At 41.8% G+C, this 144,179-nt stretch overlaps 3 protein-coding genes across 5 annotated transcripts; 2 read left to right on the top strand and 1 right to left on the bottom strand.

Annotated features, from left to right (window-relative positions):
• Positions 1 to 6,659: 6,659 nt before the first annotated feature.
• On the bottom strand, positions 6,660 to 29,756 carry ZNF404 (zinc finger protein 404). Its single transcript, XM_047077916.1, has 4 exons — positions 29,680 to 29,756; positions 19,093 to 19,168; positions 16,169 to 16,295; positions 6,660 to 9,836 (listed from the first exon to the last, which is right to left on the bottom strand). Exons 2-4 carry the CDS (start codon positions 19,099 to 19,101, stop codon positions 8,314 to 8,316), a joined length of 1,659 nt encoding a protein of 552 aa, XP_046933872.1. The 5' UTR covers positions 19,102 to 19,168; positions 29,680 to 29,756; the 3' UTR covers positions 6,660 to 8,313.
• Positions 29,757 to 56,832: 27,076 nt separating this feature from the next.
• ZNF45 (zinc finger protein 45) lies at positions 56,833 to 110,529 on the top strand. Its single transcript, XM_047079096.1, is given in 12 exon segments — positions 56,833 to 57,173; positions 58,082 to 58,239; positions 58,332 to 58,404; positions 60,428 to 60,478; positions 65,083 to 65,209; positions 66,320 to 66,415; positions 70,886 to 72,716; positions 81,449 to 81,630; positions 95,860 to 95,948; positions 98,308 to 98,434; positions 98,951 to 99,043; positions 107,285 to 110,529. Coding segments are annotated over 9 exon segments (3,954 nt in total). The 5' UTR covers positions 56,833 to 57,173; positions 58,082 to 58,239; positions 58,332 to 58,404; positions 60,428 to 60,463; the 3' UTR covers positions 108,679 to 110,529.
• Positions 110,530 to 115,989: 5,460 nt separating this feature from the next.
• LOC124511051 (zinc finger protein 234-like) lies at positions 115,990 to 135,713 on the top strand. Of its 3 annotated transcripts, XM_047077907.1 has the most exons (6): positions 115,990 to 116,183; positions 118,189 to 118,260; positions 122,845 to 123,092; positions 125,667 to 125,810; positions 126,906 to 126,993; positions 133,475 to 135,713. In XM_047077907.1, exons 3-6 carry the CDS (start codon positions 123,084 to 123,086, stop codon positions 135,340 to 135,342), a joined length of 2,109 nt encoding a protein of 702 aa, XP_046933863.1. In that variant the 5' UTR covers positions 115,990 to 116,183; positions 118,189 to 118,260; positions 122,845 to 123,083; the 3' UTR covers positions 135,343 to 135,713. The 3 variants fall into 3 exon arrangements, with proteins under 3 accessions (XP_046933863.1, XP_046933862.1, XP_046933861.1); XM_047077906.1 differs by lacking the exon at positions 126,906 to 126,993 and having other exon boundaries at positions 115,992 to 116,183; positions 122,998 to 123,092; positions 125,667 to 125,793; XM_047077905.1 differs by lacking the exon at positions 126,906 to 126,993 and having other exon boundaries at positions 115,992 to 116,183; positions 125,667 to 125,793.
• Positions 135,714 to 144,179: the final 8,466 nt, after the last annotated feature.

Raw genomic sequence — 144,179 nt, 5'->3', positions numbered from 1 at the left:
TCTGCCAGATAGATAACCTGAAATATTTCCTTTGTTTCTGAGGGCCGCATTTTCACTATATTTATAGTAACTGTTGCTATACAAAGGTTTTTAATCTTGGTGAAGTCCAACACATCTATTTTTTCTTTCCTGTGCTTTTAGTGTTATATCCAAGAAATCACTGTCAAATCCAATTTCATGAAGATTTCCTCTATGTTTTCTTCTAAGAATTCTACCAGCTCTTAGTTTTGATCCATTTTGGGTTATTTTTTGTATATGGTGTGAGACAAGGGTCCAGCTTTATTCTTCTGCATGAGGGTATGCAGTTTTCCCAGCATCATTTGTTGAAGAGACTGTTCTTTCCCCATCGAATGGTCTTGGCCTCCTTGTTAAAATCAGTTGACAGTATAGTGTATGGGTTTATTTATGGTCTCTCAATTCTATTCTATTAATGTGTATGTCTATCACTTATGTCAGTAACAGTTTTGATGATAGCTTTATAGTAAGTTTTGAAATCAGGATGTGTGAGTTCTCTAACTTGGTCAATTTTTAAACAACCCATATACACTTTATTCAGTGCTTGTTAAGTACATGGCTTTTATAATATGCTCATAAGATCAACATATTGATCATGCCATTTTTATCGGTTTGAACTTTTTACTGAGAGATGTGTTAAAATCTCCCACTATGTGTATGGATTTGTCTATTACTCCTTGTAGCTTCTACCATTGTTTTTGTCTCCAGGTCCATTCATTTTGTAACATCCCAAGTAGCCTCAGCATTATTGCCTTTTCAGTCAACTTTTTCACTTTTGCCCCAATGCAGATTTAATATTCTCAGATACTCAGCTCTATAACATTTATAGAATATCTCAGCATTTGAGATAATTTTTCTATTTTACTGAGCATTTTGTAGGATTTTTCAAGTTATCTAGTCTGCTCCAAATAGAAGTCTTCATATTATTTCATGAAGTCCTGCCAGATTCTGTTTGTTTTCAGTGCCTACCTACCTCTGCCCCCTTTACTCTCATTTCATAGCTCTTAGTTGTACGGCATTATAAGTGTCATTTTATTGGTCTTCCTTTCTAACTCAACAGGCAGATCTTTGAAGGGACATACATTTGAGATTCATCTCCGTGTCCTCAGTAGAAGAGCTATCTCTAGGTTAAAAGAAGGTTCTTGGTCCCAAAATCCTGACAGGAAATGAAATCACAAAGTGTCAGAGGTCATGATTGGAACTAATGCAAATTTAGTAAATAGTAGGCTCATGGAAGAAGTACTTAAAATATTTGTTTCTGGGCTAGGTGAGAGAAGGGCCAATCACATGTCTGAAGGGGATAATTTGGGTCTAAGAGTTCACAGGAGTATTTACTTATCCCAAGCTTTAGGGCAAAAACCTTCATCCTTACAGTGCCAAGGACTTAAGTCATGTATCTGGTTCTGTCAGGAATTAAGGTCAGGAAAGATTAAGGACAAACATCCTAGCCTAGACCTCAATCCTCAGACTCTTCTTTGGGTCTAGTTTCAATTCTATCCTTTGTAAGGAAAATTGTAACCCCTTTCTGCAAATTTTGAATGAATCAGGATATGGCATCTAATAGGCTAGAGTTCTGTCTCCACTCTTGAAAGAACCTAGGGTTCCCGAGGTTGGAGGTAGCAGTCCAGATTTGTGAAGTGTGAGTTGCAGAATGGAATTACTGTAAGTTGCCTAATTAGGAGTGATAAGTCAGCACTGTTCATTCATGGATTGTAGCTCCTCTTTCTCCACCTGCTTCAAAGCAGTTTTCTGTTTCAACTTCCCAAAGATAGACATGGGGGAATAATCAGTTTAAAAGCCAAGGATAGCAGGCTTTGATAATTCCACTATCTTCTGCTAATGCTCACTGCTTATGTTTCCCAAGCTTAGAAGCATTTATTTTACTTAAGTTCCTATTTTACAGTGTTCTATAAATTATCTTAGCTCCTCTTCCCCAAGGAAGGTCTCAAATAACAGCCACTAATGCCTTTTCCTCCAAAGTTCATGGAGTCTTCCAAAATGTCATTTGGCACTATCTGAATTGTTAAAAAAGCAGAAAAGCATGTCCCTAAGGAGGGAAATATCAGTGTCTCACCCTTGCAGGTATTCTGAATTTTTGATGAGGTGGGAATAAACACTTACGTGGGAATATTTATGTAAAATCTTCGCTCTGTTTTTGGTTGAGGTGAGATAGGAACATGTGATAGCTGTTTTTAGTATACAACAACCTGGGTGAATCAGTAGAGATTATGTTCGGCTGTAAGACAGAGACAGAACGACTGGCTCAAACGGGAAAATTTTTCTGTCACCTAGAATTCTGGAGGTGGCAGTCTAAGCCTGGTTTTGTGGCTCTGCTCCAAAGTCCTCCAAACCATTTTATCCAAATCCAGGCAGCAGAATGGAGACACGGAGTAAGGAAGAAAGGGAGATAGCCAGGCGTGTTTAAGGAAGATTTCCCCAAACTGCCACACAATCTCAATGGTCTCCAGTTGGCCATGACAGAAGATCCATAATAAGGTGGGGGGATTATCATTCTGAGTTATGCACATAAGCAAATAAAGAAATGGTCATTCTTTTATTATGGAAGAAAGTGGATGAATATAGGAGATAATTAGCACACTTGGCCCTAATTCAAATACGGACCATGGAAACGATCTTCTTGGATACCAGTATTGAACAAAAACGCTAAGGAGTAAATAATTGAGGGGTGCCTGAGTGACTCAATCGGTTAAATGTCCGACTTCGGCTCAGGCCATGATCTCATGGTTTGTGGGTTTGAGCCCCGCATTGGGCTCTGTGCTGACAGCTCAGGGCCTGGAATCTGCTTTGGATTCTGCGTCTCCCTCTCTCTGCCCCTCTCCCACTTGTCCTCTGTGTGTCTCCCTCTCTCAAAAATAAACATTAAAAAAAAATTTTTTTTTTAAATAATTGAAATGGGAGTTTACAGGTACACTTACAGTATTTAAGTTTTTCTGGGGGCGCCTGGGTGGCTCAGTTGGTTGAGCATCCAACTTCGGCTCAGGTCATGATCTCACGGTTTGTGAATTCGAGCCCCGTACCGGGCTCTGTGCTGACAGCTCAGAGCCTGGAGCCTGCTTTGGATTCTGTCTCCTCTCTATGCCCCTCCCCACTTGTGCTCTGTCTCTCTGTCTCTCAAAAATAAACAAATGTAAAACAAATTTTTTTAAAAGTCTTTCTGGAATTTTTGGTCTCTTACATCCCATCATGTCCTGCTAATTCTACTTAAAATATGAAAATTTTTTAACTTTTTTTCCTACCATCACAGCTGTAGTGAATCTTCCTTATATGCAGCCTGGATTATTGCAGTCCCTAGTAATATTGGACAGATACTTTGTATTCAGTTTTTCCTGATGCTCCTCTCATTCCTGTCCTATATCCAATACATACTATATGGCCACCCAATTGAACTTTCTAAGACACAAGGCTAGTGTAACTGAGAAATTGATTTAAACTTTATCTAATTGTAGTTAATTTAAATATACAAACAAAAGCAGTGTAGGGGCAACTGGCTGGCTCAAAGAGTGTGCAACTCTTGATCTCTGGGTCATAAGGTCAAGCCCCACGTTGGGTGTAAAGATTACTTAAATGAATGAATAAATAAAACTTTTTTATTTTTTTTTTATTTAAAAAAAATTTTTTTTTATAACGTTTATTTATTTTTGAGACAGGGAGAGACAGAGCATGAACGGGGGAGGGTCAGAGAGAGAGGGAGACACAGAATCTGAAACAGGCTCCAGGCTCTGAGCTGTCAGCACAGAGCCCGACGTGGGGCTCGAACTCATGGACTGCAAGATCATGACCTGAGCTGAAGTTGGACGCTTAACCGACTGAGCCACCCAGGCGCCCCAATAAAACTTTTTTAAAAAGCAGTGGTGACATATTTTGCCATTACTGACAACTTTATTGTTTTGGAAGGACTACATTTCACTTCAACCACTGCATAGATCTTATTTTTGTATTATAATGTACATGTCCTGTGTAGATGTTGTTTCTAGTGTTACACGTAATCACATCACTGATGTAGCTGATGTCAAGCCATCGATGGGTTTACTTGGGTATTTTATGAAGACAACATGAGTTGCAGTGATATGAAGGAAATAATAATTGGCAATTAAATATAAATACTTATTACTTCAATCATAATTAAATTATTCTAGGTTAAATAAATATGTACGAATTTTAAAAGTTAAAATGAAAGCATACTAATGGCCTGTAGTCAAATGGAAGCCAGTACTCTGGCCAGAGTATAAAAAATAAGAGGCTGGAAGAAGTGCTATGAATTTCACCATAAATGCCAACTGCAATTTGCTGTGAACAGAGCAAACAAACAAAAAATTTTTGAAAATTTTTTGGAAAAAAAATTGATGAAAATTTTCCTTTCAATAACCAAAAAGGAATAGATAAAAGCACTTACCTGAAAGCAGCATTAAATGGGCAACCAAAATATTTAAATAACTTTGAAACATAATCTGAGCTTATAACTGTGTGTAGCTATAAAATGGCTTTGTGTCTTACACACAAAATATCAATTTTCAGATGGACATATAGAAAGATAAATTATTTTAGTTATGGAGTTTTGTTAGGATATGAAGACTAAACATTATATTTTATAAAAAAAAAGGGGCACCTGAGTGGCTCAGTTGGTTAAGCATCAACTTCTGCTTAGGTAATGATCTCACAGTTCGTAGGTTTGAGCCCCATGTTGGGCTCTGTGCTGACAGCTCAGAACCTGGAGCCTGCTTCGGATTCTGTGTGTCCCCCCTCTTTGCCCCTCCCTGGCTCACGCTCTGTCTCTCTCTCAATAATAAATAGAAACATTTAAAAAATTTTTAAGTAAAAAAAATTTTTTTAATTAAGCCACCAGTCAACTGCTCATAAAAGATCTTTCTAACAATATTAAAGATTAATTCAAAATTAGTAAAGCTATATATATTCTTCTTTAGTTTTTAGGTGAGTTGTACAATATGAAATATTGCCAAATTAACACTCTGGGTACATTTTGTTTCAAAGACTTCCAAATCAAATAGAAATGTTGTCAATTTTCAGCCTACAAAATTAGATTCATACCATAGATAATTAAAAATCTATATGTGTCAAAAAAAGAATTTCCTCTAGATATGAAAAAAAAATAATTTCTATTACAATAGGTGGTGCTCCAGCCATGCTGTTAAAATATGGATCCCTTGGGGGGCGCCTGGGTGGTGCAGTCGGTTAAGCGTCCGACTTCAGCCAGGTCACGATCTCGCGGTCCGGGAGTTCGAGCCCCGCGTCAGGCTCTGGGCTGATGGCTCAGAGCCTGGAGCCTGTTTCCGATTCTGTGTCTCCCTCTCTCTCTGCCCCTCCCCCGTTCATGCTCTGTCTCTCTCTGTCCCAAAAATAAAAATAAACGTTGAAAAAAAAAATTAAAAAAAATATGGATCCCTTGGAATTTTAAGGTAAGAGCCTAATGTCTCCCTAATTGACTTGCTTCCCAGTATGAAAAGTATGATGGCTTGGTATATACATGTAAATGTTATGAATCATTGTCATTTATGGAGCTGTTGTAAGAAACAGAAAACAATGAATTTATTTATCTTATGTTTTTTGCCAGTGCTCATTGGTTGAATGGTGGAAGAGTTATACAAAGATTTATGGTACTTTGAACTCTGAGGCTTTCTTTAAAAAAAAAAAAATACTTGGTGGGGTGCCTGGGTGGCTTAATCGGTTAAGTGTCTGACTTTGGCTCAGGTCATGATCTTGTGGTTTGTGACTTTGAGCCCCTCGTCGGGCTCTGTGCTCTCTCAGTCTCTCTCTCTCTCTCTCTGCCCCTTCCCCACTTGTTCTCTTTTTCTCTCTCTCAAAAATAAACATTTAAAAAAATTTAAAAATACTTGGCAAATATTTCATAATCAAGACCCCCAAAATGACAGTGTGATTTGCTTTCTCACAAGTATCACACTGCATTTGAACAAACAAAATCTGAAATTCCAAGGAAAGGAAAAACTGTTTTTATGACTTAGCTAAAAGGGTAGGAATATTTCCTGAAAGTGATACTTTTCATAAGTTAATACTAATTTTACTAATTTTCCTATCATGAATTGATATATGAAAGATTTTCTTCAGAATCAAAAGCATTGTCAAAATATGCAATTAAGAAACAGGAAATCTTAGTAAGGAAATAGAAGCTATAAAAAAAGCACTAAATGAGGACTATAGGACTAAAAAGTGCAACATCTCAAATTTAAGACTTGATAGATAAGCTTAACAGCATAATTGAAATGATGGGAAAAAGAATCAGTGAATTTGAAGATAGAGTAATAGAAATTATCCAATCTGAAAAACAGTTGAAGAAAACAGAACAAGTGACCTGTGGAATAATATCAAAAGATTTAACATGAATACTTGGAATCCCAGAAGGAGAGGCAAGGGCAGAAAAAAAAATCTGAATATGGATAAAAGTTTCTGGAATTTGGGGAAAGGCATTAGTGTACAGATTTCAGAGGCTCAGAGACTCCAAACAGGATTAACATAAAACCATACCTAGACCAGCATAGTCAAACAGATGAAAAACAGATAATGAGAAAATCTTGAAAACATGCAAAGAGAAATGACACAGAAGGAAAATAATTCAAATGACTTCTCATCATAATCTATGGAGGCCAGAAGTCAGCGTTACAATATCTTTTTCAAAATACACAATAAAACCCATAAATCTATTTTAAGAAAAATACTCCCTTCAAGAACAAAGGCATTCAGTAAAAGAAACTGAAAATTCATCACCAGCAGATGTGCACTCCAAGAAATGCTAAAGTTCTTTAAGGTGAAGGAAAATGATACCACATGGAAATTCAGCCCATTGGGAATTGGTAACTGGGAATAATGAAGAGCATGGGGAAAGGTAAATATATGGATAAATATAAAATATGAGGAGTTTTGGGGGGGTCTTAATTTCTTTAAAATAATAACCAATTTAAATTTCAAGTGGAATGCCAATGTGACTTTCCGTGGATTACTAATTGCAAAGAAAAAATGTACCAGTACAACGGAGAGAAATGGTGATCAGTACATGAACCAAGAGACCAAACATAGTTTCACTGGTATGCCAACTGATATTTTATAATATTAAGTACACTATTACCTATGAAGTTGTCTTGTAAAAAATGTGTAATCTGAAACCTAATCAAGCCTCTAGACATAACCTTCAGTTCAAAATAAATACAAAGGAAAGAGGAAAAGTTAAGCCCACCTTGAGAAAAAGGACAAATATGGAATTAACAATATTATGTAGGTTACTTCTTCTGAGTCTTCAAAAAAGGTAAGGAGGTGGAGAGTAAATTCTTGACCAATTCTTATCAGACTCAATAAGCCACAGTCATATAACATATATGAGCTTAGTTTGGTTTTTGACTTTTTAAAAATCCAGCACTTTTAGAAGATGTTCTTTAAACAATCAGAGAAATTTGTAAATGGGCTGAATGTTGTAAAACAATATAGGGTTATTGTTAATGTCTTTTTAGGTAACAGTGGGTTAATGGTCATCTAGAAGATTATCCTTAATTCTAAGAATTGTATGTTGACTTTTTAGAGGTGAAGTGATATCTAAAACATTCACTGAAAAACACAGCAAAATGATATATGTAAATTACATTCAATATGCAATAAGAATGATATATGGTATTTGTGCATCTGTATATATACATGTTCATACATAGAGAAATATTAGATATTGAATCTAGGTGGAGGGCAAAAAAACATCATTGTAACACTGCTGTACCTTTTATGTAAGTTTGGAAACTTTCAAAAACTTGAGGAAAACTTTTCCAAGTCAACGTATGTCTTTGGCTACCAAATTATTAGTTTTTAATTTATTTCAATTGTAGGGAATGTGGATTGTATGTTATCTGTATTACAGAATTTATTGTAAGAAAAGTTTCTGCAAACTACTTTCTAATTTTTCAACAGCTAAATTCTCAATATTCAATAAAGGCACAGGGTTTCTTCTTATTAACCTTCAAGGGGTTGAGCTTTGAATAAAAAAGGGTCTTGTTTAATATATTCTATGGGATTTTGTCCAGAATGAATTATCTGAAAAAAATATGCTTATAGAGTCCTCCTTCCACATGAATTTATATACAGTAATACTAGTGATTATCATTTAAAAACCACAATACTTAGTAAACAAACACTATGTGCCAGATGCCTTTCTAAGCATTTATATTTTTATGTTAAATAACTTAATCTTTACCATAACATCATTAGGTGGTGGAATAGTGATAATGGTAAAGGATGTGCCATGGCTAAAAGGCTTTCTGACTCTCACTACATCAAGAGTTTCTCACCACTATGAAATCTTTGATGTTGGGTAAGTTGATAGCAATGAGTAAAGGCCTTTCCACAGTCCTTACATTTGTGTGGTTTCACACCAGTATGAATTCTCTGATGCTGAGTCAGACGATCACTACGATTAAAGGCCTTACCACATTCTTTACACTCATAGGGTTTTTCACCAGTATGAATTCTCTTATGTTGAGAAAGACCTGAGATAGAACGAAAGGCCTTTTTACATTCTTTACATACATATGGTTTCAAACCAGTATGAACTGTCTGATGATAAATCAGTTGAGAATTAAGTCTAAAGGTTTTTCCACATTCCTTACATTCATATGGTTTCTCCCCTGCATGAATTGACTGATGTGTTTTAAGGTCTCCAACACGACTGAAGGCTTTCCCACATTGTTTACATTCATGTGGTTTCAAATTAGTATGAATTATCTGATGTTGAATAAGGTATGAATGAAGCTTAAATGTCTTCCCACATTCTTTGCATTCATGTGGCTTCTCACCAGTATGAATTCTTTGATGTTGTGTAAGTTGAGAGCCTCTACAGAAGGCCTTCCCGCATTCCTTACAATCATAGAGCTTCTCACTACTATGAATTCTCTTATGTTTAAGAAGGCTTGAGCCCCTACTAAAGGCCTTTCCACAGTCCTTACATTCATGAGGCTTCTCGCCAGTATGACTTCTCTGATGTTCAATAAGTAGATAGCTGCGAACAAAGGCCTTTCCACATTGTTTACATTTATATGGTTTCTCACCAGAATGAATTTTCTTATGTTGATAAAGACTTGAGCGATGACCAAAAGCCTTCCCACATTCCTTGCATATATAGGGTTTCACACCATGATGCATTTTCTGATGTAGGCACATATGTCGGTACAATCTAAAAGTTTCCCCACATTCATTGCATTCATAGGGTTTCAAACCAATATGAATTTTCTGATGTTCAGTAACGTGAGAATAACGTCTAAAAGACTTCCCACATTGCTTACATTCATAAGGTTTTACACCAGTATGAATTATCTGATGTTGAATAAGCTGTGAATAAAACCTAAAGGCCTTCTCACATCCATTACATCCATAGGGTTTCAAATCAGTGTGCATCTTTTTATGTCTAATAAGATGCTGGAGAACTATAAAGGCCTTTCCACATTCTTTACATTCATATGGTCTCACACCATTATGGTCTCTCAAATGTTCAGTAAAGTGTGATTTTTTTCTAAAGCCCCTCCTACATTCCTTACATTCATAGGATTTCTCTCTAGAGTGAATTCTCTGATGTAGAGGAAGAGATATATGTTTTATAAATGTCATTTGACTAAAACATCCCATGTTGGGTCCCTGTTCTCTCCCAAATTCAATTCTGCCCTGTGGGTCATTTCTGAAAATAAACCTCATTAGGTTGAAGGTTTTACTTCTTTTCATTGTCTCCCGATGGTATGAATTTACTTCATAACTGCTTTTTTCTGAAGATAACTTGTTGGTCTCAGTTGTAAAATCAAAGTCTGAAAGAAAATGAGAAAATAAATGCTATTTTCCTGTACTGGGGTGAGGAGGGGCCTTCTAGAGTAAAAATAGGGATAAATTGAGAAGTATACTCACTGGAAGTAAAAGGGTTATAAAATCCTAAAATCGTGTCATTAAATTTTTAAGAAGCAAGAAGGCCTCAGGAAATTATAAAAGTTCATACGAGACTTTTAAGGTTTGTGAGTAGGCAAAGAGAAAAAGTCAGTAGTTCTCATATTTAGTGTGAGTCAAATTTACAGAGAGAGCTTTTTATATATAGTGCCTTTTAGAGATCCACTGAGACTGAATCAGATTCTGTAGGAGTAGGTTCTGGTTATCTACATTTCTAACATTATCTATCAGAGGCTCTATGTAATTTTTTCAGTGGGTTGTCTTTATCTTAGCATGAAACCTAAATACACAATCATGAATAAAAAGGATGTCTTATTTACACAAATTCATTTCAAGCCCTTGGCATCTTTGTTCCCTATATACTATCCCAATGCATCTCTTCAGCTACTAAGATGTCCCATGACCTTTCCCATTCCCTGGGGCTCCACCTTTCAGAAATCCTCTCACCTCACTCCTTTAAATTACTATCTTCAGGTGTTGCAGGTTAGAAATCACTTCTTCAGAAAGGCTGCCTCCGCTAACTCTAAGTAAATTCATATCCTTTATCCTGTATTCCAACACCTAACTTTTTGTCTTCAAAATACTTTTCTCTATTACATACTTATTTTCTCATTTGTTTTACTACTTAGTTTCTTACTCTAAAACTCAAAAATTCTTGCAACTACTACTGCAAAACAAGTCCTTACTTGTAGAATAAAGTACTGAATTTTAAAAAATAACTTGGATGAAAATAAAGGTAAATAAGGCTGAAAATCAAGGTCACTGGGGAAGACAGCCAAGCAAAATAACCATTTAGTTTCTGAAAATGATGCAACAGTTATCAACTATCTCTCGCTGATCCTAATCTCTCATGCCTTATTATAGTAAAGTATGCTTTCCTCTATCATTTACCTTACAGGTGAGAAAAATGTACATCCAAACTAGCTTAGTCAAAAATATAAATGGAAAGAGGTGATACCTGATCGTTCTCCACCTGCTTATCCCCTTAAATTGACGTACATTGTTCCATCCTTCCTGTGCCAAGTCATGATTGTTTTTCTGCTTTATCTCAATCAAGATAATCAGATGGTGTATTGCCTTCATCGGTAGAACTTTCACATTGTTTATCCATCCTACTGATGCTAACTGTGTTCTGTTTCTCTAATGACTTTCCCAAATTCTCCCTTCCATTCCTTTATAGGCAAGGCAAATTGTCCTTGAATTTCACAGAAATGCATTTCAGGAATTGCAATAGTTAATATTATTTTTAAATGCTTATGAACATCTAAGAAATTAAACTTGAGGATGTTGGGGAAAATTAAAGTAACTAAATACCATGGGAACAGACCCTGGGAAACCAAATGCCTGGGACGCTGCAACAAAGAATACGTTGAATGTAGGCTAAAAATGGGCTGTCTGGATGGTGGAGCAGCCTGAAAGACTCTCATGTGCTAAATGGGTCGAGTATGAGGTGAAGACAAGTGGGATTCTTCTATGAATGAAGTACAATATGTTCACAAAGTTGAAGTAAAGCAAACAATATTCTCTGAATCAATGAAAAATGAGTAGCAATCTCAAAAAGCCAAAACCCTTTCTCTGGATAAATAAAAACCAACAACTACTGTTAGAGAATGATAACATACAAACTGAAGCCACAGAACATCTTGAAAAGAATGATAGTAAAAATACAACACATCAGAATCTATGGCCTTCAACTGTATTGCTGCAAACACGTGGACCAAAAGGCGTACATCTAATGAAAGATTAAAGAATTAAAATGAATAAATTAAATATGAAATCCAAAATTAGGAAAAGACAAAAATTAGAAAAAGAATGATAAAATATATTGAAGGAAAGCAGAAAAGGAAAATCAATAAAAACAAATTTTAAATAAAACTGTACAATTAACACATACGAACAAACCACTAGCCTACCTATTCAAGGAACAAAAGATAGGAGGACAATCCAAACGCAATGACAACAGGCAGTCAGTCATCAATAAAGAAACAGAGAATGTTTAAGAAATCCTTAAAGACAACTATGCAAATAAATTTGAGATGTACATGATGACGTTTTTTTCTGAAAATATTATTTATAAAAACTGACCCCAGTGAGATTTACTGACTTGGTCCTAACAAATAGAATATGAAAAGGAAACAAAAATAATAACTTTTCAGTGAAGAAAACTGACAGATACCACTTTATACAAGTTTTTAAGGTTAACAGCACACTGATAAATCATATCGATATCATGTACTCCCGTTATACAATGAGAAGGGTACTTCTCTGGTATTCTTCCCCCAAATCCATAATCTCAGTTTGATCATAAGAAAACAAACAGCCCAAAATTTGGAGGCACTCTACTAAATACCTGACCAAACTGTATCTTCAAAAGTATCAAGGTCAAGAAAGAGAAGGAAAAACTGAGAAACTGTCACATTTGGAGGAAACTAAGGACACGTGATGACTAAAAGTAATGTGGTATCCTGGATTGGATCCTGAAACAGAAAAAAAGACATTAGTGCAAAAACTGGTGAAGTCTGCATAAAATATTTAGTTTATAGTAATTGTAAAATGTTAATTTGGTAGTTTTCACAAATGTACCATGGTTATATAAGATGTTATCATCATTATGGGAATGGTATACTAGAACTCTTTGTACCACATTTATAACTCTAATGTGAATCTAAAATTATTTCAAAATAAAAAGAAAGACAATAACAGAAATAGACCCCAGAAGAGATGGAAAATCTAAACAAACCAATTTCCATAGAAGAAATAATTTTAAAAATGTGTATTTATGCCCACAAAAAGGTGATTACAATTAGCTTCCCTGTTGGCCAGGTTTCAGTCTCTGTAAACTATTTCCCACTAATGTGAACTAGGGTGCCTTGGAGAAATAGCTAATTCCTGGTCCAGGGCAGGGAAGATATAAGGTGAGTCTAAAACCTCTTGTATTAAAGTGCAAAGAAGCTCTCAAAGACAGAGTGAATAATTTGTGATTTTGGTCATGTAACATTAAGAGGGATCAAATTTACCCTCCTACCTTAAATAACTAGAAAACGCAACAAAATAGATGAAACAATATCTTTCAAATATTGGAAAATAGCACCGGACAGAAATCTCCTGAGAGAAGGGAAACAAATGAAGTGTGCCCCACAAGTACCACATCTGACTGCCTAAAGAGAATTTCCAGAACAAAGCACAAGGAGGGAAAACTAAAACAGTGCAGCTATATCCCTGAGTTGAGAAGACAGAGTAGAGAATGAAGGGAAAGAAAGAGATGCAGAATTTGCAAGTTGGAATACTAGAGAGGAGGAAGAGAGGTCTCTAGAGATCTGTAGAGGAATCTCCTTGAAGCTGGATGAGTATGAGTCTGGACATCTGTGTGAGCAAACAAATAACAAAGAATGTACTACCAGATAGAAGTAGGCAGAACATCCCCTTGAAGTCAGAAAGGGCCTGGGAAATTCCTGTTTCCACCAACCAGAATGGAAAGACCCCATAACACACGAGGCATCAAACAGAGTCCACAGAAGGATACGGCCTCAGTGGGGTGGGGGTGAGGGTGGGGCAAATTATCCCTAGACTAAAAGCTGTTCTGGACCCACCCTAACAAAACTTAAAAGCAAACCACAAAAGGATCAACAGATTCCAAATTACATAACTGTATCCCAGACCAAAGCCCAAAAATGTGTAAAAGAATATTAGAAATCCAGCATCCCAACACAGTAAACTTCACAATGTCTGGCATCTAATAAAAAATGATCAGGCATGCAAATAGCAGGAAAATGTGACCCTTACTAGGAGAAAAATGAATCAAAAGAAACAGACCAAGGAATGATGCAGATAATATAATTAGTAGGCAAGGATGCTGGAAAAAGCTATTGTAAGTATATCCCATATTTTAAAAAGATGGCTACTCTTCTCATCTTTTAATGTTCTTTTTTTTTTGTTTCAAGTTTTTATTTAAATGCTAGCTAGTCAACATACAGTGAAATATTACAGGAACAGAAAGTGATGCATCAGTTACCTACAACACCCAGTGCTTATCACAGCCAGTGCCCTCCTTAATACCCATCACCCATTGAGCCCATCCCCCGCATCCCTCCTTCCCTCAACCCTGTTTGTTCTCTGTCGTTAAGAGTCTATTTTATGGTTTGTCCCTCTCTCCATAGTTTATTCTTTGTTAGACTCAACATGCAAAAGCATTTATGGGGAATATTTTCCCAAAATTCTTACATGTTCAAACTGTTGCACCTATACTTTAATGACAGATGATTTAGGCCTGAATCTTCTAATGTTGGGGGAGACTCTTGATGACTGATTCAGTTCCTTTAGTGCTTATGAGACTTTTCAGGTTTTTTTCTTGAGTGGAAATTTTTGTAGAGTAAAATTTTCTAATCATTTATTTCATTTGATTTTTCGTTTCTTTTTGGCAGGATGATTTTCAAAATACCGTATTTCACGGCTTCAAGGTTTGTAATGAGGTGGCTTTTTTCCTTACACAGATTTTTTTTCTTGATTCATGTTGAGAGAGAAGCAAATTGATTTGACTTGCTCTTTTGTGTTTGGCTTTCATTTCATTACTTTCTACTTTCTTGTACTATTTCCTTTCTTCTACTTTCTTTAAGTCTGTTATGCTCTTCTTTTCCTGGCATGTCAAGCGGATGATTCACTTATTAATTCTCAACAATTCTTCTGGAATCAAAAAAATCCATTCAGAGGGGCACTTGGGTGACTCAGTCGGTTGAACGTCTGACTCTCGATTTTGGTTCAGGTCATGACCTCACAGCCGTGAGATTGAGCCCTGCATCAGGCTCTATGATTGGGATTCTCTCTCTCTGCTCCTCCCCTGCTCCCTCTCTCTCTCATATAAATAAACATTAAAAAGAATTTTTTTTTAAAGATCGTTTGGGAGAAGCAGCTTAAAATCGAAACAGATAAGCAATAAGAGCCATGAAGAAGTGGTGAATTGGTCCTGAGGATCCACTACTTTTCCCCTGTAGAAACTCATTGATTCCGAGTGCAGCTAGCAGTAAAGTGATAAAAAAGAGGTAGCTGACCATTACCCAAACTGAAAACTAGCACTGACCCAGCTCATTCCCTGATTGTATTATAGTGATCAGCCTGCCATCCTATCAATTAATAGAGGAAAATGTAAATACTCTGGTGGAAGATCCCATCATATGGAAACTGTTCAGTTCTTGTGAACACGATGTCCAGCATACAATCACAATTCCAGGTGACTTAAAGAGGAATTACCAGATGACGAATAATGAGAGGAAAAAAAAGAAAGAGAATCATACCCAAGGATAGTACAAAAAATGAAGGCCTTCAAGAATTCCATAATAGCTTTGATTAAAATGTTTAAGAAAACAGATGAGAAAACAGTAAGGAAAAGAAAGTAAATAAAAGAATGAAGAATTTCAACAGATAATTAGATGCCATAAAAGACCACCAAATTGAATTTCTAGAACTGAAAAAGACCACATCTGATATGAAAAATCCATCTTTAAGAGCAGACTATGGGATAAATGAGCTGAAATACACGTCAACAGAAAATAATAGAGAGAAAGGGAAATAAATACATGATAGAACTGTGCGATACACTCAAAATATCTAACATCACCATAACTGGCATCCCAGGAGAAATAATGGTCAAGCATTTTCCAAAAACTGAACAAAGACTTTCACTTCTCAGTAGAATCTATAAAAGCACTGCAAACCAACTTTTCTCCTGCTGTAAATGCAAAAATAATACTAAGCAGATAATACTCTTGATTCATTCTACACTGTAGAAATTACCATGGTTCTTTTGTGGCAAAGAGAAAACCAGGACCCCATGTTATCTGTTCTCCATGTAGGTGGACCAGCAATTAAAGTGGAATATTTGTAGATATTCTGGACATACACATAATATGAAATTTGTTTCCTTTGCATTGGTTATGCAGGAAAAAGTCCAATAATTCAAACCTTTATTGATTTAGAAAAAGAAGGAATTGTAGGATGGGGCGGAGGGAGGTAAATGAAAGACAGAAAAGATTCAGGTGCTGAAGAGAGATGCCCATTTCTACCTAATAAAGGTCAAACTAGGCCTTGGAGAATATGAATATGGAGACATTTATCTGGTTTCTCGCTATAGAACATAAAATACACAGTGGAGAAAGCAGCTATTCCAGACAGCAGATTCTACATCACTTCAGGCAGATGTCCTTACCCAGTGAGACCAAGTTAGTATAATTCTCCAACATCACATCTCTGTACAAATCCCTCTGATCAGAATTTAGGCATTCCCACTCCTCCTGAGAAAAGTCTATGGCGACATCACTGAATGTCAATGGCACCTGAAATGACAAACCCACGTATTATTTGTAACAGTAAAGAAAAAATGTTCAAGATGGAATGACTGAATTGCAGTAAGGGGGCAATACAGAAAAACAAGCTGAGTTACAAGGTCATGACATGATCAGATGAAGATAAATAAATTAGCTTCTGAAGTAGAGTGCCAACACAGTCTTGGAAGAATCCTGTTGGAGTACAACAAATTTCTTTAAAAATAGAGGAAAACTTTAAATGTACGAAAATGAATTAAGTAACCAAGACTTTCCCAATTAAATGAAACAGTATATATAAGCACATTACCTACTATGTACCTAAATCAGACACTGTTAGTAAATGCACGTTCTGACATTTTTTCTCCTCAGTGTATATGTAAGGAGCATTGTTCACTTTCTTCCCGAAAATGAATTAAAAAATCTATCCCAGCAAAAATGGAGTAACAGGGATTGGATTTACCTTCCCATGTGAAATAACCAAAAACATGGACAAAATGTATGAGACAATAGTTTTCAAAACAGAAAATATTAGGTACTGATCCTTGAGAGATAAGTAACAAATGAAGTGAACTCTATGATTGCCCTAGCTTCCTGCTAGGAGACAGTATTCTACATAATTATTAGAATGGCTAAAATTTAATAGACTGTGTTAGGTGTTGCCAGGGATGTGGAAAGAAATGGAACTCTCAAATACTGATGGTGGGAATGTAAAATGGTACAATCACTTTGAAAAACGGTTTATTTCTTTAAAAAAAATGTTTTAATGTTTACTTAATTTTGAGAGAGAGACAGTGCAAGTGGGGGAGGGACATAGAGAGAGGGAGACACAGAATCTGAAGCAGTCAGCACAGAGCCTGACGCAGGGCTCGAACTCATGGACTGCGAGATCATGACCTGAGTTGAAGTCAGACACTTAACTGACTGAGCCACCCAGGTGTCCCAGTTTATTTCTTAAAAAGTTAAACATCCACGTTACCCAGTCATTCCACTCCTGGTGTTCACGCAAGATAAATGAAAGCATATGTCCACACAAAGATTTTGGCATGAAGCACTTTGGCATAGCAGCTTTATTTGTAGTAGTCAAAAAGTGGAAAGAACTTAGGGGCACCTGTGTGGCTCAGTCGGTTAAGCCTCCGACTTCAGCTCAGGTCACGATCTCACAGTTTGTGGGTTCGGGCCCCACATTGGGCTCTGAGCTGACAGCTCAGAGCCTGGAGACTGCTTCGGATTCTGTGTCTCCCACTCTCTCTGCTCCTCCCCTGCTCACGCTCTGTCTCTCTCTCTCAAAAGTAAAATAAAAAAAAAATTTTTTTTTAAAGTGGAAAGAACTCAAATATCCATCAACAGAAGAATGCATGGAAAATTTTGGTATATCCTGAGATGAGAATACTAATCAATAATTAAATGGAATATACTACTGGAATGGAATATATACTGGAATAAGATATGCAACAATATGGCTGAATCTCAACATAAATATGCTGAATGAAATAAGCTAATGAAAGAGCACATGATGTATGATTACATTTATATAAAATTCTAGAAAAATGCAAACTAACCTATAGTGACAGAAAGCAAGACAGCAGTTGCCTGGGCACAAAGGGCAAGGTTGGGAGCAGGTAAGGAGGGGGCGATTATAAAGGGACATGAGAAAAATTTTTATTATCTTGATAGTGGTAAGAGTTTCACAGGTATATACCTAGGTCAAAACTCATTAAATTCCACACTTTAAATATGAGCAATTTATTGTAAATTAAATTTCAATAAAGCTACTCTAAAGAGACAAAATACACTCAATTATATGTCAGTTATACTTCAAAAAGCTGATAAAGTTTCTATCTTCGGAAATAGTTTCTATAAAATTAAGTAATTTTATCAAGACGTGATATATGTCAGGTTGTGTATCATAAGCATCTCCTTTATTTTCACAAGTTAAAGTTTTCATTTAGTCCCTCTTAAAGACATCAGATACAATTTTTCTTAAAGTCTTAAGGTGTTACTAATGTTATTAAAATAATATTAAATGTAAAGTATTATGCTATTTTGATATTTAGGGTGGACCCAAATCCTAAGCTTTTCCCCACTGTTCAGTATCATCTAGGACATGTAGTTCTAGATGATCTTCCTTTCTACAATCCCTTACTGAATTCCTGTTCCTGAGTTAGAACACACTAATATAGGATGATCAGACCAACGCTGATTGACTCAAGACCAGCTATTTATCTTCCAATACAAAATGGACCTTACTACCTTATTCAGTTCTCAGTGATTCCTTAGCCAGGGCCCTGATGTCTGTCTGTCTGTCTGTCTGTCTGTCTGTCTGTCTGTCTCTCAGCACCAATACCATTTCTACCCAAACTGAAAAGCTTTTCAAAGCTGAGGTTTCATCTCACACCTGACCCTGAGAACATTCATAACCCAATTCTCCCTTACCTCCCTGGAAAACTATGGAGAAAGTGTACCCTCCTGTGATCAAATAGGACCATCACTTCTATCTCATGAAACCACAAACCTGATAAGGGAAGCTCAAATACTTCCTTCCAGGTACTTTACTCTTTCACTCCTTTAACAATGCTCTCGAGAGAAGACTGAACACATAGAAGATAAATGAATTATTTGATGAATAACTGAAAATCAGTTCTAAAAAAATAAGGAGCAAATGAGGAGGACATCATCCTTCTCTGTAAGGGGAGAAACCATGAAATAGGGTCAGAGATACAACTTTCCTAGATAGGGGGCTTGGGGATAAAGAATGAAAGTTTTATATGAGCTAAAAATCACAGTATTTCAGGATAGAGACACCTACCTGGGCCATGGTTTTCAAACCACCTGTCTTCCTCAGGTTTCCTCTATTAGGGAAGCTGAGTTCAGAGAGGCCAGAGCTGAGAGAGGAAAAAGAGGCCTTGAGACCTTGTGTATCTCGGAACTCCAAAAATTATTTAAGGTAGGAGAACCTTTCTTTTTTTCTTCTTTATTTCTGCTTCCCACTGTTCTTTCCCACTCTCCACCCTCCCAAACACATTAACACACATCAGGGGATATGAGAAGTCCAGAGAAACCCAAGCCCTTCCCCATACCTACAGATACAAGCTACACAAGAGTGGATACAGAACAGGGGCACTCTTGCACCAAAGCTCGATCCAGACACCGACAGTGCCTTATTTTTCATTCTTACCAAGCCAACTGAACCCTGCCTGGGTTGTTCAGTGATACTGAATAGATCCTCCCCCACCCAGGCCTATGTTCCAGGGTAAAGACCAAGTCATGCAACACAAACTGCAACAACCTTTATCCTTCATGGACCTGGACATAAAATCTTTTGCACCAAAGACAGAAAACAGTAGAGACAAACCTGGAAACCTTGACCACTGTAAAACTGCCTGCCCATGTGAAGTCTTTCCCCTAAGCCAAAACTTTGACTTCTAAGATCCTCTGGGTTAACCAACCTGGATTTCCCTATCAGGATCTACTTTGCTGGCACGAGTCCTTGCCTGTGCCCGCAGCTCCCAACCCACCCAGTACCCACAAGAGAGGAGTGAATTCCTGCTTACTGAAACCACACAGCAACATACAGATTTTTGCAACCTTACGTGATAGGTAGTGTGTACACATTAACATTTAATTAAAGCCTTTTCCCTATATCATGAACAATCAGTAGAAGTGATATGTTTTGAATTTAATTTCTACAATTATAGGGCCAACTTTTTCCCCCAACTATTGCCTTTGAAACCCAGATTTTTTGTTCCCTTGTGTGAAACCTAAGAATAGGTAATTAAAACTTCACCTATCAAAAGATTTACTAAACAGATGGTTTTTAAGCAATAAGGTACTAACATTTACAGGTATTCAATTGTTGGATTTCAAAGGTTGATGATGTACTACATACAGTAAGGTTGTGGGGAAAAGAACATTTTTTTTTTTTTTAATTAGAGAGCGAGAGCGAGAGAGAGAACACACAAGCACAGGAGAGGAACAGAGGAAGAGAGAGAGAATCCCAAGCAGGGATTCTCTGTTCAGTGAGGAGCCTGATATAGCACTCAATCCCATGACAGTGGGATCATAACCTGAGCCGAAATCAAGAGTCAGATGCTCAACAGCCACCCAGGTGCCCTAAGAGCATTCTTATGGTGTCCTGTGGACTTCTGAAAACCTAGTGCAGTTGAGACATGTAAGTAGAATTTTCCATAAGAATTTAGCCATGAAAGGCCATTTGTGAGTTTCCATCCAAAGGAAATAACTGTAAAATTTGCCTAGAGATGTATAAAGGAATATTATAGATACTAGTTAAAATTAAAAGAAAAAACTGGAGGGGCGCCTGGGTGGCGCAGTCGGTTAAGTGTCCGACTTCAGTCAGGTCACGATCTCGCGGTCCGTGAGTTCGAGCCCCGCGTGGGGCTCTGGGCTGATGGCTCAGAGCCTGGAGCCTGCTTCCGATTCTGTGTCTCCCTCTCTCTCTGTCCCTCCCCCGTTCATGCTCTGTCTCTCTCTGTCCCAAAAATAAATAAAAACGTTGAAAAAAAAATTAAAAAAAAATAAAAGAAAAGAAAAAACTGGAGAGAAATCTAAAGGTACTAAATCTAAAGGTACTTAGATAGATGGTCAATTAAATAAATTATAGTGCGTTCATGCAATGGAAAGTGAAGCAGACTTTGAAAATGACTGTATAGACCATTGGTTCTCAACAGGGGAACATTTAGCAATGTCTGAAGACATATTTGGTTGTCAAAATATGGAAAGGGCTGCTATTGTTTCTAGTGAGTAGAGAACCAGAGGTGCTGTGAAACATCCTGTAATGTACAGGAAAGCCCCCTCCTCCCCACAACAAAGAATTATCTAGCTGAAAATATCAACAGCATTAAGACTGAGAAACTGGGGCACCTGGATGGCTCAGTAGGTTAAGCGTCTGACTTAGGCTCAGGTCATGATCTTGTGGTCCGTGAGTTCAAGCCCTGTGTCGGGTTCTGTGCTGACAGCTCAGAGGCTGGAGCCTGTTTTAGATTCTGTGTCTCCCTCTCTCTCTGCCCCTCCCCTGCTCATGCTCTGTCCCCCTCTGTCTCAAAAATAAATAAACGGTAAAAAAAAATTTTTTTTTAATGAGAAACCCTTAAGTAAACTCATTAAAGGAAGATAACCTAATCCAGAGTCTGTATATTATCCACAATGCCAGCATACAATAAAAATTATTAAACATGCAAAGAAACAGGAGAAGGCTACTGATAATCAACAGAAAAAAATCTCAGTATAAACAGATCCAGAGATTATCTACATAGTGAAGCTAATAGACAAGGACTTAAAAACATTATATTAAGATGCTCAAAAAAATAAAAAAAAAATATGGGCAAAATGGGATGCAAAATGGGTTCAATTGGTAGATCACATGACTACTGATATCAGGGTTGTGAATTCAAGCTCCATGTTGAGTGTAGAGCTTACTTAAAAAAAGTGGGGGAGGGGGGTTCATCTGGCTGGCTCAGTCAGACTGCAAAATGAAGCATATCAATAGAGATTTAGAATCTTAAGAGATTCACATGAACATTTTATAAGAATAGAATACTGAAAATTAAGAATGTATTGAATTATCAATGTAAAGTCAAATTAACAATAATCTTATGCAGAGAGAAAAAAGGAAAGAACAGAGCAGAACATAAGAGAAATACAAGAGATAGTCAAGACATGAGATTGAACACCTAAAAAAATAAGACAGGAAATTTACTTGAAGAAGCAATGGACAAAAACATCACAAATCTCGTGAAATGCTTTGATGTATGAATCAAAAAACTCATCAAACCTAACCAGATAAAATGCACAAATCCATACCTAGGCACAGCATGGCCAAACAACTGAAAAACAAAGTTTAAAAACATATCTTAATAGTATGTTGTTAAAGGATATCAGTTATAAGAACACAACAAGAGAAAGAGTTCATTTCTCAACAGAAATTATAGTAGCCTAAGAATGGAATCAGATCTTTAAAGTGTTGAAAGAAAAATATGACAGCTGTGAATTTTATACCCGAAGAAAATATTGTTCAGAAATGAAAGTGAGGGGCGCCTAGGTGGATCAGTCAATTAAGCATCTAACTCTTGATTCTGGCTCAGATCATGATCTCATGGTTCGCGGGATGGAGCCCTGCATGGGGCTCTGCGCTCACAACGTGGAGCCTGCTTGGGGTTTTTCTCTCTCCCTCTCTTCTGCCCCTTCCCCCCTTGCTTGCTCTCTCTCTCTCAAAATAAATAAACAGTTAAAAAAGAAATGAAAGTGAAAGAAAGACCTTTTCTAACAAAAGCTTGGAGAATTTCTTATTAACAGACCCACAATACAAGAAATACCAAAGGACAGCAATCAGGCTAAAGGCAAGTAATCCCGGATGGAAGTGTGGATGTACAAAAAGTTAGGACAGTATATATATGAATAATATGACTAAACAAATGGACTGTTTTAAAGCAACAAAAATAATAACACTTGTGGGGCTTGTAATGAAGAAGAAATGACAGTAACACCATAAATGGAGTTAAACTTAAAATGGTCTCACATTATTTGGTAGGTAGTAAAAGCCCTAACCTAAAGGAGACTATATTAAAGATGCAGTCAAAAATAGCTCAGTTAAAGAATTATAGAATTATACAAAGAATTAAAGAATTATACAAAGATGTACAACCAGAAAAACCTAACAGAGAGATAAAATGAAATAATAAAAAATACTTGATTAATTGAAAATAAGACAGGAAATGAGAATGAGTAGGACAAACAAAATATATCCCAAGATTACAGACTTAAATCAAACTCTATCAGTAATTATAGTGAAATATAAATGTACTAAACATTGCATTTAAAAGCTAAGATTGTCAGATTAGATTGAAAAGAACAACAGGATCAATTATGCTGCTTATAAGAGATACATTTGAAACATAAAGACACAGACATATTAAAGATAAAAGAGTGGAAAATGTATTAGACATTAATTAGAAGAATGCTGATGTTAGTATATTAATAACAGATACAATGGGCTTCAATGCAAGCAGCATTATAAGTGACATGTTGTACAATTCAACAAGAACAAAATGGGAGTCTTACATTTCTTACGTACCTAATAACACAGCTTTAAAATATATAAAGCGAGGGGTGCCTGGGTGGCTCAGTCGGTAAGTGTTCAACTCTTCGTTTCAGCTCAGGTCATGATCTCACAGTTTGTGAGTTCGAGCCCCACATTGGGCTCTGTGCTGACAGTGCAGAGCTTGCCTGTGGTTCTCTCTCTCCCTCTCTCTCTGCCCCTCCCTTGCTCGCTCACTCTCTCAAAATAAATAAATAAACTTAAAAGATTAAAATAAATAAAATATGTATAGGAAAGCCAACAGAATTAAAGGATAGTTTAAGATTTTAATACCCTTTCAAAAGTTTGAGATTTTAATACCCTCCATTGGTAACCAATGACAGGAAGAGAAAAAAAAATAAACAAGGCCATAAAACTTTGAACAGGAGTAATCAAATTGACCTAATTGAACATTGTACTCCCAAACTATAGACTATATACACATTCTTTTCAAATGCTCACAGTGTATTTATCAGAATATTCTGGGCCATAAAACAAGCATCTATAAATTTCAAATGATTAATATCAAAAAAGAATGCATATATTCTGAAGCCTCTGGAATTAACTTAGAACTTAAAAACAGGTATTTCTCAAATGTTTCCAAATATAAAAAGTTCACTTCTAAATAAATACAGGTCAAAAAACAAATCATAATGGAAACCAGACCTGAATGATCCTGAGAGTATGATATAACACAACTTGTCAGATGCAACCAAACCAATACTTACAAAGATATTTTTTACCTTAAAAAATTTTTTTAATGTTTATTTATTTTTAAGAGAAAGACAGAGACAGAGGGTGAATGGGGAAGGGGCAGGGAGAGGGAGACACAGAATCCAAAGCAGGCTCCAGGCTCTGGGTTGTCAGCATAGAGCCTGATGCGAGGTTTCGAACCCACGAACCATGAGATCGTGACCTAAGTGAGCTGAGGTCAGACATTTAACTGACTGAGCCACCCAGACGCCCAACATTTTTTACCTATTTTTTTTTTTTAATAAATGCTGCAGATAAATGCCATTCATTGTTTAATCTCCATCATAGTTGTTAGATGTACTACAGATATGTTGACAAAGCAAGTAAATTAGTAATGAAATTACGATGGAAACCCTGTGTCAAATTATGTCAATGCTAATAAATCTGGAATTTATTTTCTCCCAGTGGACAGCGTGAGCATTTGTAATAATTGTCCACTTAGGTTATTCTTTCTTTACACTCTTTGACCCCCTTCAGCTAAACATAAATGTATGTATTATCAAAGTATAAAGGTTAAAAATCAATGATCTACCTTTGGAAGCTAGAAAAGCAAATTTAGAAACCAGTGACATAAAAAACCCACATATACAACAGAGAAAAATGAATAAAGCCAAAAACTATTTCATTGAAGAGATAATATTGATAAGCCTCTAGCTATACTGGTCTAGAATATAAATGCCAATATCAGGAATATGAAAGGAGGTATCACTACATATATTATAGACATTAAATTGATGACAATTTCATGAACAACTTTATGCCAATAAACTTGAAAATGTAGATGACATTTTAAAATTCCTTGAAATAAATTTAATTGAACTGATATAAGAAATGGAAATTCTGAATATTGTTGTATTTACTAAAGAAAGAAAATCTTTGGGGCACCTGGCTGGCTCAGTCAGTCAAGCGTCCGACTTTGGCTCAGGTCATGATCTCACTGGGTTCATGAGTTTGAGCCCCATGTTGGGCTCTGTACTGACAGCTCAGAGCCTGGAGCCTGCTTCGGATTCTGTGTCTCCCTCTCTCTCCGTCCCTCCCCAGAAAGAGTCTCTCTCTCTCTCTCTCTCTCTCTCTCTCTCTCTCTCAGAAATAAACAAACATTAAAAAAAAAAAAAAGAAATGAAACCTTTATTAAGGAACTTCCCATAAAATGTAAGGCCCAGAGGCTTCAGTGGCAAATTCTCCCAAACACTGAAGGAATTAAAAATACTAGTAAAACTCAGTATCTTCTAGAAAACAGAAAAAAAATGGACCATATCATGAGGCCTAACTGTAGTATCAAAACCTGCCAGGGATATTAATCACAAGAAATGAAAATTACAGGATATCTCTCTCATGAACATAGATGGAAGCATATTAAACCAAATATTAGGAAGCATAGTAAACCAAATAGTACCAGTGATAATAGATGATGAGAAGGATTTAATGTAGAAATACAAAGGTCATTTAATTTTCAAAAAATCAATGTAACCTTCCAAACTTAAAAAATAAAGGAGGAAGCCATTCATACATTTTGTCAGATGGAGAATCTTTGATAATATTCAACCACAGTTCATGATAAAAATTCTCGACAAACTAGGAAAAGAAGGGAACTTCTTTAATTTGATAAAGGGAATCTACAGAATAAAACCACAGCTACCATTATATGAGAGGTGAAATATGGGTCGCTGGCCTTCTGAGTTCAGAAACAAGGTAAGGTTGTCCATTCTTACCAGTTCCATTAAATTTTATACTATAAGACCTATCCAGTACTGTAAAGAAAAAAAAGTGAAATGAAAGGTAAGATTGGAAAAAAAAAAAGTAAAGCCATCTTTGTTTGCAGATAACATGGTTTTGAACACTGAAAAAAAAATTCAGTTCTACAAACTATTAGGATAAATGAATTAATTAGCAAGATTGTTGAATAAAAGGTCAAAGTATAAAACAATTAATTGTATTAAAGCAAAGTTACTGGAAAATGAAATTTCAAAATCCCAACAGTTTATGAAAAAAAACTAAAAAATACAACACTTTGGAAAAACCTAACAAAAGAGGTACAAGACTTTTAGACTGAAAACAACAAAACATTAAGAAATTAACAATTAAACAAATGGAAACATATTCTATGTTCAAGAATTGGAAGACTCAATTTTAACTTTTAATTCTCTCTAAATTGATCTAATGATTCAATGCAACTCCAACAATATCAGCAGGATATTTTTTTAAAGAAAATTAACAGCCAATTTGACAAGTTATATTAAAAAAAAAAAAAGAAAATTAACAAACTTGTTCTACATTTATATGGAAATGCAAAGAACCCAGAATAGTCCAGGCAATTCTGAAGAACAAAGTTGTCAAAACCACATTACTAGATATCAAGACATGACAGAAAGCTACTGTAATTAAAACAGTGATAGCAGGGCGCCTGGGTGGCGCAGTCGGTTAAGCGTCCGACTTCAGCCAGGTCACGATCTCGCGGTCCGGGAGTTCAAGCCCCGCGTCAGGCTCTGGGCTGATGGCTCAGAGCCTGGAGCCTGTTTCCGATTCTGTGTCTCCCTCTCTCTCTGCCCCTCCCCTGTTCATGCTCTGTCTCTCTCTGTCCCAAAAATAAATAAACGTTGAAAAAAAAAATTAAAACAGTGATAGTGACACAGGATGGACAAACAGACCAATAGAACAGATTCCAGACAGAGATTTGCACATATATGGTCACATTTTTCAAAAAAGTCTGATTGCAATATAAATCAGAAAGGATAGTCTTTTTCAACAAATGGTGCCTGAGCAATTGAGTATCTGTGTGCAAAAAAATGATTTTGACCCTAATTCTACTACATAGAGATATAAATTCAAGATGGATCATAAGCCTAAGTTTGAAAACTGAAACAATAACCCTTCTGGAAGAATAGGAAAATATCTTCAAGATTATGGATGTGCAAAATTTCCCCCGTTTTTAGTTTAATTTCTATTTTTACTCATTTTAGACTTAGCGAAAAGTTCCAATAGTACAGAGAGTTCTTTTTACCCCTCACCCCAATGTTAACGTCTTACATAGGACAGTAATCAAAACCAGGAGATTAACAGTGGGACAATACTAGAATGGCACATCTTATTCAAATATCACCAGTTTTTCACACTAATGTCCTTTTCTTTTCCAGGATCCTATACGTGATCCCACATTGCATTTGGCTACTATTTGTCCTTGGTCTCTTCCAATCTCCATGGTCTCCTCATGGTAATAGTTTTCAACTGCTGCCATAACAAACCACCACAAATTTAGCTTACGACAACACATATTTATCATCTCACAATTTCTGTGGACCCAGAGTTTGCACACAGTTTAGCAGGATGCTCTCCTTAGGCTGATCTCATAAATTGCAAACAAGGTGTTGTCTGGGCTGTGTTCTCATTCAGAGGTTCACCTGGGGAAGAACCCACTTCACAGTTCATTCGGATTGTTGGCAGAATTCATTTCTTTGCAGCTATACGACTGAGAGCCCCAGCTTTTTGCTGGCTGTCAACTGGTGGACACCCTCAGGTCCTAGAGGCCACCTGCAGTTTCTGGCAATATGGGCTTCTCCCGCATGGCCGCTTACTACATCAAGCCCTCAAGGAGAGTCTAGCTCTAGTCTGCTATAACGGAGTCTTCCACGACATGATATAACCACAACAGTGACATACCATTACTTTGACCATAATGTAACTTTATCACAGGGGTGACAGCCCCTCACATTTACTATTTTCTCTTGGTTGAAAGCAAGTCAGACGCTCAGCTTGTACTCCAGGGGTGGGGATTATATAATGGCACAGACACCAGCAGGCAGGAATTGAGCGGTCACCATAGAGTCTGTCTACCGCACCTATCTTCATGACCTTGCCATCTTGGGGGAAATACCAATTATTTTGTCAAATGCCCCCCCACTTGGTTTTTCTAATATTTTCATGATTGGAGTGAGGTCACGTATTTTTGGCAGTACCACAATGATGTTGTGTCCTTCTCTTCACACCATAAGAAAGGGCCCATGATGCCAATGCCTTATTACTGGTGAGGTTAACCTTGAACACTTGATTAGACTGCTTTCTGCTGGGTTTCCCCACTGTAAAGTTACTATCTTTCCCTTTGTAGTCAATAGGCAGCGTGGGAAATATTTTGACACTACAAATCCTTTCTCTCCTCAAATTTTCACCCACTAGTTTCAGCATCTATCAGTTGATTGTGTCTGAAACAACTATTTCTGTGGTGTTTGCCTAATTGCCATTTTCTATCTCCCTCTTCCCTTCTACACTCAACACCTGGAATTCCACCATAAGAAAGAGCTGACCCTTCTTCCCCAGGAAAAGATGTTTTAAACAGAACAAAGATGCAATAACCGTAAAGAAAAAGACTGGATAAAATTAAGAACTTCTCTTCATTACAAGATATCATTAATAAAGTGAGTAAGAAGCTCTAAGCTAATGAAATATATTCTTTCTTTTTCTGTCTCTGTACATACACACACACACACACACACACACACACACACAGGCATGCATATGCTTACATACACACACAAAGGACTTGTATTCAATATGTATATAATTCCTACAAATCAACAGGAAAATGGCAAAAAACAGACCAAAAAATGGACAAAAGATTTGAATACTTAGTAAGAGTATATCAAAATGGACAGTATCATATGAAAAGATATTATATAACCACTTATCAGAAAATGCTAATTAAAATCACAATGAGATACTACTGTGCATCTATCAGAATGGACTAAAATGAAAACGATTAACAATATCAAGTGACGGCCAGTTTGAAAAGTAACTATACTTTGCAGTGGAGAGTAAATGAAGTCAATCACTTCCGCCCATAAGTACATACCCAGGAAAACCGAGAACAGATGTCCACATGAAGCCTTGTACAAGAGTGTTCATAGAAGGTTTATTCCTAACAGTCAAATGCGGAAAACAACCCGTTGTCACAAGAATGAATAAACAAAGTGTGGTATGGTGACACAAGGGAGTTGGCATAATGTGATCATATTGTGACAGGGCTGCTAGAGACAGAATGGTGTCTCTTCCTGTGAACTCCTAAAGCAGATCACCTGAATTTCTCCTCGTGGCCTCTCACATCGTCTATCTTATTCCTACTTTGATTTCATTTCCTTACTGGATGACAAGTAATTTGAGGATAGCAACTGTATCTTTTTGTCATTGTATTCCAACGAGTACAAGCATATGGATATATTGTAAATATCTGGTATTTGACTCAAATTTCAAAACTAGAAATTTATCCTTAGGGAATGACTGTAAAAGGACATAAAGATCTATGCATAATGATGTTCACTATAGACTAATTTAGTTGGTAATCAAAAATTAGAAACATAATAGCTAACGGTAGGCAACAGACTAAATTATGGGGAGAAGGGCTTGGGGGTCCTGAGAAGAATGATCCACCTGCATGACCTCACACACAATTCACAGATAATGTCACTGTTAGGCAGAACATTTCAGAAGAAGGAAAAGAAAGGGTCTCATAACTTTACAATTAAAGTGCATTTTATGAATAATGAGGATATACAAACTCACCTGAACTTTAACTTTTAGATGTGTAACAAAAATTCTTTTTGCTCTCAGTATCTTTTTTTTTTTTTTTAAGAGACTGGCAGCACTGGGAAAAGAGAAAGCAATCATGAGACATCAGGATTTTCTTGGATAGCACAGTAACTTCTAACACCAGTCCCACACACACAACCAGACTGGGAGTAGAAAGGCTACTAGAGCAGTGTTGACCTTCCCAGTATGAGAGAGGCCAGGATCACTGACATCTCGGGTGGAATCTATCTCCAATTCACAGCATGTTCCTGGGGCCGGAGTTCTGGAAATGCTGTGGTTAGGAAACATGTAGGTGACCTCTAGGAGCTTCCAGGGGGGATCCTATTCCTACTCCTGGGACCTCATCAGGTCTTCCCAAAAGCCTGCCTTGGGGCCACATCGAGCTTCCAAAAAAAAAAAAAAAAAAAAAAAATCTCATCTCAAGATCAAGTCTGTGTGACCTTGCTGTAATTCTCCATTCTTCCATTCTAAGGCCCCGAATCTGACTTCCCTCTTTTATCTGCGGCCGTCCCCAAGTGGCTGTGAGGACACAGGGCGGAGGATCCGCGGAGCCTAGAGCCGTGCGTTCCAATGACAACCCACAGGGCCACACAACCGTCGGTCACCCATAAGCCATGAAGTTAAATAAGCACAAATCAAGTATCTGTCACTGACATGCAAACGCAGACGACGTCACGGAGACACGCTGTCACACACACACGCACGCATCTCGGGGGCACACAAATCTCTGCTGCTCGCGCAGACACAGGCCTGAGACTCCTGGCTCTACACGCCCTGTCATGTCCCGGATTGTTCTCTTCTGGAGAGCCTCTCATCCCCTCCGCGGGTTGCGTCCCGCTCTGGTCAGAGTGCGGAAGCCTCCGCTGATTTTTATCTTTGGTTGGTCTTACTCACCGCGTAGGGACCACAGCTGTTTGGACACCGGAAAAGGACTCAGGGGTCGAGGGGGATGCGAGCCCGGTGGCTTCTGGGAAATGCAGTCCAGCGGGAGCAGCCCAGGCAGCAGGGAGCGGGCGGTGCCGGCGCCTGTGCTCAGAGTGCGCAGGCGCAGGCGTGCGCCTGCGCGCGGCGGAAGAGAAGCGGACCTGTGGAGGGCGGTGATCTCAGGTGGTCCCGCATGGGTGGAGAAGGCGAGTGGGATGTAAGTCCAGGCTGTAGGACGCGGAGCAAGGGCATGCGGACTCCGGGGCCTCAACCCTGCAGGCGGGAAGTGGAGGTAGCAGGTTCCTGGGTACCATAGTTCCCTAGGTGCGAGCTCTGTGAGGGGGCCTGGACTTTCGTCCTTCGCGCCCCAAGGGTGGCACCTGCGCCTGCAGTAGAGCCAGGACCACCGCGGGTGTTAAGTATGCGTTTGTTTTAAAGAAACAATGCCTCGGTGTGTGTAGGTGTGTTTGGGTTTTCATTCTCCGTGACACTGGGGAACCCACTGTGCGTCTGTACTGTGTGTGTGTGTGTGTGTGTGTGTGTGTGCGCGCGCGCGCTTGTGTTTCTGTGTGTGATTCAGACCTTGTTACTTTGGATGCGAAAGTGGTTTGTTTTTCAGATTTTAAGGCTGTATAAAATTTATTAAGCCCTGTTCTTCCTTACGCCTACATCTCCGTCCCAAAATTCCTCGTGCCCAGTAAGTTGTCTTTCTATTAACGTCGACTCTGACTGACTTCTGTCCAAGAGGTGTCCTAGCAGGGCCAACTCATCCATGAGGCAAGGTGGCAAAATGCCTAGGGCCCACAATACTTTTGGAGGCCCACAAAAAAAAATTCTTTTAAAATCAGAATTAAAAATGAACGTTTAGGTCAAAGCGGCCCTATTTCTTTCCATTTTTAAATACAATCCTAAATACTTAAGTATGCATCTCCTATAGGGTATAGCTCCTATAGTGGCTGTAACTGTCCATTGTGAGTTGGGTTCTCTCAGACTCACTAGGTCATAACATTGTAGATGAAAGTGATACATCTGGAATCAAGTATGATCAGGACCAGAGTGCACAAGCAAGCTACCTGAGTATGTAACCCTGGTTCCATTTCATTCACCATGGTTGCATCAGCACCTCTCCCTCAGCTCATGTGTGTACATGGCTTCCTGGGGGATCATTTATGACCAGCAGATAGAGGAGGAGAAATCCTGAGTTTGATTTCATGTATGTGTTCATTCAATATGCAAGCCAGGAATAGATGGGCAGGATACCATCACCCCATTCAGGAGTAGCCCTGAAGAACAGTGACAAATGAAAATTCTCCCTGTGGAGTAAGAAATTTATCAGTCTATCTGGTGACCCACTTCGTGTGAAAGGATAAGTGACCTAAAGTTAGAACGTATATAAATTCATGTGCAGTGGTACATGGATTGTCAATTGGTAAGATATTTGAGAAGAACAGTATTAGAAGACCAAGGAAAAGGAGGTCTGAGGAAGAGGGATGTGGAGAGACATGGTAGTAGGCATGAAGTGTATGTAAACAACCTTGTATTTCATGTTAGTACCCACCAGAGAGCATGTGTGAGTGACACCAGATCAGGTAGACAAAATGTTGCGGTCAGTTAATATCATTTAGTCTTGTCATGTGTTACTAATTGTGGCACTATGGTGGCAGGGATAGAAGCTACCTCTGGGCCAAACAACATGGGCTTTCATTTACCAAAAATGATGTAACTATTAATACCACCAAATATTCAACTTGCTAGCAACAGAGACAAATTCGGAATCCCAGATATGACACAGTCCCTCAAGGAGACCAATCAACCATTTGGTGGCAAAGCAGAACTGCTTCCACACTGGACAGGAATTAACACATTCTGATTATGGGTATACCTTTCCTGTCCACAAAGTCTTCAGCTAGCCCTAGCATATGAAGGCTTACAGAGCTTTTGACCATTGTCATGGATCCCAATAACATTCCATCCAACCAGGAACCTACTTTTCTCTAAAGGAGATGCAGCAGTGGACTCATGACCGTATGTTCCACGGTATTATATATTATACCAACCAAAAACTGCCAACCAGATAAAGCATCAAAAGGCCCTTTGAAGACACAGCTAACATGCCAGGTTGGAGGCCATACTTTGCAAGGCTGGAATGCCATCCTCTAGGATACAGTAATCCTTTGAATAAAAATTAAGTGAAAAATATAAATTTATAAATCCCAGAAGTTCAGTGAACTCTAAGAAGGATGAATAACAAAGAAAACTACAGGGAGGCACAACATAATAAAACTGTCTTAAAGCAAATATAAAGAAAGATTTGTGAAAGAAGATGTATAAATGACAAAAATGATTGCCGACTTGTCATTAAAAAATTAAAAGACTGAAGACAATTGAACAACATACTTACAGGGCTGAAAGAAAAGAAATAAGAAACAGTAACCCCAAATTATTCATCCAGTAAAAAGTCCTTCAATAACAAGAGCCAAATGAAGATATTTTTAGATTAAAAAGAGAGTTTATCATCAGAAGACCTTAACTACAAAGAATGCTAAAGGAATTTCTGCAGGCCGAAGGGAAAGATATCAAATGAAAACATTTTTAGGAAGAAAAGAAGTGTGCACAAAACAGTAAATGTGTGGGTTATCTTTTTTTTCCCCAGTGCCTTTAAAACACATGACTGTTTAAACAAAACTATAACATTTTGTTGTGTAATTTAAAACATATGTAAATGTAACATTTAATAAGTTCAATATAAAGTATAAAAATAAATGGAACATTACAGGTGCAGCTAAGATAGATTAAGTCCACTACAGCCTATATTCCCCATGGATTACAATCAAACTCTGAGAAAAATACAAAGAGCAACTACCTGAGGGCTTTGAAAAGCAAATAATAGCAGGAAGATTAAGGAGGGAAGTCAAAACTTCAAGATCGATTAGTGTGGCATGGTGAATCCATTTATTATTATTATTATTATTATTATTATTACTATTACTATTCCCCCCTTTTATCTCCTGGCTTTAAACTAATGGTTGGCCAAATTGGGAAACACCTGAGAACAGAGAGGTAAAAATTCTGAGAGAAGCTTATCTTCTGACCCAAGCACTAGAAAAGAGGGCCCCTGTGACTCTTGAGAGTATGGGGGGGGGGTAATCCCCTTTTTTTCTTTTTTTTCCGCCCCTATCCTGGGGCCTGCCCAAGGCCAACACCATTGGTGGAACTGCACTAACGTCAGTGCATATGAAGTCGTGAGTTAAAACCCATTTCTCTAGATACAGGAACTGAGAAAAGAGCTTTTCTTATGTAGAGTGTGGGAGTAATGGCCAATGTATGTTTCACTTTCACCACTGTAACCCCACCATTGTCATCTGGTAGTGTAGAAATATGTGATAGGGTATGAGGCTAAAACTCTGATAGAATCTAATCTTTTGGTTCAAATAAACTTGAAAGAGGGCCTTTAGGATCCAAAGTTCAAGAGGAGATTGAGAAGAGGACATTGCTGAAGGAGACACTTTAGTTCTGTGGATGAACTGATAAAATTTGAGGGTCACCCATAAGCTGCACATTCACAGAATATACCCAAAGAAGTGCAGAAAAGACATTGCTCAGAACTCAACTAATTTCTAAGTGGCTTAGTGAATGACAGACCCAAACAGTATATTCAATGTTTTGGAACCAACACATACAGAAAGTGAGGCAGACTTTGTGATTTGAACCTAATCCAGTTGATTGCCTGCTAAAACAAACAAAAAAAAATTAATATACTCCAGAGATTTTAATAGGAACCACAGTTACTTAATGTTTCATTAAAAAATGTCTAGGAGGGCACCTGGGTGGCTTAGTCGGTTGGGCATCCGACTTTGGCTCAGGTCATGATCTTGTGGTTTGTGGGTTCGAGCCCTGTGTCGGGCTCTGTGCTGACAGCTCAGAGCCTGGAGCCTATTTCGGATTCTGTGTCTCCCTCTCTCTCTGCCCCTCCCCGTTCACGCTGTCTCTGTCTCAAAAAAAAAAATTTTTTTAATGTCTGGGATACAATCCAAAATTACCTGATACACAAGAGCCAGGAATATCTGACCAATTTCAAGGGAAAAGACAATTAAGAGATGCCAACCCCTAAATGTTCCAGATGTTTGAATTACCAAAGATTATTTTGTTACAATAATAAAGCAAGTATTATAACCATTTTCCATGAAGCAGAAGTAAACACTCTTGAAATGAATGGAAATATAAAAGTTCTCAGGAGAGAAATAACAACCATATTGAAATTTTAAAACTTTAAAATACAATGGCAAACTTAAAAATTCAAAGAGCATCATGGCAGATAGAGATGACGAAGGCAGCTCAGTAAACTTTAAAAGTGATCAGTAGAAAGTATCCAATCTGAAGTAGGAAAAGAAAAATTAGAAAAATCTCAACTGAGCCATAGTGACCTTTGGACCCGTATCAAAAAGCCTAATATACGTGTTGTTGGAATTCCAGAAGGAGAGAAGAAAGAGGTATAAGATAAATTTTGGAGGAATCATAGTTGAAAACTTCCCCAGTTTTTCAGATTCAAAAGGACATTTTTCATATTCAAACAATGCAATAAAACCCAAACATGTTATAATAAAAGAAAGTCACTGGACTTATAATAGTTAAACTATAAGAGAAGAGACCAAAGATAGATTTTTAAATTCTTAAAAGCTAGTAGAAAAATATTTCACATTATAGGGCGCCTGGGTGGCGCAGTCGGTTAAGCGTCCCACTTCAGCCAGGTCACGATCTCGCGGTCCGTGAGTTCGAGCCCCGCGTCAGGCTCTGGGCTGATGGCTCGGAGCCTAGAGCCTGTTTCCGATTCTGTGTCTCCCTCTCTCTCTGCCCCTCCCCCGTTCATGCTCTGTCTCTCTCTGTCCCAAAAATAAATAAAAAAAAAAAAAAAAAACGTTGAAAAAAAAGAAAAATATTTCACATTATAAATAAGAGAACAATGTTTCACATCACTGCATATTTCTGATTAGAAACTATGTATGTGAGAAGACAGTAGAACAACATTTTAAATATGCTGGAAGTAATGAATTGTCAATCCAAAATTCTATATCTGGGAAAAAAATTCAAATGTGAAGACAAAATGATGAAGGAAAACTAAGAATTAGTCACCAGCAGACCTACTGTAAAAGAAATGCAGATGAGAAATGATGCTAGATGAAAAATCTCAGGAAGGAAAGCAAAGCAACAGAAATGGTAAATATTTAAGTAAATATAATATGGTATTTCTCCATTTAAGTTATTTAAATATGCATGATGATTGAATAAAAAAATCATAATGTCTGGTACGATGTTTGTAAATAATAAGTTTTTTTTCATTTAATTTTAGAGAGCATGAGTGGGGGAGAGGGACAGAGAGAGAGAGAGAGAGAGAGAGAGAATCTCAAGCAGGCTCCATGCTCAGTGTGGAGCCCAAGGTGGGGGTCAATCCCATGACTCTGGGATCACAACACAAGCTGAAATCAAGAATTGGATGCTCAACTGACTGAGCCACCCAGATGCCCCCTGGTATGATTTTTCAATGTAGATACATATAATACATATGGCTGCTATACCATAAAGAGAGATGACAGAAGGACCTGAAGGAAGGTTGTAAAGTTTCCATGTTTTATGTCAAGTCATAAAATACTTACTCAAAGTAGTATGCAAAAGTTTATACACACACACACACGAGTTTGTGATTTTATATATATATATAATCATATATATATATATATATATATATATATATATATATATATTCCCAGACCAACACTCAAACAAGTGAACAAAACAATAAAACACCAAACCAAAGTAATAGACTAAAAAGACAATATATAAATAAAAATGGAATACCCAAAAATACACAAACAATGCAGAAGAAGATAGAAAACGTGGAGCATAGAAACAGAAAAGGACAGAGAATAATAAAATGGTAACCCAAATCAAACCATATCAATAATTAAAGTCTAAATATACTGAGTAAAAGGAATGTTTGTCATATGGTACATAAAGCCATGACTCAACTGTGCTGTCTTCAGAAAAATCACTTTAAGGGGAGCTAAGATGGCAGCATAGTAGGAGGAACCTAGGCTTGCTTCTTCCCTCGAACATAGCTAGATAACTACAAATCATTCTGAAAACCTGGAGTGCCTGCGTGGCTCAGTCAGTTTAGTGTTAGGCTCAGGTCATGATCTCATGGTTTGTGAGATCAAGCCACACATGTCGGGATTCTTTTGGGATTCTGTCTCTCCCTCTCTACCCCTCTCCTCTCTCTCTCTCTTTCTCTCTCTCTCTCTCTCTCTCTCTCTCTCTCTCTCTTTCAGAATAAATAAATAAACTTTTAAAAAATCATTCTGAATACCCAAGAGATCAACCCGAGGACTGATAGAACAAACTGCACAACTAGAGGGAGAGAAGAGACCACATCAAGGAAGATAGGAAGTGTGGAGACATAGTTTGAGGTGGGGGGAATTGGATCATGGGTGCTGCGGAGGGGAAGGAACCCTGGCTGCAGAGGAAGGTGAGAGAAAGTGGAGTGCACAGAGGTAGGCACAAAGAGAACACTTCCCCAAAGCCATTGGCTAGGAAAATTAGAAGGGCTGATTTTCCTGAGTTTTTGCAATGAGCAGAGCTCAAATACTGGAATTTTAGAGGTCTGTGGCTAGAATTCTAGGCTGGGATGGAGGCCTGAGGCCACTGCCCTACTCCGGGAGAAAAGGCAGACAAGCAACCCCAGAGCAGATGGTGCTATCTGAGGATCACCTAAGGCGCATGGGAGAGACTGTTACCTCTCCTTGGAGTGCATCTGTGAGAAGTCGCGTTGCCTCTCCAGGGACAAAAGAGCCGGTGGGTGGCATTTCCCTTCTCCACCCCTCAGCATAGGTGCAAAGACACCTACTGAGGATGGCTAACCTGGACACTGGCTGTTTAGCCTGCTTTGCTCCAAATCTCATAGCCCTGCACTCTGGCATGACTGCCCTTCTGAGTCAAACCTGCATCAGTCCCAGCCTGGTGAGAACCTCTCCTGGAAGAGCAGTGCAAGTCCCTGCCACACCAGGTCCCTAAAGTTTGGAGTTATAAAAGTCAGCAGGCTTGGGGCACCTAGGTGGCTCAGTTGGTTAAGCATCCAACTCTTGATTTTGGCTCAGGTCATGATCTCACAGTTCATGGGTTCCAGCCCTGAGCTGGGCTCTGTGATACTGCATGGAGCCTGCTTGGGATTCTCTCTCTCCTTCTCTCTCTCTCTCTGTGCCTCCCCTGAGCTTTTGCTCTCTCTCAATATAAATAAATAAACTTAAAACAAAAACAAAAACAAAGCAGGCTTGGCTGGGAGAGAGCCCAAAGTGTATTGACCTGCCTCAGGCAAGGCAAGCAACCCAGACAGTGTGAAAACAGCGATCTGAAAAATGCCTAGGATGCACAAGGGGAAATTATTTGCTCTTCTGGGAGGGCTTTCTTGAGAGCAGCAAGCACAGTCATCCATCTCCAGACACAAAAGAGCTGGCTGGTGCCATTTCCCTCCATTGCATAAACCAGTGAACAGCACAGCACCAACACTGGCTGCTTAATCTGCTTACACCAAGTCCTTCCCTTTTGTGTTCTGCTGGTACTGCTTTTCTACAGCAAGTGTGCCTTAGGACAAGCACAGTGGGTCCCTTCCCAAGAAGACCAGCACAAACCCCTGCACACACCATGTCTGCTGACCACAGGGTTTTGTAAAGTTTCAGTTCTAGTGGAAATAACATCAGGTATCATTTAACAAGCAGATGAGAGCACACCTAGTTAAAAGTCACCACATTCTGGCCAAGGTCCAAACACTCCCCACTGTAGGCAAGCAGACCTGAGGGAGTGGCCAAAACACAGCAGCAGAGCGCATGCAGTATACACCAGAAACACTTCCTGAAGTGCCAGGACCTAGAAATTATATGACCTCTTCTTCATAAAGCCATTACTCTCAGGATCAGGAGGCATAACAGAATTTTCTAACACAGGGAAGAAGACAGAGACCTAGACAAAATGCCAAGATGGAGGAATTCATCCCAAAAGAAAGAATCAGGAAAGGTCATAGCCAGAGACCTACCAAACAGATACAAGTAATATGCCCGACACAGATTTTAAAACAACAATCATAAGGATACTTGCTGGTTTTGAGAAGATCATGGAAGACATCGGGGACAGTCTTACTGCAGAGATAAAAGAGCTAAAAATCAACGAGGCATGGGGTGCCTGGGTGGCTCAATTGGTTAAACATCTGACTTTTGGTTTCAGCTCAAGTTATGATCTCATGGCTCGTGAGTTCAAGCCCTGCATCGAGCTCCGCATTGACAGCGCAGAGCCTGCTAAGGATTCTCTCTTTCTCTCTCTCTCTGCCCCTCCCCCACTCGTGGTCTCTCTCTCTCTCTCTCTCTCTCTCAAAATAAATAACCATTAAGAAAAACCAATCAGGCAGAAATGAAAAATGCAATAACTGATATTTGAAACCAGCTGGATGTAATGACCACTAGGATTGAAGAAGCTGAAGAACAAATAAATGATATAGAAGATAGAATTATGGAAAATAATAAGGCTGAACCGAAGAGAGAAAGAAGAATGATGGATCATGAGAGTAGACATAGAACTCAATGACTCCATCAAACATAACAGCATTCATATCATAGGAGTCCCAGAAGAAGAAGAAAAGAGAAAGGGGACAGAAGGTTTTCTTTGAAGAGATTATAGCTGAAAAATCCCCTAATCTTGGGAAAGAAACAGACATACAAATCCAGGAGGCACAGAGAACTCCCATCAAAATAAACAAAAACAGGCCAAGACATACTGTAGTTAAATTTGCAAAATATAGTGATAAATAAAAATTCCTAAAAGCAGCAAGACAAAAGAAGTCCCCAACTTATAAGCAAAGACCCAGAAGGCTAGCAACAAATCTCTCTACAGAAACTTGGCAAGCCAGAAGGAAGTGGTATGATATATTCAGCATGCTGAATGGGAAAAATCTACTGCCAAGAGTACTCTAGCCATCAAGGCTATCATTCAGAATAGAAAGAGAGATAAAGAATTTCCCAAAGAAAAACTGAAGGAGTTCCTGACCACTAAAGCAGCCCTGCAAGAAATACTAAAGAGGACTCTTTGAGTGGGAAGGAAAGACCCAAAGTGACAAAGACTGGAAAGGAATAGAGAAACTCTCCAGAAACAACGACAAAATAAGAAATAAAATGGCACTAAATATGTATCTATCAATAATTAATCTGAATGTAAATTGACTAAATGGTCCAATTAAAAGACCTAGAGTATCAGAATAGGTAAAAAACAAAAACAAGACCCATCTATATATTCCCACAGGAGCTCATTTTAGACTTAAAAGCACCTGCAAATTCAAATTGAGAGGATAGAGAAATATTTATCATGAAAATGGTTGTCAATAGAAAGCCAGAGTACCAATACTTCTATCAAACAAACTAGATTTTATTTAAAAAAAATTAATGTTATTTATTTTTGAGAGCAAGACAGAGCATGAGACCAATACCCCAAATATATAAAGAACTCATACAACACAACAACCACAACAACAATAACTAATATGATTTATAAAAATGGACAGAGGAACTAAACTGACGTTTTTCCAAAGAAGACATCCAAATGGCCAACATGTACATGAAAAGATGCTCAACATTGCTAATCATCTGGAAAGTGCAGATCAAAACCACATAGATATCATCTCACACATGTTAGAATGGCTATCACAAAGAAGACAAGAGATAACAGGTGTTGGTAAAGATGTGGAGGTAAGGGAACCCTTGTACATTGTTGGTGAGAATATAAATTGGTTCAGCCACTATGGAAAACAATATGAGTTTCCTAAAAAATTATAAATAGAAGTACCATATGATACAGCAATTTTACCTCTGGAGATTTAACCAAAGGACATGAAAATAGGAGTTATAAGAGATACATGCACTCCCACGTTTCTTGCAGCCAAAGTATGGAAACAATCCAAGTGTCTGTCAATAAATAATTTGTGGTATGTATACAGTGGAATATTATTCAGCCATGAGAAGGAAGGAAACGCTGCTGTTTGGGACAACATGGATGGACCTTTAGGGCATTATGCTGAGTGAGATATGTCAGAGAAAGACAAATACTGTATGATATCTCATATGTGGAATCTAAAAAGGGAAAATTCATAAAAGCAGAGAATAGAATGATGGTTACCAGAGGCTAGGGGGGGTGGGAGAATTGGGGATATGCTGTTTGGAATATACAAATTTGGAAATAGTAGATGAAGAAATCCCATAGAGCGAATGCACAGCATAGTGATTATAGTTAACAATAACTGTATTATAAACTTCAAAGTTGCTAAAAGATTAGATCTTAATTGTTTTCATCACAAAAAAGAAATGACTAAGGGAAGTGACAAGTGTTAGCTAAGGCTAAGGTGGTAATCACATTACAATATGTAAATGTATCAAATCAACATGTTTTACACCTTAAACTTATACAATATATATGTCACTTACATTTCAATTAAATAGAGCAAAAATTATATATGATCCCTTAATTTGAATTCAAAGAGTTTTTAAAAAGACATTGCATAGGGTGGACCCTATTCTGTATTTCCTACAATTCCCTGCCAATGCAAGAAAAAATTCCTAACGTCTTTCCTAAAGCGAAGGTAAAGCGGAAAAGTTTGCTGCTTCTGTTTTATATCATGTTGGATGGTTGCATCTCCTTTTTAATGGTTTCTTGGTCACAGGTGAATCCAGGCCCATGTAATAACGACTTGTTGAGTGCAGCTCAGGCGTCACTTTTCTGATCTCTGTTTTTACCTAACCCATAGCACGCCTTTGCAATTATTTTACTTTTGTTTCTCATATTTCCAACTATGTCACGTATGATAGGGAGGAGTGAGGGAAAAAATAGGCCAACAAAGTTCCACAAACACCGAAGGGCTTATTTAGACTTCACCTGCTAATTCAAAAGGAAATTGCAGGCAGGCGGGAAGCTCAGCCCTTCAGAGGATTCTGGGATGTGTAGTCCACACGCTTTCTGGGATTGGGACACTTCCGCTCCGGGAAAGCGCGGATGTCTTTGCTCCGCTCGAGAAATAAGAGCGTATAAAACAGTGCTCCGCATTTTCGGAGGCATTTCTGCTACCTGGGGTTAAGAATGAGAAGCCCTTTCCTTTCGTGGACTCTGGGAATTGGATTCAGGCTGTGGGTCTCGCAGCCGGCTTCTCAGTCTCACACGGAGGCGGGACAGGGCCTCGGGTTGCTCTCGGGGATGCTGGGAAATGTAGTCCAGGAGCTCCGCGTTGTTGGAGGTATTTCCGCTGCGGGAGGTTAAGATCGCGGCCTTCATTTCTCTCGGGGAGGTGAGTGATACCCGCGACCCCGCGACTTCTTTTAACTTTTGATCTGGTAGTGGAATCAGCCGCGCCACGCCCTCGGTTCCGGGGGAGGAAAAGCCTCGGCCAACGGCAGAGAGCAAGGTTAAGGGACGGGGGCGGCCGCTTGCCTTCACCTCCCCTCGCCCTAGCCTGTGCGTTTGGGGCGGTTCGCGAGTCTCCCCCTCCCCCGGCCTGGAGGCGGACCTAGATCCTCAGGGTTTGAGGGTCTTCCAGCTCTCCGCTGCCCTGTCCGGCTCACCTTCCGCACGCTGTCACTTCCTAGAACTTAATCTTTCTGTGCCTCAGTTTGCTTTTTTTTTTTTTAAGAAAAAAAATTTTTTAATGTTTATTTATTTTTGAGACAGAGACAGAGCATGGACGGGGGAGGGGCAGAGAGAGAGGGAGACACAGAATCGGAAGCAGGCTCCAGGTTCTGAGCCATCAGCCCAGAGCCCGACGCGGGGCTCGAACTCACGGACCGCGAGATCATGACCTGAGTTGAAGTCGGAGGCTCAACCGACTGAGCCACCCAGGCGCCCCTGAGTTTGCTTTTTTTGCAAACGGTGATATTACGAGTACCTACTTTACACATTTGTTTTGAGAATTAATGGTATAATACAAGTAACAGGTTTAGAGCTATTCAGCCGTGTGGCAAGGTGTTAGCTGTGAATATACACTCTGTGATAGTGATCAGGAAGGTATGTCTCTGGAAGCTTTTCGAAGAGGCCCTGGCCCTTCTTACTGATCCGTATGGGAAAGGAGGCTGAGCCTGGACTACTTCTGACTCGTTTAATAAGAAAGTGCGTCACCCCCGGATTATCTTCTGCGGTTTAACAGGGCCACCGACAAGATCATAGTATCTCGGCCTCCTTTCTTTTTTTTTTTTTTTTCTTCAACTTTTTTTTTTTTTTTTTTTTTTTTTTGGGACAGAGAGAGACACAGCATGAACGGGGGAGGGGCAGAGAGAGAGGGAGACACAGAATCGGAAACAGGCTCCAGGCTCTGAGCTGTCAGCCCAGAGCCTGACGCGGGGCTCGAACTCACGGAGCGCGAGATCGTGACCTGGCTGAAGTCGGACGCTTAACCGACTGCGCCACCCAGGCGCCCCTCTCGGCCTCCTTTCTTTCCGCTTTCTTGACTTCTAAAAGAGGGGTCCTGGCAGCAAAGCCCCACCGAGACGGAACTTAACATTCCTCTTCCTTTTCTGCGGTGGTAGAAGATATTTCATTCATTAGCAAAATGTTTCCGTTACAAGGGTGCTCAGTTAAACAGTTGGGAAAATCTGTAGAATATGTACAGGGCACGAATGATGGTCATAATGATTAAACGTTGAGCGCTAAGTGTCATCCTAAGGGCTTTATAAAAATTAACACCTACAGTTTCCACAAAGCCCTTATGAAGTGAATAATGTTATTACCTGTATTTTACAGCTGAGGAAATGGAGGCAGAGGAGCATAAGTTACTTACCATATGTCACACTGCTAGTAGGAACAGTGGGATTTGAGCACAAGGTGTGTGTTCCTTATGTCTGCGGATAGATATCCTTGGTCCCAAAGCGTAAAGTCCCCAAGTTGGAATTAGGACACAAAATAGAAATATATGCTACATAAGTATTTAACTATAGAAAACTGCCTGCAGAAGAGTCATTCGGGATCAAGTTGTGGAGTTTCGTTGGACTTTTATTGCAGTGGAATTTGAAATCAGCATTTGTGAGTTTGGACTTCTTTATAAAATTTTGGAAGCATTCTCATTTAGTTTTATTTCAGAGAGTATTTGTAATTCATGTTCTCATTATGGGAGATATGCACACTCAGGAGCGCCTGGGTGGCTCAGCGTGTTAAGCTTCTGACTTTGGCTCTGGTCATGATCTCACAGTTGGTGAGTTCGAGCCCCATCTCAGGCTCTCTGCTGTAAGCACCCAGCCTGCTTGGGATCCTCTGTCTCCCTCTCTCTCTGCCCCTCCTCTGCTCATTCTCTGTCTCAAAATGAATAAATAAATACATAAAGAAGATAGGCACACTTACTGTAGGGAATTCAGAAAACATAGAATATATAAAGCATTAAGAAGAACTCAAAAAAAACACCTCATAGTACTACAAAATAGACAGTGTTTAACATTTTAATGCACTTCTGTTTAGTAGTTTTTAATTGTGTATTTATTTTATGAAATTGTTATCACACTATTCATAGTTACTACCTTAAGTCTTTACTATGAAAATTTCCAAACATACCCAAAGTGTAATGTAATGAACTCCTATGTAACCATCCCCCTGATTCAGTCCTTGCTAATTTTGTTGCTTCTCTGCTTCTCATGTACACATTTTGTTCTTCTAGAGTATTTAAAAAAATTTTTTTAATGTTTATTTTTGAGAGACAGAGACAGAGCAGGAGCAGGGGAGGGGCAGAGAGGGAGGGGGAGACAGAGTCAGAAGCAGGCTCCAGGCTCTGAGCTGTAAGCACAGAGCCTGATGTGGGGCCCAAACTCACAAACCACAAGAGATCATGAGCTGAGCCACCCAGGCGCCCCTCTCCTTGAGTATTTTATTTTATTTATTTATTTTAAAATATATAACTCTTGATTTATTTTCTGTCTCCTGTTGGCTGTAGGGACCACTGTTTCCTGGACCTCATCGTACTTTATTCAGAGTGCCTAGCATGAGGTGATCAGAGAAGAGTTATTCAGTGAGTGTGATTCACATAGCATTCCAAAAGGGAGCTGCAGCCTGGGATTACAGGACAAAATAGAAAGATAATCTGGGCAGTTGGGTGACTCAGTCAGTTAAGCGTCCGACTTTGGCTCAGGTCATGATCTCACAGGTCATGAGTTCAAGCCCTGCATGGGGCTCCACGCTGTCAGCTTCGGATTCTGTCTCCCTCTTGCTCTGTGCCCCTCCCCCACTCATGCTCTCTAATGTTCTCAAAAATAAATAAACGTTAAAAAAAAAAAAAGAAAGATAATCTCTATCCACATTCGTTGTCTTTTTTTTTTTTTTTTTTTTAAATTTTTTTTTTTTCAACGTTTATTTATTTTTGGGACAGAGAGAGACAGAGCATGAACGGGGGAGGGGCAGAGAGAGAGGGAGACACAGAATCGGAAACAGGCTCCAGGCTCTGAGCCATCAGCCCAGAGCCCGACGCGGGGCTCGAACTCACGGACCGCGAGATCGCGACCTGGCTGAAGTCGGACGCTTAACCGACTGCGCCACCCAGGCGCCCCAACACATTCGTTGTCTTTTATCTCACTTGGGGTGGGCTATAGAATACATCAGTGCAGAAGTTGATGTACAATTGTGCATAATATGTCATGATCTAAAACAGATGTCCTTAGAAACAAATCGGTGTTAATGTTTCGGTTTTTGTTTGTTGCGTGGAGATCATTAGGGGGGCGATTAGAATAGCTAACATTTGTTGGGCAGCTCTCATGACTTGGAGAATTTCTAATGCTTTACACGTGTTAACTCACTTATTTTTCACTACAATGCCATCATTATTATTCACATTTTAATGGTGAATAGACAGGCAGAGACAATTGAATAAATGACCTGGTGGCACAGTTGGCGGGAAGCAGAACCAGGCTCAAACTTCAGCAGCTAGGTTTGAAACCCAGCTCAAGCACTCTGTGACTGGATAACCTTGGGCACATTATTTAACTTCTGCGTGCCTCACTTTTCTAACCGGTCCAGTAGGGATAGCAGTACCTCCCTCCTAAGGCTTTTGTGAAAATTAAAAGAGCCATCTATGTGGGGTCCCTGGGTGGCTCAGTTGGTTGGGTGTCAGACTCTCGATTTCAGCTCAGATCATGATTCCAGGGTTGTGGAATCGAGCCCCGTGTTGGGCTCCACGCTGAGTATGAAGCCTGCTTGAGATTCTCTTTCTCTCCCCATCTCCCCCTTTCCCCTGCTTGTTCTCTCTCATGCTCTTTCTCTCTAAAATTAAAAAAAAAAGGGGGGGCGCCTGGGTGGTTCAGTCAGCTGAGCATCTGACTTCAGCTCAGGTCACGATCTCACGGTTGATCAGTTTGAGCCCCACATCAGGCTTTGCGCTGCTGGCGCGGAGCCTGCTTCAGATTCTCTGTCTCCCACTTTCCGTGCCCCTCCCCTGCTAATGCTTTCTCTCTCCCTCTAAATAAACATTAAAAAATTATCTTAGGGGTGCCTGGGTGGCTCAGTTGATTGAGCGCCGCACTTCGGCTCTGGTCATGATCTCATGGTTCGTGGGTTCGAGCCCCGTGTCGGGCTCTGTGCTGACAGCTTGGAGCCTGGGGCCAGCTTCAGATTCTGTGTCTCCCTCTCTCTCTGCCCCTTCTAGGCTCACACTCTGTCTCTCTCTCTCAAAAATAAATAGACATTAAAAAAAATTTTTTTTAATTATTTTAATTAAAGATTTAAAAGAGCTATGCTATGTAAAGTGCTTGAAATAGTGCTTGGCATGTTGTAAATCCTCCATGTGTTACAGACTGAAGTTATCTTACCATTATAGATGACTTTACAACATGGAAAATGCAGCCAGTTATTGAAAGGGCAAAAGGAGATTTTAAGGTATTCGTTTTTTTCATGCACCTTCTGCTTTCACTACTTCCGTTCTGTCATTCAGCTGAACAGAAATGGTTAGTTTCTGTAATAACCATTGGTTAAACTTGCAACTGACACGAATCTGCTGTCTTTTGAACCTAGAGAGTCCCTGGGAGATGGTTATGTGGTCTCTGTTGCTTTAAAAAGGTTCAAGTCTGCAGTATCCAATATGGCAGCCGTCAGGCACATGTGACAGTTGAGCACTCGAAATATGTCTGGTGCTGAGATGTGCTGTAAGTATAAACCATAAAATGGCTCAGGAATTTTTATAGCAATTGCAGATTCAAGTGGTAATATTTTGGGTATATTGGGTTAAATAAAACATGTTGTTTAAATTAAGCCCATTTGGGAGCACCTGAGTGGCTCAGTCGGTTGAGCGTCCGACTTGGTCACGATCTCGCGGTTTGTGAGTTCGAGCCCCACGTTGGACTCTGTGCTGAAAGCTCGGAGTCTGGAGCCTGCTTCGAATTCTGTGTCTCCTTCTCTCTCTGCCCCTCCCCCACTCATGCTCTGTCTCTCTGTCTCAGAAATCAATAAACATTAAAAAAAATTAAAAGTAAATAAATAAAGCCCATCTGCTTCTTACATTTTTTTAACATGGCTACTAGAAACATTTGAATTACACGTGGGGGCACCCGGGTGGCTCAGTCGGTTAAGCTTCTGACTCTTGATTTGAAGAGTCATGATCCCACAGTTTGTGAGTTCAGGCCCTGCATCGGGCTCTGCGCTGACAGTGTGCAGCATGCTTGGGATTCTGCCTCCCTCTCTCTCTGCCTCTCCCCTGTTCTCTCTCTCTCTTCTCTCTCTCTTTCTCTCTCTCAAAAATAAATAAATAAATATTTTAAAAATAAATTAGAGCTCGGATTACGTTTCTATTGGGCGGCACTGATTTCAATAGAACCTCCGTTTTCACTCTGGGGATCTGCCTGCAGGGGAGTCTTACAACAGAGAGAAGCAGGGATTTGGGAAAGCAGGAGGCCTGGGTGCCAGGTCTCACCCTGCCCTTGACTTTCTGGGTGCCCTTGGGCACTACAGAGAACTCCATGAGAGGCAGAATAGAATAATACAGTGGTTCTCAAACCTTGGTCATAGCAAAATCACGTTAGGGAACTCGATGCTGTCCTGCTCACTCCCTGTTCACGCTGTGTAGGAAGGAGAGTCCTTGTCCTGTGTAGGGTGAGATGCTGAATGGGTGACACGTGACACCGGGGAAGCGAGATGGGCAGCAGCTTACCCGCAGCCTTGTGGGGAGGACACTGCGTGTCCTACAGGGCCATCCAGGGTCCGGCACTCAGGAACAGAGCGAACCAGCAGGGGCCAGGGAGGTGGGTTTTGTAGTGACGAGGTACGGTGACCCTGGGCTCCTGCAGGAAGATGTGGCCAGCCTGTCTGGCAGGGAGGTGAGACCTGTTAGGTTGATGACTGAGTAGTGTGCAGCTGGTCCGGTTAGTAGGGGGAATTGTGTCAGGTCTTAAGTTATAAAGGTGATTGAGTGACAACATGGAGAGGTTGATGCCATTGAGAAAGAAGGTTTTTAATTCAGTTCTGCCAGAAACGAGAGACACAGCCTGCCACACAGGACCACATGAAGCCTGTCACACGCAGGGTCGGGAAGCAGAGAGGGCCTGGGCTCTGCCTTTATGACGATCGTGACAGGAAGTAACTCGGTGGAGACACCCACCTGGGGTACTAGTGAAAATAGGCTGGGCTCAGTGGTTGGGGAATTATATGACTCCTGCGTGCCCTCGGGAAGCTGGCTTTGGTTGACAGGCTGGCCTTGTGATTCAGCAGACTTACGCAGAGGTTAGGAATACCAGATGTCAATAGCCAGTATAGAACCTAAAACCCTGGTTGATACATAGGAGGAGTAGCTGGGGTGGGAGCCTCTCCCCCCAGGGTCAGGGCCGTATCTGGAGACAGCAGAGGAACTCCTGGCTAGGCCTTTGGGCCCCAGGAAGCTCAAAGATGTCCAGGCAGCACATGGAATTTCAGGCCCTACAATTCAGTTGCACACTGGAGTTTGAGAACCACTACACAAATAGGACAAGGGCCTGGGCCTAGGCGACCTGTTGCCTGGGTTCTTTAGTGCTTGGTTCAGTGTCCTGACTGGCCAATGAAACTGTGGCCTGAGACAATGGAGGGGTGTAGAAATGCACTTGTCAGCCGCCCATGCCAGACCTGATTTGATTAGTTGTGGCTGAGGCCTGAACCTTTTTGTTTGTTTGTTTTAAAGTTCCTTCTGAGTCTACTATGCTGTCTGAGTTGAGAACCAAGGTCTTAGTAGTAGATGAGGCTCTGGGTGAAAATCTTGACCCTTCCGCTACTTCTCTGTGCTCCATGTTCTTTATCTGTGAAATGGGGATAATCATTGTCTCAGTTTCTAGATTTGTGAAGATCAAATGACGTAGTGCATGTAAAGCATTCATGTAAGTAGCGCCTTGGTAGGTAGTAGGTCAGTTGCTGTGTCAGTTGCTGGAACTATTACTGGGAGTATTTTTATGAATGGTGTGGGGTTTCCTTGTGGGTAAAATTAGGTGCTTAGAGTTGCTCTTGGAGTGCTTTCTGATCTTAACAAACCTTGATTCTAATCCTGTTGTTAGAACCCTAGAGAAAGAGAAGTTTGCAATTTGTGTTTACTTTCTTTAACTTTTTTGCTCTTAGGCAACAGGGCAGTCTGTTGTAGTTAGTAGAAAAGGTGGAGGTGAAAACCTCGAGTCCTGAATCTGATGGAAAATATCTGGAGGTTTGGTTGTTTTGTTTTTTTTTAATGTTTTATTTATTTTTGAGAGAGAGACACAGAGTGCAAGGTCGGGGGGAGGCAGAGAGAGAGGGACACACAGAATCCACAGCAGGCTCCAGGCTCTGAGCTGTCAGCCCAGAGCTCCACGCAGGGTCAAACTCACGAACCGAACCGTGAGATTATGACCTGAGCCAAAGCCGGACGCTTAACTGACTGAGTCACCCAGGCACCCCTGGAAGGCGGTTTTTGACTGATACTACTCAAATAGTGACCCAGAAACCAATGGCATCAGCATCACCTGGGATATTGCTAAAAATGTAGATTCTCAGTCCAAATCCGTGATCTCCTGATTTAGAATTTCTGGGGTGAGACACAAGTACCTGTGCCTTCCCAGAGTCCCCCAGGTGATTCATGGAACATTAAAATCTGAGAGGAAATAAATAAATAAATAAATAAATAAATAAATAAATAAATAAATAAATAAATAAATAATCTGAGAGGCACTGGTAGAGAGAACAGACTTGTGGCTTTTTAATAAAAACAATTTTGTTTCTCTCTGGCTGAATTCAGTATCCTTCAGATACCAGATAGCCACATGGCTCTCTCTCTCTCATGATTCAAGTCTCTGCTCAAATGTGGGAGAAGCTCCGTGACAGAAACTTATTCTGTAACGGCCCCTCCTTTCATCTCTTCTTCTCTCTCTTTTAAAATGATCATATATGGGGCGCCTGGGTGGCGCAGTCGGTTAAGCGTCCGACTTCAGCCAGGTCACAATCTCGCGGTCCGTGAGTTTGAGCCCCGCGTCGGGCTCTGGGCTGATGGCTCAGAGCCTGGAGCCTGTTTCCGATTCTGTGTCTCCCTCTCTCTCTGCCCCTCGCCCGTTCATGCTCTGTCTCTCTCTGTCCCAAAAATAAATAAAAACGTTGAAAAAAAATTAAAAAAAAAATAAAATGATCATATGGTTTTTATTGATTGATTTTTTCAAATATCGAACCACCCATGTAACAGGAATAAATCCCACTTGATCGTGGTGAATGACTTTTTAAATGTATTGTTGGATTTGGTTTGCTGATATATGCCGAGGATTTTTTGCATCTGTGTTCATCAGAGAGATTGGCCTCTAGTTCTCTCTTTTTTTGTGATGTCTTTGTCTGGTTTTGGTATTGGGGTAATGCTGTCCTAATAGAATAAATTTGGAAGTTTTCCTTCCTTTTCTGTTTTTTGTTTGTTTGTTTGTTTTTGTTTTTGTTTTTGGAGTAGTTTGAGAAGAAGTATTAACTCTTCTTTAGATGTTTAGTAGAATTCAGGGTGCCTGAGTGGCTCAGTTGGTTAGGCATTTGACTCTCGGTGTCAGCTCAGGTCTTGACCTCACGGTTTGTGGGTTCAAGCCCTGTGTCAGGCTCTGCTGACGGCATGAAGCCTGCATAAGATTATTTCTTTCCTTCTCTCTCTGCCCCTCCCACACTCTCTCCCAAAAATAAACATTAAAAAAAAAAATAAATGTTGAGTAGAATTCACCTGTGAAGGCTTCTAGTCCTGAACTTTTGTTTTTTGAGAGTTGGTTACTGATTCAATTTCTTTGCTGGTGATAGGTTTGTTCAAATGTTCTGTTTCTTCCTGTTTCAGTTTTGGTAGGTGATATGTTTCTAGGAGTTTGTCTATTTCTTCTGGGTTGTTCAATTTGTTGGCATATAGTTTTTCATAATATTCTCATATAATTGTTCATATTTCTGTGGTTTTGGCTATTTCTCCTGTGTCATTTGTGATTTTATTTGAGTCCTTTCCCCCACTTTTTTCTTTATAAGGCTGCTAGACATTTATCAATTTTACTGATTTTTTTTCCAAAGAACCAGCTACTGGTTTTATTGATCAGTTGTTTTCTTTTTGCATCATTTAGTTCTACTCTGATCTTTAATATTTCCTTTCTTCTGCTGGTTTTAGGTTTTATTTGTTGTTCTGTTTCTAGCTCCGTTAGATGTAAATCTAAGTTGTTTGAGATTTTTCTTGCTTCTTTTTTTAAAAAAATAAAATATATTTTTTTTACCATTTATGCATTTTTTGATAGAGACAGAGAGTGAGTGGGGGAGGGGTAGAGAGAGAGGGAGACAGAATCTGAAGCAAGCTCCAGGCTCTGAACTGAGAGCACAAAGCCCGATTCAGGGCTTGAACTCACGGACCGTGACATCATGACCTGAGCTGAAGTCAGAAGCCCAACCGACTGAGCCACCCAGGTGCCCCAGAGACTTTTCTTGCCTCTTGAGGTAGGCCTGTATTTCTTTAAACTTCCTTCTTGGGGGCGCCTGAGTGGCTCAGTGGGTTTAGTGTCCGACTTCAGCTTACGTCATGATCTCAGGGTTCATGGGTGCAAGCCCCATGTCGGGCTCTGTGCTGAAAGCTCAGCCTGGAGCCTGGTTGGGATTCTATGTCTTCCTCTCTCTCTGCCCCTCCCCTGCTCACGCTCTGTCTCTCTCTCTCTCAGAAATAAGTAAACATTTAAAAAAAATTAAAAAATAAAAGACTTTTAAACTTCCTCTTGAACTGCTTTTGCTGCATCCCAAAGGTTCTGAACAGTTGTGTTTCCATTTTCATTTGTTTGCATGTACTTTTGGATTTCTTCTTTTATTTCCTGTTTGACCCGTTCATTGTTCAGTAGCATGTTATTTAACCTCCCATGTATTTGTGGTCTTTCCAGGTTTTTCCTTGTGGTTGACTTCTGGTTTCATAGAGTTGTGGTCAGAAAGATGCATGGTATGACTTACTGAATTTATTAAGGTTTGTTTTGTGGCCTTAAATCTGATCTCTTCTGGAGAATGTCCCACGTGAACTTGAAAAGAATGTGTATTCTGCTGTTTTAGGATAGAATGTTTTGAATATATCTGTTAAATCCATCTGTTCCAGTGTCATTCAATGCTATTGTTTCCTTGTTGATTTTCTGTTGGGATGATCTATTCATTGATGTAAGTAGGGTGTTAAAGTCTTCTAGTATTATTGTATTATTATGGATTAGTGCCTTTATGTTTGCTCATAACTGTTTTAGGTATTTAGGTACTTTCATATTGGGTGCATAAATATTTACAATTATTATATTTTCTTGTTGGATTATCCCCTTTATTATTATACAGTATCCTTCTTTGTCCCTTGTTACAGTCTTTGTTTTAAAAGCCATTTTGTATTTAGGGTATTGCAATTCCAGTTTTCTTTTGACATCCATTTGCATGATAAAGGTTTCTCCATCCCCTCACTTTTTGAAACATTAACTAATTAATTATTTTTATTTTTTAAGTAAGCTTCATGCCCAGCATGGAGTCCAACGCAGGACTTGAACTCGTGACCCTGAGATCAGGACCTGAGCTGAGATAGTCAGACATTTAACCAACTGAGCCACCCAGGGGCTCCACCATCCCCTCACTTTCAGTCTGCAGGTGTCCCTTCACTTTCAGTGTTTAGATGTCGGTCTCCTATAAGCAGCATATAAATGGGTCTTATTTTTTTAAGCATTCTGTCACCCTGTGTCTTTTGATTGGAGCATTTAGTCCATTTACATTCAGAGTAAATATATATTTATTGCCATTTTATTACCTGTTTTGTCATTGTTTCTTAAGGTTTTCTCTGATCCTTTCTTGTCTTTCTCCCTTTTGTGGTTTGGTCATTTTCTTTAGTGCTATATTTGGATGGCTCTGTCTTTATTCTTTGCATATTTATTAGTGGTTTTTCATTTGTGGTTACCATTAGGTTTGTATATAATCTCTTTTGCATATAGCAGTCTGTATTAAGTCGATGGCCTTTTATGTTTGAACCCATTCTTTTCTCCTCTCCTCCCCACGTTTTAGGTCTATGGTGTCATGTTTTACATCCTTTTCTTTTGTGAGCTCCTTTTTTTACCTTTATTTTACAGAAGTAGTCAATTTTTACTGCTTTTGTGTTCCTACCTTCTTCCTGTCACTTTTGGTATTTCCTTTCCACTCAGAGAGTCCCCTTTAATGTTTCTTGCAGGGCTGGTTTAGTGCTCATGAACTTCTTTAGTGTTTGTCTGGAAACCTCCTTATCTCCTCCTGTCCTTTTTTTTTTTTTTTTTTTTTTTAGAGAGAGAGTATGTGGATGGGGGAGGGACAGAAAGAGAGGGAGAGAGAGAATCTTAAGCAGGTTCAGTCCCCTGCGGTGGGCTCCACGACCCTGAGATCATGACCTGAACCAAAATCCAGAGTTGGACGCTCAACCGACTGAGCCACCTAGGTGTCCCTCTCCTTCTATTCTGAATGACAACCTTGCTAGATAGAATATTCTTGGCTGTAGGTTTTCTCCAGTCAGCACGTTGAATATATAACGCCACTCCCTTCTGGCTTGGAAAGTTTCTTTTTTTTCTTTTCTTTTCTTTTCTTTTCTTTTCTTTTCTTTTCTTTTCTTTTCTTTCCTTTCCTTTCCTTTCCTTTCCTTTTCTTTTTTTTCTTTTCTTTTCTTTTTTAAACTTTTAACGTTTATTTATTTTTGAGACAGAGAGAGACAGAGCATGAATGGGGGAGGGGCAGAGAGGGAGGGAGACATCCGAAGCAGGCTCCAGGCTCCGAGCCGCCAGCACAGAGCCCGACCCGCCAGCACAGAGCCCGACGCGGGGCTCAAACTCACAGACCGTGAGATCATGACCTGAGCCGAAGTCGGATGCTCAACCGGCTGAGCCACCCAGGTGCCCCTCTTTTCTTTTTTTAAAGTTTATTTATTTTGAGAGAGAGAAAGAGAGAGACAGACAGAATCCGAAGCAGAGTCCATGAGGTCAGTGCAGAGCCCGACACGGGGCTTTGACCCACAAACTGTGAGATCATGACCTGAGCTGAGATCGAGAGTCAGATGCTTAACCAACTGAGCCACTCAGGTGCCCCGGGCTTGGAAAATTTCTGCTGAAAATCCCTTGATAGCTTTATGGGGCTTCCCTTGTTCATAACGGTCTTCTTTTGTCCTGCTGCTTAAAATTTTTTTTTTTAATTTTGTATGTTTTGCCATTTTAGTTACAACATGTCTTGGTATGGATCTGCTCTTGTTGATTTTGTTGGGCATTCTCTGTGCCTCCTGGTTCTGGATATCTGTTTCCTTCCCCAGATTAGGGAACTTTTCAGCTATTATCTCTTCAAATAAATTTTCTGTCCCCTTTTCTCTAATTCTGGGACGCCTATAATGCAAATGTTGCTAATGTTTGATGGAGTTGTAGAGTTCCCTGAGTGTGTTCTCGTTTTGCGTGATTCTTTTTTCTCTCTTTTGTTCAGCTTGATTGCTTTCCATTACTCTTTTAGGTCATTAATTCGTTCCTCTGCTTCTTCCAGCCTGCTCTTCATTCCATCAAGCGTGTTTCTCGTTTCATTCATTGAGCCCTTAATCTCTATGTTATTCTTTATCTCTGTGATAATGGTCTTACTGAAGTCTTTCACTCTTTTCTCAAGTCCAGTGAGTATCTTTATGATCATTCCTGTAAATTCTCCATTAGGCATGTTACTTGAACCTGTGTCACTATTATCTCTGGCTACGGGCTTGTTCTGGTCTTTCGTTTGGAACAGATTCCTCCGTGTTCTCATTTTGTCTGGGTCTCTGCGCCTGTTTCTCGGTGTTAGGAGAGTCAGCTACATCTCCTGTAGTTGATGGTTATGGGCTCACCAAGAAGAGGTCCTCCAGTTCCTGCAACGTAGTGTCCTCTGTTTTCCCAGGGCCTGGTGCTTCCAGAGTGTCTCCAGTGTGTGCTGTGTGCCCTCTGCTTGGTTTAAACAAGAGCTTAAATTTAAAGAGTGTCGGTGCTGCTCTGGTTCCTGCAGGTGGCTCTGTGTTTACGCTAAGGGGCGGGGGGGGGGGGGGGGTGAAAATGGCACCTGCCAGCTTCTTTGTTCCGGGAGGGCCTCTCCGTGAATGCTGCCTCTCTGGAACACACTCCGAGATGAGCTAATAACCTCCCCACTGTGTGTGCCCCAGGCGCGCTTCAGATTGCTGTTGCCACGTTGGGTGTCTGTGGTCTGGTTCTGTGCTGCCTTCTCTCCGCGAGCAGTCCCGGTGTCTCCCGGCTGTCCCCGAGCCAAGCCTGCTGACCTTTAATACTCCAGGCTTTCAGGGCGCCTGGGTGGCTCAGTCAGTTAGGCGTCCGACTTTGGCTCAGGTCGTGATCTTGTGGTTCATGGGTCCAGGCCCCCGTGGGGCTCTGTGCTGACAGCTCAGAGCCTGCAGCCTGCTTCGGATTCTGTGTCTCCCTCTCTCTGCCCCTCCCATGCTTACTCACCATCTCTGTGTGTGTGTTTCTCTGTATCAAAAGCAAATAAGCACTGAAACGAAACAAAACAAAAAAACCCCACCAGGCTTTCAGCCTCGCTGGTTGCAAGAACTCACGAAATTCAGCTTCTCTTTCTTTCCAAGCCCACGGCTCTGGGGATTCATTGTCCCTGTGCGCTCCCCTGCGTGCCAGTCTGTCCCTCGCCTTCTGTGCAACTGTGGCTCCCCCTTCACCACTGAGGCCATCATCTGTTTCTCTCCAAAACTGCATCTCCACACTTCCTAACATCTTCAGCCGGGCTTCTCCTCCACCCTTAGTGGAATTTGTGCTACCATTGTTCAGGTTGATTTCTGGGGCATTTAGGATGGTTTCGTAGTTACCTAGTTGTGTTCGTGGGAGGAGGCGAGCTTAGGGTCCTCCTGCTCCGCCCCCATCTCCCCCTCTCCAAGAAGGAGGTGGTTCTTGACGTGGCTCTCCTAACAGTGCTCTCTGGCCCCAGCCACTTCCCCCTCGAGTCTCTCTGCTGAAAGAGTAATCTGTTTCCAACACAGAAGGAATCTTTTTACCCTCCCTTCCTCAAGGCCTTTGCAGCTTTCCTGCTGAAATGCAGATAAAACTGGCACCTCACCATAGTTTGTTTTTATGTTTACTTTTGAGAGACAGAGGCAGAGTGTGAGCAGGGGAGGGGCAGTGAGCGAGGGAGACCCAGAATCCGAAGCAGGCTCCAGGCTCTGAGCTGTCAGCACGGGGCTTGAACCCACAAACCGTGAGATCATGACCTGAGCCAAAGACGTCTGAGCCACCTGAGCCACCCAGGTGCCCCACATCACCATAATTTGAATCCTGCTTACCTGCTTATCTGTTGCTGCCTCTTGTTTGTAGTCACTCCCGTCATAACATATGTTCTCATGAGGTTTTCCAGCGATTCTGCTTCTTTTTGGCTAACAGAACTCCATCGTCCCCCACAGCTCAGCTAAAGCCCTGTTTATGTAGGACCTGCTGTGTGGGCCATGGGGCACCAGACCCTGTGCCCTACTCTGCCCTGTAGCAGTGTGTGATCACCAGACCGTGAGCAAGTTGGCACTGGGTAATTGTCTTCCTTTCAGGGAGGTTTCCCTGAGTGTTCAGTGAATTAATAAACTCAGTTATTTAATGAAGAGTTTATAAATTAGCCTGTCTAATGCTTAACTATGTAGGCAGTGGGTTGGTGGTTCTGAATATTTTGATGGACACATTCTGTGGATTTTGTATCAGAAGTTCATGTAGGCACTGACTGTGAAGAGCAGACATCACCTTCTAAGATGGCGTTTAAGAAAATTCAGAGGCTCCTTTCCTTCCACAGATGACCTTGGTCTTCCAAATATCGTGAAAGAGCTGGAGGAAAAAGTTAGAAATAAAACCCCCACTCTCCAAATCCTCCCAACTGGGATCAGCCTCAAAATTTTACAACTCACAAAAAAATCTCAGACCAATGAGTCTTGTCTTCCGTGTGCCTCCGCCTGTCTGCCTGGTGGCAGGTTCATTCGTCAAGACACTTACGCTGACTGCTGAGTGACTCCTGAGCAGTTTCTGTTACAAGCGCTGTTTCAGGTGCTTGAGCTGTAAAGCTGGGTAGGTGTTAATGACGAGGTTGATTTACCGATTATGTTCCTCCCCCCCATACGTGATGGAAAGATCTCCCCACGGAGCCCTCTTAACGAACAGAAGTTGTTGGGCAAGCAGTCAGAACCAAGTGAATCACAAATCCCGAAAGGGGATTTCTTCCAGGATTAGGAAGTTTTCCACTGCCCTTTTCCATACTAGCGTTCTTGTATCTAAAGATGGCACAGTCACTAATAGTAATTAATAAATTGTCCAGCAGTGAACCAGCAATATAACCTGAGTACTTTCAGTTTCCACCCTCCCAGAATCAGAATCCTACCCTGAGAGCTACAAGGAGAACTTGTATTCAGGCCACCAGTGTGGTTGGGTGGGTCGTTCACTGCCGGGGGGGGGGGGGGGGGGGGGGGGGGGGGGCTCTCGCCTGGAAGGGGAGTGGTCTCTGGAATCTAGCCCATGCACTGCTCAGCAAACAGTGCTCAGCTGCATCCACCCTGAGGTGGGGGGTGGGGGGGTCCTTGACGGTTCCACGTAAAGCGGCTATATGGGTAACCCGTATTGAATGTTTTCGCTGCAGACTCTGTTTCAAATGTTTGATGTATAGTCACGTAGGCTGAGTACCCTTCCCCTGAGGTTGGTAGTATTATTGTTGTCATCATCATTATTGTTTCCAATTTATAGATTGGAATTTGAGGCACAAAGTAGTAGCAAGTTGGGAATGCCACTGTTCCCTTCCTGGTCGTCTGATTCCAGAGCCTACGCCCTTCACGACTCTGTTCTCTTCTCCCTCAACTAGATCCTGTGGCTTCAGAGTCCTCTCCCCGTTTCTGTGTCTATCATCCCCAGCTCTCAGGCTCTCGTGTCCCTTTCTGTGAGACCTTAGAGTCCCGTCTGCTTGTTTTTGTCTTTACAAACCACAGAGGGACAAGACCTAGAATGCTGGTTCTGGGGTGAGAGCTGGATTCCGATTCCGCCCCTGCATCTTGACCTTACCAAGCCTCAGCTTCCTCGTCTGTTAAATAGGAGCGACTGTCCTCATCATCATCGTTGATTGAGTGAGAACTTCCTAAAATGCCAGGTACAAAGCCAAGGGCATTGCGTGGATCCGCTTATTTATTCTCCCACAATACTCCTATGACTGAAATTCTGTTTTTATCTCCTTGTTAATAGCTGAGGATGGGCTCAGACGTGTAGGTGATTGGACCAAAGTCACACGACTTGTACAAGAGTAGCTTCTTCACAGGTACGTGGGTAGCACCTCAGTGAAACTGCGCATGCCAAGCGCTCTGCCAGGTCCCTGACGTGTACTCGGCGCCCATGTAATGTCACACATTGCCATTTTTGTTGTTTTTAACCATTTTCTACGATTACTGTAGCTCGTGAGTTCGAATGGCCTATTGATTGCCTAACTGTAGTTAAACGAATCTTGCAGGGTCATAGGCTTTTATTAATTTGTCTTCCGTCTTCATGATAGTTTATACATATATATATATATGTATATATTTTAATTTATTTATTTTCAGAGAGGGAGAACATGAGCAGGGGAGGGGCAGAGAGAGAAGGAGAGAGAGAGAACCCCAAGCAGGCTCCGAGCGGTCAGCACAGAGCTCGACACAGGGCTCAAACCCGCGAACGTGAGCTCACAGCCTGAGTCGAAACCAAGAATGGGACGCTTAACTGACTGAGCTGCACAGACGCCCCTTGATATGGAGTCCTTTTTAAGGCCCTACTGTTAAACAGAGTAAACTTTACAAGATCTCATATCTTTCAAAAACCAGTCGTCCATAAAAACAAAACAAAACAGTTGTCTGCGTAGTCAAATTCACAGAGAGAAAGTAGAATAGTGGTTACCAGGGGTAGAGGGGAGGGGTGATGGGGAGCTGCTGTTTGATGGATACAGAGGTTTAGTTGAGGATGGTGAAAAAATTCTCGAGTTGGATGGTGGTGATGGTTCACAACAAGAGGAATGCATGTAATGAACTGTACAGTACTTTAAAATGGTTTAAAATGGTAAATTTGGTGTTGTGTATATTTTACACAGGGAAAAAAGTCATCCACGTAGTCTTAAATATTATTGCAAAGACATCGTGTTAAGAATGACCGACCAAGATGGGGCGCCCGGGTGGCTCAGTCAGTTGAGCATCCGACTTCGGCTCAGGTCATGATCTCGTGGTTTGTGGGTTCGAGCCCCACATCGGGCTCTGTGCTGACAGCTCAGAGCCTGGAGCCTGCTTCGGAGTCTGTGTCTCTCCCTCTCTCTCTCTCTCTCTCTCTCTCTGCCCCTCCCCCACTCATGCTCTGTATCTCTCTGTCTCAGAAATAAATAAACATTAAAAAAAAAATTAAATCAATAAAAAAAAGAATGACCGACCAAGAGAGAATACTATATTTCAGAGGTTACAGCCGGTTTTCATAGGACAGAACAACAGCCTCTAAAGACACCATTGATAGAAACCATTTATGAGGACAGGTGTTTTTTTTTTTTTAATGTTTTTATTTATTTTTGAGAGAGACAGTGTGCGAGTGGGGGAGGGGCAGAGAGAGAGGGAGACACAGAATCTGAAGCAGGCTCCAGGCTCTGAGCTGTCAGCACAGAGCCCAGTGCTGGGCTCGATCCCACAAACTGCAAGATCATGACCTGAGCCACAGTCGGACACTTAACCGACTGACCCACCCAGGCGCTTTGGGGACAGGTTTTATATTAGCGAATATTACCTGCTTTTCTGCAGCTACTAAGAAATAAGGTACTCTGAAAGGGTTCTGTGTGCTTTGTGCCTGCTGGTTTAATTCTTAAAACAGTCCTGTGAGGTAGGCATTATTAATCCCTCCATTTTTGCAGGTGAAGGAATTCAGGCACGGAGATATTAATAATTTGTCCAAGATTTCACAACTAATAAGTAGCAGTACCATGAGCCTAAAACATTTGGCCCCAGAGACTGCTCTCTTAACTTGACTGTCAATTTCCACCTTCCCTAGGATCAGATTCATACCCTGAGAGTGACAAGGAGAACTTACATTAGGACCACCGTGTGTGCTTAGGTGGTTGTCCATTGTTCAGAGGCTCTCGGCTGAGGGGGTGAGTGGTCTCTGGAATCCAACCCACGCTCTGCTCATCGAGCCCCCTGAGGAAACGGCGCTTTTGCAAGTTCATATAAAGCATGCAACCTAGGTAGTGATGTATGTTAGCCATATGGGTTAGCAACAGTCTTGGCCAGACTCTGATGGTTTTGTTTTCTCCTTCCTCTTCCCTTTTTTTGCCTTCTCAGGACTCAGCCCTTCCCTAGAAGTAGAAGGAGGACAAAATGACCAAGTTCAAGGTGAGTTGGGCTTCCTTTCTAGATTTGAAATTACTGTCTCATTTCTCAATGATTAGTTGCATCCTTGAAAACAATAGATTAATAGGCCTTTCAAAACCTCTTCTGTGCCAGAGGATCACTACTTCCTACTTTGGTGTGGTTTAATTTTTTTTTTAATGTTATTTATTCTTGAGAGACAGCAAGCCACGGAGGGGCAGAGAGAGAGAGAGAGAGAGACAGGATGCGAAGCAGGCTCCACGTTGTCAGTGCAGAGCCCAGCGTGGGACTCAAACTCACGAACTGCCAGATCATGATCTGAGCTCAAGTTGGATGTTTAACTGACGGAGCCACCCAAGAGCCGCTGACACAGTTTAATTTTTGTTATTTTATTTTATCTTTCATAATTTCATGAATAAAATAGAGGACAAAAGCGAATAGCAGTGAAAAAAGCCTCCCTAATTTTACTACTATTTTCCTTATAAAAACTGTTTTCATTTTCCCATGTCCTTTCCCTCATAGGCATTGGTAACTGTATACATATTTTTTTAATTATTATTTTTTTAACATTTATTTATTTATTTTTGAGACAGAGCATGAATGGGGGAGGGTCAGAGAGAGAGGGAGACACAGAATCTGAAACAGGCTCCAGGCTCTGAGCTGTCAGCACAGAGCCTGACGTGGGGCTCGAACTCACGGACCGCGACATCATGACCTGAGCCGAAGTCGGCCGCTTAACCGACTGAGCCACCCAAGTGCCCTGGTAACTGTATATTTTTAATAGTTACATAAAAATTCTCAAATTATGCCTTTTCTAATTAATACAAATATGTTTTCTACATTTATTTTATTTTATTTTTTTTACATTTCGTTATTTTTGAGAGACAGAGCACGAGTGGGGGAGGGGCAGACAAAGAGGGAGACACAGGATCCAAAGCAGGCTCCAGGCTCTGAGCTGTCAGCACAGAGCCTGATGCGGGACTCGAACCCATGAACTGTGAGATCATGACCTGAGCCAAAGTCGGACGCTTAACCGACTGAGCCACCCAGGTGCCCCTATTTCCTACATTTTTAATGGCTACATTATATTCCCTTATATTGATGTAGTCTGTGTGTATGTCTCATAACTTTTACCCCATTCACAGACATTCAGGTAGTTAAGAATTTTTACTATTTTATTTTTTTTATTGTTTTATTTATTTTTGAGAGAGAGTGCAAGTCGGGGAGGGGCAGAGAGAGAGGGAGACAGGATCCCAAGCAGTGAGCAGTGACAGCAGTGAGCCTGATGTGGGGCTTGAACTCATAAACCGTCAGATCATGGCCTGAGCCAAAGTTGGATGCTCAACCGACTGAGCCACCCAGGCACCCCCAGAATTTTTACTATTTCAAAGGACATTGTTATGATGAGCACCAGCTATTGTACAGAAGTGCCGAATCACTGTATCATACACCTGAGACTAATATTACACTGTATGTTAACTAACTGGGATTTAACAAAAATTTAAAAAAATGAAAACTAGGAAAGTAAAATTATAATGAATTCTGATTTTGGCATACTTAAAAAAGAACACTGTAGTAACAGTAACTGTTACTGTAGTAACAGTAAAGGAATTTTGAGGGGTTTGCCATTTGTTGTTCTTAATGTTTTTAGGAATGTAAATTGAAAAAGTACCTTTGATAGGCAAAATCCTCAGGGATATTGTATGTAGAATACTCAGATATGACAGTGCAACCAGGTATAACTGATGCTTTGCACAGAGAGAACATTCTTCCATATTTTCCCATAAGAAAGCTAGATGCTTGGGGCGTCTGGGTAGCTCAGTCAGTTAAGCATCCAACTTCAGCTCAGGTCATGATGTTGCGGTTCACGAGTTCAATGAACTGTGCTGACAGTCGGGCTCTGTGCTGACAGCTCAGAGCCTGGAGCCTGCTTCGGATTCTATGTCTCCCTCTCTTTCTACCACAACCCTGCTCACGCTCTGTCTCTCTGTTTCTCAAAAATAAATAAACATTAAAAAAAATTTAAAAAAAAGGAAGCTAGATTCTTTCTCATCCATGTCTGAATCCTATCATGTACATGTTTTTTTTTTTTTTTTTCAACGTTTTTATTTATTTTTGGGACAGAGAGAGACAGAGCATGAACGGGGGAGGGGCAGAGAGAGAGGGAGACACAGAATCGGAAACAGGCTCCAGGCTCCAAGCCATCAGCCCAGAGCCTGACGCGGGGCTCGAATTCACGGACCGCGAGATCGTGACCTGGCTGAAGTCGGACGCCCAACCGACTGCGCCACCCAGGCGCCCCTATCATGTACATGTTTTATTTACTGATTTATATTTTTTTATTTGGGTATTGATTGATTTTTATCAAAGTAATAATGTGCTTTTTTTCCCCTCCCTCCTTTTTATTCTTTTCAGTTTTTTTATTTACGTTTATTCATTTTTTTTTTTTCCCCACGTTTTTTATTTATTTTTGGGACAGAGAGAGACAGAGCATGAACGGGGTAGGGGCACAGAGAGAGGGAGACACAGAATCGTAAACAGGCTCCAGGCTCTGAGCCATCAGCCCAGAGCCTGATGGCGGGGCTCGAACTCACGGACCGCGAGATCGTGACCTGGCTGAAGTCGGACGCTTAACCGACTGCGCCACCCAGGCGCCCCGATTCAGTTTTTTTATTTAAATTTTCGTTAGAATAGTGTTGGTTTCAGAAGTAGAATTCAGTGATTGATCACTTACATATCACACCCAGTGCCTTTCCCAACAAGTGTCCTCCTGTACCCATCACCCATCCAGCCCATCCCCCTCCCACCTCCCTCCATCAACTCTCAGTGTGTTCTCTATCATGAAGAGTCTTTTATGGTTTGTTTCTTCCTCTTTTTCCCCCTCCCATATGTTCATTTGTTTCTTAAATTCCACATATGAGTGAAATCATATGGTATTTGTCTTTCTGCTACTTACTAGCATAATACCCTCTGGCTCCATCCGCCTCGTTGCAAATGGCAAGATTTTATTCTTTTTGATGGCTCAGTAGTATTCCATTAGAAGGTACTTAATTTTATAAAGTCCAGTAGCACAGGGAGACATTCCAGATGCTTTTCTTACTGCGTTTAGCTTCCGACTGACCTTAAGAGGCAGTACTTTGTCTCCTCTGCATTTCAATTACAGAGACACAGGATTGTAGAATTTCAGAAAACGGTTTAAGTTCACACAGGAAAGCAAAGGTCTAACTGATCCAAAAAGACTCCGTGGATTTTTATTTGGATAAAGAGGGAGGCAAGGGCAAATAATTCTCCAGTCAGGGTCTTGGTCCTTCTACGTGCACTTGGTTGCCCTATGCATGGAAGACAGCACAGATAATACTGCCTCTACATGGTCACTCTTCAGAGGCTCCTTCTTTAGGATCTCTGATGCTCATTCAGGACGCTTGGATGTGCAGGGCTCCGGTGATGAACACACAATTCTCATATGAAAAGTTAAGACGGGGGCGTGCCTGGGTGGCTCAGTCGGTTAATCGTCCAACTTTGGCTCAGGTCATGATCCCAAGACTTGTAACTTCAAACCCCGAGTCAGACTCTGTGCTGACAGCTCACAGCCCGGAGCCTGCTTCGGATTCTGTGTCTCCCTCTCTCTCTGCCCCTCCCCTGCCCTCATGCTGTCTTGCTGTCTCTCAAAAATAAATAAACATTAAAAATTAAAAAAAAAGAAAAGACAGTACCGTACATCAGCAATTCTTGACCGTGGGTGATCTTTGCTCCCAGGCAGTGTCTGGAAACATTTCTGGTGTCACCACTTGAGGGAGGCTTCTGGCTTCCAGTGCATAGAAGCCCGGGATGCTGGTAAACATCCCGCGGTGCGTGAGACAGGCCCCCGCCCCAACAACAAACAGTATCTGGCCCAAAATGTGTGTCGTGTCAAGGTCAAGAAACCATGCAGTGCACGAAGCTATACAAGAACAATAGCAAAACGTGGGTGACAGTGTTTAAATATGTTTAAAAAAAAAAAAAGCTTCAAATCTCTAATAGAAATTTTGCAGTCATAAAGTAAAACTCTGGTTGGACTATGAGCAAAGAACATTAACTGGCAATGTACTGAAGCAAAAAATAAAGATGGCCAGTAAATATATGAAAATACGATAGCTCGTTAATTACCGAATTAGTACGAAAAGAACAAGTTGCTTTTTGCTGATCAAATTTCTTAGGACTCAGAAACACTGGTTATATTCAGTGTTGCGTATGATGTGGAGAATCAGGGATATTTATATTCTCTTGGGGGAAGCGTAAAATACGGAGAAAGTTGAAAAGAAAACCTGGCGTTGTACATAGTAGTCTTGACGTGGCATATTCTTCAACACTGCAATTTTTACTCCTTGGAACTTACCCTAGGAAAAGAATTAGACGGGAGGCTAGTATTTATGGAAAAGGTTGTTCTTTTCAGTATTTATTTTGAAAAGAAAAGAAGGCCAGGTAAGACAGTATGTATTATTTGAAATGTTTAATCAGATAGTAGTGAAAATCTGTGGTCTCTGAAAATTTGGAACCACTTTGTACCCACCCTTTCCAGTTTTCTCAGTGCTCTTCCTCTGAGTGGCCATCGGGTGCAAGATTGAGCTTATGTGTGCTTGATGTTGTAGGAGGCGGTGACGTTCAAGGACGTGGCTGTGGTCTTCACCGAGGAGGAGCTGGGGCTGCTTGACCCCGCCCAGAAGAAGCTGTATGGAGACGTGATGCTGGAGAACTTCCGGAACCTGCTCTCTCTGGGTGAGGACAGGTGCTCTGTGACTGAATGTCACCCCCTCTGTGTGGTTTATTTACCCTCCAATGTGTGGGGCTTTGGAGCTCTTGACCTGGTTTCCAGTGTTCTAATCAGCATAAGACGCAGAGAGGGCATTTTTCTGGTCTTCCACCCCCCCCCCCCCGCCCCCAACAAAGTTTGTGTTTTGTACATGAGCCATAAATTGACGCCTGACTGCTGTATCCACATTTTTGGCTTTTCTCCAAGTTGTGGTCATTTCCAATTAGTGGGTCATGACACATATTTAGGGTATTGTACCAGCATTTTTAAAGTTTATTTATTTATTTTGAGTGACAGAGCGTGAGTGGGGGAGGGGCCAAGAGAGTGGGGGGACAGAGAATCCCAAGCAGGCTCTGGGCTGTCACACAGAGCCTGATGCGGGGCTTGAACTCACGAACCGTGAGATCATGACCTGAGCCAAAAACCAAGAGTCAGACGCTTAATTGACTGAGCCACCTAGGCTCCCCTATACCAGTATTTTTAATGAAATACAATAGGGTAGGACACCTGGGTGGCTCAGTCAGTTAAGCATCAGACTTTGGCTCAGGTCATGATCTCACAGTCTGTGGGTTCAAGCCCCGTGTTGGGCTCTGTGCTGACGGCTCAGAGCCTGGAGCCTGTTTCAGATTCTGTGTCTCCCTCTCTTTCTGCCCCTCCCCTGCTCACACTCTGTCTCTCTCTCTCTCTCTCTCTCTCTCTCTCTCTCTCTCTCTCCAAAATAAGTAAACATTAAAAAAATTAAAAAGAAAAAAGAACTACAATAGGGTAGAAAACGTCAGAGCCCTTGGCAATAACTACACATTGCAGCAGCAAAAACTACAGCCAGTTGCTGAAAATTGTGTGAGCAGTGGCGGAAAAAATCTGAAGAAGACAGACATTTTTTTACTCCAGTAGTTCACACTTAGATCTACATATCCTGGATTTTTGCAATAAAATGTTGTCCTCTGATGCATCATAATTAACAGTTTGGAAAACACTAATTCTGATGTCCTAAACATGGTGTGGTGAAAACGCACGTGTTGTGATTTTGGCGTCTACTATATTCATTTAAAATGTTTGTCCTTGCCTTTCCACAGGGCACCAAAACTTCACACCAGATGCAGTACCCCAGTTCAAGAGGGGAGGAAGGCTTTGGATGATAAAGGCAGCAACCCAGAGCCACGGCTCCTCAGGTGAGAGCCATGCAGCTCAGTCTGTCACGTCTCTTGTCACCTCCACAGCTCTGGAGCGGGTCGCGGTCAGTGCCTTGTCTCTGAATTTCTGCAGCAGTTTTTAGCACTCTCCCTCTCTCCTTTGCTCATTTACAGTTGTTCTCCACTGGAAGTGACTCTTTTTTATTTTTATTGTAGAGAGAGCGAGAGCAGGGGAGAGGGGCAGACAGAGAAAGAACCTTAAGCAGGCTCCATGCCCCACACAGAGCCCGACACGGGGCTCCACCCCACGACCCTGGTATCATGACCTGAGCTGAAATCAAGAGTCAGGTGCTCAAGCGGACGGAGCCCCCCAGGAGCCCCTCGAAGTGATTCTTTTGCATGTTTGTCAGGTCTTGTCAAGCCTCTGCTTGAACCTCTGGTAGCTTCTTACCTGATTCAGAGCAGAATCCAAGTACTTACAGTGACTTCTGATGTCCCACCTGTCTGCTCCTTGCTCATCCTCCATCCCTCTGCAGACGTGACCTGTCGCTTTCCCCCTTGCCTGTCTGTTCTGTCCAGTTTTGTCGCTCTGCTATGCTACCCGTGGCCCGGCCTCGTCACCCTCTACCTGTTCTCCCTTCTGTCATCCTCTCGGCCCCTCCCTTACTTCGCGTAAGTCCTTCTCAAATCCTAACATCATAAGAAAGACCTTCCGTGACCACTGTGTTCCTGACCCCTTCTTCTTCCCCCGTTCTCCTTTCCCTTACCCCGACTGATTTAGTGTCTAGGCATTGATCACCGCTTACCATATTAACATATATTTTTGCTTCGCTCACTCTATTCTCACTAGAATGTAATTATCAGGAGAGAAGAAATTCTGTTGCCTTTATTGCTATATCCTCAGTGTGTAGATCAGACTTGGCAGAGGACAGGTGTGCTATAAATGTTTGTTGTGTGAATGAATGAGCTGATAATGGTTACATGGACTTTTTCCCATTAGTCGTGGACGTACTTAAAGGCTGTTAAACAGAAATGTGTGGTGAAGGCATCGTCTAGAACAGCCCGTGATTATTGTGATTATCTAATCGAATGTAATTGTTTAGGTCCTTTTAGATATGTGTAGATTTGTATCCATTAACATATCCAATGACAGCTTAACTTTGCACTTGTAACCACAGTGAATATCATTTCAGCTCTGTGGCTTTCCTACAGGTTTTAGTAGTGAATCCTACTGTCTGAGTGAAGAACCACTTTTTAGAATGAAGAATCTGATAGCCACTTTTGAGGCAGGTCTCCTATTAAGGAAAGTATCAGATATTAACTAGCTTTCAAGTTAGTCTTTCCCTTCGTCGGTTTTCCTCATGGCAACCACCAACCTCATCCAAACAGTTAAAGAAAACAATGTCACCCACCAGTATCCCTGTGTGTGTGTGGTGTGTGTGTAGTTCTAACATGCATTTTATCCAGAGAAACCTTTACTTACAAAGCACTTTTAATATTTTACTATTCTGCTAATGCTTGTCATAAGCCACTAAATTTATTTCAGACTCACTGAGTCCAACCTGTAGCTTGTAAAACAGTGGTGGTGTCCATACAGGAACATGTTTCTGTATCCATCAGTTTGACAGCCTGCTTTCGGAGTCATTATTCCTGAGGCTCTAAATATTGACTCCTATATGAAGAAGGAAAAGTTTTATACACATAGGAAGAGATTACAAAAATTCAGAAGGGGGTGCCTCAGTGGCTCAGTCGGTTAAGCATCTGACTCTTGATGTTGGCTCAGGTCATGATCTCACAGTTTGTGAGTTCAAACCCCATGTCGGGTTCTGCACTGACAGTGTGGAGCCTGCTTGGGATTCTCTCTCCCTCTCTCTCTGCCCCTCCCCCTCGTGTGTGTGTGCTTGTGCCTTCTCTCTCTCAAAAATAGATAAGTAAACATTGAAAAAGATTTTTTCACAAGCAGTTGATCCATAGGCCCCATGGCCACTTGTATGCCTCATGCTTTTTTTTTTTTTCCTTCTTTCCTCTCAAGCGATTCTTGCCATGATTTTATGATCAACATGATTTTATCATCAGCAACATTCACTTAGGTTAGCCCTGCCTCTGGTGAAGCCTTTCCGCTTCCCAGCAAAGTTGCTGCTTCCATTCCTGTTATGGGTAACTTCCTTGAAAAAGCTCTTTTACTTTTGTAACAGAGCTCAGACTCTCGCAAAGAAGTCAGACTGGGGCTTATTTGTGTGTTCAACATGTACTTACGGAACGCTGCCATCTGGGAGTGCTGATAAAGCAACGAATGATCTAAGTGCTCGTCCTGGTGGATATTGCATTCAGGTGGGAGAAGACATAAAACAAAACGATAAAGGGCATAGATAGTGCATCTGATGTAATACGTGCCACGTAAAAACAACACAGGGTAAGGTGAATGCCGAGAAGGTTGCTGGGGGTGTCAGGGGATAGGGAGAATTTCCTGCTGGATGCTGGATGGTGAAAGAGGCCTCACTGATGAGGTGTTATTTGAAGAGAGAGCTGAAAAGAAGTAGGTAGCAAGCTCTATAGTTTATTGACGGAACAGAGTCCCAAGGAGAACATAGCTCTTCCTGACTGATCCTGACTTGGAGAATCCACGCCATGCCCTGCTCCTTCTCACAGGTTCTTGCTCTGTTCTAAAAGATGAGCATCTCAGGGGGACCTGGTGGCTCAGTCAGTTAAGTGTCCGACTTCAGCTCACGTCATGGTCTTATGGCTTGTGGGTTCGAGCCCCGCATCGGGCTGTGTGTTGACAGCCCAGAGCTGGAGGCTGCTTCGGATTCTGTGTGTGTGTGTGTGTCTCTCTGCCCCTCCTCTGTTCACGCTCTGTCTCTCTCTCTCTCAAAAAAATAAATAAACATTAAAAAAATTTTTTTAAATGAATGAAAATGAAAGATGAGCTTCTGATTTTCCACTCTTTTTCCCCCCGAGGTGATAGGAACTTTATTGCTATGAGGTTTTAGAATAATGTATGTTAGTACCATAAACCTCTTCCCCAATTGCCGTCCTGAAGGACATTTTCCTGCTTATACTGTGAATTTCAGGCACTTGGGTGATAAGATCTGTTCTCCCAAACACCTGTCTTTCCAACCAACCCAGTACATCAAGGTTTCTAACATGGAATAAAGTCCAATGAAATAATTTGAAGCAAAGGTTTTCAGATGTGTCTTCAGCACATCTTCTGATCGTCTGTCTGTAAGGGTCCTGCTGGACATTTTGAGCATTTGGTCAGATGTGCATGCAGTAGGCAGAATTACGTGGAGACTATTTATCGGACACCTGGTTTAGCAAAGAAGAGAAAGCTTTTAGGTGGGTGCAGCTTCGTCTTTGGAAAGATTCCCTGGGAAGTGTTTTTCTTGATCTGCAATCACCAAATTTCTAACCTGTGTCTCACATATAAAACTTAGTATGATTCTAGCTGGAATCATACTACATACTACATATCTCATTAAGGTGTAGTGAATAGGAGCCTGGTGGACCACCCCTAGGTTTTCGATGATAAAAATGGCAGGGTGTCACAGACTTTGAATCTGGAGTTCTCTCTTGTCCAGCAAGAGAGCGGACGCAGACTTGAATATGAGAGAGGCTAATGTCCGGGAGGAGACAAGCATCCCAAGTAAGGGTCCTTGTTCCATATTTATTAGGATCGGATGGCTTACAAGTGTGATGGACATGCAGAAAGCGACGGTGAAACAGTGAACGTTAACTCGTGTGTGAGACAAAGGGAGTTTCAGAGGTATGAAGTGTTAGGGGTTGGGGTTAAGACAAATCAGAGTCCTGGTGCCGAGCAGACAGCCGTTTACTGCAGGCACCAGGCACCGTGTCTGTTTATCTTAAATTTCTAGGGGCCAAGACAAATAGAGCATGCTAACTCAGGGCTAACAAGGCATTTTTCTCACCAGTTAGCTCTGGGCACTTCCACCTGGTGGCGGCTTTCCACTCTATGCTTTGTTTTACTTCATGATAAATCCTGGGCACTTTTGCCCTGCTGTGGCGGCTTTCTGCCTCTAACTGTTCCCCTACCTGTTCTTAGACACTTGCATCCTTTGGGAGCGGCTTTCCGCTCTATGCTTTGTTCTGTGCTTGGCTTTTTCACCCTGTGGCAGCTTTCCACCTCAACCTTGTTAACCCATTGGTGCAAGCTCAGGGAATTCTTAAACTTATTCCCTACAGTGTGGCGCCTGGGTGGCTCAGTCGGTCAAGTGTCCCACTTTGGCTCAGGTCATGATCTCATGGTTCATGAGTTTGAGCCCCGCATCGGGCTCACTGCTCTCAGCACAGAGACTGCTTGGGATCCTCTGTCCTCCTCCCACCCCTTCCCTGCTCCCGCTCTCTCTCAAAAATGAATAAACATTTTTAAAAAACGGTACCTTCTCCTGGTTCATGTTAAGCCTTCGGGTGTGGGCCTTAAGTTTATAACCTTGGTACCTCTGACCAAAGCATTTAATGTGCCCCATCTCTAAATTCTCTTTATCCTTCTAGGAGACAGGAATCTAAATGATGCGGAGACTCTTCGGGAAATTGGATTAAAGTACCTGCCACATGAAGAGCTTTTCTGCTCGCAAATCTGGCAACAGGTTACAAAGGAGTTAATCCAGAGCCAAGATGCCATGGTAAATATTCAAGGAACTGGCTCTCAGCTGGAAAAACAGGGTGATGAACTCTATAAAGATGGGGAGTTTGGTAAAGGCTTTAATCAGACTTCGTGTCTTCAAATGCACCACAGAGACCACATAGGAGGAAACCCCTATAAGGGGGGAGAGTGTGAGAATGGTTTCACTGAGCACTCTCTTCTTCAGACTCACCAGACAGCCCATGTGGGAGAGAAGCCCTATAAATGTGAAAAATGTGGAAACACCTTCCGCCGACTTTCAAGCCTTGGAGCCCATCAGAGAGTCCACAGCAGGGAGAAATCGTACAAACACGATACATCGCGTAAGGGTCTCAGACAGAGGTCACATCTTCGCCATCCGCAGAGAGCCCCCCCTGGAGAGAATCCACACAAGTACGAGGAGTGTGGGAGGAGCGTCCGGAGAAGCTCCCAGTGTCAAGCTCCTCTGATAGTCCGCACGTTGGAGAAACCTTATAAATGTGAGGAGTGCGGGCAGAGCTTCAGTCAGGGCTCGTATCTTCAAGTCCACCAGAGAGTCCACGTGGGAAAGAAGCCCTATAGATGTGAAGAGTGTGGGAAGGGCTTCAGTTGGCGTTCGCGACTGCAGGCTCACCAGCGAATCCACACAGGAGAGAAACCATACAAATGCGAGGCCTGTGGCAAGGGCTTTAGTTACAGCTCACACCTTAACATCCATTGTCGAATCCACACAGGAGAGAAACCCTATAAATGTGAAGAGTGTGGGAAAGGCTTCAGTGTGGGCTCACACCTTCAGGCCCATCAGGTCAGCCACACTGGAGAGAAACCTTACAAATGCGAGGAGTGTGGGAAGGGCTTCTGTCGGGCCTCAAATCTTCTGGACCATCAGAGAGGCCACACTGGTGAGAAACCGTATCAGTGTGATGCCTGTGGAAAGGGCTTCAGTCGTAGCTCGGATTTTAACATTCACTTTAGAGTCCATACGGGAGAGAAACCCTATAAATGTGAGGAGTGTGGGAAAGGCTTCAGTCAGGCCTCAAATCTTCTGGCCCATCAAAGAGGCCACACTGGAGAAAAACCGTACAAGTGTGGTACGTGTGGGAAGGGCTTCAGCCGGAGTTCAGATCTTAACGTTCATTGTAGAATCCACACGGGAGAGAAACCCTATAAATGTGAGAAGTGTGGTAAGGCCTTCAGTCAGTTCTCGAGTCTTCAAGTGCACCAGAGAGTCCACACTGGAGAGAAACCGTATCAGTGTGCGGAGTGTGGGAAGGGCTTCAGCGTGGGTTCACAGCTCCAAGCCCATCAGAGGTGCCACACTGGAGAGAAGCCGTACCAATGTGAGGAGTGTGGGAAAGGATTCTGTCGGGCCTCGAATTTTCTGGCTCATCGTGGCGTCCACACGGGAGAGAAACCGTACCGGTGTGACGTGTGCGGTAAGCGCTTCAGACAGAGATCCTATCTTCAAGCCCACCAGAGGGTCCACACTGGGGAGAAACCATACAAGTGTGAGGAGTGCGGGAAGGTCTTCAGTTGGAGCTCATACCTTCAAGCCCATCAGAGAGTCCACACTGGAGAGAAACCATACAAGTGTGAGGAGTGCGGGAAGGGGTTCAGTTGGAGCTCAAGCCTTATAATTCATCAGCGAGTGCATGCTGACGATGAGGGTGATAAAGACTTTCCCACCTCGGAGGATTCACGCAGGAAGGAAGCTCCAGAAAAGTGATAATGTTTTAATACCTCAAATGGGTGCTGAAACAATCCCGTTACCAGACCTGTCATAGGAGACAAAACATTTGTTTAAAGAGAGTCCATATTTCAGCCGGAGCTCCACATGTCCCAGTGGTTGGGCGACCACATAGCAGAGAAGCCTCATGAGAGCGGAGACTTAAGTAAGGGCTTCATTTAGAACGTTGACATGTAGCAGATGTGACACAGAGGAGAGGCTTAGGAGGGATGAGTCCGTCTTCAGCTAGAATATAAGCTCCAGGAGAGTAGAGATGCGTCGGCTGCCAAATCTATTCAGCCTTTCAGTGCCTCACACGTTGAAGGTGTTCGGTAACGTTCAATCAGTGTAGGGAGAAGAGTCATCGTTGAGATTTTTTCTTCGTTTCGTCTCGCAAAATGTCTATGAGATGTACTTAGAAGAGGAAATCTGCAAGGCTTAGAGGACACGTAAATTAGGCATGTGGGCTCATTTCCCCAACCCTGCAGGTCCTGTGAACTGGTGTTTCTCAGCCTGTCAGGAGGTCCAAAAATCAATTCAGTGGGTTGTAACCAGCACTTATGTGTGCGGATACTTTATTGAGGTATAATTTGCATGCAGTAACATGCATAAATCTCAAGTTTACAGCTTCCTGAAGTTTTGCAAATGTATAACACTTGTGTAATCCTCACCCAAATTGATGTGTGCAGTATTTCTATTAAACCAGACTGTTGCCTTGTGTGCATTTCTAGTCATTCCCACCTCCGGTGGCGACAAGGATGGTTTTTATACCTCACGTTGGTTGAGGCTGTTCTTGGACTTCCTGTGGCTTTAGTATGTACTCTTTTACGTCTGGATTCTTTGGATCAAACATCATCAAACATGAAAGCAAAGTTGAAAAAATTCAGTATCTATTCATGAGAAAAATTCCTCAGGGAGATAAGAGCCTTCTATGAAAATTCTACAAGTTAGCATTCTTTAAATTTTTTTTTTAATGTTTATTTATTTCTGAGACAGAGACAGAGCATGAGCAGGGGAGGGACAGAGAGAGAGGGAGACACAGAATCTGAAGCAGGATCCAGGCTCAGAGCTGTCGGCACAGAGCCCAATGCGGGGCTCGAACCCACGAACCCTGAGATCACGACCTGAGCCGAAGTCAGACACTTCACTAACTGAGCCCCCCAGGCGCCCCAACAAGTTAGCATTCTATTTAAAATTATTATTAAGGATTAATTTATATGCAGTAAATTGACTCTTTGGTGTAGGATTCTGTGTTTTGGCAAATGATTACTATTATATCACCACCCCAACAGTCAAGACATTTAACAGTTCCGTGACCCCCTTGCCCTGAAATTCCTTTGTACTCTCGTGGTCAGCCCCTTCCCTATCACCCCTCCCTACCTTTGGCAACCATCTACCTGCTGTCTGTATGCATAGTTTACTTTTTCTGGAATGTCCTAAAATGGAATCATTCAGACTGTAGTCTTTGGAGTCTGGCTTCTCCCACTTAATGCTTCTGAGATTCATCGATCTTGATGTGCGGATTGCTAGTCATTCCCCTTGTCGCTGAGTCGTGTTCTGTTACAGGGATGTACCACGTTTGGTTTACCCATTTATCACTTCAAGGATATTTGAGTTTCCAGTTGTTAGTGGTGATAAAGAAAACAGTGACTAGTGTTTGCATACAGGGCCGTGTATCAACACAAGTTTTCTTTGTCTTCGTAAATACTTAAGAGGGGGGTTGTATGCATGTTCAACTGTATGGAAAAGCTAACGGCTCTAAAATGGATGTACCGTTTTGTATTCCCACCATCAGTGCGTATCAAAGTTTTGTTTTGTTTTTAGCATTTCGCTAGGTTCATAGTGGCATCTTTCTTTGGTTTTAATTTACATTTCCCGGGGCACCTGGGTGTCTTGGTTGGGCATCTGACTTCGGCTCGGGTCATGATCTCATGGTTTATGGGTTCGAGACTTGCGTTGGGCTCTGTGCTGACAGGTCAGAGCCTGGAGCCTGTTTCCAATTTTGTGTCTCCCTCTCTCTGACCCTCCCCCGCTCACACTCACTCTCTCAAAAATAAATAAACATTAAAAAATTTTTTTTTAATTTACGTTTCCCTAATGACTGTGTTAGGCATCTTTCATATCCGAATGTTTGCTATACATGTGTCTTTTCTTTGGGGGACTGTTCTCTTCTTGAATTTTGAAAGTTTGTATGTTCTGGATGTACTTATATGTTTTGCAAATGTTTTATCTGTGCGTGTGGTTTATGTTTTTATTCCATTATCAGTATTTTTTAAATTATTCTTTTAATGTTTGTTTATTTTTGAGAGAGAGGAAGACAGTAAGTGACAGGGGAAGGGGCAGAGAGAGGAGGAGACACAGAATCCAAAGCAGGCTCCAGGCTCTGAGCTGTCAGCACAGAGCCTGATGCGGGGTTTAAACCCATGAACAGTGAGATCATGACCTGAGCCAAAGTTGGACGCTTAACTGACTTAGCCACCCAGGCGCCCCCATTATCAGTATTTTTCACGAAGCAGGTGTTTTGTTTTTGATGAAGTTCAGTTTTCATCTTCCGTGGATTCTGCTTTTGGATTCAGATCTGAGAACTCTGCCTAATCCAAGGTCACAAAGATTTTTCTCCTTTTTTTTTCTTAAGTTTATTTATTTTGAGAGAGTGAGACACGTGTGTGCGTGTGGGTGGGGGAGGGGCAGAGAGAGGGGAAGAGAGAATCCCACGCAGGCTCCACACTGTCAGCACAGAGCCTGACATGGGGCTCCATCTCATGAACCATGAGATCGTGACCTGAGCTGAGATCAAGAATCTGATATTTAACCAACTGAGCCACCCAGGTGCCCCTCTCCTCTTTTTTATCTAAAAGTTTGTTTCAGGTTTAACATTTAGGTCTATGATCCATGTGACTTAGTCTGTATAAAATGTGTGGTCAAGGGCCAATTTTTTGGCATGGAAACATCCAGCTAACTATCCTTTTAACATCAAATTGCTGTTGTACCTTTGTGAAAAACCTGTAGATCATACATGTGTGGGTCTTTTTCTGGCCTCTCTTTGGTTCCACCAATTTACATGTCTATCATTTTGCCAATATGTAGCTTTATACACTAAGTCTTGAGATGAGATAGTATGGGTCTTCCAACTCTATTCTTTTTCAGAATATTTTGGCTATTTTTTTTAAGTTTAAATTGCCTTTTTTTTTTATTTTAGTTTATTTAATTTTGAGACAGAGAGAGAGAGAGAGAGAGTGTGTGAGCAGAGGAGAGAGGCAGAGAGAGAAGGAAAGAGAATCCCAGTGGGCTCTGCATTGTCCGTACAGGCTTAAACTCACGAACCATGAGATCATGACCTGAGCTGAAATTAAGAGTTGGAATCTTAACCAGCTGAGCCACCCTGGCACCCCCTGTTTTGGCTATTTTGTCTGCTTTTCCATAATTTGTAGAATAAGCTTTGTGACTAAGCTTTGTGAAATTAAGCTCATTACTGCGGATTTTATTGAAATTGCATTGAATATATATAGGTGAGTTTAGGGAGACTTAGCATCTTATCAATATTGGATATTCTCTCTCTTTTTTTTTTTTAGCAATATTTAATATTCTAAACCACAGACACCATGTATCTGCCTATTCGTTTAGGACTCCTTTAATTTCTTTTATCAGTAATTTGTAGTTTTCAGTACATAGATCCTGCACATATTTTATTAGATTTATACTTAAGTGCTCTGGTTTTTGGTATTAAACTAAATGGTACTATTTTTCAAATTTCAACTTCCAGCTGTTCATTGCTAGTATATAGAAATGCAATTGTTCTATGTTAACCTTGTAGCCTACAATCTTGTCAAACTTGTATATTAAAGTAGCTCCTCTATATAGATTTCCTGGGATTTTCTGTAATCAGATAATGTCATCCACAAAAAGATCAATCTTTCCATGCCAGTTGATGTGCATGTTCAGCAACTTCACTGTGACATAAGGAAGCTTCCCCACCAACATTAGGTTTGGGTCACAAAACTCATGGCAGACACCCTTTGGGATGATCAAAGGTGGAGAGAACACTTGTCTAGGAGAAGGTCCAGAGCAGAAAGAACAGTCAATGTTCAGGTATTTTATCGAGTAGAAGTCCTCTCGAAGTTAAGTTTAAAAAATGAGTGGTGCCTGGGTGGCTCAGTTGCTTAAGTGTCTGACTTCGGCTCAGGTCATGATCTCGCGGTTCGTGAGTTTGAGCCCCGCGTCGGGCTCTGTGCTGATGGCTCGGAGCCTGGAGCCCGCTTCAGATTCTGTGTCTCCCTCTCTCTCTGCCCCTCCCCCATTCATGCTCTGTCTCTCTCACTCTCAAAAATAAATGTTAAAAAAAAATTTTTTTTTAATGGTTGGAGGTTGCTTGTACTATGTGAGTGAACCTTACCCCAGAACCTTACCAGAATTGTGAAGGAGGCAGAGGACATGGGCAGGAGATGAAGCTTATACGTTGCTGACACAAAATCAGATGTCTGTGTTTCTTTCCGATGGCCTTCACAATTGACTCCTTTTTTTGTTTGTTTATTTATTTTGAGAGAGAGAGAGAGCATGTTGGTGCACATGCGCGTGGGTGGGGGAGGGGGCAGAGAGGGGAAGAGACAGAATCCCAAGCAGGCTCCATACTGTCAGCAGAGAGCCTGGCATGGGGCTCGATTTAATGAACCATGAGATATTTGATATGACTTCAGTATTAAAATTTTTAGACTTCTTTTGTGATATAACGTGATCTTTCTTGGAGAATGTTCTGTGTGAGCTTCAGAAGAATAGTCTGCTGCCGTTGGATGGAATGTTCTATGTTGGGTCCCTTTGGTCTTATGTAGTTCATGTTCAATCTTTCCTTATTGATTTTCTTAATTTTTTTAAATGTTTATTTATTTTTGAGAGAGAGACACACACACACACAGTGCAAGTGGGGGAAGGTAGGGAGAGGGAGACGCAGAATTCGGAAGCAGGCTCCAGGCGCCGAGCCGTCAGCACAGAATCCGCAGCAGGGCTCAAACTCATGAACTGTGAGATTGTGACCTGAGCCAAAGTCAGACAGTTAACCGACTGAGCCACCCAGGTGCCCCTCCTTATTATTGATTTTCTATCTGGATGATCTATCCATTGTTAAAAGTAGGGTACTGAGGTCCCCTTCTAGTATTGCATTTTTATTTCTCTCTTCAGATCTGTTAATATTTGCTTAATATATTTAGTTTCAATGTTGGGCACACATTTACACTGGTTTTATCTCGATAAATTTACCCCTTTAACACTGTATGATTACTTTCTCTGTCTCTTGTTACGGTTTTTGACTTAAAGTCTGTTTTGTCTGATATAAGTATAGCTGCTTGTGCTTTCGTCAGTTTCCATTTGTGTGAATTATTTTGTATTCGTTTCTTCATTTTCAACCTATGTGGTGGGTCCTTAAAGCTGAAGTGAGTCTCTTGTACGCAGCATGTAATTGGTTCTTCTTTTTTGATCCATTCAGCCAAGACTCTGTGTCTTTTGGCTGGAGAATTCAATCCATTTACATTTAAAGTCATACTGATAGCTAAGGACTTAATAATGCCACCTTGTTAATTATTTTCTGACTGTTCTGTAGTTCCTTTGTTCCTCTCTCCCTCTCTTGCTGTGTACTTAGGTTATCTGAGGATTTTCCACAGTGCTGTATTTTGATTCCTTTCCCTTTCTCTTTCGTGCATCTACTACAGGTTTTGTTTTGTGGTTTCCATGAGCTTGCATAAAACATAACCATTATACCTTTGATCACATATAAGATTTTGTGCTTTTCTCCTTAGATTTTATGTTTTTGATGTCACAATTTATATATTTTTATATTATGGAGCCACTAATAAATTTTTGTTGCTACGTATTTTTTCAAGCTTTTATTTAAATTCCAGTTAACATACCTTGTAATATTAGTTTCAGTTGTAGAATTTAGGGATTCATCACTTACTTACGACCCCTGGTGCTTTTCCCATGTACCCGCCTTAATCTCCATCACCTATGTAACCATCCCTCCCTCAACCTCCACTCTGGTGACCATCAGTTTGTTCTCTGAAGTTAAGAGTCTATTTTTTGGTTTTCCTCTCCCCCTTCCTCCTCCCCACGTTCATTTGTTTTGTTTCTTGAAGTCCACATATGAGTGAAATCATGTAGTATTTGTCTTTGTCTGAGTGACTTATTTCACGTAATACTTGCTAGCTCTATCCATGTCATTGCAAATGACAAGACTTCATTCTTTTTATGGCTGATTTGTGTTCCATGGTGTGTATATACTACATCTTCTTTATCCGTTCATCACTTGATGGACACTTGGGCTCTTTCCATAATTTGGCTGTTGTTGAATCAAATGCTGCTATAAACATCTGGGTGCATATATCCCTTCCAATCTGTATTTTTGTATCCTTTGAGTAAATACCTTGTGGTGCATTTGTTGGATCATAGGGTAGTTCTATTTTTGACTTTTTGAGGAACCTATAGTTGTTTTAAATGCTTTTCTTTTTTAACCCTAGAATTAAGGAATTGATCACAACTAGGAGAATTTGACAGTATACTTCCCTTTCTTTACCAGTGAGGTTTATACTTACATGTTCATTTTACTAATTCGTATCCTTTCATTTCAGCTTGAAGAACTCCCTTTAGCAGTTTCTGTAGAGCAGGTCTAGGGTCGATCAACTCCTTCGACTTTTGTTTGTCCGGAAAAGTCTTTATTTCTGCGGCACAGCTTTGCTGAGTAGCGTTGGTTGCCATTTTTTTGTTTTTTGGTTTTTTCCCTTTCAGCACTTGGAATACATCATCTCTCTCCTAGCCTACGAGGTCTTTGATGACATATCCTATGGTGATGAGTTTCTTTTCCTGTGCTGCTTTCAAAATTCTCTCTTTAATTTTTTAGTAGGTGTATTATAATGTGTGTCAGTGAAGTCCTCTTTCAATGGAAAATGTTCCAGGACCTATGAAGTTCATGTACCTGGGTGTGCATATCACTCCCCAGATTTGGGGATTTTTCAGCCATTAGGTAATTTTTTTAAACACTTTTATTTATTTTTGAGAGAGCATGAGTGGGGGAGGGACAGAGAGAGAGGGAGACACAGAATCCGAAGCAGGCTCCAGGCTTTGAGCTGTCAGCACAGAGCCCTACAAGAGGCTCGAACCCACTAACCGTGAGATCATGACCTGAGCTGAAGTCAGACACTTTACCGACTGAGCCACCCAGGCGCCCCGTCAGCCATTATATAATTTTTTAAAATAAGCTTTGTTTCCCTTTCTTCTTCTGGGACTCCCATGATGTGTATATTGTTTATCTGTATTCGATCCCATAATTCACATAGGCTTTCTTCACTCTTTTTCATTTTCTTTTCTTTTTTTTTTTTTAATGTTTGTTTATTTTTGAGAGAGAGAGGGAGACACAGAATCCAAAGCAGGCTCCAGGCTCCAAGCTGTCAGCACAGAGCCCAACAGGGCGCGAACCCACGAACCGGGAGATCATGACCTGAGCCAAAGTCAGATACTTAACTGGCTGAGCCAACCAGGCACCCCTCACTCTTTTTCATTTTCTTGTCCTCTGACTGAAAATTTCTAATGACCCCTCTTTGAATTAACAGATTTTTTATTCTGCTTGATCAACCCTTAGGTTCGTGCTCTCTGTCGCACTTTTCATTTCATTTATTGTATTTTGGGGCTCCAGACTTTAACTTTGCTTCTTTTTTTCCAACTTGTATCTCTCCGTTGAACCTGCTGTTTTGTTCATGTATTCTTTTCCTAATTTTGTTGGGTTGTCTATCAGTGTTCTCCTGTAGCTCACTGAGCTTCCTTAGAAGTTATTTTGAATTCTTTGTCAGGCGATGCTTCACTCTCCATTTCTTTGAAGGTACTTACTGGAAAAGGAGCGTGTTCCTTTGGTAATGCCAGTTTCCTTGATTTCTCATACCCCTTGAACTGTGTTGCTGTCTTCTCATGTGAAGAAGCAGTTACCTCCTCCAGGCTCTACCGACTGGCTTCAGGGGAGAAATGCTATCACTATCAGCTGGCTGGGGATTCTGAGTCTTCCTCAGAACTTTTCTATCGATGTATCCACTCCACACTCGTGTTCCCTCTTGGTGGGGGAATTTATAAGACTGTATGCTTTTTCCCAGCAAAGCCAGGCTTGGTGATGAGAGCGTCCCTTTTTCTCCCCCTTCGAGTGTTGTCCTGAAACGCTTACATTTGTGTCCCTTTTCCCAATCCTGCAGAATTGGGATGACCGTCTGTGTGTGCCAGAGGTGTGCAGAGGCTCATGCTCATCATCTTCTGGGGTGGGTGCAGGCAGCTAGCCACAAAGTGGAGGAAATGAGGCATGTGGCGTGTTGGGGTGCTAATGGGCAGTTTGGGGAGCCTGCAGGAGAGGTATCCCCAGCACTTGTGGGCAGGCTTCCTGGCAGTCTGTGATGCACTTAGTAGAATCTGTGTACCTTTGGTGAGTTCCAAGCCCTGGTTGCTGTGCTCCCAGCCTCTCCCAACCCTTCGGCCATACAGATCACCTCGGTATTGTGGGTAGAGCAGGAAAGAAGTGGGCCTTTTGAGTAGCAGCTCACACAGCTGGGGAAGCCTAACACTTGACTCACATGATCTTACTTCCCCACCCACATGGGAGAAATTGCAGGCCAATGGGATCTGCCTTCACGGTGAGCTCTGCTGTCGTGGAGGAGAGGTGACACAGGGAAAGAGAAACTCTTCTCCCCTTCACTGCATCTGTTCTCAGATTTGTTGCTGCTCCGCCAGTGCTGGAACTTTTCTGTTGGAATATGGAATGCCTACAAATGTCCTCGTATCCAGGAGTGATTGCCCTCAACCCCCTGAATTTTGCAAAGTCGTCCTTGCTGCTAGAAGCAGCCATTCTGCTACTGCCTGAGGAAAATGACCCCTTTTGTCCCCAAAGAGCATGTAATGGCTTCCTCTGAGATAGAGACCTTGAAAGACAGGGGTGCCTGGGTGGCTCAGTCGGTTAAGCGTCTGACTTCGGCTCAGGTCATGATCTCACAGCCCGTGGGTTCAAGCCCCACCTCGGGTTCTGTGCTGACAGCTCAGAGCCTGGAGCCTGCTTCGAGTTCTGTGTCTCCCTCTCTTCTCTGCCCCTTCCCTGCTCATGCTCTGTCTTTCTCTCTGTCTCTCAAGAGTAAATAAACATTAAAAAAATTTAAAAAAGAAAGACACTGCTGATTCTCCTCAGGACCAAATCCTGCCACACCTCTTTGCTTCCACAACTATACGTAGATTCAAGTCACACCTGGTACCAAAGCCTTAGGTACAAATGACACTGAAGTGGTACTCTGCACATTGAAAGAATTTCATGATTTTTCAGCTTAGGTAGATAAATCTGGGAACATGTCTGGGGGTGGATCTTTGGGATATGGGGTTGTGACATAAGGAGTATAAAATTGGATGAGATGAATATATTGAAATAGGCTCATTAAGCATTCTGAATTCAATATTTCAGCTCCATTGGTTAGAAAGGTGTGAGTTTTTTGTTTTTTGTTTGTTTTTTTTTTTTGCTTTGTTGTTGTTGGTTGGTTGGTAGGTTGAAAAATGGATGGGAATGTAGCTTCACTAAATTGAGTTGAAATTCCAGAATTTCTTTGATACGATGTAGAGGGAAATGTTCAAAGTCTTGCGGAGATTTGAATGTTAGAGCAGATTTATCATGTTAGACATGTCACCCGCCCCTGGAGGAATAGAGAAATCATAATTCATCATGACCTTGAGAAATAATTTGAGAGGAACTTCAGCATCTTTGAAGAGCTCAAGGTTTTTTGTGCTCTGTAGAGGAGGATCTCGAAATGAAATGATGAGATCCTAGTGTGGTATTGGTCAAGTGGTGGCATTTAATCCCAAAGGCAAGTTGGATAGGGATACTATAACGGACAGCAGAGCCAACATCATACTCAGAATAGTCTGATATGTGACATTGGCTATTGACTTTGATGTCCCTGAAACATAAATAGACGTGAAGTATATGTGATATGTACAAGCTGAATAGTTCTAGGTCATGTGAACAGAAGTCTACCTTTATCCTAAAAACAGAGATTGACTACCTCTTAAACAGTATCCAGACCTGAGCCAGTTTTCACACCCAGAATTTAGTGGATTAAGAAAAGGCTGGGTGCGCCTGGGTGGCTCAGTCGGTTAAGCGTCCAACTTCGGCTCAGATCATGATCTCGTGGTTTGGGGTTCGAGCCCCGCGTCGGGCTCTGTGCTGACAGTTCAGAGCCTGGAGCCTACTTCCAATTCTGTGTCTCCTCTTTCTGCCCCTCTCCCACTTGTGCTCTCTCTCTATCAAAAATAAATAAACATAAAAAAAAAGAAAGAAAAGGCTTCATCTTCCTAAGTACCCTGCTACCCTGCCAAACATTGCAATGTTACTCTTTCTCCTGGGCTTCCCTCAAGGGGACCATTTGGCTGGGATTACTGGATCATGGCTCTGAACTGGCCCATTGATTGATGCTGATTGGCCCTGGTGAGTGGGAAGTCAAAGTTCTCCTAGGCATATTGATAAGACTGTGCCAGGGGATGGGAAATAAATTCCCTAAAAATCTAGGTGCCTTCTACTTAAGTAAAGTTTCTAAGGGGTCATTGGTGTTGGCATGTTGAAATGCCACTTCTAAAGTAAAGGACGTGTTGCATCCAGGTCCTTCCTACAACCAAAAGAGAGTCACCATGCCTAGTGTGCTCCCTCAGATTTTTGAACATGCATATTTCTCATTGGGGTGTTCTACTATGCCCTTTTATGTGTGACCTGAAAACCTTCTGCCTGGAGCCCAGAGGAGAATAAGGCTCTCAGGTCCAGGCTTCCATGGAAGCTCTCTGCCACTTGGGCCATATGACCCAGCAGATTAAAAGGTTCTTGAAATGTCAGTGGCAGACAGAAATGGTGTTTGGAATGTCTGGCTAGCTCCTAAAGATAATTCACAGCACAGACCCTTAGAATTTTGGCATCAAGCCCTGCATCCTCTATAGACACCCACCTCTCTTTAAGGAATAATTTTGGGGGGCACCTGGGTGGCTCAATCAGTTAAGCGTCCCAATTCTTGATTTCAGCTCAGTCATGATCTCAGGTTCGTGAGTTCAAGCCCTGCATCAGGCTCTGCGCTGATAGCATGGAGCCTGCTTGGGATTCTCTCCCTCTTTCTCTCCCCCTCCCCCACTCATGCTCTCACTCTCTCTCAAATAAATAAACTTTAAAAAAGTTATATTTATTATATTATACATAAAGAAACCACTTTGGTTTTGTCATTGCACTTTACTAGACTGAAGAGTTAACCATGGGCTCCCAAGTTACCACACACTCTGACTCTCCTTCATGGACTAGGTGTCAGCTCACCAATGTAGGCTTGGATTTGACAACAGAAGCACTCTGTTGTCAAATGGAAGAGATTTACATGAGAAGTAAATGGAAGTATATTTATATGAAGCATTGGAAGCATCAGTAAATGGCCCAAATGCCCACGGTCCATACTTGTATTATGTTACTTTCTCCCAGTGTGCCCCTATAGCTTCAGGGAAAGTTCCTTATGACCAGTTGGGCGAGGAAGGGAAAGTTCACTCCTGGCCAATTTGCAGATGGTTCTGCATGGTAGGTAGACAGGCACCGACCTGAAATTGTTCAACTAAAATATAACAGCTTCTTTCTGGGATGTCCGTAAAGGGCAGTTGTGAAAGGAAAACCTCTTAATGGGCAGAACTTTGACCAGTGTGCCTTCGTTGCTCTTTTGGCCTAAAAGAACAAATGGCTAGAATTAAGAGTCTGTATAGTTATACAGGCTATGGTCAAAGGTTTGGCTGGATTTTCATGTTCTTCAAAGATACGTGATTGGAAAATTAATTGCAAGGTATCCTAAGGGAGAGGTATTTTGGATAGACCACTCTGAGTGGGGAAAGAATGTGAAGATAAGTGTGCTCCACGTAAACAACCACCGTATGGTACTTTCAGTAGAGGAGGGTTTCAATAAACAAGTAGTTTGATCCAATGTGTCTCTCTCTTTTAGCTTCTGTCAACAGCCACTTCTGTCATTGCCCAGTGAACTCATGAGCCAAGTGGCCATAATGGCAGGAATGGAGGTTATCCATGGTTTTAGCAATGTAAACTCCATGTACCAAGGCCATCCTGGCTATAGCTATTGCTGAGTGCCATGTGCCAGCATCGGAGACCAACATTGGTTCCTTGATATAGTCCCTTTCCCCAGGATGATTGGTTCCATTAGACCATTTCCATCATGGAAGGGGCAGTACCTTGTTTTTAATCGAATAGGCACTTTGGATATGGATTCACCTTCCATACCTGCAGTGCTTTTGCCAAAACTACCAACTAGGTACTCTAACAGTCCTTTTCCACTATTTTTGTGGTATTCCACGCAGCATTCGTTCTCTTTTTTTTAAACTTATTTTTATTTCAATTCCAGTGTACTTAACATACGGTGTTACATTTATTCAGATGTACAATATAGTGATTCAGCAATTCCGTTTGTTACTCAATGCTCATCAAGATAAGAGATAAGTGTACTAGGGGCACCTGGGTGGCTCAGTGGGATGAGCATTTGACTCTTGATTTCAGCTTAGGTCGTGATCCCAGGGTTCTGGGATTGAGTCCCATGTTGGAATCTGCGCTGAGTCTGGAGCCTGCTTAAACTTTCTCTCTTTCTCTCTCTCCCTCCCTCCCTCCCTGCCCCTGTGCCCCTCTCCCCCACTTGTGCCCCCTTGCTCTCTAAAGTTAAAAAAGGGAAGAAAAAAAAAAGGTAAGTGTACTCTTAATCTCCTTTACCTATTTCAACCACCCCCCACCCCACCCTCCAATGGTAACCATCAGTTTGTTCTCTGTAGTTAAGAGTGTTTCTTTGCTTGTCTCTTTTTTCCCCTTTGTTCATTCGTTTCTTAACTTCCACATGTGAGTAAAATCATATGGTATTTGACTTCCTCTGAGTGGCTTATTTCATTTAGTATTGTACTCTCTAGATCCAGCCCTGTTGTTGCAAATAGCAAGATTTAACTTTTTTTAAATGGCTGAATTTTAAAAAAATCACATCTCCTTTATCTCTTCACCTATCAACGGACACTTGGGCTACTTCCATAATTTGGCTATTGTAAATAATGCTGCAGTAAATATAGGAGTGCATATATCCCCTCGAATTAGTGTTTTCACGTTCTTAGGGTAAATACGCAGTACTGCAATTACTGGATCATATGATGGTTATATTTTTAATTTTTTGAGGAACCTGCACACAGCATTGCTTCTGATAAGGAATTCACTTCATAGCAAGTGAAGTGTGGCAGTGAGCCCATCCTTGCGGAGTGCATTGTTTTGATCCTGTTCCCCATTACTTTGACATATTTGGATTGACAGTGGACTAGCCCTTTGAAAATTCAGTTACATTACCTGGTAGGTGGCAGTATCTTGTTGAGCTGTGGCAGTGTTCTCATAGATACTGTATATGATTTAAATCAGTGCTCAGAATATGGTGTCCATAACCAAGCTTCCCAAGATCAGGAATCCAGGGGTAGAAATTTGAGTGGCTCCACTTACTACTACTTCTAGTGTTCCAGTAGCAAATATTTTGCTTCCTGTCTCCATGAGCAGGCTCTAAAGAGATCTTAATTCCAAGGGGATGAATGATTTCATCAGAAAACACAACAATGATTCCATTGAACTTGAACTTGATATTTCAGACTGGGCACTTGATGTCTCCTACTTCTGAATGAATAGTCAAAGAAGGGGGTTATTTTACTGGTTGGGGTAATTGATTCCGATAACAAACAATTGAGTTGCTACAGCACAGTGGAGGTAAGCAAGAGTACGTCTGGAATGCAAGAGATCACTTAGGGGTCTCTTAAAAGCACCATGTCTAATGATCAAAAACCAGTGGAAAAATACAACACAGTTCAGGCAGGACTGTTAATGTCTCAACCTTGAAGAATGAAAATTTGGTTCATCCTGCTAGGAAAAGAACCACAATGAACTGAGGTGTTTGCTGAGGGCAAGGGGAATATGGAATGGGTAGTGAATGATGATAGCTGTAGGTCATTACATCAGTTCCAGAAATGATGACTGTAATACTTATAAACATTCATTGTTTTGTTATATTTTCACATACTCACAAAATATTTATTTTCTTTTTATCCCCAGTTTTATTGAGAAATGATTGACATACATCACTGTATAAGTTTAAGTCATACAGTATGATGGTATGATTTACATATATTGTGAAATGATTACCACGGTAGGTTTGGCTAACGTCCATATTCTCATGTAAATAAAAAGAAGGGGAGCCTGGGTGGCTCAGTTGGTTAAGCATCTGACTTTGGCTCAGGTCCTGATCTCATAGCTCGTGAGTTCGAGCCCCACGTCAGGCTCTGTGCTGACAGTTCAGAGTCGAGCCTGCTTCAGATTCTGTGTCTCATCTGCCCCTCCCCCGCTTGCACTCTGTGTGTGTCTCTCTCACTCAAAAATAAACACAACAAAAAAAGAAAACATTTTCATCTTGTGATGAGAACTCTTAGGATTTACTCTCATGAAGTTTCCTATATATTATATGACAGTGCTCACTGTAGTCATCACGTTGTACATTACATCCCTAGTACTTATCTTATAGCTGGAAGTTTGTACCTTTTGACCACTTTCCCCCAATTCCCCTTCCCCCCACCCTCTGCCTTTGGTAACCACAGTCTATGAGTTTGTTTCTTCTGTGAGTTTGTTTTTTTGTTTGTGTTTTAGATCCCACATATAAGTGAACTTATGCAGTATTTGTCTTTCTCTGACTTTTCATTTAGCATAATGTCTTCAAGTTCTATCCATATGGTTGCAAATGGCAGGATTTCATCATTTCTTTTTATGGCTGAATAATATTCCATCGTAAATATATACAAAAGCTTCTTTATCCATTCACTCATTGATGCAAACTAAGGTTGTTTCCTTGTGTTGGCTATTGTGAATGCTGCTGCTGCTGCTGCTGCTGCTGCTACAAACACGGGGGTGCCGATATCTTTTCAAATCAGTGTTTTCATTCCTTTAGATATATTCCCAGAAGTGGAATTGCTGAATCCTACAGTAGTTCTATTTTTAATTTTCTGAGGATCCTCTGTACTGTTTTCCACAGTAGCTGTATCAATTTACAGTCGAACCAGCAGTGCACAAGTGTTCTCTTTTCTCCACATCCATAACATCATTTGTTATCCCCTGTCTTTTTGATGATGGCTGTTCTAACGGGGATGAAATGATACCTCCGTTGTGGTTTTAAGTTGCATTTCACTAATGACTAGTGAAGTGGAGCATTTTTTCATGTACCTGTTGTTCTTTTGCATATCTTCTTTGGAGAAGTGTCTACTTAGGTCCTCTGCCCATTTTAACTAGATTATTTGTGAGAGGGGTTGTTTTGCTGTTGAGTTGTTTGAGTTCTTATATATTTTGGATATTAGCCTCTTATCAGATACATGGTTTGCAAATATTTTTCCTCATCCCATAGGTTGTAATTTCCCTTTGTGGATGATTTCTTTTGCTCTGCAGAAGCTTCTAAGTTTGATGTAGTCTCACTTGTTTACTTTTTATTTTGTTTCTTGTGCTTTAGGTGTCATATCCAATAAATCATTACTAAGGGCCATGTTGAGATTTATTCCTGTTTTCTTTTAGGAATTTCTTACATTTAAGTCTTTCAATTAATTTTTAGTTAATCTTTGTGAATGGTATAAGATTTGGGTCCAGTTTCATTCTTTTGAATGTAAATGTCAAATTATCCCAGCACCATTTATTGAAAAGAGAGTCTTCTCCATTGAGTGTTCTTGACTCCCTTTTCAAATATGCGTTGACTGCATATGCTTAGATTTATCTCTGGGCTATCAATTCTGTCCCATTGGTATTAGTTTTTGTGCCAGTACCATACTGTTTTGATGACTATAACTTTATAGTATAGTTTGAAATCAGGCCGTGTGATGCCTCCTGCTTTGTTCTTTCTCAGGATTTATTTGGCTATTGGGGGTCTTTTGTGGTGCTATGTAAATTTTTGGACTGTTTTTCCTACTTCTGTAAAAAAAAAAAAAGCTGCCATTGGAATCTTGATGGGGATCTCATTGAATCTATAGATGCTTTTGGTAGTCTTGATATTTTAACAGTATCAATTCTTCCAGTCTATGAACATGGATACTTTTCCATTTATTTGTAACCTATCAGAATAGGGCCCCACTCTAATGACCTATTTAATTGCTTTCTTAAAGAGCCTATCTCCAAATACAGTCATATTGGGGTTTAAGGCATCAGTATGCATGGGCAGGGGGCACAAACCAGTCCATAGTATCTTGAGAGTGGGAAATAGTTTCAAACAGACCAACCTCTCTTTTTGATTGAGATATATTTCACATACCTGTTGTAAGATGTATAATTGCATGATTTTTGGTATATTCACAAAGATATAAACTATCACCACTGTCTCATTCCAGAGCTTTTTCATCAGCCCACCAACCCCTCCCCCCCCCCCATCCATTAGCATTCATTCTCCACTCCCAATGAACAAGTCCCTGGTAATAAATAATCAAATTTCTTCCTCTATGGATTGATGTATTATGCACATTTCATATAAATGGGATCATAAAACACATTGTTTATTGTGTCTAGCTTCTTCCACGAAGCATGTTTTCAAGGTCAATCCTTGACTGAATCAGTATTTCATTTTTTAATTGCAGAGTAAGATCCCATTGTATAAATGTATCACATTTTATTTACCTAGTCATCAGTTGCTGGATATTTGGATTGTTTCTACAATTTGGCTATTATCAATAATGCTGCTATAAACATTTTTGTACAACTGTGGGCATATGATTCATTTCTCTTGGGTATATACCTGGGAGCGGAATTTCTGTGTCATAGACCCAATCTTTTTAAAGGTCAGTTTTGCTGATATCCGGCTAGGGCTGACATCATAGATAAAGATACTCATGGCTGTGCAGCTTATAAGACTATGTGTGCTTAAAGAGGTGAGAACATCAGTTAGAATAAAGGAGACTGTATCGCTCTTAGGTCCAAGTAGGTGGGGTCAGGCCCTGTGCCTCAGGAGGGCCTACAGTATGCAGTGCCCAAATTTTTCATGTTGCCCTCTGCTGCCTGAGTCTGGTTATGACTGGTAGTGTTACCCAGTTAGGGTGTCTAGAGCCTGGATCTGAACCTGTGTGTGTCCAATCTGGTTTCTCCTTCTGGGGTTGTCTCTGGTCTTTATCCCATTTGAGTGGTCTATCAGATACCCCAGGAAACTTCCAAGACTGGTGCCCATGAGGTCGTGTCGAGGTGCCTTGGTGCTTGCTTCCCTGTGGCACAATATTTTAAGCCGTCACATGATGAGTGTACTGCCAGAATGGAGGTGACTCATGGATTCTGGCACTCATGATTCAGACTCATATGGAAGAGTAATAAAGAATCAGTCAAATTACCATAACTGTCTTGCGCCCATGAATTTTGTAGCACAGTTTTAAAGTATTTTTATCAACAGTTCTGCTGTGTAGATTTCCAAATGCGCAGCTTCTTAAGCCTTCACCTTGTGCATTCTTCAGAGTATCTGAAGTTCACCACTGCAACTGAACTGAACTTTCCAATGATATATTAGGGATATATATCATTTATATATTCCTATATCATATATATATTTGATATATTTGGATAACAGCTAGGTTTAGTGTTATAGTAGAGACAAAACTAACAGCAGCTTAAATAACCTAGAATATTTTCTGCTGCCGGATTTCGGAGAGGTTAATTCTTGCCCCCACTGTGGGAACCCACGTTACTACTGCCTTTGAAGTCGACAGTATGAACTCCGCCCCCATGACCACTGTGGGAACTATACTACCGAATCTCTCAGGAGGCGCAAGCACTTCCGGCCAAAGAGGGTGGGAATGGGACGGTGGTTCTCTGGCTTTCTGGGAAGTGTAGTCCGGAAGTCCCGTAGACAGTCGTACACTTCCCCAAGGCCGTCTGGAAACGTGAATTCTGGGTAGTTGATCCTCCCGCAGCCTGGGGCGGGGCGGTCTCAGGCACTTCCGCTCGGGTGGCCAGGTTGTTACAGGCTCTTCCGTCGCTGTGGTGAGTGGGTTCTGGTTTCGAGACCCTTCTGAACTTCCCTGGGTGCCAGTACCACCGGCCATTGATTTGGGGAAAAGAGCTGTGTCAGACAGCGGTGGTTTGAGGACTGGAGTGGTGTTTCCCTCCCCAAGGACCCTCTTGGCGTTTGGGGATCTTGTGCTGTGCATGTCCCGGTGGGGGGGGGTCTCCCGGGCTCTCTGCCTACGGTCCTGCCCCCCACCCCAGGGCAGCCCACCTTTCCCTCGCTCCGCCTTTTCTCTCGGTTGAATATTGGGGGACTTAACATCTGTGTCCTTTTTTTTTTTTTTTTTTTGTAACATTGGGATGACTTTCCTACCTTCCTATAATACAGCGGTTTGAGAATTAAACAAGATGGGTTAAGTAAAGCCTTAAAGACAGTTCCTGCCACGTGGTGAATGGGGATCTCTTGGTATTAGACTCTTTAATTTTTTTAAGTGCTTAGTAACCTGAAAGCCATGAATATTGGATGGAGTGAGAGCTTCAGCTGCAGTGACTCCTGTCATTTCTCTTTGATCCCAATCGTTAGCTTCATAGTCCCCAGCCCCTTCTGAAGAGTTACTCCTGTGAAAGTTAGTGAGAAAACCTCCTTTAGGATGGCGTCCGAGGCTGGCAGGGAGAGCCCTCACACCCTGTCGCTCTTGTCAATTGTAAGAGACCCAATTGGAAGGCCCTATTGGAAGAAACCACCTTTCAGGCTGATAACTACCGTAGCTCTTCGTTGCTATCCCAGAGGGAACCAGAATGGCTTTCCTCCCCCAGCTCCGCATCAGCCCAACCAGTGAAAGATTGTCAAAACTCAGCCAATGAAAAGCCACCATATTTCCAAGTCCCGGTTAATCCAATGGGCTTTTTGTTTATGACAGCTTGCCCAGTTTCTCCCTTTCCTCTGCAAAAGAGTGGGTTTCTCCTTTGTTCTGCGGACTTGGCTGTGGTTTTGCCATATCCTGCTCGTCCTGGATTGCAGTTCTCTACTATTCCAGTAAAATAACTGGCAGTTTTATTGTTAAGGTTAACATTCCCAAACCGTTTCTGGCTGAAAGTAGGGGGTCTGGAGGAGGGCAGAATATCTCATGATTTCTCAGGGACAGAGACATAATTGTGGCATTTCAGAGCCTCCTCTCTTTCCTTGGTTTTTGTCGCAAAAAAAAAAATGTGTTTCTCGCTGCACCATTGTGGTTATGTCTAAAAATTGCTGATACTTTTGGAGTTACGTATGATGAGTTGAAGACACCAACACCTAGCTGCTGCCAGCTGTCAACTGTCCTTGCCCTTTTTTTTTTTTCCTTCACGCATCTCTTTTTTTTCAAGAATTGGGGATTATGCTGTAGAAAATACTTCTTCGTCCCTAAATATTTGTATTGTTAGCAAAAATTCAACTGAGTAAACGTGAAGACTTCATTGGCTTTATTAAGCGGTTCATAAATTGGGTGGCATCCCATAAAACAAGTAGGAGGGATCTCCCAGGAGTTGTACAGAATGGAAGGTTTTTATGGGAAGGAGGGTGGGGCAAGGAAGTTATTAGCAAGTGGAAACAAAGGATTGTTCTGGGCACGGTCACTTTCCCTTAGAGGGAAGAGCAGGGGATCTTATGCATCTTGCCGGGATGGAGAGGGTCTGTGTGACAGATTACTCAGCTGGTGCTTATCGGAGAATTTCTGAGTTTCTGGGGGAGTCTGAAACTGCAATTAGGTTAGGCATTAAGCCCCAGTTTGGTCACTTGGCCTAAGTGACAGCGTTTTAGGGCTGTGTTTTTCTTTTAAACAGTGTCTATTTTCTACGAACAAGGATATTCTCTTCTATACTCACAGGGTCAAAGTCAGAAAATGACATTGTTAATATGCTGTTATCTAACCCACAGTCCATATTTAAATTTGTGCTTTTTTTTTTTAATTTTTAAATATTTTTTGAGAGCAAGAGTGCAGGCTGGGGAGGGGCAGAGAGAGAGAGAGAGGGAAACACTCTTTTTTTTTTAATTTTTTTTTCAACGTTTATTTATTTTTGGGACAGAGAGAGACAGAGCATGAACGGGGAAGGGGCAGAGAGAGAGGGAGACACAGAATCGGAAACAGGCGGGGCTCAAACTCACGGACCGTGAGATCGTGACCTGGCTGAAGTCGGACGCTTAACCGACTGCGCCACCCAGGCGCCCCGGGAAACACTCTTTAATTGACTCCTTTAATCTGGAATGATTCCTTCATTTTGATCATGATGTTTTTGTTCACGATGTGTAAGCACACTGTATTGGAGAAAGTCCATCTTGTGAAGTTTGTGTGATAGATTTTATGGTTTGATTCAAGTTTTTATTTCAATTACAGCTACTTAACATGCAGTATAATATTAGTTTCAGGAATAGAATTCAGTGATTCATCACTTACATACGACACCCAATGCTCATCACAAAAAGTGCCCTCCCTGGGTAGATCCGACTTCGGCTCAGGTCATGATCTCGCATTTTGTGGGTTCGAGCCCCTCATCAGGCTCTGTGCTGACAGCTCGGAGCCTGGAGCCTGCTTCGGATTCTGTGTCTCTCCATCTCCCGGCCCCTCCCCTGCTCATGCTCTGTGTCTCTGTCTCTCAATAATAAGTAAATGTTAAAAAAAATTTTTTTTGAAGAAAAGTGCCCTCCCTAATACTCATCACCCACTTAACACATCCTGCCACTCACCTCCCCTCCAGCAACCCTCAGTTTGTTTTCCAGTTAAGAGTCTCTTTTATAATTTGCCTGTCTCTCTTTTTCCCCCCTATGTTCATCTGTTTTGTTTCTTAAATTCCACACTGAGTGAAATCATATGGTATTTGTCTTTCCCTGAGTGGCTTAATTCACTTAGCGTAATACACTCTAGCTCTACCCATGTCATTGCAAATGGCAAGATTTCATTCTTTTTGATGGCTGAGTAATATTCCATCATATATATATATATATATATATATATATATATACACACACACACACACACACACACACATATATATATATATCCATTATATATATATATATATATAGAGAGAGAGAGAGAGAGAGAGAGAGAGAGAGAGAACATCTTCTTTATCCATTCATCCATTCTTTTACATTTGGGCTCTTTCTATACTTCGGCTATTGTTGATAATGCTGCTATAAACATCGGGGTGGAGTAAATACCTAGTAGTGCAATTGCTGGGTCATAGGGTAGTTCATTTTTTTCTTTAATTTTTTTAATGTTTATCTATTTTTGAGAGAGAGACAGAGACCGAGCATGAGCAGGGGAGGGGCAGAGAGAGATGGAGACACAGAATCTGAAACAGGCTCCAGGCTGTGAGCTGTTATCACAGAGCCTGACATGGGGCTCAAATTCACAAGCTGTGAGATCGTGACTCGAGCTGAAGTCGGACGCTTAAGTGACTGAGCCATCTAGTCACCCCAGTTCTATTTTTTCATGTTTATTTATTTTTGAGAAAGTGTGAGAGAGTGAGAAAGCACAAGCGGGGGAAGTGCAGAGAGAGAGGGAGTCAGAGGATCTGAAGCAGGCTCTTTGCTGACAACAGAGGGCCCAATGCGGGGCTCAAACTCAAGAACCATGAGATCACAGCCTGAGCCGAAGTCAGACGCTTGAACAACTGAGCCACCTGGGCACCCCAACAGTTCTATTTTTAACTTTTGAGGAACCTTTATACTGTTTTCCAGAGTGGCTGCACCAGTTTGCAGTCCCACCGACCATGTAAGAGGGTTCCCCTTTCTCCGCACCCTCTCCAACACCCGTTATTTCCTGTGTTGTTCATTTTAGCCATCGGACAGATGTTAGGTGGTATCTCATTGTAGTTTTGGCTTGTATTTTTCCTAATGATGAGTGACATTGAGAATCTATTCATGTGTCTGTTACCCATCTATAGGTCTTTTTTGGAAAAATGTCTGTTCATGTCTTTTGACCATTTTTTAACTGGATTATCTGTTAAGTCCATCTGGTCAGTGTTTCATTCAAAACCATTGCTTCCTTGTTGATTTTCTGCCTAAATGATTTGTCCATTGATGGAAGGGGAGTATTAAAGTCCCCCACCATTATTGTATTATTGTCAATGAATTCCTTTATGTTTGTTATTAATTGTTTTATATATTTGGGTGCTTCCATGTTGCGGGGGAAAACACTTGTCCACAACAATTTAAAAATTATTGTTCAGCTAACACAATATTAGGGAAGACAAGGAAGCAGAGTTAACTGATTTTTCAAAGGTTATGAGTGACCTCAGAATAGTCAGTGTCAGATTCGGATATCATACAGTGTCTTTTGGTAGAAAATCATATTTATAAGAGAAATTTCACATTACAGAATGTCCTCTTTTTTAATATTAGCTACAAAAATAAGAAACTCTGAGTGTATTCAAAGTGTTCTCCAGCTCTCAACAGCTCTAGGATTTGGAAATATTATTCTCCCATTTGTACAGATGACAAAATTGAGGGAAAGAGATGTTATTAAATTACCCAAGATGATACAACTAGTGAGAAGCAGAAGTAGAATTTGAACCCAGATATGATCGCCCCAGAGATGATTCTTAAGTGTTTTTTTTTTTTTTTTTTAGCATTTATTTATTTTTGAGCAATAGGGATAGAGCATGAGCAGGAGAGAGGCAGAGAGAGAGGGAGACACAGAATCCAAAGCAGACTCTAGGCTCTGAGCTGTCAGCACAGAGCCCGACACAGGGCTCGAACCCATGAACCGCGAGATCATGACCTGAGCCAAAGTCGGACGCTTAACCCACTGAGCCACCCAGGTGTTCTGCCCCAGAGATGATTCTTGTTGGGTGCATTATGTTGTCTCAATTTCCATCATATCAGAATCTCAGCTGCCACCTTGGAAGCCACAAGATGACACAAGTCAACACACCAAGTCAACACACAACAGTGAATGTGTGTGGGGGGCAGGAATGGAGTATCCATGCCCTGATCTGCTCTTCAAGTTGTGTATGGCAGGAGCCACCCCAAGAAAGGGGCTCCTGGGTAATTCACAATAAGCATTCATGTGGGTGAGCATCGTCCCTGGTCACCCATTCATGTCCTTTTCTGCCTTTTCCAGACACTACCAGGCACAGATCTGCCTCAGCAGGACTCTATTCCCAGAGTCTACATCTCCAGAAGTAGCAAGAGAAAATGACCACATTCAAGGTGCATATGGCTTCCCTTTCTTGCTGGTAAAATTCCATTTCACTCCTCAAAGTGTTACACATTTGTGTCTTTTCCTCGGTGACTCAAGGAGAGTACCAGGCTAAATGACCTGTTTGTTTTTTATTTTTTTGTTTTTTTGTTTTTTGGTTTTTTTTAGCATTTGTTTTATTTTGCCATTATTCATTTTATTTGAAAACAAGTGTGGACAAATTAGTAGGAATTCTTGCTTCACTGCTGACACATTAACTATTTTTGTTTCCCCATACTCTTTCTTGTGCACATTCATAGATTTATTTGCATTCATGATATACATCTAATGTTGACTTGTGTCTTTTTCATTTGGCATTATATAACAGCCATTATTTATAGTTGCTCCTAGACATTAGGGTGGCTTAGGAGTTTGTCATAAGGCACACTGCATTGATCATTTTCCTGCCTGCAGGTTTTTCTCCAAAAAATCAATTCTCTGAACACGCTGCCTATTTTTTATCCTCAGTGTACTAAGAACTCAGTAACGAAAGAGTACACATGATACATGCCGTGTTAGGATTTTGTAGACAGATATTCAAATACAGCATAGTGCAACAGGCTCTAACCACTGCTTTATGCAAATATTGTTGGAGATTTTCACACAGGAAGAGCTAGATTCTGTCTTTCCTGTGTCTGAGTCATACCCTGCATGTCTCTTATTACTTACTGGTGTACTTAAAAAAAATTTTTTTTGGGTGGGGGGCACCTGTGTGGCTCTGTCAGTTAAGCATCCGACTTCAGCTCAGGTCATGATCTCATGGTTTGTGAGTTCAAGCCCCGCCTTGGGCTCTGTGCTGACAGCTCAGAGCCTGGAGCCTGCTTCAGAGTTTGTGTCTCCCTCTCTCTCTGCCCCTCCCCTGCTCATGCTGTCTCTCTCTCAAAACAAAAATAAACATTAAAAAAAAAAAAGAAACTTAAAAAAATTTTTTTGAAACTTTTTATTATCTTTATTTATTGTTATTATTTAATTATTTTGAGAGAAGGAGAGGGAGGGGCAGAGAAAGGGGGAGAGAAAGAGAATCCCAAGCAAGTTCTGCACTGTCAGCACAGAGCCCGATGTAGGGCTTGAACCCATGAATGGTTAAGATCATGACCTGAGCCAAAACCAAGAGTCAGACACTTAACCAACTGAGCCATCCAGGCACCCCTGGTCTACTTTTATTCCTTCACGTATTGATGAGTTTTTTCAAAATAACATATAACCTTAGGTTTGTATATGTGTTTTTCAATAATAGATTTTATTTTTTTAGGGCAGCTGAGCATTGACAGTAAAATCCAGCAGAAAGTACAGAGATTGCCCATGTACCCCCTGCCCCCACACACCCACAATCCCTCCCATTGTCAACATCCCCCACCAGAGTGGTGCACTGTTACAGTCGATGAACCTGTATTGGGACATCATTATCACCCAGAGTCCCTAGATTACATTAAGATTCACTCTTGATGTTGTTCTTTCTGTCGGTTGGGACTTTATAATGATATGGCCCCACCATTATAGTATCATACAGAGTAGTTTCACTGCTCTAAAAAATCCTGTGTTGCACCTATTTACCCCTCCCTTTCCCTAACCCCTGGCAACCACTGATCTCTTTACAGTCTCCACAGTTTTACCTTTTCCAGAATGTTATATGGTTGGAATTGTACAGTATATAACCTTTCAGATTGGCTGCTTTTACTTAGTAATATGAATTTAAGGTAAAAACATATCTTTTTTTTGTGGCTTGATAGTTGTTTTTTTCCCCCTTAAATTATATTCTGGTGTTGGGCACCTGGGTGGCTCAGTCAGTTGGTTGAGCATCTGACTTCGGCTCAGGTCACGATCTCACGGTTCATGGGTTCAGGCCCTGCGTCGGGCTCTGTGCTGACAGCTTGGAGCCTGGAGCCCATTTTGGATTGTGTCTCCCTCTCTCTCTGCCTCTCTCTCTCAAAAATGAATAAATGTTAAAAAAATTTTTTTAAATTATATTCTGGTGTGGATGTGCATAGTTTTTATCCATTCATCACCTAAGGGACATCTTGCTTGCCTCCAGCTATAAACTAAGGTATAACTTTAGTTTAAAATATCCAGTCTTGCTGGATTTGCCAGGCACTTAGTCCTGTCTCTGCATTTACTTCTCAGAGCTGTTGTATAAGGAGGTTCTTGATTGCATCTTCCACTTACATATGTAAAATATAGGAAACCTGCTCAGGTTCACACAGGAAACCAACGGTCAAGAACATTAGCCATTCCGTTGAGTAAAAGTGACAGATAAGAAGATAGTATCTCAGCGCTATCCCTCTCAGTGAAGGTTGGTTGTAAGATTGAGGTTATATGTGCTTGGTGTTGTAGGAGGTAGTGACATTCAAGGACGTGGCTGTGGTCTTCACGGAGGAGGAGCTGGGGCTGCTGGACCCCACCCAGAGGAAGCTGTACCGAGAAGTGATGCTGGAGAACTTCGGGAACCTGGTCTCTGTGGGTGAGGACATGAGCTCTCTGTAACTGAATGTTAGTCTCCAGGAGTAGCTTTGTATCTGTGGGTTTTTGAGGCTTTGGGGCCCTTGAAATGGTTCTCTGAGTTTGGGGATATGACTTTCCTAATATATATGGGACACACAGCATTGTTTTGTTTTGTTTTCGTCAATGGGCAAGTTTTTGTTTTGTTGAAGAACTAAATGAACGGTATACAGCTCTACTTTTTGTATTTCTGACCCTATCATGAGTTATAAAACCAGTACAGGGAGCCCTATTATCAACTTTTAATGAAATAAACAAATGAGATATTAGCAAGCTTTTCCCACTCTTCCAAAACATTGAAGAAGAGTATTTCTTAACATATATGTGTAGGAGACTTGGCAAATGATATTTCTTCAAATGGGTCATGAAAAAAGAAAGTTTGAAAAATGCTGCTTCTGAATGCTTGAAGAATATGTAGTGGGAACCTAATTCTCCAGTGAATTTTACCTACAACACGTATGACTTTGTGTGCTCGCAGGGCATCAACCATTCAAACGAGATATGGTCCACTTGGTAAGGGAAGGAAAGTTTTGGATGATGAAGTTAGCAACCCAAGGAAAAGGCAATTCGGGTAAGATCCAAGTAACTGTGAGTCGTGGAGGCAACTCACCCGTCTCTTTCACATTTTTCCATGCTCATTTCCATCACCTTGTTCTAAACTGCCAAACCTCTTTCCTGGATTATTACAACAGCCTTTTTATGGGTTGTCCTGCTTCCACACTTCCCATCCTACATGTGTTATCCACGGGAGCAGCCACAGTGATCCTTTGGAAGTGTACACGAGATTGCCATTCCTCTGTTCAAAATCCATTATGGCTTCTTTTTCCCCCTTAAAGTTAAAACCACTTAAAGTGGCTCTTTTTTTTTTTTAATTAAAAAAAATTTTTTTTAATGTTTATTTTTTTTGAGAGACAGAGAAAGACAGAGCTTGAGGTGGGGAGGGGCAGAGAGAGAGGGAGACACAGAATCCAAAGCAGGCTCCAGGCTCCGAGCTGTCCGCACAGAGCCCGATGCGGGGCACGAACCCACGAACCGTGAGATCATGACCTGAAGTGACATCAGGTGCTCAACCGACTAATCCACCCACGTGCCCCTAAAGTGGCTCTTAGAGTCCTCTCTGGTCTGCTCTACATCCCCACTCCCTCTCCTTTGAATACATTTCCTGTTCTCTCTCCGTTTTTCTTTCTTTCTCAAGATTTAAAAAAAATTTTTAAATTTTTAAATTTTTTTAACGTTTATTTACTTTTGAGAGAGAGAGGGACAGAGCACGAGCAAGGGAGGGGCAGAGAGAAAGGGAGACACAGAATCTAAAACAGGCTCCAGGCTGTGAGCTGTCCGCACAGAGCCCAATGTGGGGCATGAACCCACGAACCGTGAGATCATGACCTGAAGTGACATCAGATGCTCAACCGACTAATCCACCCACATGCCCCTAAAGTGGCTCTTAGAGTCCTCTCTGGTCTGCTGTGCATCCCCACTCCCTCTCCTTTGAATACATCTCCTGTTTTCTCCATTTTTCTTTCTTTCTCAAGATTTAAAAAAATTTTTTTAATTTGTTTTTTAATGTTTTTAATGTTTATTTACTTTTGAGAGAGAGAGAGGGACAGAGCACGAGCAGGGGAGGGGCAGAGAGAAAGGGAGACAGAATCTAAAACAGGCTCCAGGCTGTGAGCTGTCAGCACAGAGCCCGATGCGGGGCTCAAACCCACAAGCTGTGAGATCATGACCTGAGCCAAAGTCAGACGCTTAACCGACTGAGCCACCCAGGCACTTCAAGTTTGTTTTTTTTTTTTTTAAGTTGTCTCTACACCCAACATGGGGCTTAAACTCACAACCGAGATCAAGAGTCACATGCTCTTATCGATGGAGCCAACGAGGTGCTCCTCTCGCTCCATTTCTCCACCCACATCGCCCTCCCTGCTGTTACCAGGACCTGCCAAGTATACTGTACTTTGCTTATTGCTGACTTTCCAAATTACTATGAGTATAGTAGACTAAACGACAAAATTTTAAGGTGTGTTTGTTCTTGAGGTGTGAACTTTGACACATCTCCCTGGGATAATAGCAGGGTGCCTACAGAGCCATGTTCCTCTTTGGATGCTCAAGGGGAGAGATTTTTCCCTCAGGCTACCAGCATGTGCGGCCTGCCCAGTTCTCGACTCTCATTCTCCCTCCTCCATCTTCGAAACTAGCGACACTGCATCTCCCTGACCGTTCTTGGGTACTCTCCCTCTGCCCCTCTTCTGCCTCTTGTGTCTGCTGCCTTTCAGGACCCTTCTGATTCCTCCCGGATAATCCAGGACGATCTTCCTCTTTTTCTGATCAGCTGATCAGCAGCCTGCATTGCATCTGCAACCCAGTTAAAAGTTCGGGTTCTGGGGATGGGACACGGACATCTTTCAGGAACCATTATTAAGTCTGTTACAGAAGCTTCTCCCTCGGGGTCCTTTACTTCTTTGCTCTGCCTGGAACAGTCTTTCCCCAAAACTTCCTGCCGGCTCTTCCCTTCTTCATTCTGGTCTCTGCAGAGTTTTACTACCATGACACAGGCCTTCTGACCATTCTGTTTAAAATACAATGCTGTCGGGGCGCCTGGGTGGCGCAGTCGGTTAAGCGTCCGACTTCAGCCAGGTCACGATCTCGCGGTCCGGGAGTTCGAGCCCCGCGTCGGGCTCTGGGCTGATGGCTCAGAGCCTGGAGCCTGTTTCCGATTCTGTGTCTCCCTCTCTCTCTGCCCCTCCCCCGTTCATGCTCTGTCTCTCTCTGTCCCCCAAAAAATAAATAAACGTTGAAAAAAAAAAATAAATAAAATACAATGCTGTCTTTACTCTTCCTGCCTCATATTGTGTCTCATATGTCTTTGCCTCTTACCCCTCTCACTCCAGTGGATATAATCTTCAGGAGGAGAATTTTGATTGATTTGATTATTGATGTGTCCTCAGTGCCTAGACTAGTCCTGGGATATGGCAGATACCTGTAAATATTTATTGACTTAGTGAATGACTTAATGGATAGGAGAAATGGACTGTATTTCTTGCTTGTGGTGATGCAGGATAGTTTATTTTTCTGAACGCTTATTACAGGCTTTTAAATTTAGTTTACAGTGTACTAAAAGGTCTTTCATTTGCAATTTGGAAAAAACTGCTGAAGACCAATTTACCTATGTCCAAAGTTTTTCCGCCCCATTTTCAACGAAACAGCCCAAAGAAACATCCAGACCTTCTCTAAGAAACCAGTGCGTAGGCTTCCTTTTCACCCAGTCACTCCATGACTCATGGAAACCGCTAATAAGTGATCCATAAACCAGAGTGAATTGAAGATACTGCAGAACATGTCTTGTCCTCAAATGGCCGGCTATCCGGTTTCTACTTATTTAGATGTAATCACACTTAAGTTTGATTCTTTATGTACCCTTGACTTGTATCACAAGGAAATTTCTTTTTTGATGTTTAAAATATTTATTGATTTACTTTTTATGTATTTTTAATTTATATCCAAGTTAGTTAACATACAGTGTAATAATGATTTCAGGAATAGAATTTAGTGATTCATCACTTACTTTGAACACCCAGTGCTCATCCCAACAAATGTCCTCCTTAATGCCCCTCACCCATTTAGCCCATCCCCCCCACCCAACACCCCGCCAGCAACCCTCAGTTTGTTCTCTGTATTTAAGAGTCTCTGATGGTTTGTCCCCCTCCCTGTTTCTATATTATTGTTGCTTCCCTTCCCTTATGTTCATCTGTTTTCACAAGGAAACTTCTAAGCACTGTGCTTGTGACCATACAGGCAAACATGCTTTCCCTATGGCTTTCCTTTTAGAGGGGGCATAGTCATTTCTGGAAAGAAATACTTCTTTTTTTAAAGGTTTTTATTGTAATTCCAGTTAATGTACCATGATACATCAGTTTCAGGTGTACGATATAGTGACTCAGCAATTCCATACATCACCTCACGCTCATCACAACAGATGCACTCCTTGATCCCCATCAGCCATTTCACCCACCCACCCCCCCCACATCTCCCTTCTGGTAACTACCACTTTTTTCTCTGTAGTTTCTCGGTTGGTCTCTGTTTTTTTCCCCCCCTTTGTTCATTTGTCTTCTTTCTTAAATTCCACGGATGAGTGAAATCACATTGTATTTGTCTTTCTTTGACTCATTTTACTTAGTATTGTACTCTCTAGATCCATCCATGTCATTGCCCATAGCAAGATTTCGTTCTTTCTTCTAGCCAGATAATGTTCCATTGTGTATATATACCACATCTTTATCCATTTACCGGTTGATGGACACTTGGGCTGCTTCCACAATTTGGCTATTGTTAGTAACACTGCTATAAACATAGGGATGCATGCACGTATCCCTTTGAACTAGTTTTTTAATATTCTTTGGGTGAACAGCTGGTAGTGCAATTGCTGGATGGTAGGTTAGTTCTGTTTTTAACTTTCTGAGGAGCCCCCATACTGTTTCCACAGTGGCTGAACCAGTTTGCATTCCCACCAACAGTACACAACTCCTCACCAACACTTGCTGTCTTCTGTGTTTTTGATTTTAGCCATTCTGACAGGTCTTTTGATAGGGATTGCGTTAAATATGTAGATTGCTTTGGGTAGTACAGACATTTTAACAGTATTTGCTCTTTCAGTCTCAGAGCATGGGATGTCTTTCCATTTCTTTGTGGTCGTCTTCAGTTTCTTTCATCAGTGTTTTATAGTTTTCAGAGTATAGGTCTTTCACTTCTTTGGTTAGCATAATTCCTACGTATCTCATTATTTTTAGTGCATGTGTAAATGGGATTGATTCCTTAGTTTCTTTTTCTGCTGCTTCATTACTGGTGTGTAGAAACGCAACGGATTTCTGTACATTGAATTTGTATCCTGTGACTCCACTGAATTCATTTATCAGTTCTGGCAGTTTTTTGGTGGAATCTTTCAGGTTTCCTATATAGGGTATTATGGCTTCTGCAAATAGTGAAAGTTTGACTTCTTCTTTACTGATGTGTATGCTTTTTATTTCTTTCATTTATTTATTTATTGTTAATGTTTATTCATTTTTGAGAGAGAGAGACAGAGACAGACAGAGCACGAGCAGGGGAGGGGCAAAGAGAGGGAGACACAGAATCCGAAGCAGGCTCCAACCTCTGAGCTGTCAGCACAGAGCCCGACGTGGGGCTCGAACCCGCAAACCATGAGATCATGACCTGAACTGAAGTCGGACACTTAACCGACTAAGCCACTCAGGTGCCCCCCAGGTGCTCTTCAGATCTCCCGTTTCCGTGCTGTATGTCCGTGGGCTGTTTGTCCTGCTTTCCTTCCAAGAGCAGCCCCAAAGACTTCAGGCTGTCCCTGAGCCAAGCCTGCTGACTTACAGCTCCAGGCTTTAAGCACCGCTGGTTGCAAGAACTCATGAAATTTGGCCCCTCTTGCTTTCCAAGCCAATTGCCGTGGGGATTCATTTTCCCCGTGCAGTCCCATGTGCTCGTCTGTCTCACCCCCTTCTCCACAACTACAGCTCCCTCTTCACCACAGCAGCCATGATCCGTTTCTCTTCCAAACTGTGTCCCCACACTTCCTGACTTCTCTGCGGCTTCTTCTCTACCTTTAGTTACAGAGTTTGTGCTGCCATTGTTCAGGTTGATTTCTGGGGTATTTAGGATGTCTCATAGTTACCTACTTGTATTCATGGGACAGTTCATGGGTACTCTTATTCCATTGCCATCTTCCTTCTTCCCCCCAGATACTTCTTTTTTAAAAAAATATTTTTTTAAGTAATTTCTACGCCCAACATGGGGCTTGAACTTACAACACCAAGATCAAGAGTCATGTGCTTTACTGACTGACCCAACCAAGCACCCCTAGAACATCTTTTTTTTTTTTTAATATTTTAAAAGTTTGTTTATTTTTAAAGAGACAGAGGCAGCATGAGCAGGGGAGGGGCAGAGACAGGGAGAGAGAGAGAGAATCCCAAATAGGCTCTGCACTGTCAGCACAGAGCCCAACACGGGGCTCAAACTCCCGAACTGTGAGATCATGACCTGAGCCAAAACCAAGAATCGTATGCTTAACCGACTGAGCCACCCAGGCGCCCCAAGAAAATCTTTTTTAAAAATGAGGATTCTGATGTCTTTTCCTAGATAGCTGCCCAACAAGTGGAGAAAAAAAAAAAAAACAACTCAACTTCCTGATCTCTCAAGATAGTAATCAGCTTGAAAGGTTTTGTTTTGCACAGTTTGCTCATCTACAGCGCATTGGCATCTTACAAAGCCTACATCCACCCCACTGTTGCCAAGTTTCCTCTCCATGTGCCAGAAGGGGAGGAGATGAAAGTAACCCCAGTCACACAGCTGAATGTTGTCTATACCTGATCATTTTGGTCAAAAATTAAGGTATCTATTTCTGCACCTTTATTTTCTACAAGTTTAGCCATTAAAGAATAATCATTTCACATGATTTCCATACATTTATCATGAAGCCTATTGTTTCATCTGCAATTGATGAACATTATAACCTGGAAAGTATCAGGAAACAGCCCACTCAAAATTGTCACATCCTTGGAGAGACTTCTTATATCCCCCACCCAAAGAAAACTATTTTAATGTTTATTTATTTTTGAGACACACACACACACCCACAAAGTGTGAGCAGGGGAGGGGCAGAGAGAGAGGGAGACACAAAAGCTGAAGCAGGCTCTAGGCCCTGAGCTGAGGGCACAGATCCTGATGCAGGGCTTGAACCCACGAACCATGAGATCATGACCTGAGCCGAAGTCGGATGCTTAACCGACTGAGTCACCCTGATGCCCCAAAGAAAACTATTTTAAAGGGACAGTTTATTAAATATAACCATAAACTAGCATCTACCAAGAGGTGCATACACACCTATTAATATTTTTCCATTTTTTATATTTTTCAATTTTTTGCCCTTAGGACTTTCCATGTGAATGCTTTGTTTAATTATAGACTTGCTGAGTTCCTGAACTAAGTTTTCAAACTGTTTAGAGCACAAGCCCTACTAGGAAATGCATCTTTCAATGTATCCAAAAGAAACATTTCATTTGTGTGTAGATTTATGTGTACAACTTTATAAGAATTCTTGCAATCACCCCATTCCTATGAATAATGATACTCTGATGATTTCTGTCCCTTTTTTTCTAAATGCTTATTGAATGATTTTAAATTTATTTTACAGCCAACTAAAAGGCTATAGTTTTCAGTCAGAAAAACTCATGTGAAAGCCCAATATTCTACATCCAAAGATTTTCCACACTCTGTTTAGTATGAGACAGTCCAGAAGCCTCAGAAGAAACCGGTGCATAGGCCTTTATGTATCCTTTCCACCCCTCGCAGTTCTTGCCATCTTCCAGTTCTTTCATTAGGAACACCACCCTCCTTGTATTCCTGTGGGGTACAAATTTCTGACCTCACAGTAAAACTGCAGTTTCCTGTCCCTTTTTAATTTCAGGTATCTTAATTAAGTTACTACATATATTAGCACAAAAATAAGATGAGCTACACATACTGTGTAGAATTTGCGGGAATACTTAGAACATATAGATATAATCAGTTCTGGGTGCTTGATATGTAGGATTGCAAAGAGTCTAAGCAACTGTAAGGTTTCGAGGGACAGTTCACACAGACCTCCTGTACTTGACACCAACTAAAAGTTTGAGGGGTTCCCAAAATTGCCTTCAGATTGAATAATTTTCTAAAAGGGCTGGTAGAATTCACTGAAAGCTGTTATGCTTAGTTTATTATAGGAAAGGCATGAGAAAAAGCATAGGAGAGAGAGTTTAGAGAAGTACCATATGCAGTTTCCATTGTCTTGTCTCCATAGAATCAGGGACGTGTTATTGTGTTACTTTCCAAAATGAAAGTGTACAGTTATACACAGGATATTGGCAATTAGGGAAACTCATGTGATCCTCAGTGTCCAGAGTAATTATTGGAGCTCTGTCACATGACCATTCAGTATAGACTGAATGGTTTCATATGGTTATTCTCAGTCTCTTGGTCCACGCTACCAGGTAATTGAAAGCCCCGCCCAACATCATGTTCTTAGTTTTTCTGATGTGGTCAGTGTCATCCCTAAATCATATTGTTAAAGTAATCTAATGTGACTGAAGTCCCTATTGCGCTCATTTCAGGCATGACATTCCAGGGGCTTAGAACGGTCTCTTTGGTGTTGAGGACAGGCCTCGTTGTTTATGTAACTTATTTGCTGCATATTTTACTATTTAAGAATTTACACCGATTTATGAAATTGAGTGGAAGTCGCAAAATTAATATTTATCATTATCATTTTTGTTAATTCTTTGATTTCTAACTTGTCCATTACATATGAGGCTTGGCATGATTCTAAATTTGTTTCATTGGTGCTTAATGGATAGGACCCTACTGGATTACCTCTTGGTTTCTGTAGGCATTTAAACCAGAGACCATGGTACACTAGAAGGATGTAGGGAATATTCCCTGGGTTCATTAAACTCTCATGCTCTTTCCTAACTGTTAAATCTTTTTTTTTTTTTTTTTAATTTTTTTTTCAACGTTTATTTATTTTTGGGACAGAGAGAGACAGAGCATGAACGGGGGAGGGGCAGAGAGAGAGGGAGACACAGAATCGGAAACAGGCTCCAGGCTCTGAGCCATCAGCCCAGAGCCCGACGCGGGGCTCAAACTCACGGACCGCGAGATCGTGACCTGGCTGAAGTCGGACGCTTAACCGACTGCGCCACCCAGGCGCCCCCCTAACTGTTAAATCTTGAGGACACCGAACAAAGCCTTCATTTGCCCACATCTCTGCATTCTCTTTTAGGAGACAAAATCCAACACAAGATGGAGACTATTCCTAAAGTGGAACCACATGAAGAACTTTCCTGCTGGCAAATCTGGCAGCATATTGCAGATGACTTAACCTGGTGTCACGACTCCATGATAAAGAGTTCTCAATTCCACAGACAATGGGATTTACCCAGCCACGTTGAGGCAGCACGGTCTATAACCCACAAAGGCCAGAAGACTTCCCTGGGAAATGAGTGCAAAAAGATCTTTAGTGATACCTCCCACTGTGATCTTCAACACATAAACTCAGGGGAGAAGTCTCACACATGTCGCGATTGTGGGAAATGCTTCTTTTATAGCTCAGCGCTTCGTATTCATCAGAGAGTTCACCTGGGAGAGAAACGGTATAGGTGTGAGGAGTGCGGTAAGGAATTCAGTCAGAGCTCATGCCTGCAAACTCATCAGAAAATCCACACCATAGGGAAGCCATTCAAATGTGGGGAATGTGGGAAAGGCTTCAGTCGTAGATCAGAACTTAGTAATCATTGCAGGTTACACTCGGGAGAGAAACTTTATAAGTGTGAGGGATGTGGAAAGGCCTTCATTAATGCTTGCCATCTTCAGGACCATCAGAGAGTCCATACTGGGGAGAAGCCATTCAAGTGTGATATCTGTGGTAAGAACTTCCGTCGTAGATCAGCACTTAATAGTCATTGTGTGGTCCACACGGGAGAAAAACCATACAAGTGTGAGGAGTGTGGGAAGTCCTACACTTGGCGTTCACGTCTTCGTATCCATAAGAAGGTCCACATGGGACAGAAACCACACAAATGTGAAGAATGTGGAAAGAGCTTCTTTTCTAGGACACATCTTTATTATCATCGGAGGTTCCACACAGAGGAGAAACCTTACAATTGTAAGGAATGTGGGAAGAGCTTCAGGTGGGTCTCACCTCTTTTGACACATCAGCGAGTCCACAGTGGAGAAAAACCATTCAAATGTGAAGAATGTGGGAAGGGATTTGGTCAGAAATCGTGCCTGCAAGCTCATCAGAAAGTCCACACCAGAGAAAAGCCATACAAATGTGAGGAATGTGGGAAGGGCTACAAGACGAGCTTGGATCTTGATGTGCACCAGAGTGTCCATTTGGGAGAGAACCCATACACCTGTAGGACATGTGGTAAGCACTTCACTAGGACCTCAAATCTTAAAGTTCATCAGAGAGTCCACACTGGAGAGAAACCGTACAAATGTAATGTGTGTGGTAAGGTCTTCAGTCAATCTGGACATTTAAAATCTCATCAGAGAGTTCACACAGGGGAGAAACCTTACAAGTGTGAGATATGCAGTAAGCAGTTCAGTTCAAGTTCGTATGTTAAAATTCATCACAGAATCCACGTTGAGGATAAATCTCATTCTGTCTCATAGGAGGGAAAACATTTGTTTCATTAAAGTGAATGTTTCAGCCATAGCTGAATGCATCCTGGTGATCCCAAGGTCACATAAGTGGTGCAGTGTACAAGGTACAAGAACCTTGGCAGTTGTAGCTATCACTCAAGAAAAAGGCCTAAATATAACAATTTCTTTAGGCCTTTATCAGATTCTAATGGTGGATGTTAAAATCGATGTCCCCTGAAATAGAAGCTTCATGAGGGCAGGGAGTTTGTTTGCTGCTGAATCTATACAATCAGCATTGAATAGCACTCTGTGTATGCACTTAGTACACATTTGTTAAATGAATCAAAAGGAAGAGAGAATTAGGGAAGATTGTGGAGTAGGAGGACGCAAAGCTCCTCTCCTCTCATCGATGCAACTAGACAACACTCACATCAGCGTATCATCAGCGTATCATCAGCGTAAATAACCCAGAAATTGACCCCGACACTGGCAGAACAAAGTCAACATCTAAAGGTAGAGAAGAGGCCATATCAGAGAAGGTAGGAAGGGCAAAGATGCAGTTTGGGAGTGAGCCAGACTGGCCGTCTGTGGAGGGGAAGGATCCAGTAGTGTAGAGAAGACAAAAAACAGACTGTCACACTGGGGAGCCCACATGGGGAAGATGAATCCCTGTAACACTTGGCTTTGAAAGCGAGAGGGGCCAAATGGCATGAGTTCTTAACAGCCAGCTGGACTTAAAGCCTGGATTTCCAGTGTCTGTGGGCTGGGCTCTGGGAGAGCACGATGAACAGCTGGTGGAGACACAACCAGGAATCAAGTTTGGCAAATGCCAGGGGCAGACAGCAGGGACAGCAATTTACTGAGTGTGGCCTGGAGAGGCAGGGATCATGGGGACACTCCTTTGGGAACAAAGGAGGGAACCATTTCCCTCCCTGGCCCCCCCAGCATAAGCATATGGGTACCTGCTGGAACCAGCACGGCATCCACACTCCTTACCTAACTTGGTTACACCAGCCCCTGCCCCCCTGTGCTCTGGTGGGTCTGCCTTTCCCAATCACACCTGCTTCAGTCCCGGCACTGTGAAGACCAGAGCAAACCTACCTTGTCTCCTGACCTGTGTGTTTTGCAGAACATCAGTTCCAGAGGTGGCAGCTTCAACAGGTCTCATTTCACAAACAGACCAGCACATATCATTAAAATGGGCTCTACCCAGCTGGGACCAAACACTGCCCACAATAGGCAAAGAGAGCCTCTGCAGGTGACCAGACTGAATAAAAAGAGCCCAGGACACAGCACTGGGGCGCAGGCAACACACATAGGAGACCCTGCCCCTGAAGCGACAGGTCCCAGGAAACAGGAGACCGTGTACTGCAGGGCACTACAGGACTTGTTCTTCATAAGGGCATTACCTTCAAGAGCAAGAGACACAGCTGACTTTCCTAATATGCAGAAATAGACATGGAGACAAAATGAGATGGGAATATCTCCCAAATGAAAGTACAGGACCAAACCACAGCAAGAGACCTAAGCGAAATGGATATAAGTAATATTCCAGACAGAGAATTTAAAGTAATGATCACAGATACTCACTTGGTTTGAGAAGAGTGGAGGACATCACTGAGACCCTTAATAGATTAAAAAGAACCAAGCAGAGATGAACACAATAAATTAAAAATGCACTTGATGGGATAAGAAGAAGGTGAGATGAAACAGGAATGAATGAATGTCCTGGAAGACAGAGTAATGGAAAGTAAGCCACACAAATGAGAGGAAGAAAATCATGGAGATTGAGGATAGGGAACTCAATGACTCCATCAAGCATAATTGCATAATAACATTTGCATTAAAGGGACCCCAAAAGAAGAGAAAAGGGGGCAGAAATTTTACCTGAAGAAATAATAGCTGAAAACTTACCTAATGTGAGGAAGGAAACAGATAACCAGATCCAGGAGGCAGAGATCCACCCAAAAAATCAGCCCAAGGATGTCCACACCAAGATATATATTTGTTAAAATGGCAAAAAGTGATAAAATATTTTAAATGAACCAAAGAGGCAAAATGTGCAATCTTTACAAATTGTATCTGGAAAAGGAAACCAGCAAAAAAACTAATAAATAATTCTGAGGAACAAATAGTTGAAATGCAGAAATACACTGAGTACTGTGCTCCACAGCATTATTTTGGTAGTTTCCTATTATGGTTGGCTCTGGCTATCAGCCTGTGTTGTGAGGTTGAGTTCTTATTTTTCATGTCTTGATCTCATATCCCATTGGTTTACGCAGTAGCAGTTGAACTCTTGTGATTTTTCTCACATTGCAGACTGAAACAATTTAACTTCACAATAACTGGCCACTGCACATATCTTAATTGAATTTTCTCAACAAAGTTAAGGCAAGGGTTCAAAGAAACACTAAAAACATCAGATTTATATAGTAGTGATAAAAACATTTTTCTTAATTTTGAATTTGTCATTGAGTTTTAAATTTCTGCATTTCCATGTAGTCTTTGATATGATTGCCTTCTAATTGTAGGATTTTTTTTTAAATCAAACTTCTGTGGTAGAAATTTATGCCAATTTGAAGGACATTTAATTTGTCAGCTTCCCATATTTTCCCCTCATCCCCATGAAAATAAATACTAGAAAAATTTGGGATTTGGTGATTGCATCAAATACATTAATTACAGGGTGCAGAAATGACATATGTTTTTCTTGGTGACAATAAAAACATTTTTTTGAAAAGCAGTATACTTCAGAATGTGTAACATGCAACTTCGATCTGGAAATTGTACTATAGGAAACATACTATGAGATTCAAACAATGAAAAGATGAATACCACATCAGTAATGTCACAGACTTTTAACAACGGATATAACAAGTGTTCAATAAGAATTTGTTTAAATTTCATATATTCCCGTAATAACATGGGGCCATTAAATTAATGTCAAGGACATGTAATAGCAGGAGAAGAACATAATAAAAGCTTTGCGAAATCAGACCATAGCCTTCATTGTGTAATAAGTTCATAATTCTGTGTATTATGTGTTTATTTTTTTTTTAATTTTTTTTCAGCGTTTTTTTAATTAATTTTTGGGACAGAGAGAGACAGAGCATGAACGGGGGAGGGGCAGAGAGAGAGGGAGACACAGAATCGGAAACAGGCTCCAGGCTCCGAGCCATCAGCCCAGAGCCTGACGCGGGGCTCGAACTCCCGGACCGCGAGATCGTGACCTGGCTGAAGTCGGACGCTTAACCGACCGCGCCACCCAGGCGCCCCATGTATTATGTGTTTATAGACATACATCACATAGAAATCGGTACTCTAAATGATATTCTTTGGCAAGGAGTATTTGGTGGCATTTTCCATTCTGTAATTCTACTGTGTGTTTTTATTTCTCAGTGAACATCGATTTGATCAAACTGGCAAATTACAATAGAATTTGAAAGATGATTAGGAGTCCCTTATAGTTGGGTCACCTACTAAAATTGTTCTGCATTATCATATGGCAGATAAGATCAAAACTAAGGAATAAGACACAATTTGTATTCACAGATAAACTAATGAGTATGGTCAACCATGTTTGTTGTTGATGCACAAGATTCATCTTGAGGCATAAGCCAGGGAGCAGGCAAATACTGGAGATAGTAAAGTGGTTATGTTGTGGAGGTTAAGAAAAATGCTTTGAAGAAAAAATGTGCATGGGTAGGGATCTTACAGAGCATTATAGCATTGGAGCCTCTAAGGAGAAAGAAGCTTTGGATGCCATTCCACACTCCGTGGATGCCATGGTGATATTTTGTGTATTGACTGAGGGGTTGACTTACAAAGTGTATCTAATAGATTCATTTTCATAATCAATTTTCTGGGCTGTATCTCCACAGAATACTAGATACTGCGATCCATGCTATCTCAATTTGCGTAGTGGCTTGAGGGTCCCTTCTACCACCTTCAGGTTCTGTGACTTGCTGAGAGGACACAGAATATAGTTGGATTTAGGACTATGTTTCAGTGAAAGAATACATGTGTGAAGTGTCTACAATAGGACTGCGAAAGAAAGGGGTTTTAAAAGGGGTTCTTTAAAAAAAATATTTATCCATTTTTGGTAGCATGCGTGGGGGAGGCACAGGGACAGAGGGGGACAGAGGATCCGAAGTGGACTCTGCACTGACAGGAGCAAGCCCAGTGTGGGGTTTGAACTCACAAACTGAGATCATGACCTGAGCCAAAGTCGGATGCTCAACCCACTGAGCTACCCAGGCACCCCTGAGAACCTAGGGTTCTTGTTTTTTTTTTCTTTTTTTAATGTTTATTCATTTTTGAGAGACACAGACCGTGTGAGTGGAGGAGGGGCAGAGAGAGAGAGAAAGTCACAGAAGCTGACTCAGGCTCCCGGCTCTGAGCTGTCAGCACAGAGCCCGACGCGGGGCTTGAACCCACGAGCTGTGAAATCATGACCTGAGCCGAAGTCGGACGCCTAACCGACTGAGCCACCCAGGCGCCCCTGAGAACCTAGGGTTCTTAATGAGGGCTGGTCATGTAGGCGCCATCTACTTAGCACGTGACAAAATTCAAACCTTCAACAGAGAAAGCAGATGTTCAAAAGAAACCTTGTTGTGCAGTTGAGACACAGTGAACAGCTCTGACCAGTGATGGGACAGAGTAAGTCTTCCCACAGGGTGTCCATGTTCCCTGACACCAGCCAAAATCCAGCCTTGCAAGCAGGCCTAAGGACCATATATAATAGCAAACCTACTACTCCTCAGGGGATGTGCCAAAACGCTTAATTCATCCAGAAACACACCAGTAGTTGGACAAGTTGGGCTTATTATTTGTTGCAGTGGAGTACACCCACCAGGGAAAACCATGAAGTGTCACGAGAGAAAGAGGGTGTCAGAAAGAATCTATTCTAGGATTTGAGCTCTGTTTGGGTGGTTTAGGGAAGGCCTAAAGAAGCAGGGTTCCTGGAGATGAACTACCGTCAGAAAGCAGGAGGAATTCTAAGAGTATTTCAATAGGTGTTACCTTTTGGGAAGGCAGCCTGGAACAAGAATAAAGGTCCAAGTGACAAAGAAGTAGCAGTCACCCATCTAGCAAAAAAGGGATGCTTGGCATTGTGTGATGGCATAGTGACCTCGTTTTTGTGTGCATCTCAACAAAATTAAGAAGGGGACTTGTTTCGTCTCACTTTACCATGGTCTCAGAGAACGCTCATTCGAGGATGGTATTCTGTGATTCATTTATGTCCCAAAGGAGACTAACATGGCCTAGCTTCGAGGGCTACACCAGCTTCCAGATGTCGGGCCGTTTCGTTTTTAGTTCTCAGTCCATCCAGTGTAACGTTCTACAGCCATCATTTGGAAGGAGTTAGACTTTTTTCAAAAAATTTTTTAAATGTTTCTATTTATTTTTGAGACAGAGAGAGACAGAGCATGAGCAGGGGAGGGGCAGAGAGAGAGGGAGACACAGAATCCAAAGCAGGTTCCAGGCTCCGAGCTGTTGGCACAGAGCCCGAGGCAGGGCTCAAACTCACAGACGGCGAGATCATGACCTGAGCTGAAGTCGGCTGCTTAACTGACTGAGCCACCCAAGCGCCCCTAGACTTTCAAAACTGGTATTACAAAATGTTCAGCTTATATGGATATAGAACATGAGACTTCATTTTATTTTTCAATTACTTTTTTTTTAGAGAGAGAGATTGTGTGTTTGTGGGGGGTGGTCAGAGGGGCAGAAGGAGAAAGAGAATCTTAAGTAGGCTCCACACCCAGCACAGACCCTGACAAAGGGCTTGATCTCACCACCGTGAGATCATGCCCTGAGCCAAAATCAAGAGCGAGACACTCAACCAACTGAACCACCCAGGCACCCTGAGACTTCATTTTAAAAATTAAATATAGGGGCGCCTGGGTGGCTCAGTCAGTTGAGCGTCCGACTTCGGCTCAGGTCATGATCTCACAGTCAGTGAGTTCGAGCCCCGAGTTGGGCTCTGTGCTGACAGCTCAGAGCCTGGAGCCTGCTTCCGATTCTGTGTCTCCCTCTCTCTCTGCCCCTCCCCCGCTCATCTGTCTCTCTTAGAAACAAATAAACATTAAAAAAATTCTTTAAAAAAATAAAAAAATTATATATGTTGATAGATAGCTAGATATAGATATATATTGATATATGTTTATGGGGAGACAATTTTTATCTTCAGGAGGAAGGATTCTAGGTGCATTTTTCTTATCTTGCTTCATACTATTTTTAGTTTTTAGTAACATACATCTTTTAAAATTAACTATATGCAATAAAATAACTATAAAATATAAGATATTTTTATCAGAAAGTATAAAGGAAAAAACTCAATACTAAAATATGCTCTCTCACCTACAGAATCCTCCTCCGTGATTTGCCTTTAAATCATGGGCTTTGGGTGTCAGAATAACTCCAATGTCAAGTTCTGCAGCTATTACCCTTGCTTTGAGATACTGGACAATTTTGTAACTTCACAGAAGCTTGACACGTTCACCTCCCAAGTAGGGATAACAATTTAAAAAATTTTTTTATTTTAGAGAGAGAGTGAGCGAGAGCGCACACATAGGGGAGGGGCAAAAGGAGAGAATCCCGAGCAGGCTCCCTGGTCAGCGCAGAGGCCAGTGTGGGGCCGGATCCCACCACCCTGAGATCATGACCCGAGCCAAAATCAAGAATCACATGCTTAACCTGCTGAGCCACCCAGGCACCCCGGGATAACAATTTTAATATACAGTTTAAATAAGGGAAGCGTGCTTTTCCATGAGGACAAGCTTCCACTTGGGCCCTAAATTCCTCCCAAGTCTGTGGTGTGTCTGGAGTAGAAGCGGGTAACTTCCTCGCTTCTCACCGCCCCTCCCGAATAATTCTCCCTCACCCATTCTTTGAACTCTGTTTTGGCCTCATATCGTCAGATTACATTAAACATCCTCCCCCTCTCAGTCGTCTAGTGTCCCTTGAGCAATCATTCCCCGTTAATTTCTTGAAGATTGTACCTCCTCACCTAATCCCTTTCCAACAACACTCCTGTCCCAATTGGAGGCATTTCGAATTCGAAAGTCCGTGTCCATGGAATAATTTCGCTGAGGACTCAGGCAGAGGTAACGCAGACTCTTAACATGGAAACCCGTATTGCCACCTAGGAAGTCGGGACTGCGTGACTCCTTCCATTCTGGCATTTGGGGAAGCGTAGACAAGGAGCTTCCAGCAGCCGCAACCTGTTTAGGAGCGCGAGCCTACGAACGTTTTGCCTTTAGCATTCTGGGAGATGTAGTCCCCGCGCTCCGTGTAGTCGCGCTCACTTCCGCTCAGGAAGGAGGGTCTGGTGCATCCTGGGAGATGTAGTCCAGAAGCTCCAGGTTCTCGCGGGCACTTCCGCTGGGGGAGTGGGAGGTTGCTCCTGAATTTTCTATGGGAGCGGTGCGTCAGTTCCGCCTCTCCCAGCGCTTCCAAACTTCCTGAATCTGTGCTTGGAACCTGCAGCGACAGGGCGACTTAGGGGGGAAAAAAAGCCTGAGCGGAGCACGCAGGTATTAGCGGGGGGGAAGGCAGTGGTGTGCGTCTCTGGGGGAGTCTCTGCGTTCGTGGTGGGTCCCGAGGCCCGGGGTGGGGCGTGGGGTGGGGTCACCTATCGCCTGGCTTGAGTTTCTGCTTGTCTCAGCTCGCCCCGTCCGCCTCCCTACACCCACGCGTGCCTGTGCTTCCTGGTGTTCCAGGATTGTAAGAGGTGGTGAAAGAAGACCAGCTGCCTCCATTTTGACCTCAAACTTTCTGGTTGGCTTCTTTCCAGCTTGTCTCTTGGCGCAGGTGGCACAGCCTTGAGGGCAAAGCAGCCCCTGGTGAGAACCTAAACTAACCCCTCAAGCCGTAAGGGCTGCCCTGCGCCAGCAAGACCCCGTTTGTGATTGACCCCAAGATAGTAATCCATTTGACCTTCGCTGCCCACCTGCAGTACCCGCCCGCCTTCACCCCACCTTTTGCTTGTATAAACCTGGACGTATTTTCAGGCACTTTGAAGACAGTCTTGGAGCCGTTAGTCTGCAGTCTTTTGGTGTTCGCCTTACTGAGATAAATTCTTTTTCACCTGGACTAGATTCTCTGCCTTCGGATTTTGTCAGCAGCGAGGGACCAAATGGGGTCTGTTTGGGACCTCCCCAAAGCCAGATGCTCTTGCCCCCTCCTCCCCACCCCGCCCCCGCTCGCCAGCTATGGCTGTGGAAATAAAAGTCTCAAAACAGCTCCTGGCGTATGGTGAATGGTGATCTCTTTTTGGTATTAATTTCCCGAGCATCAGTCAAGTCCCCAGGTTAGGGTCACATATCCAACTGCGGTGATCTTTGCTCTTCTCTGATTCCTGGTGGATCAGGTTGCTGGATCATCCTGGGCCCCTTCTTTAAAAAAAAAAAAGTTTTTTTTTAATGTTTTTATTTGTTTTTGGGAGAGAGAGCATGAGTGGGGGAGGGGCAGAGAGAGAGGGAGACACAGAGTTCGAAGCAGGCTCCAGGCTCTAAGCCATCAGCACAGAGCCTAATGTGGGGTTCGAACCCACAAACTGTGAGATCATGACCTGAGCCGAAGTCGGACGCTCAACTGACTGAGCCACTCGGGCGCCCCATCCTGGGCCCCTTCTAATCTCTCTTTTCAGAAGGTGTGGGTAGTAATGGAACTAAGGTTGAGTTCCCACCTTGGTGACTCAGAAACCTTACCAGATTGAGTTGTTGCATAAAGAAAACTTTGATTTGCAAGCAAAGAAGGAAATCACAGGGGAATAGCTTCCGCAGCCGGGAATCCCCACAAAAGGATGGATGGGTTCCTTTTGTTTAGGGTTAGGGTGGATATTTAGATAGGGAAGGCTTGTCATGGTATGTAGAGGCAGGCATAGGGATGAGCATGCGCCCTAAGGAAACATGCCTGTATGTTGTGCGTTATGTACATGAGGCTGAGGCTCCTCCTTGGGCAGAAATTTTAGGATTGTAATGAGGTAAAGGTAATTGTAGGTCAGTCCAGAAGCCACTCCATGGTCCTTCTATGCAGGCACGAGTTGGGGGTCTAGCGCAGAAGTTCTGGGTGGTCTGGGTCTGCGGCAGGTCTTGTCAGGGCAGTTGTCATCACCTGAGGTGGTTTCCGGTTTCATTCGCCGGAGTTAAGAGGTAAGCTAGAAAAGAGAGCTTAAGGGAAAATGTAAGACATAGGTGGGTGAGTACAAGCAGGTGGGCGTTAGATGTCAGGTCTTGGGGTCTAGTTGGTGATGAGGGTTGCTTCCAGATTGCATTATTATTATTATTATTATTATTATTATTATTATTATTATTATTTTAGAGAGAGAGAGAGCATGCATGCGTTGGGGAGAGGGGCACAGGGAGAGAGAGAATCTTAACAGGCTCCACAACCCTGGGATCACGACCTGAGGCGAAATCAAGAGTCTCTTGCACAACCAACCAGCTGAGTCACCCCAGGCGCCCCCCTAGATTGCACTGCTATTGAGGACAGTGACATGATCATGGCATTTCATGACATTATATTTTTCTTCCCCAGCCTGATTTCTCAGAAAGGGCTGCACAGAGGTGGAAAGAGTGACTCCCCTGGCTACTGACAGCAAAGTTCCACGTGAGTGGGATTTGGCATCTTTCTTTCTTTCTTTCTTTCTTTCTTTCTTTCTTTCTTTCTTTCTTTCTTATGTTTATTTATTTTGAGAGAAAACGTGTGTGGGTGAGTTGGGGAGGGGGAGAGAGAGGGAGAGAGAGAGAATCCCAAGCAGGCCCCCTGCTGTCAGCACAGGGCCTGTCACAGCCTGGGAAAAGGAGGGGGGTTGCTCATTCTCCCTACCTGAGATCATGACCTGAGCAGAAATCAGGAGTCAGACACTTAATGGACTGAGCCACCCAGGGGCCCCTGGGCATTTTCCTTTTACAACGATAGTCACATCAATTAGATAATGTATAGGTTGTGTAATTGGGCCTGGGTATTAGTAATAATCCTTAATTGCCAACCTCAACCATGATGGTTTTATACAAATAAATATATTGGGCCACACCACAGCTATGCAAAGAAATTCTACCTTTTTTTTTTTTTTTTTTTTTCCTAGTCAATAAAATGAGATTGAGACCCAGGGAGCATAAGTGATTTGCCCACAGTCCCCACCTAGTAAGAGGCTGAACTGGGGTTGGAATGAAGGCAGCCTGAGTCCAGAGCTCAGGTTGCTAATCTCTTGAGCATGTTCTGCAGCTATAGGAACCAGCAGGCATCAGACCCTGGGGTAGTTAGTACTTGGGTCTGGAGGACCTTAAAAGCAAGGCTAACGGGCTTTGACTTTTCTGAGTTTTTAAAAGCATTGTGAACTATTTTATTCTGCTTATTGCTAGTAATATGCTTTATTCTTTTTTTTTTGAAGTTTATTTATGTATTTTGAGAGAGACAGAGGCATTGTGAGTGGGGGAGGGGCAGAAAGAGAGAATCCCAAGTAGGCTGAGCAGTGCCAGCACACAGCCCAATATAGGGGCCCAGACCCATGAAACCATGAGACATGACCTGAGCTGAAACTAAGAGTCGGACACCTAACCGACTGAGCCACCCACGTGCCTCCTTAAAGAACTGTATCATTATGGAACAATCAAAAAATACAGAAATATGAGGGAAAAATTATTTTTAAAAAAATTTTTTTAAATGTTTACTTTTTTTTTTTTTTTAATTTTTTTTTTTCCAACGTTTATTTATTTTTGGGACAGAGAGAGACAGAGCATGAACGGGGGAGGGGCAGAGAGAGAGGGAGACACAGAATCGGAAACAGGCTCCAGGCTCTGAGCCATCAGCCCAGAGCCCGACGTGGGGCTGGAACTCACGGACCGCGAGATCGTGACCTGGCTGAAGTCGGACGCTTAACCGACTGCGCCACCCAGGCGCCCCTAAATGTTTACTTTTTGAGAGAGAGACAGAGTGTGAGTGCGGGAGAGACAGAGAGGGAGACACAGAATCCTAAGCAGGCTCCAGGCTCCGAGCTGTCAGCACAGAGCCCTATGCGGGGCTTGAACTCGGGAACCACGAGATCATGACCTGGGCCGAAGTTGGACACTTAACCGACTGAGCCACCCAGGCACGCTGGAAAAAATTTTTTTAATTACCCAGTAATCGAGGATGTAAAGATAACTGTGAAGCTTTTAATGCATTTCTATTTGGTGGTTGTGTATATTTGTATGTTTGTTTATGAACATTTTACACAATGATCATATTTTTCTGCGTGTAACCTCTGATGTATTTTAACTGTGGAAATTTTGTTTACGATTTAAAAAAAAATTTTTTTTAATGTTTATTTATTTTTGAGAGAGAGAGAGAGAGAGAGAGACAGAACACAAGCAGGGGAGGGGCAGAGAGGAAGACACAGAATCCAAAGCAAGCTTCAGGCTCTGAACTGACAGCACAGAGCCCGACACAGGGCTCGAGTTCATGAACTGTGACTTCATGACCTGAGCTGAAGTCAGAGGCTTAATCGACTGAGCCACCCAGGCGCCCCTTTTTTTTAACGATTTTTAAGTAACCTCTACACCCGTTGTGGGGCTCATATGATCAAGAGTTGAGCCAGGCAAGGTGCCACAGAGCTATGGCCAATTTTTAAACATTGCCAAGAAAAATGAATTTCCATTTAATTTCATGATCATCTTTATTATTCCCGTTATTATCGTTGTTCCTGTGACTGTTTCCTGACAGTATAAGACTTTATTTTTGCATAATTTAAAATTAAAAATTTTTCCATTGAAAAGTTGCAAAACTAGTGTAAGGAGTTCTCATATACTCTTTTTAAGTTGTTTTCTTTTTTCTAACTTACGTGTTTTGAGAGAGAGCGAGTTGAAGAGGGGCAGAGAGAGAGGGAGAGAGAAAATCCCAAGCAGGCTCCTTGCTGTCTTGTGCAGAGCCTATGCAGGGCTCAATCCCACGAACCTTGAAATCACTACCTGAGCTGAGGTGAAGAGCCAGATGCTTACCTGATTGAGCCATCTCGGTGCCCCCTCAAATACTCTTTACACAAATTCCCCAATTGTTTACATTTTGCCTGTCTGTCTTGTGGCTCCGTCAGCCACATAACACCAGGAATATACCTGCAATTCAATGACAGCTTCTTTTAGCTTTCTGAAGGAAGGAAGCCCCACATATGGGTAATCAGGTATCTTGGTAAAAAGGATTTAGGGGAGGCTGATTATAGAATTTTAACATCCCGTGCTTGGTAATATTGGATGTTATACTATATGATAGAATTATCTATCAGATGTTAGATGTTTAGTAAGTAAATACAAATAGTAGTTAGTGGTGTTGTTACTTATTAAATAATGCTAGATAACATATAACATCCTGGTTTGTAATCTGCAGTCTTCTATTTAATTTTGTTCTGTTTTTCATGTATAAACGCCTTATAACCAGTCTCCCCTCCCCCATCTCATTTCAAAGTCCAATTTTATGTACTGCCTTAAACTGTATATTTGTTGATAGACATTGTACAAAAATTTTATCATAAACTTGATGTTCTTTAATGTGGAATGCATTCCATAACCTTTGTGTTTTTTGTTGATGGTGCTTCTTCTTTTTTTTTTTTTTTTACTTTTTGTTTTTCACGTAAGCTCTACACCCAACGTGGGGCCTGAACTCACAACCCGGAGAGCAAGAGTCACACGTGCCATCGACTGAGCCAGGTGCCCCTGTTCTTTTTTTTTTTTTTTTTTTAATTTTTTTTTTTTTTTCAGCGTTTATTTATTTTTGGGACAGAGAGAGACAGAGCATGAACGGGGGAGGGGCAGAGAGAGAGGGAGACACAGAATCGGAAACAGGCTCCAGGCTCTGAGCCATCAGCCCAGAGCCCGACGCGGGGCTCGAACTCCCGGACCGGGAGATCGTGACCTGGCTGAAGTCGGACGCTTAACCGACTGCGCCACCCAGGCGCCCCAGGTGCCCCTGTTCTTGATGCTTTTGAAGAGTGTAGAAGCAAGTTAGTTTGGAGAAAGTTCTCCATTTGGGGTTTATCAGATGTACTTACTACATGTTTAGGTTCGGTAATGCGTCATTAGCAGGGATCCCATAGAACATCGAGGCATCCTTGACATTGCAGCATAACAGGAGCCAAAGGACGTCGGTCTGTCCATATATCGGTGAACTCAACGTTGTTACCTAAGCTAAGGTGATTTCTATTAGGTTTCTCCACTGCGAAGTCACTAATTTTTATTTATTATATTTTTTTAAAGATCGTATTTTTTAAGTAACCTCTATACCCAGCGTGGGGCTGGAACTCACAACCCCCAGATCTAGAGTCGCACGCTTTACCGACTGAACCAGCCAGACTCCCCTAAAGTTACTATTTTTTAAATCAAAATGAGTAAAGTTTATGGGGAGATACACTTACTGGTTGGCATTCTGCTGTGAGGCCAGGCTTCCCCATGTTCCCTGCTTATTCACTCAAATATAAATACCTTTTTTTTTTTTTAATTTTTTTTTTTAATGTTTTATTTATTTTTGAGACAGAGAGAGACAGAACATGAACGGGGGAGGGGCAGAGAGAGGGGGAGACACAGAATGGAAGCAGGCTCCAGGCTCTGAGCCATCAGCCCAGAGCCCGACGCGGGGCTCGAACTCACGGACCGCGAGATCGTGACCTGAGCTGAAGTCGGACGCTCAACCGATTGAGCCACCCAGGCGCCCCTCAAATATAAATACCTTTATCAAGATGCACTCAGAATCTGTCAATTAGTTTTGTGATTTAAATGACACGTAGATGAACAAGCATTTATTTATATCAACTTGATGTGTATTGTACATATCATAGAATCTGCCCATTTTAGTTACACAAATCGGTGATTTTTAGTAACTTCGCTGAGTGGTGCAGCCATTGCTGTAATTCAGTTAGAACATGTTCATTCCCCCAGTTGGATTCCTCAGGCCCATTTTCAGTTCACCTCCATTTTCTCCCCTAATACCCAGGTGACCACCAACCTGCTTTCTTTCTCTTTAGATTTGCCTCTTCTGTACATTTTCTAGACATGGAATCATAAAATATCTGGCCTTTTGTGACTGGCTTCTTTGACTTTCAGCAGCGTTTACCAGGTTCATCCATGTTGCAGCATGATCCATACTTCATTCCTTTTAATTACAGTAAAAGTATCTGGAAAACATTCCACTGTACAGATTTGTCACAATTTGTTTATTCGTGCATAGGTCATAGGTCGACATTTCGGTGGTTTCCGGTTGGAGGGTTATCAGGAATAATGGTGCTGTGAACACTCATGTACGGATTTCCGGTGATCATCCCGGGACGGGAGGGGAGTGACATCCCGGGCTACCTTTAATGTCTTTTTTCTGCCTCCCTAGGCCCCCCACCAGGCGCCGTTCTGCCTTCCTGGGATCTGTGCAACTGCACGCTCTGCACACTGCCAGAAGTAGGAGGACCCGTGACCATGTTCAAGGTGAGTAGGGCTTGCCTTTCTCACTTTCCAGATTCCATCTCATTATTCAGATGGTCACACCTTTTTCTGGGGATGACTCAAGCAGAACTCCAGGCGTTTGAGGACCTGTTTTGTGCCAGGGTCTTCCCTTGTCCCTTTTGAATTTACTTTGCATGTATTTTTAGTTTTCGTTTTATTATTTTTCTTACGGAGTAGAAAAATTACTAGAAATGAGCAGTTCTTCCAATTCATTACTTCCTTTCTGACAAGTGAGCTATTTTTATTTTCTCCCTCTCTTATCCTTGTCAGTATCCATAACTGAATTTGTATTCGTGATATACATCTGATTTTAATTCTGATTTTTTTCCTTTAATGTTTTGTAATGTTCATTTTTCACAGTTGCATCCTGTCCCCATTGAATCGATGTACTTTTTATCTTTACTTCCTGTTCAAAGACATGTATGTGGTTTAGGGATTTTACTGTTTTTTATTTTTTTATTTTTGAGAGAGAGCGTGAGCAGGGGTGGAGAGAAGAGAGAGAGAGAGAGAGAGAATGAGAATAAAAGCAGGCTTCATGCTGTCAGCACAGAGTCCAATGCAGGGCTTGAACCCACAAACCATGAGATCATGACCTGAGCTGAAACCAAGAATCAGACGTTTAACCAACCGAGCCACCCAGGCACCCCTCGAGAGATGATTTCCACAGCTGGCCTGCTCCCTGACCCCTTTCTCAGAGTCACCCCGCCACACTGACCTGCTCAGCGCTGCAGGCACGTTGATAGCAGTTAGCACAGTCGTTTATAAAATTTAAATTTTAAATGTAAAATCTTTAAATTTCTCTGTGGCCAGAGATACCTGATACGGAATTACCAGGAGCAACAACCTGGGGCAAAAATACTTGCTACAGGGATGCCAAAATAAAAAGGCAGAGCCCATAGTAGGAATCTTATGCATATGGTAAAGGGCAAAAATCCAGTGAAATACAAACAAGAATGAGAGTAGGCATGTGAAAAATGAGAAACACAAATAAACATCTCAAAGGTGGTTCTGTGAATTTATAGTCAAATAAGTGGCAATAATAATACAAGTTGTTCTTGTAAACCAGATTACCAAAACCGTGGAAAAATGTATAGCCTGCTCTTGGCTGTCATTTGGAGACCCAGGACTGTTGTATTCTTTTGAAAGATGAGCGGTGTAGGAAAAAAAGGGGGAAGAAAATCTGCCATCATATGATCACAATTTTAAACGTGCTCATTTTTGACGTTTTAATTTTCCTTTGGGATCATTTTCAAGTGGTCAGGGAAACAAGGTCTATGTAAAACGATGTTCTTTGCAGGATACGTTGTAATGAGAAAAATATGTAAAATTAAATACTGTTTAATTGGTATCGTTAAGTGTAGTTTTCTGTTCCCTGGGGTAACAGCCACAAAATGAGATGAAATATTTTTTTAATTTATTTATTTTAGAGAGCCAGAGCAAGTGGGGGAGGGGCAGAGAGAGAAGAAGAGAGAGAATCCCAAGCAGGTTCTGCACTGCCAGCACAGAGCCTGATGTGGGGCTTGAACTCTCTAACCACGAGATCATGACCTGAGCTGAAATGAAGAGTTGGACACTGAACCAATGAGCCACCCAGTCACCCTGAGAGGAAATATTTTTATTTTTTATTTTTTTTAGAGAGCTTGGGAGCAAGTGTATGCAGGTGGGGGAAGGGCAGACGGAGAGAGAGAATCCCAAGCAGGCTCCACGCCTGGTGCAGACCCCACCCTGGGGCTCGAGTTCACAACCGTGAGATCTGAGATCATGACCTGAGCCAAAATCAAGATTGGACACTAACCAGCTGAACCACCCAGGTGCCCTGATGAGATAGTTGTTGATAATGGCAACGTGAAGAAATAATATGAATAATAAAGGTCTGTTAGGCACTTACTCTGTGCCATGCACTGTTCCAAGTGTTAGGGATATTCCCTTGTTTAAATCTTGAAGGAACTCTGTCACAGAAGGACCACATGCGGAGAAGAAACTCAGGCACATGGACAGACTTGTCCAAAGTCACACAGCTAGTAAGGCACAGGCCCTTGGGAATCGCACGGAGGCCTGCTGGCTCCGGAACATGATGCTGAACGTTACGTGGGAGAACCACGTAGCTGTCCCACGAGGTTAGCAAAAGCTCGTTAATGGCACATGTGAAAGCAAAGTGATAGGGTTCGTGCGTGTGTGAGAGGAACAAGGTGGGTGTTGTCAAACGTTTGAACTAAATTGCTGAATGCTTCTGGGGCAGTCAGCACCACGCGTCACGAAGTAAAACGTGTGTTGTCCAGGATGCGTGTTTAGAGTTTTTGGCGGTTACTTGTAAGTAGACTCCACGAGGACACAAAAACACAAGGACGTTGTCATTGCCACACATTTTGGTGAGGCTGACGAAACTCACCGTGGCATTGGCAGGGTAGAAGGAGAAGCGCCTGGAAGCCTACAGACGGACTCGAGTCCCTCACGCTCTGGAACTACATCCCACCATCCTCTCCAGCTTTTCTGTGCTGCCCCGCTCCCAGTGGCCATTGGGTGCGAGATTGAGGTTATATGTGCTTGGTGTTGTAGGAGGCAGTGACGTTCAAGGACGTGGCTGTGGTCTTCACGGAGGAGGAGCTGGGGCTGCTTGACCCCGCCCAGAAGAAGCTGTATGGAGACGTGATGCTGGAGAACTTCCGGAACCTGCTCTCTCTGGGTGAGGACAGGCGCTCTGTGACTCAGTGTCAGCTTCCTGGATTGGCTTTGTGTGTTTGTGTGTTCAAAGCTTTGGGGGGTCTTTTTTTTTTTTTTTTTTTTTTAATTTTTTTTTTTTTTCAACGTTTTTATTTATTTTTGGGACAGAGAGAGACAGAGCATGAACGGGGGAGGGGCAGAGACAGAGGGAAACACAGAATCGGAAACAGGCTCCAGGCTCCGAGTCATCAGCCCAGAGCCCGACGCGGGGCTCGAACTCACGGACCGCGAGATCGTGACCTGGCTGAAGTCGGACGCTTAACCGACTGCGCCACCCAGGCGCCCCCTTTGGGGGGTCTTGAAATGGTCCCTTGTATTTATGGTGTACTAACAATTTTTAATAACATAAAGTGGAAAATCTCAATTTATTAGAACAGAATATATTGCAGCAAGATCTCCCGCCAATTTTGTCAGTGGTGTAGGAGCCCAGTGGGAGATTTAGTGAAAATAGACATTGGTTAGAAATAGGTGTTTGTAATGCACGTTTCTGCATGTATGTCTGGGTCTTGAAATACGGGCCATGTTTGTTTGTTTTTTTTAATTTTTTTTTTTAGTGTTTATTTTTGAGAGAGAGACACAGAGTGTGAGCGGGGGAGGTGCAGAGAAAGAGGGAGACACAGAATCCGAAGCAGGCTCCAGGCTCTGAGCGGTCAGCACAGAGCCCGACTCGGGGCTCGAACCCACAAACCATGAGATCATGGCCTGAGCCGAAGTCGGAGGCTTAACCGACTGAGCCACCCAGGTGCCCCAATATGGGCCATGTTTTTAAAAATGTTTGAAAAATGCTGGTTTTGATTAATTGATCAGTATGTGCAGGAATCCAAATGTTCAGTCGATTGTACCTTTAGTGTGCGTTCTATTTATTTCTAAATGTCTTTCTAGTTTTGAGAGCATGTGTGCTCAAGCACGTGAATGGGGGAGGGGCAGAGAGAAGGAGAGACGGGATCTGAAGTGGGATCGAGCTCACAAACCATGACATCATGCGCTGAGCCAAAGTTAGATCCTTAACCAACTGAGCCACCCAGGCGCCCCTAATGTGTTCGTTTTAAATACGGACTTTGCATGTTCACAAAGCACCGCCTCTTCAAACATGATACATTCCGCTTAGAGAAGGTAAAAACGCTTTGGATGATGCTAGCAAGCCACAGACGAGAGAAATCAGGTAAGAGCCAAGCAGGTGGGAGTCCTCGTAGGTGTTCTCCTGTGTGTCTTCGCTTCTTTCCGCCCCCTTTGCTGTCACCTGGTCCAAACTGCTAAACTGTTTCCTGAATCCTTTCAGCCGCTTGCCTGTTTCCACGCTTCCTCTTGTTTGTCTGTTCTCCGCGTAGCAGCCCGTGTGATCCGTAGGAACTGGAAGTCAGAGCCCCGTTCCTCTGCTCAAGACCCTTTGGGGCTTATTTTTCCCGGAGTTGAAACCTCTCGAAGTGGCTTGAGTCCTCCATGGTGTGCCCCCCGTCCCCCACTTCCTCTCTGAATACCTCGCCTGTCCCCTTCCTCTTGCTCCGCCTCGTCCACCCACACCATGCCCCATGGGGCTCCCAGACCTGCCAGGGACGCCCTAGCGCCTGCTGCCGGAACAAACTGCCACGCACTTCATGGCCTAGAGCAACACGGTTGATGACGCTTCTCTGGGTCAGAAGTGTGGCATGGTTCTTAACCAGGCTAGTCGAGGTGTCTGCACAGTTGCATTTCTTTTTGGAGGCTCTAGGGGAGGATCTGTGTCTTGGGTTTTTCAGCTTCTAGAGGTTACCCCCGTTTTTGAACTTACGGCCCCTTTCTTTCGTCTTCACCGCCAGCACCCTGCTTCTCCCTGCCCGTTCTCTTGTGGTCGCATTGCCTTCCTCCGCCCTTCTTCCGTAGCTTTCTTGCGCTTTGAAGGATCCTCTTGATTGCCTTGAGTCCGCCTGGGCAATAGAAGATAGTCTTCCATTTTAAGGTCAGCTGATGAGCAGCCTTAATTTCCATCTGCAGCCTTAATTCCTCTTTGTCATCTACTTAACGTATTTTAGGCTCCAAAAATCAGGACGTGGATTCTTCCGGAGCCAGTTAATCTCCCTACTACACATACTTCTGCCTCAGAGCCCTTACTTACTCTCTGTGGCTCTCTCTGACATATTTTTTTGCCTGAAATCCTTTTGTCCCTTCACTCCTTCCCTCCCTCCTCCCTTCCCCCCTTCCTGTGTCTGCTCAGTTTTAATGTCACAGGAACGGCCTTCTCTGACCAACTTAAGTAAAACATCACCCTCTTTACTTTTCTTGTTCTGCCTTATGTTGTGCCTCATACATTTTTGTTTGCTTGTTCATCTCCTCTCTGTCCCCGCTGGAGTTTGATCCCTGCCCCGCCCCCCACCTCCGCCCCCGGCAAGGGATTTTGCCTCTTTCGTTCATTATTCTATTCTCAGTGCCTAGAATCGTCTGGTATGTGGCAGGTGTCTGGAAGCATGTATTGACTTCGTGAATGTGTTAATGGAAGGGAGACCTCCACGTGTCCATGGGTCCTGGAGATAGCTATAGGTCGTGTGCAAACCAGAGCGAAGGAAGGATATTGCAGAACATTGTTTGTTTTCTGATGAATGCCTATCCAGTTTCTTTCTGTTTGTTACTTTCTTGGGTGCCCTTGGCATGAAAGTGTGTTTGGGTATGTGCACTTGACCCGTGTCCCAGGGCAACTGGTAAGCATTGTGCTTGTGGTCATACTGAGTAACATGCTTTGTCTCTGTGCTCTGTGGCTTTCTTGGAACCTTCTGTTGGGGAGCATTTTCTTTTTTTTTTATCTTTTTTAATTTTTTTTTAATGTTTGTTTCTTTTTGAGAGAGAGACAGAGTATGAGCAGGGGAGGAACAGAGAAAGGGGGAGACACAGGCTCCAGATTCTGAGCTGTCAGCACAGAGCCTGACACGGGGCCCAAACTGACAGACAGTGAGATCGTGACCTGAGCAGAAGTCAGAAGCTTAACTGACTGAGCCCCCCAGGCGCCTCAAGGGAGCATTTTCATTTCTGGGAAGAATACTTTTGGAATGACAATTCTTTTTTTTTTTTTTTTTTTTTTGAGAGCATGTGTGTCCTGGGGAGAGGGGCAGGAGGATGGAGAGAATCTCATGCAGGCGCCACACCCAGTGCTGAGCCTGATGCAGGGCTTGATCTCATGACCATGAGATAACGACCTGAGCTGATATCAAGAGCCAGATGCTTGGGGCGCCTGGGTGGCTCAGTCGGTTAAGCATCTCTTTTTTTGGTTTTGGTTTTGGTTTTGTGTTTAAATTTATTTTTATTTATTTTGAGACAGAGAGCAAGCCAGGGAGGGGCAGAGAGAGGGAGACAGAATCCCAAGAAGGCCCCGCGCTGTCAGCACAGAGCCTGATGCAGGGCTCAAACTCATGAACCATGAGATCAAGACCTGAGCCGAAATCAAGAGTCGGATGCTTAACCGACTGAGCCACCCAGGAGCCCCTGGAATGAGGATTCTGATGTCCTGTTCTCAGATCCCCCAACAGAAGGAAGAAAGATATGTTTCCTCTTTCTTCTTCTATATGTTTCTTCTTCTGTATCAGGCAGTATCAGCCAGGTTGCAAGCTGCCTTCCTTTTGAAGAGTTGCCATCTGTAGCCCATTTTCCTCTTTCAAAGCACCCACCCACGTTACTGCCTCCAGGTTTCCCCTTCCCTGTCCTCGGAGGGGAAGATTTAAGGTGAGAGCGATAGGAGACACATACCCGAATGCTGCCTGCATCTGGTTCAAAAATAGATCATGCTTTTTATTTTCTACAAAGTTAGCCATTAAACAAATGTCAAAGAATATAGATTTCATACAATTTTTCCTTGATTTTTTAAATGAAGATTTGGTGCTTTTCAATTAGTAAACATTCATTGTGTTTTCATTAGAACTTTTTTTTTTTAATTTTAGACCGAGAGAGAGCAAGTAGGGGAGAGGGGCAGAGAGGAGAGAGAGAGAATCTTACATAGGCTCCATGCTTAGCACAGAGCTAGACACGGGGCTCGATCCCATGACCCTGGGATCATGACCTGAGCCAAAATCAAAAGTCGGACATTCAACCAACTGAGCTACCCAGGTGCCCTTCAACTAGTGAACATTCTGATGTAGAAAGAATCAGGAAATTTCCTGCTTAAAATTGTCAGCATCCTCAGAGAGGCTCCCTGTTCCCCTCACACAACTCCTCCTTTTAGGGGTCGGTTTGTTAAATATAACCATAAACGGAATTACTCACCAAAAAGTACATACTCACCTATTAGCGTTTTCCCAAGATTCTAGTAACTTATCTTTCCATTTGAACAATTTAATTAGGGACTGGGTAACTTGTAGAAGCAAAGTTTCCGAGTCTTCCCGAGCGTGAGCCATAGTAAGAAACACATCTTTCATTGTAACCAGAACATTTTGCATGTTGCAGATTTATATGTGACTTTCACAGGCATTTCGCATAATGACACCTGTCCTGTTGGCAGTGATGCTCTGATAGTTGCTGTCCTGGTTCTTTTTTCTGAGAGCTTATTACAAGCTTTTAAATCTTTCCAGCTTACTAGAGTCTCGAAAGTTTTCGAGTTTGAAAAACTGTTGTGGTCGGTTATGTTATCCACACATCCATACATCCACAGTTCTTCCACATCCTGTTATCACAGAGATAGTCCTAAAGCTTCAGAAGGAACCAGCAATAGGCCTTCCTTTCTTTTCACCCCAGAGACGCTTGCCACCTTTTATTGTTTTTGTTAGCATCCTACCCCTGTCTCTCGATGTCCCTGTGCAGTTTTTCAGCTTCCCAGCAAAACTGCAATATTCTTTCCCTTTCCTGTATCAAATAACTTACCTGGAAAAGATATTTTCTTTCTAGGATGTGGCTTCAACTCTCACCAGAATAGTTGAACCAGGATTCATTTATTTCATTTAACATGCACTTGTGGAGTACTTTCCACACTCCAGGCAGAGTTCTGGACATTGGTTATAAAGTCGGAAAGTGTAAAATGTGTTCACCATACAAGGTATAACACGCTTCCCTCCTTGGTGCTGCATTGTGGTGGGAAAGACATATGGTGCCCGACAGATGACCTAGCAAGTCACATGGTGAGAGGGGTGCATGGAACATAAGGAAGGATGGGAATTGCCGGAGGTGAACTGGGGGCGGACAGGACTGATTATTTTATTCTGGGCTGTAAAGTGGCTTGTTGCTGGACTGACTTTGAGCAGAGACCTACAAGTCGTGAGGAATCATCCTTGTGTCTGTCCAGGAAGTGTTCCTGGCAAGATCAGACTCCCGCAGTTGGGCTGGTTTTCGGAGGTTACACCATAACCTCAACTTTTCCTTTTCCCAGGCTCTGTCTCTGTTGTTTTTACTTTTTTTCTAGAGCTCTGAATTACCATCAGGTTTTAGAACCATGTATGTTTTCTGTTCAACTTTATTTCCCTTTTGTCCTCACGAAGGAAACTTGCCCGTAGAAGATAAAGTTCTGCTGTCTGCTTTATGCTATGTTTTAGTCAGTGTGCCATTAGGTATTTGCTCCCAAACCCGCAAGTCATTCTAGATATTCCAGGTCACCTGGACGCTGAAGTAACTTTCCAATAAAGTGACCCAAGGCAGGGCTCTGTAGAGGCTGTTTCCCACACGTCTAGTGGATCGAAACGGGGGCAGCTTTTAATTGACTATTCATACGGGGAGGCGAGTGAATTTCCCTTTTAAACATTTCTTCAGCAGTGTTTTCAAAGACTATCTTTCTAGAGCAGTTTTAGGTTCACAGCAAAATTGAGCGAAAGAGACAGAGATATCCCATATATCCCCTACCCCCACACACTCACCTCTTACATGATCAGTATCCCCACCAGATACAATTGATGAACATATATGGACACATCATTGTCACTGAGTCTATAGTATACATTAGGGTTTACTCATGGTATCATACATTATATAGACTTGGACAAATGGATAAAGCCACATATCCATCTTTATAGTATTATATAGAGTAGTTACACTGCCCTAAAAAATGCTCTGTCCTCTGCCCCTTCATCCCTCCCCTCTAACCCTTAGCCACCATTGATCTTTTTACTGTCTCCATACTTTTACCTTTTCAATAATGTCATATAGTTGGACTCATACTTTTCAGTTTGGCTTTTTTCACTTAGTAATACGCATTTACATTTCCTCCATATCTTTTCATGGATTAGTAGCTCATTTCTTTTTAGCACCAAATAATATTCCATTGTGTGTATGTACCACAGTGAATTTTTATCTGTCCGCCTACTGAAGGACATCTTGGTTCATTCAAAGTTTGGTCCTTGTGAATAAACCTTGTCCAGGTTTTGTCTGTGTATAGATTTCTGTGTGGGCGTACATTTTCAGCTCCCTTTGGTTAATAGCAAACTGTGCAGTAGTGGGAGAGTATGGTAAGTGTATGTTTAGTTTTGTAAGAAACCACCAAACTGTCTTCCAAAGTGTCTATACTATTTTGTATTCCTACCAGCGATAAATGAGTTCCTGGTGCTCCACGTCATGGCCACCAGCACTGGTGGTGTTGGTGTTCTAGATTTTGGCCATTCTAATACATGTGTAATGGTATCTTGGTGTTTGGATTTGCATAAAATAACATGGGGAGCATCTTGTCATACACTTACCGCCATCTGTAGATCCTCTTCAATGTTTTTTTTTTTTTTGATGTTTATTTCTGAGAGAGAGAGAGACAGACAGAGCATGAGCGGGGGAGGGGCAGAGAGAGAGACACACACAGAATCTGAAGCAGGCTCCGAGCTCTGAGCCATCAGCACAGAGCCTGATGCGGGCCTCGAACCCACGAGCCATGAGATCATGACCTGAGCCAAAGTCAGACGCTTAACCATCGGAGCCACCCAGGCACCCCGATCCTCTTCGATGTTAAGAAGGTCTTTGGTCCATTTTTTAATCAGGTTCTTTTTCCTTATTGTTGAGTTTTAAGAAAAGTACTTTTTGAAAAGTTTATTGAAAAAATAATCTTCAAATGTTTAGATAATCTTTATGTAAATACAGAGACTTGGGAATATGAATGGGGTAAATGTTTTAGAAAACACATTTCTGAACTTAAGTTATTAGAGGTGGTCAAAAGTTTGTAATAGTAGCCAACCCATTTAATGTCTGTCAACATAGAAAGATAAGGTTAGGTGAACATGTGCAGAATTTCCAGGAATACTTTGAATATAGAAATATAAATATTTCAAGGTATTTGGTATTAGGACATATAATAAATCCAAAATTTGGTTATGTTACTGCCTTTCTTTAAGTTCTAATTGATTGATATTATCTATATAACTTTTCTAACTACATAATTTATTAACTACATAATTTTCTATTCAATATTCTACACTGACTTTCAAATTCAATAGAAATGGCCATAGAGGCAAACCATAAGAGACTCTTAAATACAGAGAACAAACTGAGGGTTGATGGGGGGAGGGGGAGGGAATATGGGCTTAGGGATTAGGAGCCCACTGGCCCCCCTCCGGTGTTCCCTACACTTGCAAATCAGAGACTGTGATACGTGGTGGAAAAGACCGGCTGGACATTCTCTGGGTTCAGTAAAGTCTTACGGTCTCTCCTAAATGCGAAATCTTGAAAATACTGAACAAAGCCTTCAGTTGTCCACATCTCTGCATTCTCTGTCTTTACAGGAGGAAAGATCCAAAATAAAATGAAGACTGTTTTAGAAACAGAACCACACAAAGAGCTTTCCTGCTGGCAGATCTGGCAACAGATTGCAAGTGACTTAACCCAGTGTGAAGGCTCCATGATAAAGAGTTCTCAGTTCCCCAAACAAGGTGATTCACCTGGACAGGTTGGGGCCAGACTGTCTGAAACTCACACAGGTCAGAAACCTGATCAGTGCAGTGAATTTAAGAAATATTTCAGTGATGTCTCCAACTTTGATCTTCATCAACAAGTACACTCAGGAGTGAAGTCTCACACATGTCGTGAGTGTGGAAAAAGCTTCTGTTACAGTTCAGCACTTCATATTCATCAGAGAGTTCACCTGGGAGAGAAACGCTATAAGTGTGATGAGTGTGGGAAGGAATTCAGTCAGAGCTCATGCCTGCAAACTCATCAGAAAGTCCACACCGTAGAGAAGCCATTCAAATGTGAGCAGTGTGGGAATGGCTTCTGTCGTAGGTCAGCACTTAATGTTCATTATAAATTGCACATGGAAGAGAAACCTTATCGTTGTGACCAATGTGGAAGGGCCTTCATTCATGCTTCCCATCTTCAGGAACATCAGAGAATCCACACCGGGGAGAAACCCTTCAAATGTGATAAATGTGGTAAGAATTTTCGTCGTAGATCATCACTTAATAGTCATTGTATGGTCCACACGGGAGAAAAACTGTACAAATGTGAGGAGTGCGGGAAGTGTTTCTTTTGTAGCACAAATCTTCACATCCATCAGAAGGGCCACACGCGAGAGAAACCTTATAAATGTGAGGAGTGTGGGAAGGGCTTCATTCAGCCTTCTCATTTTCGGGCCCATCAGAGAATCCATACTGGTGAGAAACCATATGTATGCAAAGTGTGTGGTAAAGGCTTCACTATGAGTTCAAATCTTCAGGCACATCAGAGAGTCCACACAGGAGAGAAACCATACAAATGCAACGAGTGTGGAAAGAACTTCGGGACGAAAACCCGTTACCAGGTTCATCTGGTGGTACACACGGGAGAGAGACCCTATAAATGTGAAGTATGTGGGAAGGACTTCAGTCAGAGAGCATATCTTCAGTCCCATCTGAAGACGCACAGCGTGGAGAAACCTTACAAGTGTGAGGAATGCGGGCAGGGCTTCAATCAGAGTTCCCGACTTCAGATTCACCAGCTGATCCACACCGGAGAGAAGCCACACAAATGTGAAGAGTGTGGGAAGGGATTCAATCGTAGAGCAGATCTCAAAATTCACTGCAGAATCCACACTGGAGAGAAACCGTTTAATTGTGAGGAGTGTGGGAAGGTATTCAGGCAGGCCGCAAATCTTCTGGCGCACCAGAGAATCCACAGCGGAGAGAAACCTTTCAAGTGTGCAGAGTGCGGGAAGAGCTTTGGTCGCAGTTCACACCTGCAAGCCCATCAAAAAGTGCACACCGGAGAAAAGCCATACAAGTGTGAGGAGTGTGGGAAGGGCTTCAAGTGGAGCTTGAATCTGGACATGCATCAGAGGGTCCACACAGGAGAGAAACCCTACAAGTGTGGGGAGTGTGGTAAGCACTTCAGTCAGGCCTCAAGTCTTAAGGTTCATCAGAGTGTCCACAGTGAGGAGAAACCGTACAAATGTGATGTGTGCGGCAAGGTCTTCCGCCACTCTTCACAGCTACAGTCTCATCAGAGGGTTCATACAGGGGAGACCCCTTACAAGTGTGAGACCTGTGGCCAGAGCTTCCGTTGGCGATCCAAACTTTCACATCATCGCAAAACTCATGGTGGCAGTATGGTTTATGAAGGTAACAAGAGTGGTAAGAACATGAAGGAATTGTGTGTGGAAAGAAGTTCTCCAAAATGACGTTGTGTGAAACCCTGCATTCTTACCATCATCGAGTCTCATAAGAGAGAAAATACTTGTTTAGTTTAGTTGGTATTGAAGCAATAATTGAACCTATCTCGGTTTTCACCAGATCACACAGTGGAGAACCCTTAAGTGGTGTGATACGTCTTTGTTCAGAAGCACTTAGATAGTACTTAGGAATAGAGTTTGGTCTGGCCTTTAACACAAGTATAATGGTGTGCATGCCAGAATTCATATGCACTAGAATGTAAGCTGCATGAGGACAGGGACTTTGCTGCTAAATATACATAGCCCTCAAAGCTAGAGGCATCATAATTCTGGACTTCAAGTTATATTACAAAACTGTAACAAACAAAATAGTATTCTACTGGCACAAAAATAGACACATAGGTCACTACAACAGAATAGAAAACCCAGAAATGAACCCACAAATACATGGTCGGTTAATCTACAACAAAGCAGGAAAGAACATCCAACGGGAAAAATAGCATTGGGAAGACTGGACAGCAACATGCAAGAGAGTGAAATTGGACTGCATTGTTACCCCATACACAAAAATAAATCCAAAATAGATTAAAGACCTAAGTGTGAGACCTGAAACCATAAAAGTCCTTGAAGAAAGCATAGGCAGTAATTTCTCTGATATCAGCTGTAGCAACTTTTTTTTCTAGATAGATCTCCTGAGGTAAGAGAAACAAAAGCAAAAATAAACTATTGGAACTACATCAAAAGAAAAAGGTGCACGGCAAAGGAAACCACAAAACTAAACGGCAGCCTACTGAATAGGATATTTGCAAATGATGCATTCGATGAGGAGTTACTGTCCAAAATATATGAAGAAATTGTAAACCTCAACACCCCCTCCCCCAAAAATCCAATTACAAAATGGGCAGAAGACCTGATTAGACATTTCTCCAAAAAGACATCTAGATGGCCAGCAGACACATGAAAAGATGCTCAACGTCTCTTCTCAGAGAAATGCAAATCAAAATTACAGTGAGCTATCACCTCACACCTGTCAGCATGGCTAAACTCAAGAACAAAAACAACAGGTGTTGGCAAGGATGTGGAGAAAGGGGAACCCTCCTGCACTGTTGACAAGAATGCAAACTGGTGCAGCCACTGTTAAAAACAGTATGGAGGTACCTCAGAAAATTAAAAATAGAACTGCCCTATGGTCCAACAATTGCACTATTAGGAATTTACCCAAAGAATACGAAAACACTAATTTAAAGGGATACATGCACCCCAATGTTTATAGCAGCATTGTTTACAATAGCCAAAATACGGAAAGAACCCAAGTATTCATAAGTTGATAACTGGGTAAGGAAGATGTGGTATGTGTATATATATACGACGGAATATTACTCAGCCATAGAAAAGAATGAAATCTTGACATTGGCAACGATGTAGATGGATCTAAAGGGTATATTGCTAAGTGAAATAAGTCAAAGACAAATATGTAATTACACTCCTATGCGGAATTGAAGAAACAAGAAACCAGCAAAGGGCAAAGGAGAGGCAAACCAAGAAACACTCTTAACTATAGAGAACAAACTGATGGTTATCAGAAGGGAGGTGGGTGGGGGGATGGTTTAAATAGGTGATGGTGATCAAGGAGTGCACTTGTGATGAGCATCAAGTGATATGTGGAATTTCTGAAGCACTATATTGTACACCTGAAACTAATACACTGTATGTTAACTAACTGGAATTTAAATAAAAACTTTACAAAAAAAAAAAGTCTGCACAGCCTTAATATTGACTAGCCCTTGTAGGTGTGCTCTCTATCTGTATGTTAAATAAACAACATATGAAAATTGTATCCAGAGGAGGAAACCTGCAAAGTAAATTTCAGGGAAATGAACATTTGTTGAACTGTAGAAAACCACTGGATATTACAATTCACAACGTTAATGTTACTCCTCTACTATAAATGGCTCCTCTCCTCCCACAGCCTCTGTTCTCAAGTTGGGTTCTTATCTGGGGCCCTGTGTACTTTTCTAAGCATTGTGTACAGTTATGTTGAACTGTCTTTTGTCATTTTTCTGACACTACAGACTGAGAAAGTTTTGTTTGCAAGGACTTAACTGCATTTCACACAGCTGCTTTTATCTATCAATGTTAAGGCAAGAATTTAATGTAACACTTTGAAAATGTCACAATTAATTACCAATAACAATTTTCTTAACTGACCTTGAGTTTATCGTTGATTTATAACTCTGCATTTCCATCCAACTCAAAATGTTGCCTTCTAATTACTGTAGCAATTTTTTTTTATCAAAACTTTCACGTGGGGTCTATGCCCTCTTTCTCCCCCATGCTCATGAAAGGAATACCCCCCCACACACACACACATTTGTGGGAATTTGATAATTTGATCAAATTTTTTTTTATTTTTTTTAATGTTTAGTTTTGAGACAGAGAGAGACACAGCATGAGCAGGGAAGGGGCAGAGAGAGAGGGAGACACAGAATGTGAAGCAGGCTCCAGGCTCTGAGCTGTCAGCACAGAGCCCGACGCGGGGCTCGAACTCACGAACTGTGAGATCATGACCTGAGCCAAAGTCGGACGCTTAACCAACTGAGCCACCCAGGCACCCCTGATCAAATGTATTTTTGAGGGGAAATTGATACATGCTTTTCCCTACTGGCAGCACTAAAGCATGGTTCTTGGAAAGGAGTATATGTCAGAATATAGGTTGTACATCTCTGATTTGGAAATCCTATAATCAGAAGTTAACATTATGAGATTAAAATACCAAGAAGATGAGCACCACATTGATGATATCACTGATTTTTTAATAGGAATAAGCGCACGTCTGTAGGAACTTGAATTTTGAATATTCATATATTAACTTGAAGCCATTAAGATTATGGCAGATATCTGTGACAAGAGGAGAAAATATACGGGCTTTGGGAAATCATAGATTGTAGCCTTCATAGCATAATCACACATAAATCTTTGTGAGTGTGTTTGTGGGAATGTATGTATCTACATACATAGATAATGTGTAAAGGGATCCTTTTTCATAGTGGTTTTCCTTGGCAAGGAACATTTTATAGCATTTTCGCATTTTTCATCCCCCCACCCCCGTATTCTTCCATTTAAGTTATGCTTCAGTTTTTCATGGAATAGTACCAAAGCAGTAAATTACAATGGAATTTAGGAAAGTACCAAGTAATTATCCCTTGCAGTTAAGCTGCTCTGAATGTTCTGTATTGTCATCTGGCATATAAGATCAAAATTAAGGTATGGTCTCTGGAAGCCAATTGCAAAACCAAAAAATTCTCTGGTGGTTTTGCATATACAAAGAATTGGATGAATTTTAACAATTGTAGTTAACGCATGCTGTGCTTTAAGTATAAATTCATAACCGGGAGAAGGCAAATCCTGGAGCTACAAACAACATTGGTATAAATGCATTGTGGAGGCATTAAAAAATAAAACATTTCCTTTTGAAAAGGTATGCATGAAAGAAGAACATAACAGCAATGTGGACCCTCTGGATGTGGAACCGGTAAAGATGAAGACCAGGTTTGGATGCTGTTACATAGACATGATAGTGATTATTCATTATAGTTGATTAAAGGGGCTTTCCTCAGCAAACTCTATTTACTGGAGACAGATTCCCACAATTGATTTTGTGGACCACACCCTCATCGGATGTTAGGTACTTAATTAGGTCCGTGCTGTTTCAGTTTCGTGTGTTGGGGGTTCCTAAAGCTGTTCATGTTCTTTCATTCCCTAGGAGTACCCAACAACTGACCTGTTAACTGAAAGGATACAAAATAAAATGAGCAAAAGGAGAAGGTACATAGGATGAAGTCCGGAGGAGGAAATTGGGTGCAAGCTTCCAAAAGTTCTCTCCCTGTGGAATCACAGTGTACCGAATTCCTTTGGCACTGAATTGTGGTAACACGTGTGAAGTGTCACCATCAGAGACTCTATGCCCTAGGGTTTTTTTCGAGGCCGGTTACTTAGGCATTCTCTGCCTGGCATGTACCAAAATTAGAGATTCTCAGAAGGAAAAGAGATATTCAGGATAAATCACTTTGCACAAAGAGCTTAGGCACTGTGAACTACTTAGGGAACAGTAGGAATCCTCCTGACCAATCCAACTACCCAGATATTTGTCAAGAGCCAGCCTTGCACACCGGCCTTTCTAAGGGTCTCAGTCTCAGCTCTATTTTAAACTTTTCTGTACACATGACATCAGAAGCCCAGTGCCTTCATTTTGGTTTCGTTTCTTTGTTTTTGTTTTTTTGTATTTTGTTTACCATTTTTTGCTGTCATACCATAATGTGTCGTCAGGGAATTTGTGACAGAAAACTCAGTAGATGAAAAAAAAAAAAAAAAAACGATTTGCCCTCACAACTTCTAAGACTGCAGGTACGGCTTACTGGTTGAAAGTTACTGAAAAACAGGATGGGTGCTACAGAGCCCAAAATATCTCCACAAAGTACAGTATTATTATAAAAAGAAATATAGGGGCACTTGGATGGCTCAGTTGGTTAAGCTTCCGACTTTGGCTCAGGTCATGATCTCACAGTTTGTGAGTTTGAGCCCCACGTCGGGCTCTGTGCTGACAGCTCAGAGCCTGGAGCCTGCTTCGGATTCCGTGTCTCCCTCTCTCTCTGCCTCTTCCCCTGCTCACACTCTGTGTCTCTCTCACAAATAAATACACATTTAAAAAAAATGTTTTAAAGGAAATGTAGGTATATCATGGAGAAATCTGGGTGAACATTCCCTTAGCCAAGATGTTCATATTATTGATAATAGAACAAACCTACATTTTAGGTCTGATATGTACCAAGAAGGACATGATGTTGCTTCACTGTTATTACTGCCAATACAATATTTTTGTATTTTTGTATCCTGCATTCTGAGGGAATAGCAGATAAACCCAAATTGATAGTTTCTTCACAATTGCCTGACTGCAGGAGTATAATTGGCCAAAGGGCCCAGCTGCTGTGCTCTAAAATGCACCACCACACTACATTTACATGGAGGCCAATCTTCCCATGATTGCTCCCCGTCAACACAATAGGGGTCCTAAAACGGATCCATTCTTGGAGGCTGGGACTCCTCTGTCCAAAGCCTTTTCTTCAGGGACCCCCTCCCCCTGAAAGCTTTCAAGAACTTAGATATAAGGCAGTCTAGGATGATCACCAAATCTTCCAAAACTCCTTCACTCAGGGTCACGTTTGTACCATGATCTGATGATTCTGATGATTCCCTCCATGAGCTCCCAGCCATTTTCTCTCTCAGATGTTTCCCCCTAATAAAATATCTGTTCTTTAAAAGTCTTGCTTAACATCTTGGCGTCCACTCCTTGGAGAACCAGGACAAACCCAACATCTTAGAAACACACCTCTCGGGCTCATTCCCGTTATTTCCTTTTCCCGGTGGTAGCCACTAACTCAATGGCACAGATTCATTTAGTCTGTTCTGTATTTTATATAAGTGGAAGTATACAGTATACACAAAATACATACACGCTGGCTTCGTTCACTCAACATCATGTTATGACGTTCACCAACATTGTTGGGAGCAGAGGACTTTGTTTTACTTTAATTGGTGGAGATCATTGTAGTGTGTAAACATACCATAATCTATTCATTCTATTGTTGATGGGCATCGGGTAATTTCTAATTTTTGGATATCACATTTAGTACTGACATGAACAGTCTAAAATGTGTCTTGTGTTTAATATATGATACATTTACTTGAGGAAAATTTATATGGATAGAACCAAAACATTAGAGGTAAATGTTCAACTTTAATAGATACTTAGAATATTCCAAAGTAGTGACACCAGTGTAGTCATACTTTCTCAATAGTGATATGCAAGTGTTGGCATCTTTACTCAGTATTTTTGTTGTGTTTTTTTTTTTAATTTTAGCCTTTCTAATCAGAATGTGCTGGTATCTCATAACAGCATAATTTGTATTTCCCTTATGACATGGAGTTTAGTACCTTTTCATGATTACGGCTCACTTGACATCCTCTTTTCTGAATTTACTTAAGTCTTTTTTCCATATTTTGTGTTGGGATGCCTATCTTATTGATCTGAAGACTTAGATTTTACATAAGAGTCCTTTGTTCCACACATTTTGAAAATCTCTCTTTTTGCCTTTTCATTCTTTTAGTGTGTTTTGATTAGCAGTGTTTCTTAACTTTAAAATAGTACAAGGGAATGCAAGCTGGTGCAGCCGCTCTGGAAAACAGTATGGAGGTTCCTCAAAAAACTAAAAATAGGACTACCCTATGACCCAGCAATTGCATTTATCCAAAGGATACAGGTGTGCTGTTTCAAAGGGACACATGCACCTCCATGTTTATAGCAGCACTATAAACAATGGCCAAAGTATGAAAAGAGCCCAAATGTCCATCGATGGATGAATGGATAAAGAAGATGTGGTCTATATATACAGTGGAGTATTACTCGGCAATCAAAAAGAATGAGATCTTGCCATTTGCAACTACGTAGATGGAACTGGAGGGTTATTATGCCAGGTGAAATTAGAGAAAGACAAAAATCATATGACTTCACTCAAATGAGGACGTTAAGAAACAAAACAGATGAACATAAAGGAAGGGACACAAAAATAATATACAAACAGGGAGGGGGACAAAACAGAAGAGACTCGTGGAGAACAAACAGGGTTATGGGAGGGGTTGTGGGAGGGGGGATGGGCTAAATGGGTAAGAGGCACTAAGGAATCTACTCCTGAAATCATTGTTGCACTATATGCTAACTAATTTGGATGTAAATTAAAAAAATAAAACAAGTTTAAAAAATATAAAAATATATATAAAATAGTACAATTTTTCTTTTTTTTATTTTTATTATTATTTTTTTTCAACGTTTATTTATTTTTGGGACAGAAAGAGACAGAGCATGAACGGGGGAGGGGCAGAGAGAGAGGGAGACACAGAATCGGAAACAGGCTCCAGGCTCTGAGCCGTCAGCACAGAGCCCGACGCGGGGCTCGAACTCACGGACCGCGAGATCGTGACCTGGCTGAAGTCGGACGCTTAACCGACTGCGCCACCCAGGCGCCCCAAATAGTACAATTTTTCAATTTTTTATTTCAATATTTGATTTTTGTTTTTGTTTTTTTGGTTAAGAAATTCTTCCTACTTAAAAAGAGGGAGAGGGGCGCCTGGGTGGCGCAGTCGGTTAAGCGTCCGACTTCAGCCAGGTCACGATCTCGCGGTCCGTGAGTTCGAGCCCCGCGTCGGGCTCTGGGCTGATGGCTCAGAGCCTGGAGCCTGTTTCCGATTCTGTGTCTCCCTCTCTCTCTGCCCCTCCCCCGTTCATGCTCTGTCTCTCTCTGTCCCCAAAAAATAAAAAACGTTGAAAAAAAAATTTAAAAAAAAAGAGGGAGGGAGAAATTCTTTCTAGTCCGAGTAAGAAAGAAGTTCCATTTCTTTCCTTTTTAAAAAAAAAACTTATTTTATCTTTTTAAATTTATTTTTGAGAGCAAGAGAGAGCATGAGCAGGGGAGGGGCAAGGAGTGAGGGAGACACAGAATCTGAAACAAGCTCTGAGCTGTCCGCACAGAGCCTGACGCGGGGCTCAAACTCACAGACCGTGAGATCATGAACTGAGCTGAAGTCAGACACTTTACCAACTGAGCCACCCAGGCGCCCCTGTTTCTTTCCTAAATTATCATTGTTTGCTCTTCAAATTTAAATCTGCAGACCTTCTGGAATTTGTATTTTTATATTCTATGAGACAGTAATCAGCATTTTTTCCCTGTAGAGATATCCAACTGACTGAGAACTGTATATTAGTGAGACCTCTTTACCCTCTCTGTTGTAGTGTTTTCTTTATACACATCAAGGTATAATGTCTGTTTCAATATAGATTTTGATGTCTATTCACTCATTCGTCTATTCTTGAGCAAACTCCAGACTTATATTGTAGATTTTTAAGAAGATTTAGTGTATACTAATATGAATAAGTCCTCTGTTTTATTCTTATTTAGACTCTTCTTAGCTCTTTTCTAATGTTTCTAATCATCTTATCATTTTCTAGGGGAAAATGCTGATATTGTTACTGGAGTTTGGTTGATACTATAGATCATTTTGATGAGTATTGAGATCTTTGTAATACTGAGTCTTGAAGCCATGAATATCATTATTTATTTTTTAAGAGTTTTTCTTAGAGAACATAAAAGTGAATCCCCATATAATAAGATGCACATACATAGACTCCAAAACATTTAAAGGACCTACATATGAAAGACAGGTCTAGAAATTTATTTTAAGCAGGAAGAAATAGATACTTTTGCCTTAGGAGTTTCAAAGGACAGAGATTAAGAAGAAATTTAGTAGTTGTCTTACAATTAATGATTTCTATTCAATGAGGGACACAATAGACAAAATTTAAAAACACATGCCCACTTAGGAAAGAATATTTGTAATTTCTAAAACTGACAATGTATCAATAATCAGAATGTGCAATGAAAATGAGGAAAGAAAAAGGTAGCATCCACAAGAGAAAAGGGGCCAAGGGTATAAGTAGGCATTTACAAATGAGGCTCCTGAGCATTTGAAAAAATTATCACACTTATTAGAAACTAGAGAAATTTAATTAAAACTGTGTGATACTGGGGCGCCTGGGTGGCTCAGTCGGTTAAGCAGCCGACTTCGGCCCAGGTCATGATCTCGCGGTCCGTGAGTTTGAGCCCCGCGTCGGGCTCTGTGCTGACAGCTCAGAGCCTGGAGCCTGTTTTCAGATTCTGTGTCTCCCTCTCTCTGACCCTCCCCCATTCATGCTTTGTCTCTCTCTGTCTCAAAAATAAATAAACGCTAAAAAAAAA

The sequence above is a fragment of the Lynx rufus genome, unplaced genomic scaffold (assembly GCF_022079265.1).
Source record: "Lynx rufus isolate CCGP_SWC_20201006 ecotype Redwood Valley unplaced genomic scaffold, mLynRuf1.p SCAF_16, whole genome shotgun sequence".
NCBI lineage: Eukaryota > Metazoa > Chordata > Mammalia > Carnivora > Felidae > Lynx > Lynx rufus.
Note: the sequence above shows the minus strand (reverse complement) of the source record. Positions and strands in the feature narration are given on the sequence as shown.

What these genes read in the sequence shown, in the direction of transcription:
- ZNF404 (XM_047077916.1), bottom strand. An exon ending in TACTAACTTGGTCTCACTGG is followed by an intron (nt 9,837 to 16,168) that starts GTAAGGACATCT and finishes ATTTTCTTTCAG; the next exon opens with ACTTTGATTTTACAACTGAG.
- LOC124511051 (XM_047077907.1), top strand. An exon ending in TGGGTGAGGACAGGCGCTCT is followed by an intron (nt 125,811 to 126,905) that starts GTGACTCAGTGT and finishes ATGTTCACAAAG; the next exon opens with CACCGCCTCTTCAAACATGA. An exon ending in CCACAGACGAGAGAAATCAG is followed by an intron (nt 126,994 to 133,474) that starts GTAAGAGCCAAG and finishes CTGTCTTTACAG; the next exon opens with GAGGAAAGATCCAAAATAAA.